At 37.8% G+C, this 144,179-nt stretch overlaps 1 protein-coding gene and 1 pseudogene across 1 annotated transcript; one reads left to right on the top strand and one right to left on the bottom strand.

The window, feature by feature from the left end:
* Nucleotides 1-40,370: 40,370 nt before the first annotated feature.
* On the bottom strand, nt 40,371-42,087 carry LOC126960670 (60S ribosomal protein L3-like; annotated as a pseudogene).
* Nucleotides 42,088-83,883: 41,796 nt separating this feature from the next.
* STMN2 (stathmin 2) lies at nt 83,884-139,957 on the top strand. Its single transcript, XM_050802247.1, has 5 exons — nt 83,884-84,260; nt 110,306-110,401; nt 114,929-115,101; nt 128,735-128,926; nt 138,614-139,957. The coding sequence occupies exons 1-5, from the start codon at nt 84,242-84,244 to the stop codon at nt 138,671-138,673; spliced, it is 540 nt and encodes a 179-aa protein (XP_050658204.1). The 5' UTR covers nt 83,884-84,241; the 3' UTR covers nt 138,674-139,957.
* The last annotated feature ends 4,222 nt before the right edge of the window (nt 139,958-144,179 follow it).

Genomic DNA, 144,179 nt, shown 5'->3' with positions numbered 1-144,179 from the left:
GCAACTACTTTGGAAAACAGCTTGGAAGTTTGTTTAAAAGTTATGCATGTTTCTACCATATAAACCAGCTGTTCAACTGCTAGGTGTTTACCTGAAATAAAAGCATTTGTCATATAAATAGATACATTTTGTTGTATCCTCTTTCGAACCAAGTGCATCATCCTGCTGGATCCCTCATTAGCAACTTAACTAAATTACTATATATTTGTAGAAAAAAATAAATAAGTAAATAAATAAAAGCATACACCCATGCAAAAATGTAGTCTTACTTGTCCACAACTGGAAACAACCCAAATGTTCATCAACAGGTGAATAGATAAACAAATTGTGATATATCCATACCATGGAATAAGACCTGGCAATAGAAAAACTGTACTGCTGATACACAACAATTTGAATGTATGTGGAAATAATTATACTGAGTGAAAGAAGCCAGACAGAAAAAGAGTCCATAATGTATGACTCCACACATGTGCAATTCTAGATAACAAAAATAAACCATGGTGGATTAAAAAAAAAAAAAGAAACAGGTGGGTGACTGACTACAGACAGGAGGAAGAGAGACAGAAGTAGGAATCAGAGAAGCACACAAGAGAAATTTTGGGAGTGATGGACACGTTCATTATCCTGATCGAGGTGATAGTTTCACAGGTATATACATGTGTAAAAATTTATCAAGTTAAACACTTTGTTTTCTGTTTGTTTGTTTGTTTGTTTGTTTGTTTGTTTGTTTTCTGAGATGGAGTATCGCTGTGTTGCCCAGGCTGGAGTGCAGTGGCACAATCTCGGCTCACTGCAACCTCCACCTTCTGGGTTCATGCCATTGCCTCAACCTCCTGAGTAGCTGGGACTACAGGCGCCCACCACCACACCCAGCTAATTTTTTTGTATTTTTTTTTTTTTTAAGTAGAGATGGGGTTTCACCGTGTTAGCCAGGATGGTCTTGATCTCCTAACCTCGTGATCCGCCCACCTCGGCCTTCCAAAGTGCTGGGATTGTAGGCGTGAGCCACCGCGTCCGGCCCCTGAAGTTGAACACTTTAAAGATGTTCAGTCTACTTCATGTTAACTACACCTCAATAAAGCTGTTAAAAATCCTCTGACTTACCTGAAAGGTTATTATACTTTTTTCTTTTATTACACTTTAAGTTCTGGGATACATGTGCAGAACGAGCAGGTTTGATACATAGGTATACACATACCATGGTGGTTTGCTACCCCCATCAACCTGTCATCTACATTAGGTATTTCTCCTAATGCTATCCCTTCCCTAGCCCCCGAGACCCTGACAGGCCACTGTGTGTGATGTTCCCCTCCCTGTGTCCATGTGTTCTCATTGTTCAACTCCCACTTATGAGTGAGAACATGCAGTGTTTGGTTTTCTGTTCCTGTGTTAGTTTGCTGAGAATGGTGGTTGCCAGCTTCATCCTTGTCCCTGCAATGGACATGAATTCATCCTTTTTTATGGCTGCAAAGTATTCCATGGTGTATATGTGCCACATTTTCTTTATCCAGTCTATCATTGATGGACATTTGGGTTGGTTTCAAGTCTTTGCTATTGTGAACAGTGCTGCAGTAAACATATATGTGCATGTGTCTTTATAGCAGAATGATTTATAAACCTTTGGATATATACACAGTAATGGGATTGCTGGGTCAAATGGTATTTCCAGTTCTAGATCCTTGAGGAATCGCCACACAGTCTTCCACAATGGTTGAACTAATTTACACTTCCACCAACAGTGTAAAAGTGTTCATATTTCTCCTCATCCTCTACAGCATCTATTGTTTCCTCACTTTTTAATGATCGCCTTTCTAATTTGATTTGCATTTCTCTAATGGCCAGTGATGATGAACATTTTTTCATATATTTGTTGGCCACATGAATGTCTTCTTTTGAGAAGTGTCTGTTCATATACTTCACCCACTTTTTGATGGTGTTGTTTGTTTTTTTCTTGTAAATTTGTTTAGGTTCCTTGTAGATTCTGTATATTAACCCTTTGTCAGATGGATAGATTGCAAAAATGTTCTCCCATTCTATAGGTTGCCTATTGGCTCTGATGATAGTTTCTTTTGCTGTGTAGAAGCTCTTTAGTTTAATTAGATCCCATTTGTCAATTTTTGCTTTTGTTGCCACTGCTTTTGGTGTTTTAGTCATGAAGTCTTTGCCCATGCCTAAGTCCTGAATGGTATTGCCCAGGTTTTCTTCTAGGGTTTTTATGGTTTTAGATCTTAATGTTTAAGTCTTTAGTCCATCTTGAGTTAATTTTTGTATAAAGTGTAAGGAAGGGGTCCAGTTTCAGTTTTCTGCATATGGCTAGCCAGTTACCCAACACCATGTATTAAATAGGGAATCCTTTCACCATTTCCTGTTTCTGTCAGGTTTGTCAAAGATCAGATGGTTGTAGATGTGTGGTGTTATTTCTGAAGCCTCTGTTCTGTTCCATTGGTCTATATATCCATTTTGGTACCAGTACCACGCTGTTTTGGTTACTGTAGGCTTGTAGTATAGTTTGAAGTCAGGTAGCATGATGCCTCCAGCTTTGTTCTTTTTGTTTAGGATTGTCTTGGCTATACAGGCTCTTTTTTGGTTCCATGTGAACTTTAAAGTTTTTCCTGATTCTGTGAAGAAAGTCAATGATAGCTTGATGGGGATAACAGTGAATATATGAATTATTCTGGGCAGTATGGCCATTTTCACCACATTGATTCTTCCTATCCATGAGCATGGAATGTTTTTCCATTTGTTTGTGTCTTCTCTAACCTCCTTAAGCAGTGATTTGTAGTTTTCCTTGAAGAGGTCCTTCATATCTCTTGTAAGTTGTATTCTTAGGTATTTTATTCTCTTAATAGCAATTGTGAATGGTAGTTCACTCATGACTTGGCTCTCTGTTTGTCTATCATTGGTGTATAAGAATGCTTCTGATTTTTGCACATTGATTTTGTATCCTGAGACTTTGCTGAAACTGCTTATCAGCTTAAGGAGAGATTTTGGGCTGTGATGATGGGGTTTTCTAAATATGCAATCATGTCATCTGCAAACAGAGACAGTTTGACTTCTTCCATTCCTAATTGAATACCCTTTATTTCTTTCTCTTGCCTGAATGCCCTGGCCAGAACTTCCAATACTATTTTGAATAGGATTGGTGAGAGAGGGCATCCTTGTCTTGCGCCAGTTTTCAAAAGGAATGCTTCCACCTTTTGCCCATTCAGTATGACACTGGCTGTGGGTTTGTCATAAATAGCTGTATTATTTTGAGATACAGTCCATTAATACCTAGTTTATTGAGAGTTTCTAGCATGAAGGGCTGTTGAATTTTTTTTTGAAGGCCTTTTCTGCATCTGTTCAGATAATCATGTGGTGTTTGTCATTGGTTCCGTTTATGCGATGGATTACGTTTATTGATTTGTGTATGTTGAACCAGCCTTGCATCCCAGCGATGAAGCCAACTTGATTCTGGTGGATAAGCTTTTTGATATGCTGCTGAATTCGATTTGCTGGTATTTTATTGAGGATTTTTGCATCAGTGTTCATCAGGGATATTGGCCTGAAATGTTCTTTTTTTGTTGTGTCTCTGCCAGGTTTTGATATCAGGATGAAGCTGGCCTCATAAAATGAGGTAGGGAGAAGTCCCTCTTTTTATATTGATTGGAATAGTTTTACCAGCTCCTCTTTGTGCCTCTGGTAGAATTTGGCTATCTGGTACTAGGCTGTTTTTGGTTGGTAGGATAGTAATTACCAGTAGGATATTAATCATTGGTCTATTCTGGGATTTAGCTTCTTCCTGGTTTAGTCTTGGGAGGCTGTATGTGTCCAGGAATTTATCCATTTCTTCTAGATTTTCTAGTTTATTTGTGTATAGGTGTTTATAGTATTCTCTGATGGTAGTTTGCACTTCTGGGAGATCAGTGGTTATATCCCCTTTATGATTTTTTATTGTGTCTTGTTGATTCTTCTCTCTTTTCTTCTTTTTTAGTCTGGCTGGTGGTCTATCTACTTTGTTAATCTTTTCAAAAACCCAGATCTTGGATTCATTGATTTTTTGAAGGGTTTTTCTTGTCTCTATCTCCTTCAGTTCTGCTCTGATCTTAGTAATTTCTTGTCTCCTGACAGCTTTTGAATTTGTTTGCTCTTGTTTCTCTAGCTCTTTCCATTTTGATGGGAGAGCGTTGATTTTAGATCTTTCTTGCTTTCTCCTGTGGACCTTTAGTGCTATAAATTTCCCTCTAAGCATTGTTTCAGCTGTGTCCCAGAGATTCTGGTATGTTGTGTCTTTGTTCTCATTGGTTTCAAATGACTTATTTATTTCTGCCTCAATTTTGTTATTTACCCAGTAATCACTCAGGAGCAGGTTGTTCAGTTTCCATGTAGTTGTGTGGTTTTGAATGAGTTTCCTAATCCTGAGTTCTAATTTGATTGCACTGTGGTCTCAGAGACTGTTTGTCATGATTTCCATTCTTTTACACTGGCTGAGGAGTGTTTTACTTCCAATTATGTGGTCAATTGTAGAATAAGTGCAATGTGGTGCTGAGAAGAATGTATATTCTGTTGATTTGGGGTGGAGAATTCTGTAGATATCTACTATGTGTGCTTGCTCCAGAGCTGAATTCAAGTCCTACATATCTTTGTTAATTTTCCATCTCATTGATCATCTAATATTGACAGTAAGGTGTTAAAATCTTCCACTAATATTGTGTGGAGATCTAAGTCTCCTTGTATGTCTCTAAGAATTTGCTTTACGAATCTGGGTGCTCCTGTGTTGGGTACATATATATTTAGGACGGTTCACTCTTCTTGCTGCATTGACCCCTTTACCATTATGTAATGCATTTCTTTGTCTTTTTTGATCTTTGTTGGTTTAAAGTCAGTTTTATCAGAGACTAAGATTGCAACTCCTACTTTTTTTTTTTCTTTCCATCTGCTTGGTAAATATCCCCCCATCCCTTTATTTTGAGCCTATGTGTGTCTCTGCACATGAGATGGGTCTCCTGAATACAGCACACCGATGGGTCTTGACTCTTTTTATTATTATTATTATTATACTTTAAGTTCTAGGGTACATGTACACAATGTGCAGGTTTGTTACATATGTATATATGTGCCATGTTGGTGTGCTGCACCCATTAACTCATCATTTGCATTAGGTATATCTCCTAATGCTATCTCTCCCTCCTCCCCCCACCCCTAAATAGCCTGTGTGATGTTCCCCTTCCTGTGCCCTGGTGTTCTCATTGTTCAGTTCCCACCTATGAGTGAGAAGACGCAGTGTTTGGTTTTTGTCCTTGTGATAGTTTGCTGAGAATGATGGTTTCCAGCTTCACGCGTGTCCCTACAAAGGACATGAACTCATCCTTTTTTATGACTGCATAGTATTCCATGGTGTATATGTGCCACATTTTCTTAATCTAGTCCATCATTGATGGACATTTGGGTTGGTTCCAAGTCTTGGCTATTGTGAATAGTGCCGCAATAAACATATGTGTGTATGTGTCTTCATAGCAGCATGATTTATAATCCTTTAGGTATATTCCCAGTAATGGGATTGCTGGGTCAAATGGTATTTCTAGTTCTAGATCCTTGAGGAATTGCCACACTGTCTTCCACAATGGTTGAACTAGTTTACAGTCCCAACAACAGTGTAAAAGCATTTCTATTTCTCCACATCCTCTCCAGTGCCTGTTGTTTCCTGACTTTTTTTTATATATATACTTTAAGTTCTAGGGTACATAAGCACAATGTGCAGGTTTGTTACATATGTATACTTGCGCCATGTTGGTGTGCTGCACCCATCAACTCGTCAGCACCCATCAACTCGTCATTTACATCAGGTATAACTCCCAATGCCATCCCTCCCCCCCACCATAATAGGCCCCGGTGTGTGATGTTCCCCTTCCAGAGTCCAAGTGATCTCATTGTTCAATTCCCACCTATGAGTGAGAACATGCAGTGTTTGGTTTTCTGTTCTTGTGATAGTTTGCTGAGAATGATGGTTTCCAGCTGCATCCATGTCCCTACAAAGGACACAAACTCATCCTTTTTTATGACTGCATAGTATTCCATGGTGTATATGTGCCACATTTTCTTAATCCAGTCTGTCACTGATGGACATTTGGGTTGATTCCAAGTCTTTGTTATTGTGAATAGTGCCGCAATAAACATAAGTGTGCATGTGTCTTTATAGCAACATGATTTATAATCCTTTGGGCATATACCCAGTAATGGGATGGCTGGGTCATATGGTATTTCTAGTTCTAGATCCTTGAGAAATCGCCATACTGTTTTCCACAATGGTTGAACCAGTTTACAATCCCACCAACAGTGTAAAAGTGTTCCTATTTCTCGACATCCTCTCCAGCACCTGTTGTTTCCTGACTTTTTAATGATTGCCATTCTAACTGGTGTGAGATAGTATCTCACTGTGGTTTTGATTTGCATTTCTCTGATGGCCAGTGATGATAAGAATTCTTTCATGTGTCTGTTGGCTGCATAAATGTCTTCTTTTGAGAAGTGTCTGTTCATATCCTTTGTCCACTTTTTGATGGGGTTGTTTGTTTTTTTTCTTGTAAATTTGTTTTAGTTCGTTGTAGATTCTAGATATGAGCCCTTTGTCAGATGAGTAGATTGCAAAAATTTTCTCCCATTCTGTAGGCCCCCTGTTCACTCTGATTGTAGTTTCTTTTGCTGTGCAGAAGCTCTTTAGTTTAATTAGATCCCATTTGTCAATTTTGGCTTTCGTTGCATTGATTTTGGTGTTTTAGACATGAAGTCCTTGCCCATGCCTATGTCCTCAATGGTATTGCCTAGGTTTTCTTCTAGGGTTTTTATGGTTTTAGGTCTTATGTTTAAGTATTTAATGCATCTTGAATTAATTTTTGCATAAGGTATACAGAAGGGATCCAGTTTCAGCTTTCTACATATGGCTAGCCAATTTTCCCAGCACCATTTATTAAATAGGGAATCCTTTCCCCACTTCTTGTTTTTGTCAGGTTTATCAAAGATCAGATGGTTGTAGATGTGTGGTATTATTTCTGAGGGGTCTGTTCTGTTCCATTGGTCTATATCTCTGTTTTGGTATCAGTACCATACTGTTTTGGTTACTGTAGCCTTGTAGTATAGTTTGAAGTCAGGTCTTGACTCTTTATTCAATTTACCAGGCTGTGTCTTTTAATTGGGGCATTTAGCCCATTTACATTTAAGGTTAATATTGTTTTGTGTGAATTTGATCCTGTCATTATGATGTGAGCTGGTTATTTTGCCTGTTAGTTAATGCAGTTTCTTCATACTGTCGATGGTCTTTACAATTCGGTATGTTTTTGCAGTGGCTGATACCCGGTTTTCCCTTCTGTATTTAGAGCTTCCTTCAGGAGCTCTTGTAAGGCAGGCCTGGTGATGACATAATCTCTCAGCATTTGCTTTTTATCCTTCACTTATGAAGCTTAGTTTGCCTGGATATGAAATTCTTGGTTGAAAATGTCTTTTCTTTAAGAATGTTGGATATTGGCCCCCACTCTCTTCTGGCTTGTGGTTTCTGCAGAGAGATCTGCTGTTAGTCTGATGGGCTTCCCTTTGTGGGTAACCCAACCTTTCTCTCTGGCTGCCTTTCATATTTTTTCCTTCATTTCAACCTTAGTGAATCTGACAATTACGTGTCTTGGGGTTTCTCTTCTCGAGGAGTATCTTTGTGGTGTTCTCTGCATTTCCTGAATTTGATATTGGCTTGTCTTGCTAGGTTGGGGAAGTTCTCTGGATAACATCCTGAAGAGTGTTTTCCAACTTGGTTGCATTCTCTCCATCACTTTCAGGTACACCAATCAAACGTAGGTTTGGTCTTTTCACATAGTCCCATATTTCTTGGAGGTTTTGTTCATTCCTTTTCATTCTTTTTTCTCTAATCTTGTATTCATGCTTTATTTCATTAAGTTGATCTTCAATCTCTGAAATCCTTTTTTCCTCTTGATCAATTCTGCTATTGATACTTGTGTATGCTTCACAAAGTTCTCATGCTGTGTTTTTCAGCTCCATCAGGTCACTTCTCTAAACTGGTTATTCTAGTTAGCAATTCCTCTAACCTTTTTTCAAGGTTCTTAGTTTCCTTGCATTGAGTTAGAACATGTTCCTTTAGCTTGGAGGAGTTTGGTATTACTTACCTTATGAAGCCTATTCTGTCAATTTGTCAAATTTGTCAGTTTGTCAAACTCATTCTCCATCCAGTTTTGTTCCCTTGCTTTTGTTCGCTTGCTTTTGGAGGAGAAGAGGCATTCTGGTTTTTGGAATTTTAAGTTTGTTCGCTGGTTTTTCCTCATCTTCGTGGATTTATCTACCTTTGGTCTTTGATGTTGGTGACCTTTGGATGAGATTTCTGCATGGACATCATTTTTGTTAATGTCGATGCTATTTTTTTTCTGTTTGTTAGTTTTTCTTCTAACAGGCCCCTCAGCTGCAGGTCTGCTGGAGTTTGCTGGAGGTCCACTCCAGACACTGTTTGCCTGGGTATCACCAGTGGAGGCTACAGAACAGCAAAGATGGCTACCTGTTCCTTCCCCTGGAGGCTTTGTCCAAGAGGGACTCCTGCCAGATGCCAGTCAGAGCTCTCCTGTATGAGGTTTTCGTCAACCTCTGCTGGGAGGTGTTTCCCAGTCAGGAGGCAGTCTGTCTTTTAGCAGAGCTCCAGTGCTGTGCTCGAGACCCACTGCTCTCTTCAGAGCCAGCAGACAGGAATGTTTAAGTCTGCTGAAGCTGCACCCACAGCTGCCCCTTCCCCCAGGTGTTCTGTCTTAGGGAGATGGGAGTTTTATCTATAAGCCCCTGACAGGGGCTGCTGCCTTTCATTCAGAAATGCCCTGCCCAGAGAGGAGGAATCTAGAGAGGCAGTCTGGCTACAGCGGCTTTGCCAAGCTGCAGTGGGTTCGTCTTCCCTGTGGTTTTGTTTACACTGTGAAGGGAAAACCGCCTACTCAAGCCTCAGTAATGGCAGATGCCCCTCCCGCCACCAAGCTCGAGTGTCCCAGGTAGACTTCACACTGTTGTGCTGGCAGCAAGAATTTCAAGCCAGTGGATCTTAGCTTGCTGGGCTCCATAGGGGTGGGATCCGCTGAGCTAGACCACTTGACTCCCTGGCTTCAGCCCCCTTTCCAGGGGAGTGAATGCTTCTGTCTTGCTGACCTTCCAGGTGCCACTGGGGTACGAAAAAACTCCTGCTGCTAGCTTGGTGTCTGTCCAAACAGCCACCTAGTTTTGTGCTTGAAACCCAGGGCACTAGTGATATAGGCACCCAAGGGAATCTCCTGGTCTTCGCTTTGCAAAGACTGTGGGAAAAGCGTAGTACCTGGGCCAGAACACACCATCCCTCACGGCACAATCCCTCACAGCTTCCCTTGTCTAGGACAGGGAGTTCCCCAACCCTTTGCACTTCGCAGGTGAGGTGATGCCCTACTCTGCTTTGGCTCACCCTCTGTGGGCTGCACCTGCAGTCTAACCAGTCCCAGTGAGATAAGCCGGGTACCTCAGTTGGAAATAGAGAAATCACCCACCTTCTACGTTGATCTTGCTGGAAGCTGCAGACCGGAGCTGTTCCTATTTGGCCACCTTGCTAGTCACCCTCTGTTACACTTATTTTACGTCTCCAAAGTACGTATCACAAAGCTAGATGCAGAATATACTCACTGTAAACTTGTTGACTGAAAAGAATACTAATTAAAAACTATTAATAAATATTTTAATTGCCCCCCAAAACTACACATTTTAAGTATCTACTTGTCTGTTACATTGTGTAGCATAAACAGCAATGTAAGACAATACAACATTAAGAGTTTCTAAAGTCCCATTTACATAAAAATTACCTACTAAACACAATAGTTTTATCGTTTATTAAAATAGTATTTATTAAAATGGTTTCTCTGAAGGTTCCTATTAAATGATGCTGCTAATGTAATCTGATTTATTTAACTTTTTAAAAACATATTTCTGTAATCCACACCTGTATTATATGCTTAGTTTTTATAATTATTATTATTATTAGCTTAAACTAGCTATACTTTCTTCCTATTCCTTGTCTGAGGAAATCAAAAATAGCATAGTTCTTTTTTTGTCAACTGCAATATTTTAAAAGTCAGTTTCTAAAATTTTTACTTCTTATATGTAGCCTTATTGCACTAACCCAAAATAAGGACCTTCCTTCTTTCTTCCCCTTTCCATCTATCCCTAGACTACATTCCAGTATTTCCTTGGCACGTACATTAGTAATACAGTGTCAATTTTGGTCAGTCATCCTTTTAATAGGTGCAGTGAAAACTCAGTCTTTATTTTATTTCTAACAGCCTGTAATTTGTTTTAAAAGTACAGCTATATTCTCTACCCTGAGGATCTATTAATAAGATAGAAGATTGTATATCTCAGTTAGTATGCATATATTAGCTATCTTCTTATTGCAATTATTCTTATGCAACAATAGCTTCCTTATTAAAAGTAATTTTAGTAAGTTGTATCTTGGGTCTTCCTGTGTGATTTATGTGGTAGATTTTATGACAGCATCTTTACCAAATCTCAGTTAGCAACAACACTGGAATGTGATACAGCATAATAAAACATTGACTTGAGATATTAATCAGGTGATAAAAATGCTACATAAGAGTCATTTGTAATATGTAAACTGCTAGTTCCAGCTTCATGCCCTGTAATTATAGGGAAATATAAAACTCATACCTACCCCCGAAGGGAAAATAATGCAGAAGAACAAAGAAATTTGCCTTTAATTATTCCAGCAGCCAAAATATGGTGACATAAGGTAGTGATCTTCTAAGTTCAAATCAACACAAAACCATTACTCCTCCCAGGGAATAGATCCAGATATTCTGTCAGGGACCAGCAATCCTGGGCAAGCACGAAAGATGCCAACGACTCTTGTCTACATCAGATCTGGATCAGACACAAAATTGCTATAAATTTCCCATCTGTAACTGTCCTTTCCCTTGTCAGTTCTTGTCCAGTACTCCTTTGCTGTCACATTTTTAAAAATATAAAGGTATGGGGCACGAGTGTAATTTTGTTACATGGATCGATAGCATAATGGTGAAGTCCAGGCTTTCAGTGTATCTATCTCCAGAATAATATACATAGTACCCATTAAGTAATTTCTCGTTATCCAGTCTCTCCCACCTCCACCACCCTTCTGAGTCTCCAATGTCTATCATTCCACACTCTATGTCCATGTGTACACATTATTTTAGCTCCCACTTAGAAGTGAGAACCTGTAGTATTCGTCTTTCTGTGTCTGAGTTGTTTCACTTAAGATAATCATCTCCTGTTTCATCCATGTGGCTACAAAAGAAATGATTTCACTCTCTTTTATGGCTATATAGTAATTGATTGGGTATATTTACCATATTTTCTTTATCCAATGATGACTTGATGGACACTTAGGTTGACACCTTATCTTTGCTATCTGCAGTAAATGTTAAAGTGCAGGTACCCTTTTTACATAGTTTTCTTACATAATAATTTATTTTTCTTGGGTAGATACCAAGCAGTGGGATTGCTGGATTAAATGGTAGTTTATTTTTAGTTCTTTGAGAAATCTCCATATTGTTTTCCATAGACGTTGTACTAATTTATATTCCTACCAACAGAGTATAAGCACTTCCTTTTCCCTGCATCCTCATCAACATCTGTTACTTTTTGTTTTTTTAATAGCCATTCTAACTAGTATAACATCATAACTCATTGTGGTTTTAATTTGCATTTCTCTGATGATTCGTGACGATGAGCATTTTCTCCTGTGCTTGTTCACCATCTATATGTCTTCTTTTGAAAAATATCTATTCCTGTCCTGTGCCCACTTTTTTTTTTTTTGAAACCAAGTCTCGCTGTGTCACCAGGCCGGGTCTTGGCTCACTGCAACCTTCTCCTCCATCCACCTCCCAGGTTCAAGCAATTCTCCTACCTCAGCCTCCAGAGCAGCTGGGGCTACAGGCGTGCGCCACCACACCCAGCTAATTTTTGTGTTTTTAGTAGAGACGGGTTTTCACCATGTTGGCCAGGATGATCTTGATCTCTTGACCTCGTGATCTGCCGGTCTTGGCCTCCCGAAGTTCTTGGATTACAGGTGTGAGCCACCTCACCCGGCCCTTTGCCCACTTTTTTAAAGGATTTTTGTATCTTTAGACATTGATGTGACCTCTTGTCTTAAATACTGATATGAGCAGCAGCTTCTTTTTAAGAGAGAGACTCCAAATAGAATGTTATCTTGCCCAAAGTAGTGGAAGTATGCAACTTTTGTATTCAATTATTCCATTTTTTTCCTAAAATAGATGAAGCAATCTTGGGAAGAATATTTACTTTTTCTTGCTATATCATCAGACTTTCATGGACCACTCACCAGGACAAATGTACACCCCCACTGAAAGTCTTTACTCCCTCCTTAAGCAAATTTGTAGTTGAATTACAATCTTTCTTTGTTTTGCTAGCCTGGGAAATCTCCTATTTCATCACTGTCTGTGCCATAGAAATAATGCATATAGTGAACATGAGTAATATTTAAAAATAAGAACTAGACTATAAGTTATATTTTTCCATGTTTAGATTTATCTTAAAATGAGTCGTTCACCAGTGCAATATAGAGTATTTGATAACTCGTATTCACTAAAAAAGTCAAGATTTTCTCTAGACAACTAGACTGAATCTGTTATTTACTGCTTGCTAAAGTAGGTGAATATTCAAGTTCACTAAAATAAGTTCTAATATTATTCTTCATTAAAAACCCTCCACTTAAAGGAAAAACTGTACTTCTAGAGAGCTGAGGCTCTGTGCTTTAATTTTGCTATCTGTGAATGGACACAGGAACCCCAGATTATTTTTCACAGGTGCTGATTATAAATTAGGAAGTAGCAAAGATAAGCAGCCAGAGACACTCATATGCCTGCAAGAACTGCTCCCCACTAAAAAAAAAAAAAAACTTTCTGTCTCAGAACCAAATTCTTTAAGATCTGTTCTCTCAAGTTCAGTCTAATTCAAAGAATAACTAGGATTTTTTCCACTGCCTTATTGAAGTAAACGACTTGCACATTTTTAAGGAGAGGAAAACTTTTTAAAATTATAAACAAACTTGAAAGATAAGAGACTGATGAAAACCAAATGCAAAATACATGTGATAAGAAAGGCTTAATATCTATATTATATAAAGAGTTCCTAGATATCATTAAGCAAAAGATAAACACTCCCATATTAAAAAGGTAATATGGGCTGGGCGCGGTGGTTCATGCCTGTAATCCCAGCACTTTGAGAAGCTGAGGCAGGAGGATTCTGACCAGCCTGAAAAACACAAGACTAGCCTGAAAAACACAATAAGACCCTGTCTCAAAAAACAAAATAGATAATATGTATGAATAGGCAACTGATCCTAAAGTACAAATGATCAAGATATTAAAAAGAAATTTGACCACAATAATAATCAAAGGATTTCTAATTGAAATAATATATTTTTCTCACTTGTCAAAGTAGAAAATATTTGTCCAATTTTTTTTCAAAGATAATTTCCAGTATTGAACAGGGTTTAGGAAGTAAGGCATTCTCATATAGTACTGGTAGCAATGCACCTTGCTCTTTTGGGAAAGCAATGCATATTTATATGTAATATATATTCAGAGGAAGGCAGAGAAAGATGGTGGAATAGAAGGCTCCACCGATCTTACCCCAACCCCTGCAAGGACATCAATTTAACAACTATCTACACAGAAAAAAAGTCATCTTCATTAGGAATTAAAAATCAGGTGAGCAGTCATAATACCTGGTTTTATCTTCATATTGCTGAAAGAGGCACTAAAGAAGAGATAGAAAAAACAGTCTTGAATTGCCAACACCACCACCACCATCTATAGCAATGGCCTGGTGCAGAGAGCATCTCTGGGCACTGGGGGAGGAAACACACAGCAACTGGGAAGCATTGAACTCAGTGCTGTCCTGGTAGAGCAGAAAGAAAAACCAGCTCAAACTCAGTTGACACCCATTTATGGAGGGAACATTTAAGCCAGCCCTAGCCAGAGGGGAATCATCAATCACAGCAGTCTGAACTTGAGTTGTCACAACACAGAGGGATACAGTGCTCTGTGTCCCTAAGTAAACTTGAAAGGCAGCCTAGGCTAAAAGAATTGCAACTCTTAGGTGAATCCTAGTGCTGAACTGGACCCAGAGTCAGGGAACTGGGGAAGCACATGACATAGTGAGACACCAGCAGGGGCAGTTAAGAGAGTGTTGGCATCACCCCTCCCTCAACCCCAGTCTGCACAGCTCATGACTCCAAAAGAGACTCCTTCCTTATGCTTGAGGAGAGGAGAGGGAAGAGAGGGGAAGAATTTGTCTTGCATCTTGGATACCCGCTCAGCCATAGCAGGATAGGGCATGGATCAGAGTTGGGAGGCTCCCATTTGAGGCCCTAGTTTTTGGACGACATTTCTAGACACACCCTGGGACAGAGGGGAACTCACTGCCTTGAAGGAAAGGACCCAGTCCTGGCAGCATTCATTACCCGCTAACCGAAGAGATCTCGGGGTCTGAATAATCAGCAGTGATACCCACATACTACACTGAAAGCCTTGGGTGAGCCTCTGAGACTTTCTGGCTTCAGATGGGACTCGACACATAACTGGCTGTGGTGGATATGGAGAAAAACTCCTTTTGTTTGAGAAAAGCAGAGGGAAAATTAAACGAGACTTTGTCTTGCCCCTTAGGTACCAGCACAGCCACAGTGGGGTAGAGCAACAAGAGGGCTCTTGGTGTCCCCAATTCCAGGACTTGACACTTGTACAGCATTTCTGAACCTTCCCTAGGCCAGAGTGGAGTCCTCCGTCTTGAAGGATAAGTCCCAGGCCAGGCAGCATTCACAAAATGACTTAAGAGACTTTGAGTCTTAAAGAAACATTGGCGGTAGACTGGCAGTACTCCTTATGACCTGTGTTGATGGTGGCTATGGAGTGAGGCTCCTCTGCCTTTGGAAAGGGGAAGGAAGAGAGGGAAGAACCATGTCTTGTGGTTTGAGTGCCAGCTCAGCTCCAATACAGTGGAACACTAGCTAGACCTCTACGGTATTTGACTCTAGTCCCTGACTCCTGGATAGCACCTCCGGACCCACCCAGTGCCTGGGAGTCCTGGCTGCACTGAAGTGAGAGACACAAGCCTGGCTGGTTTTGCTACCTGATGATTGTAGAGCCCCAGGGCCTGGAGCACACATAGGCTGTAGCCAGGGAGTTGCGACAGCAGGCCTTGGGTGAGACCCAGTTCTGTGCTGGCTTTAGGTTTGAACCAACATAGTCATAGTAGTGGTGGCCACAGGGAGGTTTGTGTCACTCCACCTCAAGCTTTAGGTAGCTCAGAACAGAGAGAGAGAGACTCTGTATGTTTGAGAGAAAGTAAGGAAAGAGAACAAGAGTCTCTGCCTGATAATCCAGAGAAGTCTCCCAGATAGTGTCCAAGACCATAAGACCATCAAGGCATACCTCTACAAGTCTGCAAGAACCACAGTATTACTGGGCTTGGGGTGCCTCCTACAGAAAATACAGCTTAGATCACAACACCCAAGTCTTTTCAAGTTGAAAGGAAAGCCTTCAGCATTAGCAGGTTCCCTCATTGCTATAAAGAACTACCAGAGACTGGGTAATTCACAAAGAAAAGAGGTTTAATTGAACTATAGTTCCACTGGTTGTACAGGAAGCATGGCTGGGAAGACCTCAGGAAACTCAATCATGGCGGAAGGCAAAGGGGAATCAGACATATCTTAGATGGCCAGAGAAAGAGGAAGAGAGAGGGGAGAATGTGCCACACACGTTTAAACAACCAGATCTCATGAGAACTCACTCACTATCACAAGAACAGCAAGGGAGAAATCTGTCCCCATGATTCAGTCACCTCCTACCAGGCCCCTATAATATTGGGGATTATAATTTGACATGCGATTCACCTTCCCAAGAAAGATAGGTACAAACAAGCCCAGACTATACAGACTGCAATACTTAAGTCTTCAATCTTCAGACACCAAAGAATTCAATACAATCCAGGAAAGCATGACCCCACCAAATGAACTAGATAAGCCACAAGGGACCAATCCTGGAGAAATAGAGATACGTAATCTCTCAGACAGAAAACTCACAATAGCTGTGTTAAGGAAACTCAAAAAAATTCAAGATAACAGAGAAGGAATTCCAAATTCAATCACATAAATTTAACAAAGAGATTAAAATAATTAAGAAGAATCAAGCAGAAATTCTGGAGGTGAAAAATGCAATTGGCATACGGAAGAATGCATGAGTCCTTTAATAGCAGAATTCATCAAGCAGAAAAAGCACAAAGAAGAAAAATAAAAAACAATGAAGCATGCCTACAGGATCTAGAAAGTAGCCTCAAAAAGACATCTAAAAGTTATTGGCCTTAAAGAGGAGGTAGAGAAAGACACATGGATAGAAAGTTTATTTAAAAGGATAACAACAGAGAACTTCCCAACCCTACAGAAAAATATCAATATCCAAGTACAAGAAGGTTAGAACACCAAGCAGATTTAACCCAAAGCAAATTATCTCAAGGGATTTAACAATCAAACTCCCAAAGGTCAAAGATAAAGAAAATATCCTAAAAGTAGTAATAGAAAAGAAACAAATAACATACAATGGCACTCCAATACCTCCGGCAGCAGACTTTTCAGTAGAAACCTTATAAGCCAGGAAAGAGTGGCATGACATAAAGTGCTGAAGGAAAAAAAAAAACTGTTACTTTAGTATAGTATATCCAGTGAAAATAGATTTCAAACATAAAGGAGAAGTCGACTTTCCCAGAAAAATAAAAGCTGAGGGATTTCATCAATACATCCCACAAGAAATGCTGAAAGGAGTACTTCAATCAGAAAGGAAAGGATGTTAATGAGCAATAAATAATCACCTGAAGTTATAAAACTTACTGGTAATAGTAAGTACACAGAAAAACACAAAATATTATAACACAGTAACTGTAATGTGTAAAGTACTCTTATGTTAAGTAGAAAGGCTCAGTGATGAACCAATCAAAAATAATAACTGCAACAACTTCTCAAGACATAGGCAATACAGTAAGATGTAAATAGAAACAACAAAAAGTATAAAAGCCAGAGGAAACGAAGTTAATGTGCAGAGTTTTTATTAGTTTTCTTTTTGCTTGTTTATGCAAATAGTGTTAAGTTGTTCTCAGGTTAAAATAACAGATTATAAGATAGTATTTGCAAGGCTTATGGTAACTTCAAGTCAAAAAACATACCGTGGATACACAAAAAATAAAAAGCATGAAACTAAACCATATCATCAGAGAAAATCACCTTCACTAGAGCGAGACAGGAAGGAAAGCAAGAAGGAAGAGAAGGCCACAAAACAGAAAACAAATAACAAAATAACAAGAGTAAGAAGAGTAAGTCCTTTTTTGTCAATAATAACATTGAATGTAAGAGAACTAAATCCTCCAATTAAAAGACAGAGTGGCTGAGTGGATGAAAAAACAAGACTCACTGACCTTTTGCCTATATGAAACACACTTCACCTATAAAGACAGAGATAGACTGAAAATAAAGGGATGTAAAAAGATATTCTGTTCCAGTGGAAACCACAAAAGGACAGGAATTGCTATACTTATATCAGACAAAATGGATTTCAGGACCAAAACTGTAAGAAGAGACAAAAGTTACAATATAATGATAAATGGGTCAATTCAGCAAAAGGATATAACAATTTTAAATATATATTCACCCAACACTGGAGCACTCAGATATACAAAGCAAATATTATTAAAGGCCCCAAAACAGTAGCTGGAGACTTCAACACCCAGCTACTTTCAGCACTGGACAGATCTTCCAGACAGAAAATCAACAAAAAATCAGGCTTAGTCTGTACTATAGACCAAATGTATCTAATAGATATTTACAGAACATTTCATCCAATGGCGGCAGAGTGGACATTCTTTTCCTCCAAACATGCATCATTCTCAAAGATAGACCACATGTTAGGTCGCAAAACAAGTCTTAAAACATTTAAAAAATTAAATACATAATATATATGTAATGTATATTTAATAGTTTAGTGTATATATTATGTTTATATTTATGAATACTTTTATATATTGTAAAGGCATATAACATACACATTTGTATGATAGGCCCATTAATTTTTATATTAAATATTTATTTATAAATGCATATATATTTTAAAGGCATATAGATTCAAAGACATGCCTATATTTATATCATGTATATTAATTTATGTATTATATATTATTTTCTATTTCTATACATTTCAAATTATATATTGGAAAATCATATTTCTTTATGCTATATACATTATATAATATGTATGCATATGAATTTATATATTACATGGTTAATTTTAAAGATATATTTGTATTCTGCTACCATTTTGTCACAAGCTAATTGCAGATATGTTGATTTGAGAATCTGGATTTTTGCCGGGCGCGGTGGCTCAAGCCTGTAATCCCAGCACTTTGGGAGGCCGAGACGGGCGGATCACAAGGTCAGGAGATCGAGACCATCCTGGCTAACACGGTGAAACCCCGTCTCTACTAAAAAATACAAAAACCTAGCCGGGCGAGGTGGCGGGCGCCTGTAGTCCCAGCTACTCAGGAGGCTGAGGCAGGAGAATGGCGTGAACCCGGGAGGCGGAGCTTGCAGTGAGCTGAGATCCGGCCACTGCACTCCAGGCTGGGTGACAAAGCAAGACTCTGTCTCAACAAAAAAAAAAAAAAAAGAGAATCTGGATTTTTTTTTAAGTGGTTGACTTTTACGCACATAGACAAAGACATCTTGGGATTCTTCCTAGAATCTTTGATGCCATGTACACTTGTGGAAATCACGATAAACACAATTCTTCAACTAATCAATAAAACCAGACGTATTCCAGGCATTACCGGTCCTCCCTTTACAGGCAAAATAAATGAGATTTTCTTCCAATTACATGTTTTCTTAGCAAAATAACTATTTTGAAGATGTCAACTTTACAATTTCCAAAAAAAAGTCTCCAAAATGCAAGTTGTTTTCTGACATCAGTACACGCATAATATATGAAAATCAAAAAACAAAGTCACTCAGACATCTGTACATTCACCCAACATACATTTTCCTTCCAGTTGTATGTTGAAGGAAAATGGAGTCGCTTCCAATTCCTTCATTACTCACTTCAAATTATTGAAGTAAATGTCACCAATTCTAGAGCATTTGACATCATTTAACAGAAACTACAGCCGGGTGCAGTGGCTCATGCCTGTAATCCCAGCACTGTGGGAAGCCGAGATGGGTGGATCACTTGAGGTCAGGAGTTCAAGACCAGCTTGGCAACTTGGTGAAACCCCATCTTTACTAAAGATACAAAAATTAGTTGGGCATGGTGGTGCATACTTGTAGTCCCAGCTACTCAGGAGGCTGAGACAGGAGAATCACCTGAACCCAGGAGGAGGAGATTGCAGTGAGCCAAGATATGTCACTGCACTCCAGCCAGCATGACAGAGCAAGACTCTGTCAAAAAAAGAAAAGAAAAGAAAGAAAGAAAGAAAGAAAGAAAGAAAGAAAGAAAGAAAGAAAGAAAGAAAGAAAAGAAAGAAAGAAAGACAGAAAGACAGAAAGACAGAAAGAAAGAAAGAAAGAAAGAAAGAAAGAAAGAAAGAAAGAAAGAAAGAAAGAAAGAAAGAAACTAATTCTTTTCTCACTCTGCTCCAAGCTACAAATAAGTTCCATGATTTCCAGAGCAAATGGATTCACCTGAATCACTGATTACATGTCTTCTTTTACTTGGCATTGCCGAAAGCAGTTATGTAGGAGACATCTAGAAAGCTAGAAATTAAAGGAAAGCTAAGTCTTGGTACAATTCTAGACTTCAATTTGAGTCTTTTTCAAATATCATTTTTTATCTGGTTTTGATTGACCAATATAATGGGCTCATTGGTTCTGAGGGCTTTATGCTTCCATTATATGTCTTTCCATAAAAGAAATACTTAAGCTTTTATGTCTCATCATAATTGTGGTAAAAGTAAAACGAATGAATGCATCGGCTAAATTATACTTTCTTTGCTTTAACATCTTAAACTTCACCTTAAGCCTAATACCAACAGAGATAGGTCTCCATAATGTAATACCCAAATTACATTTTAAATAATATCAGTGGAAAGTAATCATAGACATAACTTATCAAAGTTGGTGACTGTTAGTACAAAATAATTTAATAACATTTGTTTAAACTATAACTTAAATAGCATAACATTAAAAATAATTCTAATGAAGAAAATATTCAAAATTCCAGAATGGGAGCATTGTTTCACCCAGCTCATTGTGAATCTCAACATATCCTGGAATGAACAGGAATTCACAAAAGTGTATAAACTGAAACCCAAACTCCTCATCACTTTATAACGACCCAAAGCAGCAAACACTTACTGAACAGTTGTTGAATGCCTTTGCCATCCCCGTAGTTACAAAATTGAGTAAGATACCACTTTTATCCTTGAAAAATTTATAGTCCACTAGGAGATACATGTACTTAAAGTGATCATTTTCATATAGTATAATCAGTAAAATAAAGGTAAGTAAAAATTAGGCTATAGAAGCCTAGAAGAGGAGCATTGAGCCTTCAAGGAAAAATTCCCAGAGAAGATGATGCCCCAACCAAGACTTAGAAATGAAAATAACGAAGAAAGAAAATATGAGGAGGGCATTCTAGCTAGGGCAAACTTCAAGAACATAAGCATCCAAGTATGAAATAGCAGAATATATACAAGAAATAATTAACATCTCAAAGAAAAAGAGTGGGGAGAATGGTACAAATGAAACATTTTTGGAATCTAAAATATTTAAAACCTAACAATTAATTGGATGTGAGTACTGAGAGAGAGGAATTAGTCTAAGGTGACTTCCAGGTTTCTGTCTTAACTAAGGCTGATAGCTTACCTACCTCTTTATCTTCCATTTCTGCCCCAACTCCCGCCACAGAAAACCTAATGTGTAATGAAGAGTAGATTTGCAGACAGAGTACGCCCACTCTGGAAAACCAGACCCACTATTTTTCGTCTATCCAAATGATACCCACTTTTCAGGGCCCAGCTTAAGTGCTGACTTCCTCACTGAGGACTTTTCTATCCATCGCCACCTTCAAGACTTCTTTGTTCTCTCCTTACTCTGACCAAGCAAATTATCTGATGTCTAAAATCACATATTTGGGGATTCATCATAAATTCCTCTTTCAGTATATTAGGCCATTTTTTGCTTTTCAGAATAAAAGTAGCCTAATGATCAGGGTTAGTTGAATTTTTAAAATAATCTTTTATGAATTAAATTCTTCAGATGTGAAGGGTATAAACAAAATAAAAAAAATAACTTCAAATACCATCACCAGAGACAAACATCATTCAGAGTTTGCTATGTATACTTCTAGACATATCCTAATGAGTATATGATTTTACATAAGCAGACTGAAAAGTCTAATACTCTTCACAAACAGCTTTTTTCTCTCCATGACATGTTAATTGCTTTAGATACATACCACTTATTTAAAAGCTGCAGAGTGTTCCATTTTATAGATGTGCCCTGTTTCTTCTTTGCCATTTTTTCTCTAATGTCTAAAGCTTAGATTCTTAACATTTAATATTACTTATTTAGTAATACATGTATTTAAGGCTGTAAATTTCTCTTTAAGCGCTGCTTTAGCTGCATCACAAATTTTGGTATGTTGTGCTTCCATATTACTTATTCCAAAATAAAATTCATTTGGATTTCTTCTTTGACTAATAGTTTACTCACAAGTGTATTGATTAAATTCCAGACACAGGAATTTTATGAATTATCTTTTAGCTATTTATATCTAGTTAATTCTGCTGAGGTTCAAAAACATGCTGTTTATGATTTTAAATTTTTGAAATGTGTTAAAACTTGCTTTATGGCCAGTATGCTAAATTTTGATAAATTGTCTATATATACTATAAAGAATGTGTATTTTTTTAATTAGTAGATAAAATGTTCAATAAATGTTAATTAGGTCAATTAGATTTGTAACCCATGTCACTGAAATCTTCTATACCCTTATGAATATTTATCTTATTTGTTCTATCAGTTATCAAGGCAGTTGTTTAAAATTTCCTACTATGACATTGGATTTATCTATTTGGGTTTTAAATTCTGTCAAATTTTGTGTTCTTTATATTCTTTTCTCTGCTGCCTGAATCAGCAATGTGTTCTATATTTTGAGGTTGTTCTTAGGTGCACACAAGTTTAGAATAGCTACACTTTTCTGTCAAGTTGAAGCTTTTATTACTATTAAATGTATCTTACGTCTCTAGTAGTTCTTTTTTCATTGCTGTCTAATTTGCTTGATAACAATATAGACACAGTATCTTTCTTTTACTTAGTATTTATTGCATAATATATGTTTTTTCATCTTATTATTTTCAATCTTTGCTATATCCTCATATTTGTTTCTTTTAAATAAGTAGGTAATTAGGTTTGGAATTTACCTAGTATGTTATGCTTTGCCTTTTATTATTTAGTCCACTTACACTTGATGTTAATATATTTGATTTACACATAATGTAACTTACACGTATTAGTATATTTGACTTTAAACCTACTATGCTGTTGTTTTTTCTGTTTCTGCTTCTTTACTTTCTTGCCTGATTTAGGGTTGATTATACATATTTATAATTCTATTATTCTCTTTTATTAGCTTGGTGCTTATGCATTGTCTTAATGATCTTTTAGTGGTCACCTTAGAAATTAAAGCTTGCATCCTTGACTCATCAAAGTCTAATATAAATTAATACTTTTGCCACTTCCCAGACTGTAAAACTTTAGAACATTTCAACTCCATTTACCCTTCTGCATTTTGTGTTACTGTTATCTTTTAACTTTGAGACTTCACGATCCATTATTGTCATTATTATTTGATGTCAAATTTTATACTTATGCCCATATTTACACTTTGCTTGCTCTTTACTTTCTTTACTTCTCTGATGTTCTATCTAGGATAATTTACTTTCTTTCTGAAAAGCATTTTCCCTTAGAATATATTTGGTTTTCTCCAGCATGGGTTTATCTAAAAATATATTCATTTTTCCATGAGTATGGAATTCTATTTGGAAGTTGTATTCTTTCAGGAGTTTGAAGATTACATTCCATTATCTTCTGGGTCCCACTGTTTCTGTTGAGAAGTCAGTTTTCCTTGCTTGATGGTAATATGCTTTTAAACTTTTAATAACAAAGTTAAAATATTGTCTTTATATTATTTTCTTTGGCTTTTAGTAGATCTGTTATAAAACATCCTGCTTATCCTTCATCAGTTTTGAAAAACTTTCAGCATTATATCTTCAAATATTGCTTCTATGCCATTCTCTTTCTCATTACACCTATGTTAAACCATTTGATTATATCCTATAGGTTTGTAGAATTAGATAGATAGATAGATAGATAGATAGATAGATAGATAGACAGATATAAGACATATATCCAATATATCTTACGTATTTTACTATTGTTATATTTATAGTATTCATCTTTGTTAATTTTATCCTGAATGCACACACAAGGTGTTATCCTTCCTGAAAGAGAATTTACATTTTCTTCTGGATATTTGCACAATAAAGGCATGAGCAATTTGAGGTTATTTTAATCCAATGAGCAATTAAGCTTATTGAAGCTGGGATTTAATCATCCTGAGGAATGTCTATTGAAATTTTCCCTTACTCCTAAGGTGTCGCCCTTCTAATTCTCAACCAAAGACCAAGAGTTTTCACCAGAACCCAGCCTTCCCTCTCAAGTACTGGGTCCAATTTTTGCCCCTTCAAATTCAAAAGAATAAAATTAGACCTTATTTTAAACCATCAGCTCAAAATGGATTAAAGACCTGAAACTATAAAACTCCTAGGAAAAGACATTGATTGGTCTAGGCAACAATTTATTGGATATAATACAACACGCACAGTCAACAGAAGAAGTGGAAATAGACAAATGGGGCTACAACAAACATTAAAAAATCTACAAAGCACAGGAAACAATGAACAGAGTGAAAATACATCTATAAGATGAAAGAATATAACTGTAAAAATCATATATTTGAAGAAGTTAGTATCCAGAATATATAAAGAACTCCTATAACTAAACAACAACAACAAAAAATTCAATTTTAAAATGGGCAAAGGACTTGAAGGCAAGAGAAAGAATAAATTGCATCCAAATTGGAAAATAAAAAGTCAAACTATTGGTGTTAGCCAATGGTAGAAAACCCTAAAGATGCCTCCAAAAGACTCCTAGATTTAATAAACAATTTAGGAAAGTGTCAGGTTACAAAATCAATGTATACAAATCATTAGAACCACTGCACACCAACAACAACCAAACTGATAATCAAATCAAGAACTCAACTCCTTTAACAACAGCTGAAAAAAATAATAAAATAAAAAAAACAAGAATATACTTAACCAAGGAAGTGAAAGATCTCTACAAAGACAACCACAAAACACTGTTACAAGGAAACATAGATAACACAAACAAATGGAAACATATCCAATGCTCATGGATTGGAAGAATTGATATTGTGAAAATGACCATACTGCCCAAAGCTATCTACAGATTCAGTGCAATTCTTATCAAAATGTCAATATCATTTTTCATAGAATTAGAAAAAAATCCTAAAATTTGTATGTAACCAAAAAAGAACCCAAATAGCCAAAGCAATTCTAAATAAGAAGAACAAATCTGGAGGCATAACATTACCAGACTTCAAATTATACTAAAGGCTATAGTTACCAAAACAGAATGATACTGGCATAAAAGTAGGCACATAGGCCAGTGGAATAGAGTGGAGAATGCAGAATTAAAGCAAAATACTTAAAATTAACTAATCTTTGACAAAGCATATAAAAATATAAATTGGGGAAAAGAAACCCTATTTAATAAATGGTGCTGGGAAAACTGGCTTATATGCTGCTGGTAGGAATGTAAATTAGTACAACCACTAAGGAAAACAGTACGGGTATTCCTTAAAGAACTAACAGTAGATCTACCATTCAATCCAGCAATCCCACTGCTGGGTATCAGTCTAAAGGAAAATAAGTCATTATATGAAAAAGACACATGAATATGTGTGTTTATTGAAGCACAATTCACAATTACAAAGATATGCAACAAATCTAAGTGCCCATTAACCAACGAATGGATAAAGAAAATGTGGTATATATACACCATGGAATAATACTTGGCCATAAAAAGAAACAAGATAATGTTTTTTGCAACAACTGGGATGGATCTGAAGGCCATTAATCTAAATGAAGTAACTCAGGAATGGAAAACCAAACAGCATATGTTCTCACTTATAAGTGGGAGCTAAGCTCTGAGTACATAAAGGCATACAGAGTGATATAATGGACTTTAGAGACTCAGAAAAGAAAGGGTGGAAGGGAGGTAAGGAATAAAAAGCTACACATTGGGTACAAGATACACCACTCAGGTGAAAGGTGCACCAAAATCTCAAAGTTCACTGTTGTATAATTCATCCATGAACCAAAAACCACTAATACCCCAAAGCTACTGAAATTTTAAAATCTATTTAATTATAAGATAATTATAAGATGTTAAAATAAAGATAAGATAAAATAAATAATATGAAATAAGATAAGATGATAAGATAAAACGAATGTTTTTGCTTTTAACTTTTATACTAGAGCTAAAAGTGATTTATACATCACCATTTCAGTGTTACAGTATTCTGTATATGTCTATATATATTTACCTTTGCCAGTGATTTGTATATGTGTGTGTTGCTGTTTCATTTCAAATTGCCTTTCATTCAACTTGAAGCATTTATTGAAGTACCATTAGCATTTCATGTAAGATAGGTCTAGTAGTGATGCTTATTTATTTAAATACATTTTTTCCTTTTTTTCTTTCTCGTCTTTCTGGTAACCCCAGCACATTCTGAAGGACAGATTTCCCATGCATAGTATTCTTGGCTGGCAGGGTTTTTTTTCTTTCAAGACTTTGAATGTATCATTCTACTCACTTCTGGCCTTCAAAATTTTCTGCTGAGAGATAATGAATAGCATTACGAAGTCTCCCTTGTATGTGACAAGTTATTTTACCCTTTATGCTCCCAAATAATTATTTGTCATTATCTTTTGATAACTTAATAATAATGTGTCTCCATTGCTGTTCTTTGTACCTTTGTATTGGTGGCTGCAAATCTGAAGAAATGCAGCCACCTCTACCAATCTTCATGGACTGGTTTCACAGGGCAAGATCTTCACCAATCAGCCTAGCTAGAGACTCTGGAAGCTGGTTAAACCTTTTCTATGTGTCTTCTCTTTACTTGTGCACATAAATTCTTAAATAAAAGAATTTACCAATTTCTTTTTTTTAAGAGCCCATCGTATCTTGCTTCCTCTGGTATCTGACTTCAATATCAATATCAGGGTCAGGACTTACAGGCACACTTCACTCATCTCCCTCTTTCCCTGTGGAGAAGCCATTGAGTTCTATGCTTTCTCCCTATCTTGAAAAGCCATTCTTGGCATAGTAAGCTACCAGCCCCTTTTCCTTTGTTTTTAGCTGCCCCTACCAAACTAAGCTACTTCTGTCAACACTCTGGATAAAGTGAGACGGAAACCAGTCCCTCAGGCCGTATATTGAAAGTCCAAGATGCTGAAAACACACTCCATCCTCTTCCTCCCTTCTGAGGGAGAAGTCACAGGGCTGTGTGCCTTCTCCCAATCTTACAGAGCCATGTCAGCAGCAATACGCTATCAACCCCTTTCCTTTGTTCTTAGTTTACTGCAAGTTATCTGAAATATGCCAGTTTTGTCCATGCTTCATGTGAGGCAAGACAAAAAACAGCCCTACGGAAACATACTGAAAAGTCTGGGACATGGATGCACATGCTGCTCTCTCTTTCCCCCAAGGGAGAAATCATGGGCTGAGGCAATCTCTCTTAGTGGTGAGTGTGCTGGGTTGAGCAGGAGCTGACACAGGTAAAGAAATATTGTTCTTCATACCTGTTTCATTGTAGCTGTTCTTGGTCTTTTGCTCACCTAGGGTGTTTAACTTTGCAATTGAATTCTAGACTTCTCATAAAAGTATTATGGTGCATAAATCACTGTTAAATCCAATCTACAGGAGGGCAAGGACTGAGACGTCCTATTCTACCATCCTCCTTACATCACTCTCCAAGGCAGGTATTTCAAAATCTTTAAAGCCCCATTTTGTAAATGGCAAAATTGACATCCAGAGAGGCTAGATAATTTAGCTATGTCAAACAAACAGAAGTAATGGAGCCAAAATTTTAATTCATGTAACTTGACTAAAACGTCAACAGCTTAACAACTCTTCACCACTGCTTGCTATTTACCAATTTTTTCCTATTTATTAAAAAATATGCTTTCTTACACAGAAATCATTATTCATTTTTAACCTTTAATAATATATTTTTAGAAATGAAATCACCAAGTGAATGGCACAACCATTAGGAACATTGATAAATATTAACATACAGCCTTTCATTTTGGCTAAATAAAATTTTCAAACTAAGTATCAATTAATAGCATAACTATTTTCCATACTTTTCAATCTAAGAACTTAAAAATGATACTCAATTTTTTATTTGCTCCTCTGGTTATTAGATTGAAAATCTTTATATGTGTTAACATGCCACTTTTTGGTTTGGTTTGTTTTGTCTTTAACTTTTATTTTAAGTTCAGGGGTACATGTGCAAGTTTGTTATAAAGGTAAGCTCATGTCATGGGAGTTTGTTGTACAGATTATTTTGTCAGCCAGGTATTAATCCCAGTAGCCATTAGTTATTTTTCCTGATCCCTCCCTCCTCTCTCTTTTATTTTTTCTTTTCTTTCTTTTTATTTTAAATTATACTTTAAGTTCTGGGGTACATGTTCAGAAGATACAGGTTTGTTACATAGGTATACAAGTGCCATGGTGGTTTGCTGCACCCATCAACCCATTATCAACATTAGGTATTTCTCCTAATGCTATCACCTCCTAGACCCCCACCCCCTGACAGGCCCCGGTGTGTGATGTTAGCCTCCATGTGTCCATGTGCTCTCATTGTTCAACTCCCACTTATGAGTGAGAACATGCAGTGTTTGGTTTTCTGTTCTTATGTTAGTTTGCTGAGAATGATGGTTTGTAGCTTCATCCATGTCCCTGCAAAGGACATGAACTCATCCTTTTTTATGGCTGCATAGTATTCCATGGTATGTATGTGCTACACTTTTTTATCCAGTCTATCGTTGATGGGAATTTGGGTTGGTTCCAAGTCTTTGCTATTGTGAACAGGGCCACAATAAACATACATGTGCATGTGGCTTTATAGTAGAATGATTTATAATCCTTTGGGTATATACCCAGTAATGGGGTTGCTGGGTCAAATGCTATTTCTAGTTCTAGATCCCTGAGGAATCACCACACTATCTTGCGCAATGGTTGAACTAATTTACACTCCCACCAACAGTGTAAAAGTGTTCCTATTCCTCTGCATCCTCTCCAGCATCTGTTGTTTCCTGACTTTTTAATGATTGCCATTCTAACTGGTGTGAGATGGTATCTCATTGTGGGTTTGATTTGCATTTCTCTAATGATCAGTGATGATGAGCTTTTTTTTTGTATGTTTGTTGTCCGCATAAATGTCTTCTTTTGAGAAGTGCCTGTTCATACCCTTTGCCCACTTTTTGATGGGGTTGTTTTTTTCTTGTAAACTTGTTTAAGTGCTTTGTAGATTCTGGATATTAGCCCTTTGTCAGATGGATAGATTGCAAAAATTTTCTCCCATTCTGTAGGTTGCCTTCTCACTCTGATGATAGTTTATTTTGCAGGGCAGAAGCTCTTTAGTTTAATTTGATCCCGTTTGTCAATGCTGACTTTTACTGCCATTGCTTTTGGTGTTTTAGTCATGAAGTCTTTGCTGATATCTACGTCCTGAATGGTATTGCCTAGGTTTTCTTCTAGGGTTTTTATGATTTTAGGTCTTACGTTTAAGTTTTTAATCCACCTTGAGTTAATTTTTGTACAAGGTGTAAGGAAGGGTCCAGTTTCAGTTTTCTGTGTATGACTAGCCAAACTTTCCCACACCATTTATTAAATAGGGAATCCTTTCCCCATTGCTTGTTTTTGTCAGGTTTATCAAAGACCAGATGGTTGCAGATGTGTGGTGTTATGTCTGTGGCCTCTGTTCTGTTCCGTTGATCTATATATCTGTTCTGGTACCAGTACCATGCTGTTTTGGTTACTGTAGCCTTGCAGTATAGTTTGAAGTCAGGTAGCATGATGCCTCCAGCTTTGTTCCTTTTGCTTAGGATTATCTTAGCTATGTGGGCCCCTTTTTGGTTCCATATGAACTTTAAAGTGGTTTTTTTCCAATTCAGTGAAAAAAGTCAACAGTAGCTTGATGGGGATAGCATTGAAGCTATAAATTACTTTGAGGAATTATGGCCATTTTCAAGATATTGATTCTTCCTATCCATGAGCATGGAATGTTTTTCCATTTGTTTTGTGTCCTCTCATTTCCTTGAGCAGTGGTTTGTTGTTGTCCTTGAAGAGGTTCTTTACATCCCTTGTAAGTTGGATTCCTAGGTATTTTATTCTCTCTATAGAAAGTGTGAATGGGATTTCAATCATGATTTGGTTCTCTGTTTATCTATTATTGGTATATAGGAATGCTTGTGATGTTTGCACATTGATTTTGTATCCTGAGATTTGCTGAAGTTACTTATCAACTTAAGGAGATTTTGGGCTGAGACGATGGGGTTTTCCAAATCTACAATCATGTCACCTGCAAACAGAGACAATTTGACTTCTCTCCCTATTTGAATAACCTTTATTTCTTTCTGTTGCCTGATTGCCCTGGCCTGAACTTCCAATACTATGTTGAATAGGAATGGAGAGAGGGCATCCTTGTCTTGTGCCAGTTTTCAAAGGGAATGCTTCCAGCTTTTGCCCATTCAATATGATACCGGCTGTGGGTTTGTCACAGACAGCTCTTGTTATTTTGAGATACGTTCCATCAATACCTAGTTTATTGAGAATGTTTAGCATGAAGTGGTGTTGAATTTTCTTGAAGGCTTTTATGCATCTATTGAGATAATCATGTGCTTTGGTCATTGGTTATGTTTATGTGACGGATTGCATTTATTGATTTGCATATGTTGAACCAGACTTGCATCCCAGGGATGAAACCAACTTGATCATGGTGGATAAGCTTTTTGATGTGCCGCTGGATTTGGTTTGCCAGTATTTTATTGAGAATTTTCTTTTCTTTTTTTTTTTTATAGTAGAATGATTTATTTTTATTTATTTATTTTTTTTATTATTATACTTTAAGTTCTAGGGTACATGTGCATAACGTGCAGGTTTGTTACATATGTATACTTGTGCCATGTTGGCGTGCTGCACCCATCAACTCGTCAGCACCCATCAACTCGTCATTTACATCAGGTATAACTCCCAATGCAATCCCTCCCCCCTCCCCCTCCCCCTCCCCATGATAGGCCCCGGTGTATGATGTTCCCCTTCCCAAGTCCAAGTGATCTCATTGTTCAGTTCCCACCTATGAGTGAGAACATGCGGTGTTTGGTTTTCTGTTCTTGCGATAGTTTCGCATCAATGTTCATCAGAGATATTGGCCTGGAATTTTCTTTTTTTGTTTTGTCACTGCCAGGTTTTGGTATCAGGATGATGCTGGCCTCATAAAATGAGTTAGGGAGAATTCCCTCTTTTTCTATTGATTGAAATAGTTTAAGAAGGAATGGTACCAGCTCCTCTTTGTACCTCTGGTAGAATTTGGCTGTAAGTCTGTCTGGTCCTGGACATTTTTTGGCTTGTAGGCTATTAATTACTGCCTCAATTTCAGAACTTGTTATTGGTCTATGCAGGGATTCAACTTCTTCCTTGTTTAATCTTGGGAGGCTGTATGTGTCCAGAAGTTTATCCATTTCGTCTAGATTTTCTAGTTTAATTAGCATAGAAGTGTTTATGGTATTCTCTGATGGTAGTTTGTATTACTCTGAGATCAGTGGTGATATCCCCTTTATCATTTTTTATCGTGTCTATTTGATTTTTCTCTCTTGTCTTCTTCATTAGTCTGGCTAGCAGTCTATCTGTTTGGTTGATTTTTTTCAAAAAACCAACTCCTGGATTCATTGATTTTTTTAAGGTTTTTTCATGTCTCTCTCTCCTTCAGTTCTACTCTTAGTTATTTCTTGTCTTCTGCTAGCTTTTGAATTTGTTTGCTCTTGCTTCTCTAGTTCTTTTAATTGTGATGTTGTTTATTTTAGATCTTTTCTCCTTTCTCTTGTGGGCAGTTAGTGCTATAAATTTCCCTCCACACACTGCTTTCAATGTGTCCCACAGATTCTGGTATGTTGTGTCTTTGTTCTCATTGGTTTTAAACAACATCTTCATTTCTGCCTTAATTTCATTATTTACCCAGTAGTCATTCAGTAGCAGGTTGTCCAGTTTCCAAGTAATTGTGCAGTTTGAGTGTGCTTCTTAATCCTGAGTTCTAATTTGATTGCACTGTGGTCTGAGAGACTGTTTGTTATGATTTCCGTTCTTTTGCATGTGCTGAGGCATGTTTTATTTCCAATTATGTGGTCAATTTTAGAATAAGTGTGATGTGGTGCTGAGAAGAATGTATATTCTGTTGATTTGAGGTAGAGAGTTCTGTAGATGTCTATTAGGTCCATTTGGTCCAGAGCTGAGCTCAAGTCCTGGCTTTCCTTGTTAATTTTCTGTCTCATTGATCTGTCTAATATTGACGGTAGGGTGTTAAAGTCTCCCACTACTATTGTGTGGGAGTCTAAGTTTCTTTGTAGGGCTCTAAGAACTTGGTTTATGAATCTTGGTTGCTCATGTATTGAGTGCATATATATTTAGGATAGTTAGCTCTTCTTTTGCATTGATGCATTTACCATTATGTAGTGCCCTTCTTTGTCTCTTTTGATCTTTGTAGGTTTAAATTCTGTTTTATCAGAGACTAGGATTGCAATCCCTGCTTTTTTTTTCTTTCCATTTGCTTGGTAAATATTCCTCCATCCCTTTATTTTGAACCTACGTGTGTCTTTGCACATCAGATGGGTCTCCTGAATACAGCACACCAATGAGTCTTGACTCTTTATCCAAGTGGAAGAAAGGATGTTAGAGATTGAAGAGCAACTCAATGAAATAAAGTGAGAAGACAAGATTAGAGATACCACACTGCACCCGTTAGGATGGCTACTATCAGAAAAATAGAAAATAGCACATGTTGGTGAGGTTGAAGAGAAACTGGAACACTTGTGTACCATTAGTGGAAATGTAAAATGGTGTAACTGCTATGGAAAACAATATGAAAATAATTGAAAGTAGCATCTAAAAAGATATATGTACACCTAAGTTCATGGCAACGTTATTCACAATAGCAAACAGGTAGAAACAACCCAAGTACTCATCAATGAATGAATGTATAAACAAAACGTTTTATATATATATATATAAAAAACATTGTGTATGTATATATAAAATATGCATATATATACAATAAAATATTATTCAACCCTTAAAAGGGGGGAACTTTAAACTAAACAGTTTCTGCTCAACAAAAGTAAATATCATCAGGGTGAACAGGCAACCTACAGAATGGGAGAAAATTTTTGCAATCAATCCATCTGTCAAAGAGCTAATATACAGAACCTTCAAGGAACTTAAACATATTTACAAGAAAAAAAAATCCCATCGAAAAGTGGGCAAAGGATATGAACAGATACTTCTCAAAAGAAGACATTTATGTGGCCAACAAACATATGAAAAAACGTTCATCATCACTGGTCATTAGAGAAATACAAATCAAAACCACAATGAGATACCATCTCATGCCAGTTAGAATGGCAATCATTAAAAAGTCAGGAAACAACAGATGCTTGCAAGGATGCAGAGAAACAGGAACCTTTTACACTGTTGGTGGAATTGTAAAGTAGTTCAATCATTGTGGAAGACAGTGTGATGATCCCTCAAGGATCTAGAACCAGAAATAACAATCCCATTACTGGGTATATACCAAAGGATTATAAATCATCCTACTATAAAGACACATGCACACATATATTTATTGCAGCACTATTTACAATAGCAAAGACTGGGAACCAACCCAAATGCCCATCAATGATAGACTGGATATAGAAAATGTGGCACCTATATGCCATGGAATATTATGCAGCCATAAAAAAGAATGAGTTCATGTCCCTTGCAGGAACATGGATGAAGCTGGAAACCATCATTCTCAGCAAACTAACACGGGAACAGAAAACCAAACACTGCACATTCTCACTCATAAGTGGGAGCTGAACAATAAGAACATATGGATAGAGGGAGGGGAACATCACACACTGGGGCCCATGAGAGTGTGGGGGGCAAGGGGAGGGAGAGCATTAGGACAAATACCTAATGCATGTGGGGCTTAAAACCTAGATGACAGGTTGATAGGTGCAGCAAACCACATAGTACATGTAAAACTATGTAAAACAAACCTGCATGTTCAGCACATATATCCCAGAACTTAAAGTAAAATAAATAAATAACAAAAATAAAAAATAAAAAGGGGGAATTTCAGCATATGCTACAACATGGATGAACATATGGACATTATGTGAAGTTAAATGGACCAATCATAAAGAAAAATACCATGTGAATCTACTTTTATTAAGTGCCTGGAGCAGTCAAATTAATAGGGAAAGTAGACTGGTGGTTGTTAGGAGCTGAGGGGAGGAGAGGAAGGGGTGATATTGTTTAATGAGTGTGGAGTTTCAGATGGTGATGATGGTTGCACAACAACGTGAATGTACTTAATAATACTACTGCTTGCACTTTGCAATGGTTAAGATGTGTACTTTATCACAATTTAAAAAATGTTTTAAAGCAAGCAAAGAACTCTAATTTGCCTCTATAATCTACTTGGAAAGAAAAAGTGATGATACACTGTTAATTAAAAACAGAGATCCATGGTGAAAACATAGCTATCTTTGGGAAAAGCTGCTAAGTTCAGTCAAACCACTTAAGTTGTCCCGAATGAACTGGGGGAGGAGGGTAAGACTGACATTTGAGAGAGAAGGATGACAACTCAGGGAGAATGGTTTATGAAACAAACAAGAGAAGAAAGAAAGGATTACCCAGCGCCCATGAAAGGCCAGTTGAAATTAAGTACTATTGATGTAGAGTGGAATAAATTACTTCCCCATTCAATGACTTTCCTTAGCAACACTCTGTGACCCAAAAACAAAAGGAAAGAAAACAGATACTGATGGGAGATCCTGCACTGAGAACTTGAGAAATGGCACTACAGAAAGGCATTGAGGTAAAGAAATATATGTGCCCAACCGTTTTCCAAATAGTAACTCATTTGCCACTCATTAAGGTTCATATAGAAGACTCTAGCCAAGCCTGCACTGGTCCGACCTCCTAGAACTTTCCACATGCTCACAAGCTGGTCACCATTTTACAGTTGCAATATAACTGAGCATGCTTGTGGTTTATTCATTATGATACTTTGTTAAAAATGTTTCTTTTGTTCTTATAACAGCAAACCATAACTTCAGTAAGATTACGTGCAATAATTTTCACCAGAACTTCAATTCAGTTCTTTGGGAATTTACTTCATCTTTTGAAATAGGTTGTTATTTTGCTCCCATTGTACAAAAAAAGGAAGCTGACGCCCAAAGAAACTAGTGAAAGTCATTCAGCTACCATGTAGTAATGAAAGATTAAGATTCAGACCTTCTGACTGAAAAATAAAACAGTAAAATAAGACCTCAAACTCTCCACATGAGATGAACTCCTTTTGGTTGGTGGAAATACTCTAAATTTGGAAGTGGAGCCCTGTAGCCAAAGCAGGGTGGGAAGGAGTGGTCACACACCCTAGGTTTTTGGAGACAGAAGCTCTTCACAATCATCCTGCTTTGCACCCCTGCGCCAGAACAGTTTCTGTGACCGGAGCTGGGATAGCCTGTGGCTGGAAACCCCTCACTGGCTATTTGAAAGAAACATCTGACAGAGACTTCTGGTTGGATGTTTGGAAACCATCCAATCAGGGTTTGCCTATTTGGACCAATCAGAGCTGAACAAGTTTGAATCCTTAATTTGCATAAATAAACCAGATTGAAAACCTGAGCAAGACCTTTCCCAATTTAAGCCAGACTCTTTATTTGTTGTTTGTGGGTTTTGTTTTACACTGATGGCTATGTCTCCCCGCTCTGCATTTTGTTTTTTAATAGAAAATAAAGTTCTCCCTTTGCCTCTGCAGATCTCCTTGCTCTTGTTCTTTCCATTGCACTAAGCTGCCCAAGTAAACAAAGGAGAAGAGAGAAAATGCCCATTCATAAAGAGGGTAGGAACAAGATTTAGCAGATGTAAAGAAAGCACAGGTAAGTGACAGATAAAAATCAGTTAGCAATCTGTAAGACAGAGCAAGGTTATTAACAGCAAAATCCAGGATATGAGGGTGATAATGGGTAGTAACAAGGACCAGAAGTTAGGGCCACTGGCAATGTGTTGAGTGAGGAACCTTGATTCAGTATCTCCAGTATCAACATGGATTTTAAAGGTGCCAACGATTTAGTGGAAGATAAGAAATATGAAGAGTGTGATGTGAGTAGTAGCATGAACACGATGTCCAAGTGAAGAAATGGCAGGAGGTGACCGGGCACGGTAGCTCACGCCTGTAATCCCAGCACTTTGGGAGGCGGAGGCAGGCGGATCACGAGGTCAGGAGACCGAGACCATCCTGGCTAACACGGGTTTCGTGAAACCCCATCTCTACGAAAAATACAAAAAATTAGTCGGGCATGGTGGCGAGCGCCTGTAGTCCCAGCTACTCAGGAGGCTGAGGCAGGAGAATGGCGTGAGCCTGGGAGGCGGAGCTTGCAGTGAGCCGAGATCGTGCCACTGCACTCCAGCCTGGGCAACAGGGCGAGACTCTGTCTCAAAAAAAAAAAAAGAAATGGCAGGTGATTGAAATACAAAAGACATTCAGATGCTGAGCCTTTCTGAGTTCACATAAATCACAAAAGGCAAAATATATACATATATGTTGTTTAATAAATGTGTTTAATATATAATTATTAATATATAATTATATAAATTATATATAATATAATGCAAATATAATATAAATTTATATTATATAATATATAAATTTATAATATATAATATAATTATATAAATATAATATAGAAATAATATATATGTTTAATATATGTTGTTTAATATATATATACACACACACACATATGTAGCATTTTTTGAAGAAACCACATTTCCACTGAAGGAGTAAAAGAAGTCTGAAGATGGAAAGTTTCTAGTAGCAAACTAAAGGTTACATTAAAAAAAAAATAGACTAGTTGAAGTGTAAGTATGGGTGTCCTGTGGGTGGAAGTAGTGGATAAGGTGAACTGGAATGAGTTTTGAGGTGTGGAGGAAGCAGGAGAGAGGAAGACAAATCAGAGAAACAGAAGTGAATGATGTGAGAGTTTGGGAAGTGTAATGAAAGAAAGGAGTAACTTTTGCAGTATTTTAATTCTAAAATCAGTAGACTGTCATGAGAGTAGAGTCAGGCAGAGACTCCCATAAAATTTCACGTAAGGTGTTTTCTGACTGTAAGGAGCTCTCTGGTCATGCACTTTGTACTTCAGAGCAAGATCAAGCATTTTCCCTGCCTGTTTTGTTCTTAAATATACCTCAAATTAGAAGCAAGGTGTGTGCTTACCAGAAACATGGGACACATCAAACCCTAGTCCATGAATGTTTTATAAGCAGAGGAGAATTAAAAGATCAGATTAAATTCAGAGCAATAACTGAAACCCTGCTCAGAATTCATGTGCCTCATTACCTGAGTGAAGTTTTCAAGAGTAAATACTGCTCATTTCACAGTCAGAGCACCGACGTGGTGACGTTTCTCATTCACTCAAGCAATTCACTCATAATTTAATATGATATTTTATAATTGTGATAAAATATTCTAGGATAGAAATTATGTTTTGCCATTTATGCAGTCCCTAATTTTGCACAAATTAATACAATTCATGTCCTGTATGCCTCAGAGCTTAAATATTTAAATGAAGTTTAATATAATCTTCCCCAATGAAACTGTTTTGGAAAAAAAGCAAGATTTGAATATTGCAATGTGCAATATGTGCAACGTGCAACATTAAGAAAATGTTTACTTAAATTTGTATTTGCTCAATACTTAGAATAAATGTTTCAGTTAATTTTAGGCTGTTTTATTCTGTTTCTCTGTGCTATATTTTATTCTTAGGATATTTGTCACTTGAATTTGTCTGTGTTTTAAATAACCATCCATCAGTTTTTATTATCTGTGATAAGTCATTTGTAGAGATGACCTAAATCTCACCCATTCCTATACACTCACCCCTTTTCTCTCCTCCTATCTAGAAGTGAAGGTTTTTTCTTTACTCTTTGAATTTGGGTTTGGCCTTTTAATTGACTCTGGCCAATGAAATATTAGCAGCATAAGATGAGCAAAGATTTTTAAAAATATTTGCACATTGGGGCTTTCTCTCTTTGACTCCAAATGAAACCTTGAGACCACAAAGTGATGAGCCTAAATTAACCTACTGGATAGATCCTTTGAAGTAAAGCAGAGCACCACTTGCCAGTCTGCTAACCACTTCACTTGAGGCAATCTTAGACAATCCAGTCCCCATTAGGCCACCAGAAGAGTGCAGCCAAGTGAATCCAGGAAAAAAAGATCAGAAGAATGTCCCAGCTGAGCTCAGCTCAAATTGCTGACTCACAGACTCATAAGCAAATAAAACTGTTGTTAAGTCAATACATTTTTTATAATTTGTTACACAGCAAGAGGTAACTGATACAATAATCAACTATTATCCTCTGAAATCAGTGGCATTCATCCATTTAAAGAGGAGAGGTAGGCTAGGTGCAGTGGCTCATGCCTGTAAACCCAGTACTACCAGAGGCCATGACAGGAGGATCACTTGAGGACAGGAGTTTGAGACCAGCCTGGGCAACATAGACCCAATCTCTACAAAAAAAAATTTTTTTAATTATCTAAGTATGATGGTGTGTACCTGTGGTCCCAGCTACTTGGGTGGCTCAGGTGGGAAGGTTGCTGGAGCCCAGGAGTTTGAGTCTGCAGTGAGCTGTGACTGCAGCACTGAACTCCAGCTTGAGCAGTAGAGCAAGATCCTGTCTCTAAAGAGAAAAAATGAAAGAAAAGAAAAGAGACAGAAAGAAAGAAAGAAAGAAAGAAAGAAAGAAAGAAAGAAAGAAAGAAAGAAAGAAAGAAAGAAAGAAAGAAAGAAAGAAAGAAAGAAAGAAAAAAGAAGGAGGAAAGGAAGGAAAAGGAAGAAAGAAAGAAAGGAAAGAAAGAAAGAAAGAAAGAAAGAAAGAAAGAAAGAAAGAAAGAAAGAAAGAAAGAAAGAAAGAAAGAAAGAAAAGAAAGAAAGAAAGAAAGAAAGAAAGAAAGAAAGAAAGAAAGAAAGAAAGAAAGAAAGAAGGAAGGAAGGAAGGAAGGAAGGAAGGAAGGAAGGAAGGAAGGAAGGAAGGAAGGAAGGAAGGAAGGAAGGAAGGAAGGAGGGAAAGAAAGAAGGAGAGGAGAGGAGAAGGGAGGGGAGGGGAAGGGTAACTAAAGCTATGTTTTGATCAAGAGGAAAACGAGGAAATAAAAGTATGTCTTACATTCTCAGTCTCATCCAATCACAATTATACCACTAATGACCCTAATAATCCTTGATCTTCTAAATTAGCTCAGTGTTTCAGAACTGTAAAAATAAGTAGCTTCCAAACAGTTTTCTTCAAGCTCTTCTGTTATTCCAACAATCCATATGCCAAACCCCACTTTCTAATTTGGTAATAGTGGAATGCCGGGAAGAAGCCCCAGTGTTGGACGGGCATTTTGGTGCATGCCTGAGTTGATCACAGCAAGGCAGTTGTCCCATGTCATTCATGTTACATCACGCATGTAACATGATGTAACATGATGGAAACGTTGCTGGGGGAGATGGCTCAAGCTTGAGTTAGACTGAGTTTAAGATGAGATTGTCACTTAATCCTAAACCACAAGATGAGACAAAAAATAAGTGCTATTCAGACTCTGTACTAATGATTTTTAACCGGGGATGGGCATCACAGTCACCAGTAGACTTTTACACTACCGATTTTTCCTCATCTAATTTCGGTTTTGCTTTAAAACAAGAAAAAGCATCTGTTTTGCTTGTTTTAACATCACAGGTGACAGTCATGCACAGTGTTAAATAAGAATAACCAATATATGCACAGTATAACATTAATAATGTGATATTATCTGAGGTTAATAAGAGGACTTTCCAATAATACAACTCTCACTGGACTAATACGGTGCCTAAAATTACAGTACTCTCTTATTGGCTGAAAATATATTACATGTCCAGGGCAGTCTTAGCATAAGGGAAAGGCTAGAATCAAAAGACCAGGATTCTCTCTCATTTGTTTAACCTTAGTGAAGTTGTTTAACTTCTCAGTTTTTTCCTCTGCAAAATAGGGAATGGAATATATGCTTGCGAGATTACTGGTGTGCTTGGGGACATATTCTGCAAACTCTAAACTGCCATTTAAAATAAAGAGTTACTATCTTTCAGTAGGAAAAAAAAAAACATTAATTTCTCAGAACCAACTGACTAATTTGAATTCTAGCCTATTACCTAATAAAATGCTGAGAAAACAAGGCACAGGTAACTTTGAATTGGGATGGAGGAGATCTCCGAAGTGGGATAATATTTAAGAAGGGAGAACTAGGTATTTCACTCCAATGGGAGCCCCTCAAGTGGAATGGATCAAAATAAGGTGGCTACAAACGACGCTAGATGCAAGCATTGCCAACTTCTCAGTTTAGCCTCAGATCACCTCAACAAATGGCCCCAAATCAGAATGACTTACAACTCCCAATAGGTTCATTTATTCTTAAATTATGAGACAGGTATGGAGAGAAAGAGTGAAAATAAGATGCATCTTGGAATAATGCACTTGATTTGAGATATTTAAATTTTGTAAGCAGCCCTTCTCTATCAATCTCCATTTGAAATCAGGTTATTTCTATTTTTCATATTTGGAAGCATACAGCTATAATACCAGAATCAGAGGAGGAATTTTGCAGATGCAGGAAAAATAATACTGAATTGCTGTTCTAATTGCCCTATAGACTTAGCCTATATAAATAATTATTCATAATCTTCTTTTATTCTGTAGTGTAATAATTTATTTTTCTTTTGATAGCAATGAAATAGGTTCATTTATTGAGGCCGTAAAGATGAAAATGAGAAACTGAAAAAAGATGAAGTTATGCACTAGAGAAAAAAAGCATTTGAATAGTTAAATACTAAGCAGTAGAGGTAAAGGTTTTTTGGGTTTTTTTTTCATTTCAAGCTTTCAAAAATGTTATGTGAAGGTGAATCTTGTGCACTTAGACTCAAGAGAAAGAATGAAGATACTGATTTGGAGGAAATCTCACAATTCTTTTATATTTTCTACTACACAAAGCTAAAACCTATATGCCTTCTTACTAAAATAACTTTATGGCAATGCGGAGCATTTTTCAAATAATTAAAATATTATTTACTAACCTCATGAAGCAGTATTTTTTCCTCCATACATTTCTTTACCCTACAAATCACTAAAATATGCTTTTTATCCTTTTTTTCATTTCCTACAATAAACATAATGGCATATATTTCTTTCTCATTTAATACACTTAAGGATAATGATAAAAGATACTTGACCAGGTATATTGTCCAGCTATTCTGAATTGAACAGACTGAGACTTGGAGCTGTTATCTAGCCAAGTGGTTTTTTTGTTTGTTTGTTTTCAGTGAAAAATAATTTTTATTGAGAACCCACCAGCTGCAAAATCTGTCCCTGACATTAGCTCCTTCTTCCTTTGCAATTTGGCCTTTCTTGAGTGGTCCCATGAATGCTTTCTTCTCCTCCATGGTCTGGAAGCGGTCATGTACAAACTTGGAGGTGGTGTCAATGAACTTAAGGTCAGTCTTCTCCAGAGCCTGCCATTTGGTCTGCACCAGCAAGGACTTGCAGAGGGTGGACACTCGCTTCTTAGTTCCCACCACACGGCCTTTCAGCATGAGAAAGTCATTGGTCACTGCACCATAGTGGACAAAGCCACGCAGAGGGTTGATGCTCTTGTCAGACAGGTCACAGTCAGCGGAGGCATTATTCTTGATCAGTTTGCCGCCCTTGATAAGGTAGCTCTGGCTGATCTCATAGATCTTTTTGTTGATCTCAGTGCAGTGATGGTACTCTTTCTGCCCAGTGCGTGCCCCAGAGAAGTCCACACGGGCAGGATGCCATGCCCCAGTACAGGCTACCTTGCACAAGCCTCAGTGGATCTTGTGGGACAGCTTCTTGGTGTGCCAACGACTGGTGACCCCTTTGTAGCCTTTGTTCTTGGTCACCCCAATGGCATCAATCATCTCGTCCTGCCCAAACACCTGGTTCACAGGTACCTGCTGCTCAAGCCTGTCATGGGCCCAGTCCAGCTTCTCAGCCACAGTGCCTCTGTTCACCTGGATCTCCATCAGGTGGGCCTTCTTGTGGTGCAGAAGAAGCAGGCGCATCTGGTTGTGGGTAATGATATGGATGACTTGGCAGTACTTCTTCATGCTGCTGAAGTCTTTCTCCAGCTGCTTCTTGCCATCCTCATCCCGCCATTTCTTGTAGTACTTGGTAAAGGCCTTCTTCTTAGATTTATGCCAGTTCTTATAGAAATGACTCTTGCACTCATCACTGATGTGCTCAGCGAAGACGGTCTTGAAGGTCCAGAGGTCTCAAGGGGTTCCTACGTAGCCCACAATGCCCACAACCACCATGGATGTCTCCACAATGGTCACAGCCTCTACCACCTCCTTCTTGTTCACCTTGGATCCTGGCCTGTCGACTTCCCACATGATGTGGGTCATGCCAGCCTTGTATCCCAGGAAGGCTGTGAGGTGGACCGGCTTGGAAGGGTCATCTTTAGGGAAGCTCATCGCCTCCTTGTGATGCCTGCTGCTGCACTTCCAAGGCAGGAAGCTGAGGGACCCCAGTCTGGGACCAGGTCTTGAGACAGAGTCTTGCTATGTTGCCCAGGCTAGAGAGCAGTGGCGTGATCTTGGCTCACTGCAACCTCTGCCTCCCAGGTTCAAGTGATTCTCCTTCCTCAGCCTCCTGAGGAACTGGGATTACAGGCGCCCACAACCACGCCTGGCTAGTTTTTTTTATATTTGTAGTAGAGACAGGATTTCACTATGTTGGCCAGGCTGGTTTTGAACGCCTGACCTCAAGTGATCTGCCCACCTCAGCCTCCCAAAGCACTAGGATTACAGGAGTGAGCCACTGCGCCCAGCCAGACAAGTGGTTGTCTTACCTTCTGGGGATGTTCTGCAAATGTGCATTGTTTTACTTGCCTTGATTCTCTGCCTAGATGTTTATAAATAACCCAGGATCATTAAACCAAACACAATAAACAGACAAATGAATAATCAATAACAATATAGTATGATAGATAATGTAATAAAAGTGCTGCAAGATTAAACAATATTGTCACATCACATTGTGAGGGCCATCAGGGACTTGCTTGTGTACTATGTGCAATGAAGGAGATGCATATTACTTTTCTGTTGCTGTGTAGCAAATTACCACAAGCTTAGCAGCTTAAAAAAATACCCACTTGTTGATTTCACAGTTTCTATGGGTCATGCATCCAGGCCTGACTTAACTGGGTCCTCTGCTCAGGGTCTTAACCCAGATGTTGGCTGGGCTGCATTCTCATCAGGAGCTTGAGATGCTCTTCCAAGCTCATGTAGGTGTTGGCAGAATTCCATTTCTTGCAGCTGTAGGGTTGAGGTCCCCATTTTCTCGCAGGCTGTCAGCCAGCAGGTACTCTCAGTTCCTAGAGGCTGCCCACAGTTCTTTGTTACACAATCCTCTCATCGGGTGTCTCACAAAATGGATGTTTACCTCTTCAAGACCATCAGGAATATTTCTTTTACCAGTCTGTTAGAAGAGAGTTTTACAAAACTTGACATAACCACAGAGGTAACTCTCTCACCACCTCGGCTTCCTACCAAGAAAGAAAGTGAAATGAAAGTCAAAGTTTGCAAGATGGTAATAGTGGTGTCAGGAAGAAATACGGATGTAAAGAAAGAAATCAAGTTAAAAGATAATGGGATTTTACCAAAGAAAGGAGTTTTCCATTAGAAAGACCGAAAGTAGAATAAAAAGAGCTAATCTATACATCAACAGAGTGAGAGATTTGCATGAAGCAGACTTCTAAAAGCTTAGAAAAGAAGAAAATAATGAGAACTTGGGGGAAAGTGTCCTTTATCTGAGGATTATTTTTCATTTTCTATAAAGTGGAAATTTTCTTCAGGCATTTGTAAGTGTAAACACTGGGGTTTGTTTCAAAACCAAGTTAAGAATAATATATTTCAATATTCATTCACTAAAAGTAACTTTAGATCTAACTTTATACATGATATTAAACATTATGTACATTTTTATTTTCCCAAAATAATGATAGCTACTTATCAAGTACCTACCATACAGTATGCACTGAGCTTTGTAAAGATTGCCTCAATTCTTACAGCCCTGAAAAATATTAATATACATATTTTACAGGTAAGAAAGTTGAGATGCCAGGATATGAGGTCAAACTCCACAGGAGCTCAATTCCCATTGTGTTCCAAGTGAGCTACACATCCAGGATTTGAACAACCTGGTCATATCAAATGACTTGTCCACATTCTCCCACCTAATAAGAAGAGGAAGCTCAGGCCTTCTGGCTCCAAAGCCTTCTCTCTCTTTATACTGCACCAAAAAGTAAATTTCCATTGATTCATAATTCCAGGAAATTCCACATTTCTGATTTGAGCTGCAGTTTTATAGAGTTACTTCTTCACTGGGTATTTATTAAGCCTTTACTATCTGCCAAACATGGTATTTGGTGTTCCACATGTTATTTCCTTAATCGTCACAGCTTTCTGATGTACTTACTATCATTACTTCCATTTCACATACAAGAAAACTGAGGTGAACTCAGTTGTCCCTGACTCATTGTGCATAGCTAATCTGAGGAACCATGGGAGACAACACACACTGCTCAGTTGATTTCCCTACAACAGTTAATCTGAAATTATCTTCACATTTATCTCTTTCCTATTAAAAACTATCATGATATTTTGCAATGATTTATCATCACTCATCAGATTTTATAGTTACCTCCACAGAAATCTGTAGTTGATTAAGTAACTAAATTTGGAAGACATTTCAGTGATGAAAAGTGCTAAGTGTTTCTGTGAATAATAATTAGCATGGTACTTCAACTAAATTATGTATGTGAGTATTGGGAATCAATCAGCAGAGGCGAGTCAGCTTTTGATGACCAGAACCTGATAAGATGGATTAGTCAGGGCAGCAAAGATGACTAAAGCAGACATTAGCTGCAGCAAATGAATAAATAAATAAAAATGTATTGAGCACCTAGCTTGTACTAAGCACCATGAAAGATCCTGAAAACACAATGCTGAATAACACAGACATAATCTCTGCCCTCATGGATCTTACACTCTAGAACATAACATCATCAGAAGTCACCCCAGCTTGATGGAGTATGGCGCCATGGAACTCTTGTAATAGGCAAGCAGATCAGTGGAATGCAAGTACATGGCCATGGTGCCTGTGATCCAGAGCCTGCCCTCAAGCCCCTGGTAGCATTGAGACTGGGCGAAGCAGGGTTGCAGTACTGGAAAAGAACCACAACAAAGGCACATGGGAATATTTCAGGGATTCAGATACTGAAATAAGACAGTGACCTGCCCACAAGAATTAGGCAAGAGTTTGGTACTGCAAGTAAATCAGGGCCTGATCATCAAGAAGGTTAAGGTAAGCTTGGTCTTCAGGACTACTTTTATTTATTTATTTGTTTGTTTGTTTATTTGTTTTATTTTATTTATTTATTTATTTATTTTGAGACAGAGTCTCACTCTGTTGCCCAGGCTGGAGTCCAGTGGTGCAATCTCGGCTTACTGCAACCACCGCTTTCTGAGCGCAAGTAATTCTCCCTGCCTCGGCCTCCTGGGTAACCAGGATTACAGGCGCCTGCCACCACGCCTGGCTAGTTTTTGTGTTTTTAGTAGAGCCGGTGTTTTGCCATGTTGGCTAGGCTGGTCTTGAACTCCTGATCTCAGGTGATCCACCCGCCTCAGCCTCCCAAAGTGCTGGGATTACAGGCGTGAGTCACAGCGCCTGGCCAGGAGTGGGTTTCTTAAAGCCCCATGCAGTCTACTAGAAACAGAAATGACCCCAGAGCCTAAGGGATGTGTTAGCCTGCATTCTCCCATCCTGTAGCTTCTGCTATGGGAACTGGAGAGGAAGTCAGATCAGCCATCTCACTTTCCCAGGCTGTTTTCTCTGTAAGATGACTCACTACATCTGCATAGCCATACTGAGATCCTGCCGCCACCTTACGTCCCCAACCAAAAGTTATCCAAACAATAGTCTCACATAGAACATTCCCCTGTCCTTACCAAAGAGAGATTTTTTTTTTCATGTGTCTGTTGGTTGTATGCATGTCTTCTTTTGAGAAATGTCTGTTCATATCCTTTGCCCACTTTTTGATGGGGTTGTTTGTTTTTTTCTTGTAAATTTGTTTGAGTTCTTTGTAGGTTCTGGATATTAGCCCTTTGTCAGATGAGTAGATTGCAAAAATGTTCTCCCATTCTGTAGGTTGCCTGTTCACTCTGATGGTAGTTTCTTTTGCTGTGCAGAAGCTCTTTAGTTCAATTAGATCCCATTTGTCGATTTTGGCTTTTGTTGCCATTGCTTTTGGTGTTTTAGACATGAAGTCTTTGCCCATGCCTATGTCCTGAATGGTATTACCTAGGTTTTCTTCTAGGGCTTTTATGGTATTAGGTCTAACATTTAAGTCTCTAATCCATCTTGAATTAATTTTCGTATAAGGAGTAAGGAAAGGATCCAGTTTCAGCTTTCTACTTATGGTTAGCCAATTTTCCCAGCACCATTTATTAAATAGGGAATCCTTTCCCCATTTCTTGTTTTTGTCAGGTTTGTCAAAGACCAGATGGCTGTAGATGTGTGGTATTATTTCTGAGGGGTCTGTTCTGTTCCATTGGTCTATATTTCTGTTTTGGTACCAGTACCATGCTGTTTTGGTTATTGTAGCCTTGTAGTATAGTTTGAAGTTAGGTAGCGTGATGCCTCCAGCTTTGTTCTTTTGACTTAGGATTGTCTTGGCAATGTGGGCTCTTTTTTGGTTCCATATGAACTTTAAAGCAGTTTTTTCCAATTCTGTGAAGAAACACATTGGTAGCTTGATGGGGATAGCATTAAATCTATAAATTACCTTGGGCAGTATGGCCACTTTCACTGGGCCTCAGAGAAATGCAAATCAAAACCACAATGAAATACCATCTCACACCAGTTAGAATGGCAATCATTAAAAAGTCAGGAAACAACAGGTGCTGGAGAGGATGTCGAGAAATAGGAACACTTTTACACTGCTGGTGGGATTGTAAACTAGTTCACCCATTATGGAAAACAGGATGGCAATTCCTCAAGGATCTAGAACTAGAAGTACCATATGACCCAGCCATCCCATTACTGGGTATATACCCAAAGGATTATAAATCATGCTGCTATAAAGACACATGCACACGTATGTTTATTGCAGCACTATTCACAATAACAAAGACTTGGAATCAACCCAAATGTCCATCAGTGACAGACTGGATTAAGAAAATGTGGCATGACAGATTGGATTAAGAAAATGTGGCACATATACACCATGGAATACTATGCAGCCATAAAAAAGGATGAGTTTGTGTCCTTTGTAGGGACATGGATGCAGCTGGAAACCATCATTCTTAGCAAACTATCACAAGAACAGAAAACCAAACACCGCATGTTCTCACTCATAGGTGGGAACTGAACAATGAGATCACTTGGACTCGGGAAGGGGAACATCACACACCAGGGCCTATTATGGGGAGGGGGTAGGGGGGAGGGATTGCATTGGGAGTTATACCTGATGTAAAGGACGAGTTGATGGGTGCTGACGAGTTGATGGGTGCAGCACACCAACATGGCACATGTATACATATGTAACAAACCTGCACGTTATGCACATGTACCTTGGAACTCAAAGTATAAAAAATAATAATAATAATAATAAAAGAAAAAAGAAGAAATATAAAAAGGAAAAAAAAGAGATTTTTTTTCTCTAAGCACAAATTAGACTGGTATTTCACAAGTTCTCTTGCCCAATAATGCTGTTTGGGAACAATTGCTGCCTTTTTTCCTGAAATCTGGACTCCCAATCTTTGCTTTAAGTGGTGAACTTGCTGTTAAAAATAAAACAATCCTGACAAAGGTGCCCACACAGCTGTGTGCTGCCTTGGATTGCAGGGGGCCTTCATCACCTGCTCAGTTCTCTGACTTGCATTCTTATCAGGGAGTCAATTTCTTCAAAGGTCCAAATTCATTTCCTTCTAATTCTGTGATCAATCCCTTTTATTCTGTAGAAGGCAATGGCTTTTTTTTTCTTTTGACATGCTTTCATTAGTTTTTCAGGACATAATCAGGGAGTCATTTTCCTTCGGTGATGCTATGTACATGCCTGTAGGCTATAATACCCTATGGTGAAAGGCACAAATTGCATGTATTTGATCAAACAAATTAGAACTACTGTCTCTTGCAGAGAGACGTGATATTTTTCCAAATGATAAAATTTTAGAACAGGATGCCTCTGGTGTCATCTACTGCAGTTTTTTTAATGACATTTCTTCTCAAGATAGTAATTACAAACTCATTTGCATGTAAGCTTGGACCTATACAATGCCAATGCTGCTAAATATTTAACAATAAGCATCTGTAAATATTTGAAGTTAAGCTATGTACAAAAAGTAAATGACTTACCTGTGAGCCTGTGGTAAATATTCAACAATCAAAATAGTCTACACAACTCCTAATGATTTAAACAATAGCTTACAAAGTTCTTTCCAATATTTCACAGTATTTTAACCTCAAAACAGAGTAGAGTTATTGATATAGTTTGGATGTTTGTCCCTTTCAAATCTCATATTGCAAGGTAATCCCCCAGTGTCAGAAGTAGGGTGTGGAGGGAGGGGTTTAGGTCATGGGAGCAGATCCCTCGTGAATGACTTGGTGTCCTCCCTGCAGTAATGAGTTCACATGAGATCTGTTTGTTTAAATGAGCTGCCACTTCACCCTTCTCTTTCTTGTTCCCACTCTCACCATCTGATACACTGGCTTCCCTTCACCTTCTGCCATGATTGTAAGCTTCCTGAGGCCCTCATCAGAAGCAGATACCGGCACCATGCTTCATGTACAGCCTGCAAAATCACGAGCCAATTAAACTTCTTTTCTTTTAAATTACTCAGTCTCGGATATTTCCTTATAGAAACACAAATGGACTAACAGAGTTATGATGCCCATTTGTCAGCAACATGCTCATGTATATACATATGGACCCTGACTATAACCCACATCTTCTAACCTCAAGTTCAATTTTCCTCTCCCCAATGGTCCATAGTCAAAAGCTGTCATCTATTTCATTCCTCAATATGTTTCTGTCCTGTATGGAAACTATGTTATATTCTACATTTTTAAATATCTTTTTCTTTGGAAGGTTTGTTCACAAAAGAAAAGCCTCTTCCAAGTGGCAGCTTAGTTATCACTTTAGTGACATGCATACCAGTGAAGATGCAATCTACAGTCCTTTGCAATCTTCTTGCTAGGCTCTTTAACATTTTCCATATGTGGACCTCCTTATTACTATAAAAGAATTTCAGAGAAATTCAGACTTACAGAGATAGGTAAGAATGTAGATTAGAATGGGAAGTTACCTACATGAAAACAGAAATAAAGCATGGCAGTGTGGTAAATTACTGTTATTCTGAGAGTGGCTGAGAAAGTTAAGGTAATTTAGGACAAAATCATGACCCAATGGACCATGAAAACATTGAATCCTTTATAAGGATACTCAGATGATTACCTCTGTTCAAAGTTGAAAATTTTTATATGAAAATAGATGCTTAAGTGTACCCAAATTTTACCTGTTTAATGATATTAAGAAGTAATATCTATCAAGCACTTAAACATACCAGGTACTACTGTTCCATGAGTTTTACTCTGAATTATCCAATTTAATCCTCAAAATATCTTTAAGGCTGAGTGCATGGTGGCTCACGCCTGTAATCCAGGCACTTTGGGAGGCCAAGGCAGGCGGATCATGAAGTCAGAGGTTTGAGACCAGCCTGGCCAACATGGTGAAACCCTGTCTCTACTAAAAATACAAAAATTAGCTGGGGGTGGGTGCACATGCCTGTAGTCTCAGCTACCCGGGAGGCTAAGGCAGGAGAATCACTTGAACCCAGGAGGCGGAGGTTGCAGTGAGCCTAGACTACCTAGACTGGGCCATTGCACTCCAGTCTGGGCGACACAGCAAAACTCCGTTTCAAAAAAAAAAAAAAAAAAAAATCCTTTAAGGTAGGTACTGTTAGCCCAATTGTGTATTAGTAGATGAGGAAATTAAGACATAGAGTAATTAAGAACGTTGTTGAAAGTCATATTGTTAATGAGTGGCATTGCCTGGACTTGATCCAGGGTGTTCTATATTGAGTAGATAATCAGGCATTTTGAAAGAATTAAAAGTGAAATTGCCCAAGTGAATTAAAATAGAAAAGAATATAAACTTCATAAAAAAGAAACTTGTGTACATCTTAACTCAATACCTGAATAGGAGGAATTTAAGACACTGGAAAGATAAAGACATATAGGTGGTTTCTAACAGGAGATTAAAGAATAGACAGACAACACTGCAAAAGGTTTTGCGTAAACTACAGAGAAAATAAGTCTATAAATAGGTTCATTTCTTATGCTTTTGAGTATGAATAATTGGGAGAACAACATTGCTGAATTCCTATTAGAAATCACATACAGACAACCTAGGATGATGACGAATGACCATCAATGGGAGCCTCAGCTTTGCAATTCTGAACAGGGATTTTTAAAAAATCATGATTCTCCCCTTTCCCCATGTTTTCCTCTCCCCATCCCCAACCTCTGATAATCACTTGCTTGATTGAATCTTTGTACAATCGATACATAAAGAAAAAAGTCACATCATACTCCATAAATATACACAATTATTATTTGTCAATGTAAAATAAAGAATAAATAAGTTTTAAAAATTTTAAAAAGTATTGTCTCACACACACATACATGTGCACACACACATAATGCAGTTTGCATTTTTATTCTAATTGCCAATATTCATAACTTTATCAATGGTCAAATACTTGTCCCTCCACCTCTTCTATTTTCTCTCTATTCCCTTCTCTATTCGTATCAGCATAAGGCCTTGCAGCCATGAAAATCAGGTACGTTAACTTTAGTACGTTTCAACATAAATACATCGAAAAACTTCTTTTAAACAATGCCAGTATGCCATACTCACACAAAAAATAAATATATGATGAGAAACTTTATTATGTATGATTTACCAAAGGCCTCTATTTGCTGGGCCCTTTATAAGCATTATTTCAAATACTACATGTAACTTACATATATATGCACTGTACCTTGAGGAAGCCAAGAATCGAAGAAGTTAAAAGACTTGACCAAGGCCCCCGAGCTAGAACTATCTGAGCTAGAATTTAAACCCCTTCCAACTGACCCCAAAGACCCAACTCTTGCTGTGGTATCATTCTGTCTTGTCAGTGCTTGAAACTCAGCAAAACACAGCCACCATCTCTAGGGATTTTTATGACTAGAAAAAAAAGTCACATAAAATGATTGAGGATACCAAGACAAATTTAGAATTGGAGAAAGAATAAAGATAAAATGTATCACAGGCTACCCAAGATATATTAATCCACAGAAAATTTTGTCAAACATATGTCACAAACAAGTTACATGAGGATATTGTTTGAACACACATAGAAAACAAAGACTAAAATGGCTATCCAGACCCTGAGAGGCACTAAATTGTTGTGGACACCTTTTGAGACATAGATAAGCCAATGCCTTCCTACTACATGCAAATAACTTACAACAGTGTCTGGCTTATAGCAAATACTACATAAATGTTTGTTGTTGTTTAGTAACTTATTAAAATTGCCTCATTGCAGCTTTCAGTAATGGATTCTTGCAGCCATCATTCTACCTCTTCTGTGGCCACAGAGAATGGAAAACTAACTCAAACGAGGCCAACTGGATTTTCTCTACCAGAGGTTTTTTGTTTTTTGTTTTTTGTTTTTTGTTTTTGAGACGGAGTCTTGCTCTGTCACCCAGGCTGGAGTGCAGTGGCCGGATCTCAGCTCACTGCAAGCTCCGCCTCCCGGGTTTACGCCATTCTCCTGCCTCAGCCTCCCGAGTAGCTGGGACTACAGGCGCCCGCCACCTCGCCCGGCTAGTTTTTTTTCTATTTTTTAGTAGAGACGGGGTTTCACCGTGTTAGCCGGGATCGTCTCTCGATCTCCTGACCTCGTGATCCGCCCGTCTCGGCCTCCCAAAGTGCTGGGATTACAGGCTTGAGCCACCGCGCCCGGCCTCTACCAGAGGTTTATCTGGAGATTGTTCATTGTCTCTGTTAGCATCAAACTGAGTAGAAAATTAGGGGTCTGAGAAGGTCATTTTCTACTATGTGTACAAAAACGTCAAACTGCTGAGAGAGAAGAAAATGAAGGAGCAGAGAGAGGGAGAGAGAGAGAGATCATGTGAGAGCCGAAACACCATATGGGCCCAGAGGGAGAAAGACAGACAGGGAGGCTGCAGTGGAGCACAATGACCTCCCACTTCTTCTTCCAGCTCTCTGTAAGGTCTGACTTCACTTCTCTCATTGGGTCATTGTACCTTTCGACATGTTTTCATTTTTGCTTAAATTCTTTGAGTGGGTTTTGGTAAGTGACAATCAAATGATTGCTGATTGGAACAAAAATATATTCCAAAAGAATGGGAATACTAAGAAAACTTGTGAGAAACTCACATACCCATGTTCTAATTTATTTACTTCAGAAGAACCCTCAAGGATAACTTTAGATTGAAGTCGTTCTTGTAATACCCTGGGTAGAAATGAATTGACTGTGAGGGCCATTGAGTACACTTCAGTAGTTTGAGATTTAGACCTGTGCACTTTCTGAAAGGCTGTCTGGAACATTTTTCTGTAAGCAGTGCTACTGTAATGCACAAGATTGTATCTTGGTTAACTGAAAGGATTAAAGAGTTTCTTTGATTAACAAGCTTTCTACTAATAAATGAATTGGTCCAAAAAGAGGATTCTAACAAAGACTGCAGTACCCGGATGCTGTTGATGCAACAGCAGAGGAATATTAATACAAATTTTAGAGAACTTAAGCCCTCAGGGAAACATATGTGAACTGAGAGGAAGGAAATATTTTCCATTTCTTCCAAAGATTTTATATATTTTAGGTCAATACTGATAACGCAAAAAGAAATTTCAGCCTACCTCTAAGCACTCTCATGCAGATAATCTGTTTCTTTGGACTTCTTTTGCCTCACAGTCATCATTGTCTTATATGGAGCTCTTCTAAAGGAATATGCAGGAATCAAAAATAAACTAAGAGCTATATTTTCTTCAGTTTTATGTTCAATGAATTTGCCTAACTCACAAATCCTGTTAGTCTAGTATAGATGAATCTTCTGTCTCTTTTGAGGATTGCTTCTAATGAATGGGCTGTGCTATGAAGTTTGAGTGCACATGCTTGTGCTGTGGCTATAAAATGGTCAGAGTGATTTCTATTATCTACAACAAAAAACAGTCTTTCCATTACACACACACACACGCACACACCATAGTAATTTACATATAATTTTAATACGCTGAGGGCTACCTCAGCCAGGCTGCAGGAGTTCTTCTAGATTCTAGCTCATCATCAGTAAAGATTTCTTTACCTCCCTCCTTTCCATGCACTTATCTGTTCCACATTTCCACACCACACTACTGCACCTTTCCAAGGTCCTCTTCCTAGAAACTCTACTCCCAAACCCCAGAATCCCCTTCTTATCCCTTCATACCAGTACAATGATTTCTGGCTTGCAGGGCACCACTTCCTAAATTGTGAAAAATAAACTAGTAGCCCGATGAAGAGTCTCCACTCACACCTTTGTGTATTTAGGCAAGCAAGGAGGAAAGGTAAGTTACTGACATCCCAAGTTAGAATTCCAAATGTAATTTTTCAATAGAAGCAATAATATAAATAAAAATAGATATTTAATGTTATTCGTATTGTTCTTCAGTTTCTTTCACTCATTTTATTCATTTATTTATTTAACAAAACATTTTATTGTCTTCTGCATTCTAGGCACCACTCATGAATCTGGAGATATGATCATAAGCAGATAAAATTATGAATGTTTTATGGATTGGTTTTAATACATAAGCATGATATATAACATTGATTCTATAGGAAATTGTGTACTGAGTTCCTGATAACCAACTTACAGCATACAAAAATCCTATCAATTAGTTGAGGAATTCATAGATATGTCTGTATCTGTGCATATATAAATGCTAATTTCTCAGTCAACAATGTAATAGTCCATTCATTCATTCATAGACACACAGATAAATATGCATCTATCCATATAGTACGCCATAGGAACTGGTGTCCAGACCTCAAATCACTGGTCATAACCTCTTCTCATTTTTCTCCAAGACACCATATCAAATTTATAATATATATTTTAAGTCTAAAACAAAGTTCCAAATCTAAATACTTTTTAGGTTTCTCTATGAATAATGCATGGTTACTAAAGGCATGCGCTTTAGAATCAGACAGATCTGGGTCCAAATCTTAGTATTTTTGTTACTTTGCACAGGTTATTAGACTCTCCCAAGCCCTAAGTTTCCACCTGTATTATCTATTAATGTTTGCCTTTTAATATTAAGTATTCACCTATTAATATTAAATGGGAACAACAGTACCTATCTCATAAGGTTGACATGACAATTAAATCAAACCAAATATAAGCATTACAAATATATCTTAAGCCACTAGTACAAGGTAAATATTTTTTAAAATTATACCTATTTATATGAAATGGTTATACTTCACCTATTTGTGAGCCAAACATCAGAAAAAATTAAATGATTTGGAATCCAGTTAGGAACAATAGGCTCTGCATCCTCTTCTAATGAAAGTACATAGGAACATGAAAGTAGATAAGTCCTATTTTGTAGTTAGGTAATTTTATTTTTCTTTCCATCTCTAATTCTTATGATTTTATCATGCTTCATAATATGTGTTTAAATATTCCCTTTTACAAGACTCAAAGGAGGCAAATATAGTAATTCCATGAATACACTGATATGGTTTGGCTCTGTGTCCCCACCCAAATCCCACCTTGAATTGTAATTATCCCTATGTGTCAAGGGCGGGACCAGGTGGAGGTAATTGGATCATGGGGGCAGGTTTCCTCATTCTGTTCTCATGATAAGTGAGTTCTCACAAGATGTGATGGTTTTATAAGCATCTGGCATTTTTCCTGCTTGTACTTACTCCATCCTGCTGTGCTGTGAAGGCAGTGCCCCCTTCTCTTTTGCCTTCTGCCATGATTGTAATTTTCCTGAGACCTCCCCAGTAATGTGGAACTGTGAGTCAATTAAACCTTTTTCCTTTATAAATTACCCAGCCTCAGATATTTCTTCATAGCAGTGTGAGAACAGACTATTTCAGTATGTTGGTACCAGGAGTGGGATGCTGCTATAAGGATACCAGAAAATGCAGAAGCAACTTTGGAACTGGGTAACAGGCAGAGGTTGGAAAAGTTTGGAGAGCTCAGAAGAAGACAGGAAAATATGAGAAAGTTAGAACTTCCAAAGACTTGGTGAGCTCAGGAGACAGGAAGATGTGGGAAAGTTTGGAACTTCTTGGAAACTTGTTGAATGGTTTTGACCAAAATTTATCAAAACCAATGGTTTTGATAGTTATATGGGCAATGAAGACCACAAGGCTGAGGTGGTCTCAGATGGAGACGATGAACTTCTTGGGAACTGGAGTAAAAGTAACTCTTGCTATGCTTTAGCAAACAGACTGGCAGCATTTTGCCCCTGCCTTAGCAATCTGTGGAACTTTGTACTTGAGAGAGATGATTTACGATATCTGGCAGAAGAAATTTCTAAGCAGTAAAACATTCAAGAAGAAGCAGAACAGAAAAGTTTGAAAAAATTTGCAGCCTGACAATACAAAAGAAAAGATAAATCCATTTTCTGGGGAGAAATTCAAGCCCATTGCAGAAATTTGCATAAGTAATGAGAAAACAAATGTTAATCAACAAGATGATGGAGAAAATGTCTCCAGGGCATGTCAGAGAACTTCATGGCAGCCTGGAGGCCTGGAAGGAAGGAGAGAAAAATGGAAGGATGCCTAGAAAAATGGTTTCCTAGGCCTGGTCCAGGGCCCACCTGCTCTGTGCGGCCTTGGAACATGGTGCCATGCATCCCAGCTGCTTCAGCTCCAGCTGTGGCTACAAGAGGCCAGTGTACAAATGGAGCCATCACTTCAGGGGGTGCAGACCCCAACCTTGGCAGCTTACATGTGGTGTTGAGCCTGGATGTCCAGGCAAATATTTGCTGCTGGGGCGAAGTCCTCATAGAGAACCTCTGCTAGGGCAGTGCAGAAGGAATATGTGGGGTTGGAGTCCCCACACAGATTCCCCACTGGGGCACTGTCTAGTGGAGCTGTGAGAATAGGGCCACCATCATCCAGATCCCAGAATGGTAGGTCCACTTACGGCTTGTATTGTGAACCTGAAAAAAGCTGCAGACACTCGACTCCAGCCCATGGAAGCAGCTGGGAGGGATCCTGGAACCTGCAAAGCCACAGGGCCGGAGCTGTCCAAGGTTGTGGGAGTCCTCCTAGCATCAGCATGACCTGAATGTAAGACATGGAATCAAAGGAGATCATTTAGGAATTTTAAGGTTTAATGATGGCCCTATTGGATTCCAGACTTTCATGGGACCTGTAGCCCCTTCATTTTGGCCAATTTCTCCAATTTGGAATGGGTATATTTACCCAATGCCTGTACTCCCATCGTATCTAGGAAGTAACTAACTTGCTTTTGATTTTACAGGCTAAAAGGCAGAAGGGACTTGTCTTTTCTCAGATAAGACTTTGGACTTGGAGTTTGGGGTTAATGCTGGAATGTTAAGACTTTGGGGGACTGTCGGAAGGGCATGATTGTGCTTTGAAATGTGTGGACATAGATTTGGGAGGGGCCAAAAGTGGAGTGATATGATTTGGTTCTGTGTTCCCACCCAAATCTCACCTTGAATTGTAATAATCCCCACAGGGAGCAGGTGGAGATAATTGAATTATGGGCGCAGTTTCCTCTATGCTGTTCTTGTGATAATGAGTGAGTCTCAAGAGACCTAGTGGTTTTATAAGCATCTGGCATTTCCCCTGCTTACACTCACTTCATCCTGCTGCCCTGTGAAAAAGATGCCTGCTTCTCCTTCCCCTTCCACCTGATTGTAAGTTTTCTGAGGCTTCCCCAGCAATGTGAAAATGTGAGTCAATTAAACCTCTTTTCTTTATAATTACTCAGTCTCTGGTATTTCTTCATAGCAGTGGGAGAACAGACTAATACATACACAGACCTGAGAATTCATATGAACACTCCATTCAAACTCCAAAAAAACAGCTAAAAGTCATATTTTTTCTTAATTAAATATTTAAATCCATTTGACCAAACCTAGGGGTCAGAAATGGATCAAAATGATATATGAATTGTCAAATAATCACTCCCACAAATGATTTCCTTACAGGACTTAGAAATTACATTGATTGAAAAATGGCATGCTATTTATCACATAAGGCTGTTAGCTAAGACATCTCCTTGTAACACAGCTTTCTATCACCTCTCTCCCCAGGATAGTATTGCAACATACACCACCGGCCTAGGATTGAGATTGTTCTGAAGGAGAAATACGTTTGCCTGCCACTCTTCCTGAAAAGCCTCTGTGGTGAGGACACAGGTTTGTATGTCTTTGTCCCAGGAATCCATCCTCTAGTTCATTTCCTCAGCCTTTGACATTTGAGGAAAAGTTCTTGTCACTCAAACACCAAGCAGGAAAGAACCAAAACTGATGTTTAATTAACCTTCTTAGTGGAAAATTAAAACCACTATTTTCCCAGTAATAAAAGTCTTTTTAAACCCTGAGAGAGGGAGCAGTGGAGTCAATTAAAATTAAAAACCTTAGGCAGAAGCAAGAATACCTGACCCCAGGGTTGAAAGTGTTCTATCTAATCTGGCATTGTCAATGCTGGAGGATGAAACCTCTTCCTAAGTGGTTAAACTTTTAGACACCAAATATAAAGAGAATTTGAAGTTTCTCTGATTTCACACAGTACCCTGGCCTTAAATGTGAAGGGCAGAATTCCTTCTTCACCAGAATTTTAAGAATTTATTATCCTCATGCCCTGCCTTCTGCACAAGTGATTTTCCCCCTCCTTATTTGTATGTTGTGCTTAATCTGCTCATTTGATTTGCTAGTCTTTTAGGTCTATCTTGAAAATAAGAATTAGGACAACACTAATAATATCAAAGAATAGACATAAAAGAAACACAATCATTTTGTTTTACCTGCATAGTTTCTTCCATCTTGTTTTTGAAGAATCCATGTCCATACATATATCTTTGCAGATTCTGTGCATAATCAATAATAACTTGTATATTGAAAAATACATTGAAATAATTTCATTGTATATCTCTTTCTCTCATTAAGCTATAAGATCCTAATTACAGAGTCTATGTCTTATACATCTTTGTAGCATGGCATATGATAGTATCTGGAAATTTTACTCCTGTTTTTAATATATTTGCACTTAAATAAGAGCTACCATGAAATATTTATAGAAAATTCAACGACGAGTTTGGGTTGACATTATTTAAAAAGAAGGCAGTTTGTGTCTGTCAAATATTGAAAACAACATCTAGTTCTGATAACAGAAATGTTTGTATGAACTTTTGAACTAGAAAAGTATATCATTTTCTATGACAAAAGTGACATTGTAAATCAGTGAGGGAAACATAGGCAGAGTGGCATGCACCTGTAGTCCCAGCTACTCAGGAGCCTGAGGTAGGAGAATTCCTTCAGCCCAAAAACTTAAGGCCAGCCTGGGCAACACAGTGGAACCCCATCTCAAAACAAAACAAGACAAAAATCAGTGAGGAAAAGATAGATGCTTTAAAATGATGCTTGAGAAAAAAAAAAGATAAAACTAAATCTTCATTTCAAACTGAAAGCAAACAGATCAAAATGGAACCAAAAAAGACCCCGCATTGCCAAGACAATCCTAAGTCAAAAGAACAAAGCTGGAGGCATCATGCTACCTGACTTCAAACTATACTGCAAGGCTACAGTAACCAAAACAGCGTGGTACTGGTACCAAAACAGAGATATGGACCAATGGAACAGAACAGACCCCTCAGAAGTAATACCACACATCTACAGCCATCTGATCTTTGACAAACCTGACAAAAACAAGAAATGGGGAAAGGATTCCCTATTTAATAAATGGTGCTGGAAATTTTGGCTAACCATAAGTAGAAAACTGAAACTGGATCCTTTCCTTACTCCTTATACGAAAATTAATTGAAGATGGATTACAGACTTAAATGTTAGGCCTAAAACCATAAAAACCCTAGAAGAAAACCTAGGTGATACCATTCAGGACATAGGCATGGGCAAGAACTTCATGTCTAAAACACCAAAAGCAATGGCAACAAAAGCCAAAATTGACAAATGGGATCTAATTAAACTAAAGAGCTTCTGCACAGCAAAAGAAACTACCATCTGAGTGAACAGGCAACCTACAGAATGGGAGAAAATTTTTGCAATCTACTTATCTGACAAAGGGCTAATATCTAGAACCTATAAAGAACTCAATCAAATTTACAAGAAAAAAACAAACAACTGCATCAGAAAGTGGGCAAAGGATGTGAACAGACACTTCTCAAAAGAAGACATTCATACAACCAACAGACACATGAAAAAATGCTCATCATCACTCACCGTCAGACAAATGCTAATAAAAACTACATTGAGATACCATCTCACACCAGTTAGAATGGCAATCATTAAAAAGTCAGGAAACAACAGGTGCTGGAGAGGATGTGGAGAAATAGGAACACTTTTACACTCTTGGTGAGACTGTAAACTAGTTCAACCATTGTGGAAAACAGTATGGCGATTCCTCAAGGATCTAGAATTAGAAATACTATTTGACCCAGCCATCCCATTACTGGGGCTATACCCAAAGGATTATAAGTCATGCTGCTATAAAGACACATGTACAAGTATGTTTATTGCAGCACTATTCACAATAGCAAAGACTTGGAATCAACCCAAATGTCCATCAGTGACAGACTGGATTAAGAAAATGTGGCACATACACACCATGGAATAGTATACAGCCATAAAAAAGGATGAGTTCATGTCCTTTGTAGGGACATGGATGCAGCTGGAAACCATCATTCTCAGCAAACTGTTGCAAGAACAGAAAACCAAATACCACATGTTCTTACTCATAGGTGGGAACCGAACAATGAGATCACTTGGACACAGGAAGGGGAGCATCACACACCAGGTCTTATTATGTGGAGTGGGGAGTGGGGAGGGATAGCATTAGGAGATATACCTAATGTAAATGACTAGTTAATGGGTGCAGCACACCAACATGGCACATGTATACATATGTAACAGACCTGCACGTTGTGCACATGTACCCTAGAACTTAAAGTATAATTAAAAAATAAAAATAAAAAATAAAGATCAAAAATGTAAAAATTTTTAAAGCCATATAATAGAAAAATAAATGAGGATAAATCTTTTTATAACCTGCGAGTTGGAAATACATTCCTAGTTCAAAATTTAGAAGCAATAAAAGAAGTAAAATCTGACTACACTAAACAAGAAATTAAAAATTTGTATACAAAAAGATTAGAAACAAAGACAAAGGACAAACTAAGAAAAAAATACAAGCAATTTATGTCACAGACAAAGGGATATTTCTATGGTACGTAGAAACATGAGCAAAAGATGTGAACAAACAGAACACAGAAGAAATGAAACACATGAGAAGATAATCAACCTAACTCACAAATTAAAATTTAATTAAGATATCACTTCACACCTATAAGACTGGCAAAAATCCCAAAATTAGACAATACATTATTTAATTGTCATGGAGCAACCACATAAGAGTTGGAAATGCAAAAAAGTATAATACAGAGGGGGATTTGACAATATCTAGAAAAATTACTTATACATTCTTTTTGACTCAGCAATTTCAGTTCTAGGAATCTGCCCCAAAAAAAGCAAAATTATGAAATGTTTTATGCAAAAGATTATTCACTATAGAATAATTTTAATACTTAACTGGAAATAACTCAAATATCTGTTAATAGAGACTGGCTAAATAAATTGCGGTAAATTAATACTATATAGCCATAAAAAGGAATAAAGAAGATTGCTATACACTGATATGAAATATTCTCTAGGATATAGTATTAAGTGAAAAAAATGCAGAATAACATATATAATGTGCTATTTTTATATAAGAAAAAGAATTTGCATTTATTTAGCAAATTACATTTATAAAGGGAATTTTTTGTACTAACCAACAACTTGTTATAAAAAATGAGTAGGAGTAGCGGCCGGGTGTGGTGGCTCATGCCTGTAATCCCAACACTTTGGGAGACCGAGGCAGGCGGATCACGAGGTCAGGAGATCAAGACCATCCTGGCTAACATGGTGAAACCCTGTCTCTAATAAAAATACAAAAAAATTAGCCGGGCGTGGTGGCAGGCACCTGTAGTCCCAACTACTCGGGAGGGTGAGGCAGGAGAATGGCATGAACCCAGGAGGTGGAGCTTGTAGTGAGCCGAGATTGCACCACTGTACTCTAGCCTGGGGGACAGAAGAAGACTCTGTCTCAAAAAATAAATAAATAAATAAAAGAGTAGCTACAAAAAAAGAAAGAGAATACAAGGAATTGCAATTGAACCAAAAGCCCTAAAATGTGAAAATAAAGCAAAAACAAGCTAATTGTGTATCAAATTAGAGATATAAACACAAAAAAATTCTTTATATAGTATTTTGATTTTTCATATTTAGTGGAATATAATTTGTTTCATAGACAGAGTCTGAAAGAAATCTTAACAGCAACCTAATCATTAATAATAACAATGTTAATTTTATTTTGCTATTCTATACGTATTAGAATAATGCAAATATATAATTAAAGTTAATGTTAAGTAAAATTCGATCTCACCTAAAATTTAATCATTGAATAATTTAATATTTGATTTCACTTAAATTTAATATTGCATTAAAAATAATATTTTAATGTTATTACATAATTTAATATTACAAGTAAAATTTAATATTACTGAGCAATAAAATACCCATGTAAGAGAAAAGCAATAAAAGTATATATTCAAAAAGTTGAATTAATCATATTACCAAACCAGCATTATCCTAATATCAAAGCCAGAGACAGACAGAAAAGAAAATTACAGACCAATATTCCTGATGAGTATAGATGCAAACATCCTCAACAAAATACTAGCAAACCAAATTCAACAGCCCATAAAAGGATTATACACTCTGACCAAGTGGGACTTATTTCTGGGGTACAAGAATGGTACAATGCATGCAAATCAATATATGCGATACACTACATTAATAGGATAAAGGACAAAAATCATATGATTATCTCAACAGATGCAGGAAAAGCATTTGACAAAATTCAGCATCCTTTCATAATGTAAACTGTCAACAAATTAGATATAGAAGGAGTGTTCCTGAATATATTAAAGCTACATATGACAAGCTCATAACTATCATCAGAATCAGTGGCACAAAGCGGAAAGATTTTCCTCTAATATCAGGAACAAGACAAAGATACTCACTCTCACCACTTCTATTTAACATAGTAGTGGAAGTCTTGGCCAGAATAAGCAAGCAAGAAAAAGATAAAATGCATCTAAATTGAAAGGAAATAAATAAAATTGTCTCTGTTTGGAAATGACACTATTTTATATATAGAAAATCCTAAAGACTTCACTGGAAAATTATTGGAACTAATAAACTAATTGTGTAAAGTTGTAATATACAAAATCAACACACAAAAATTAGTAACATTTCTGTATATTAACAAGTATCCAAAAAAGAAATCAATAAAACAATTCAGTTTACAATAGCATCAAAAATAAAACAAAATACTTACAAATGAATTTAACCATGTAGATGAAAGAGCTATACACTGAAAACTATAAAACATTGATGAGAGAAATTGAAGATGTAATAAATAAAGGGAAAGTTATTTTATGTTCATGGATTAGAATATTTAATATTGTTAAAATTTCTATACTGTAATTTTGATGTACAGATTCAATGCACTCCCTATCAAAAATTTTAATGACATTTTTCACAGAAATAGAAAAAAAATTCTAATATTCATAGGGAGCCACAAAAGACTAAATAGTCAAAACAAACTTCAGCAAAAATAACAAAGCCAAAGACGTCACATTACCTGATTTCAAAGTATACTTCAAAGCTGTAGTAATCAAAACAGCATGATACTGGCCTAAAAACAGACATACAGACCAATGGAACAACTGAAACAAATAGAGACCCCAAAAATAAACCCAGGCATTAATGTTCAATTGATCTTGAACCAAGCTGCCACATACCAAAGCTTTATGGGAAAGGGACACACAATGGGGAAAGGATACTCTCTTCCAAAAGATGTTGGGAAAAGTTAATATTCACATGCAGAAGAATGAACTTGGATCTTTATCTCACATCCTCCACAAAAGTCAACTCAAAATGGATTAAAGATCTAAATATAAGACCCAAAACGGTAAAACTAGAAAGAAAACACAGGGGAAAAATTCCTTGACACCAGCCTAGTCAATGATTTTTATAATATGACTGCAAAAACAAAGGCAACAAAACAAACATAGGCAAATAAGATTGCATCAAACTAAAATCCTGCAAAGCAAAGGAAATAATCAAGAGTAAAGCCAATGGAAGAAAATATTGGCTTTCCTATGGAATGAGAGAAAATATTACACACTATATATCTGGTAACAGGTAAATACACAGAATACATAAATAACTCAACCAACTCAATAGTGAAAAAACAAATAACATGATTTTTAAATGGGCAAGGAACCTTAAAAGGCATTTCTCAAAAAAAAGACATACAAATGAACAGGAATACGGAAAAATTGTCAATATCTCTAAATACCAGGCAAATTATATCGAAAAACTATGAGATATCATTTCACACCTGTTAGAATAGCTGTTATAAAAAAGATAAAAGATAACAAATATTGGCGAGCATGTGGAGAAAAGAGACCCCTTTTACACAGTTAGTGGAAATGTAAAATAGTACAGTCACTAAGGAAAATAATGATCCAGCAATCCCACTACTGGGTATATATTCAAAGGAAATGGAATTAGTATATCAAACAAGTATCTGCACCCTCATGTTCATTATAACATTATTCACTATAGCCAAAATATTGAATCAACCCAAGGGTACATAGATAAATGGATATGGAAAATATATTGTATATATACAATGGAATATTATTCAGCCTTAGAAAAGAAATCTTGTCATTTGTGACAACATGGAGGAACCTAGACACCTTATGTCACCTGATATAAGCCAGGTACAGAAAAACAAATACTGCATGATCTCAGTTATATGTGGAATGTAAAAAAGTTGAATTCGCAGAATCAGAAAGTATTGGTGACTTTATCAAAATTGTTGCCAGGGGCAGGAGGTGGAGGGTTGGAATAGAGAGATGGTCAGATGGTACAAAGTTTCAGTTAGAATGAATAAGTTCTGGAGACCTATTGTACAGCATGGTGATGATAGTAAATAATACTATATTATACACTTGAAAATTGCTAAGAGAGTAGATATTAAGTGTTCTCACCACAAAAAAAAAGATAAGTATGTTAGGTGATGGATACGTTAAGTCACTTGATTTAATAATTTTCTAATATTCTTGGAATCTTCAAAAATTTCATGGAAATGTGTATTACAGAAAAAGCTAAGCATGAATTTCAAAATGTTTATGTACCAAAATAAATTCATACAAACTTGTTATAACTTGTCTGAATAAGCTCTAGTTCGAGGCAGTAAGAATAATTCATCAGTCTGAAAAGAGCCCCTATCACAGCAATATGGATCCTGCTAAAATTAAAGTAAGAACAAACACCAAATTTGTGGTGTAGCTTGGGTGGGAGAATGATGAAATCACTGATGCTTTACAAAAAGTTTATGGAGACAATGCCTCAAAGAAATCAGCAGTTTACAAATGAATAACTTGTTTTAAGAAGAGACAAGATGATGAGGATGAAATCCGCAGTCGCAGAACATCCACATCCATTTGTGAGGAAAAACTTAATCTTGCTCATGCCCTAATTGAAAAGAACTGATGATTAATGGCCAACACCATAGACATACCAATTGGTTCAGCTTACACAATTCTGACTGAAAAATTAAAGTTGAGCAACATTTTCTTCACTGGATGCCAAAACTGTTGCACCCAGACAGTTGCAGACAAGAACAGAACTTTCTATGGAAATTTTAAACAAGTGGGATTAAGATCCTGAAGCATTTCGTTGAAGAATTGTAGCAGGAGATTAAACACTGCTTTACCAGTATGATCCTGAAGACAAAGCACAATCAAAGCAATGGCTACTAACTGGTGGAAGTGGTCTAGTCAAAGCCAAAGTGGACCAGTCAAAAGCAAAGGCCATGGCAAGAGTTTTTTGGAATGCTCAAGGCATTTTGCTTGCAGACTTTCTGGAGACCTAAAGAATGATAACATCTGCTTATTATGAAAGTGTTTTGAGAAAGTTAGCCAAAGCTTTAGCTGAAAAATGCCTAGGAAATCTCCACCAGAGAGTTCTCCAGCATGACAGTGCTCCTGCTCATTTTTCTCATCAAACGAGGGGGCTGTGTTGCAAGAGTTTCGTTGGGAAATTATTAGGCATCCACTTCACAGTCCTGATTTGGCTCCTTCTAAATTATTTTTGTTTCCTAATCTTAAAAAATCTTCAACTGGCATCCATTTTCTGCAGTAAATAATGTAAAAAGACTGCACTGATAATGCCAACTTCCCAGGACTCTCAATTCTGTAGGAATGGACTACATAGCTGGTATCATTGCTTACAAAAGTGTGTTGAATTTGATAGAGCTTATGTTGAGGAGTAAGGTTTGCACTTTTTATATTTATCTTTTAATTTCATTTTCCACAAACTTTTAAAGTCCCCTCATACATATATCAAAACATCACACTGTACACCATAAATATATACAATGTTTATTTATCAATTATAATTTAATAAAGCTGAGAATTTTTTAATTTTAGTTAAAATATTTTAATATTAATTCTGAATTTTAATTAATATTGAATTAATATTTGAATTTGAAATATCATTATAAACCCATGATTTTTTTCTTTTTTTAGAAAATACAAATTTCCTAGCTCTGTCCACTGAAGAGGTCTAGAAGCCTCTTGAATGACAACCAAATAGCACTAATACTTTAAATGCCATTCCCTACTAAAAGAATTCAGGGCCTTCAAAAAAATAGTAGATTCTAAGTGTGTATCTGGAAATATACAAGATGAACATTTTGCTATCCCAAAAATCAAGTAAGTTATGAAGGTCAAAGTGTCATTTTCAAAGGGCACACAAGTCAACATGAAAGGATGCCCCCTGGCCAAATTTGAAATGATTTGAATATCAGAAATAATAATGAATGTAATAGTTTAAAACACATCGAATATAGATATGTTAAATGAGTAAATAATAATAATAATAAAGAGAGAAAGTAAAAAAACCAAAACCTATTTACTAAACAGCATTTTTAAATTTCTACTTAAAAAATATCAATCAGAAGGATGAAATTAAGGGTCCATTCTTACTCTATTAACTATATTTCAGAGTAACAAAATAACTCTGCTTCATGAAGGAAAATTCTTCTTTACAGAATGATGTGGGTGAAATTATAGAATTCTTAAAACCACATTTTATTACTCCAAATAAAGTAACCAATTCAATCATCATCAATAGATGAATCATTAGATTGTGGGGAACTTTACAACGGAGGGATCAGGACATCACCACCCATAACCCGCTGATCATTCTTAGCGTCACAAAAATATGGACAATTCATAATTCTTAATTTGTTAATTTTGCCAAGATTTATGAAGGAATTATAATTAAGGGTATGATATATTCCTGGCTTAACTAGAAAGGAGACACCAAAAGCCACACTCCAGTAGCCACTATCTAGAAATTCATATACCACACACGTTCTACAGGATTATGAAGATCCCATAAATAACTGAAAATGCCTTCTCTGGTAATTCCCAGTCAACTCCCAGACAGATAGCTCTCCCTGAGATTTTCAGCTAAGAAGAAGAAGGGAAATTTTTTCACCAAAGAGTCTATACTGCCCAAAGCAATCTATAGATTCAACACAACTCTTATCAAAATACCATCATCATTCTTCACAGAACTAGAAAACAACAATACTAAAATTCATACAGAACCAAAAAAGAGCACACACAGCCAAACCAAACCTAAGCAAAAAGAACAAATCTGGAGGCATCACATTACCCAACTTCAAATTATACTACCAGGTGGCCGGGCGCAGTGGTTCATGCCTGTAATCTCAGCACTTTGGGAGGTCGAGGCGGGCGGATCACGAGGTCAGGAGATCGATACCATCCTGGCTAACACGGTGAAACCCTGTCTCTACTAAAAATACAAAAAATTAGCCGGGCGTGGTGGCGGGTGCCTGTAGTCCCAGCTACTCGGGAGGCTGAGTCAGGAGAATGGCGTGAACCTGGGAGGCAGAGCTGGCAGTGAGCCGAGATCACGCCACTGCACTCCAGCCTGGGCCACAGAGCGAGACTCCATCTCAAAAAAAATAAAATCAATCAGTCAATAAATCAATAAATCTACCAGGCTATTGTTACCAAAACAACATGGTACTGGTATAAAAATAGGCATACAGACTAATGGAACAAGATAAAGAACCCAGTAAAGTCAAACACATCCAACTGATCTTCGACAAAGCAAACAAAAACATAAGGTTACCCTATTCAGAAAACGGTCCTGGGCAAACTGGCAAGCCATATGTAAAAGAATGAAACTGGATCCTCATCTCCTTATACAAAAATCAGCTCAAGATGGATCAAAGACTTAAATCTAACACCTGAAACCAAAAAAGTATAGAAGATAACATTGGAAAAACTCTTCTAGACATTGTCTTAGGCAAAGAATTCATGACTAAGACGCCAAAAGCAAATGCAACAAAAGCAAAAATGAATAAATGGGGCCTAATTAAACTGAAAAGCTTCTGCACAGCAAAAGAAATAATCAGCAGAGTAAATAGACATCCCACAGAGTGGGAGAAAATATTTGCAAGCTATGTATTCAATAAAGGACTAATATCCAGAATCTACAAGGAACTCAAGCAAATCATCAAGTAAAAAACAAATAACTGCATCAAAAAGAGGTCAAAGGGCATGAATAGACAATTCTCAAAAGAAGATATACAGACAGCCAACAAACATACGAAAAAATGCTCAGCATCACTAATTATCAGGGAAATCCAAATTAAAACCACAATGATATACTACCTTATTCCTGCAAGAATAGTCATAATTAAAAAGTTAAAAAACAATAGATGTTGGCATGAATGTGGTGGAAAGGGTACACTTTTACACTGTTGGAATATAAATTAGTACAACTACTATGGAAAACAGTATGGAAATTCCTTAAAGAACATGGTCTACTATTCGATCCAGCAATCCCACTACCGGGTATCTACCCAAAGGAAAGAAGTCATTATATTAAAAACACACAGACACATGCATGTTTATAGCAGCACAATTTGCAATTGCAAAGGTATTGAACCAACCTAAGCGCCTATCAACCAATGAGTAGATAAAGAAAATGTGGTATATATACACCATGGAATACTACAAAGCTAACAAAAGGAACAAAATATTGTCTTTTGCAGCAGCTTGGATGGAGCTGGAGGCCATTATTCTAAGTGAAGTAACTAGGGAATGGAAAACTAAATATCGTATATCCTCACTTATAAGCGGGAGCTAAGCTATGAGAATGCAAAAACATAGGAATGATATAATAGACTTTGGGGACTCAAGGGGGAAGGTTAGGAGTGGAGAGAGGGATTCAAGACTACATATTGGGTACAGTGTACACTACTTGGGTGACAGGTGCACTAAAATCTCAGGAATCACTACTAAAGAGCTTATACCCCAAAAACTATTGAAATAAAAGTAAAATTTTCTAAAATAAAAAGATAATTAAAAATAAAAAAGAGCAAAAAGCAATAAAATGTGATACAGAAAAGCAAGAGAGAAAACCAACAAAACCAAAAGCAAGAACTGTCAAGAAAAAGAGAACAGACAAAAGGTACCAATGTCAAGAATGAAAGAGGAAACACAAATAGAAATCCTCTTACAGATATTACAAGGATAATAAGGAAGTAATATAAACATTTGCATCCTTGAAAAACAAATAACTCTGTTTGTATGATAATTGTATGATTATGCTGGAAAGGGAATGCAGATGGAATATAACTAATTGGTTCTGGCTTGTCTGAAGCTTCATGATCTCTCATGAAATTTGCACATTTTTACTGCATGATTTTTCTCCTGTTTTCAGGAAAGAAATAGGGAGTTCCATAGAAATACACAAAATAAGCCAAATTAAGGCATAAGGAAAGCTTTTAGTGTCAACAAAAATTTAAAGTTGAGCCCCTAGCTTGACTTAGGGAAGGAAGTCTACTGGAAAATTACTAGAAAACAGCATATGATGAAAGAGGGGGAAATCTCAATGTTTCTGCAGTGTGATAAGGTTCTTCAACAGAGTGAGAAATGAGATAGGTTTCAACAAACATATTGCCATACCTTTGTCTATTCCAGAGAATACTAATAAATTATAAATTATCTCAAGTTGAGAGGAGCTCCTATTATATGATTGGCTTCTAAAGCCCTTATGTAAACTAGCCTAGAGAAACAAAAACTCCAAGAAAGCAAAGTAGAAAATACTTTTTAAATCCTGGTTATTTAAGAACCACACGAACTAAAATTCATAGGAAGAAAAAGGAGTTTGAGTTTAACTGTGAATCACACTAATGGGAATTTAGTTGCTAAGTCGCAATATAAAAAGAAAATAAATACCAGTTTATGTCAGGCTAACAAATAGTGTATCCTTTTTTCTAAGTAGAACTTTAGTTTTTTTAAACAAAATTTAAATAACTTTTATTTTTGGACATATAAATACAGAAAATTCCATTAGGATATATTTGGGTAATATTCAAGCAAAAGTAAGTACCACTAAAGTAATAAATAGTGTATAGTAGTTCTCAATTATCTATTTTCCAGTTTTCTTTGTAAGTGGAAAAGATCAAAATTTACTTTTTAAAAAAGTAGATATTAATATAGGTGATACAGTAGTTGCAAAGAATACCATAGTTGCATACTGTTACTTTAAATGGTGGATGGGTTTTATCATCTTATCAAGGGAATAGATGCAAGTTTATTAGGATGGCAAACTCAGTGAGGGTATCAGTTGCCCTGGACATACCGATAAGGCTGCCATTTTTTTAAAGTTCAAGTTAAATGCATAAGCAACTTTATGTAAATTTGTATATGCTTAATTTACTACAGAAATCCACATATAATTGAAGAGGGAGAAATCCTACATTTTACATGTTGTTTATGCTTAAATGCATACATAAAAGCTTATCTTAATTATTAAAGAAAGCTTTATATGTTAGTTCAGAAAAAGGTTGATCTTAAGTATAACTTTCGTTATAATTCCAAATTGCTTTTTAAATTTTTCTCTTATTTTCAATTGTGGCAAAATACACATAACAAATCAATTTTATTTTAAAATATTTAATTGACAAATAAAATTATATATATTCAAAGTATACAATATGATATATTGATATAGGTATACATTGTATAATGATTACCACAAACTAATGAATACATCCATCACTTCCCATAGTTACCACTTTGTGTGTGTGTGAGGTGAGGACACTTAACATCTTTCCTCTTATCATATTTCAAGTAAACAATATAGTAGTATTAACTATAGTCACCATGGTGTACATTAGATCCTCAGAACACATTCATTTTATAACTGAAAGTTTGTACCTTCTGACTGACATTCCCCACTTCCCCCACGTGTCTTCCCCTGAAAACAGCCATTCTACTCCCTGATTCTACGAATTCAATATTTTTGATTCCACATATAAGTAAGATCATACAGTATTTGTCTTTCTATGTCTGGTTTATTTCACTTACCATAATGTCCTCCAGGTTCATAGATATTTTCACAAATGGCAGGATTTCATTTTTTATGGCTAATTAATACATTCTAGTGTGCATGTATATATATAGAGAGAGAGAGGCAGAGAGAGAGATTTTTCAAAAGAAGACATACAAATGGTCAACAGGTATATGAAAATGTGCTCAGTATCACTAATCATCAGTGAAATAAAAATCAAAACCACAATGAGATATCACCTTACACCTGTTAAGATGGTTATTATCAAAAAGATGAGAGACAAATTCTCAAAAAGGCAAGGATGTGGAGAAAAGGGAACCGTTGTGCACTGTTAATGGGAGTGTAGGTTGGTACAGTCATTGTGGAAAACAGTATGAAGGTTCCTCCAAAACTGAAAAATAGAAGTATCATGTAAAAAATATATGCACATATATCACTTCTGTGTATATATCCAAAGGAAATAAAATCAGCATCTCAAATAGATATCTGCACCCCCATGTTCACTGCAGCATTATTCACAATAGGCAAGGTATGGAAACAACCTGTGTCCACCAATGGATGAATGGATACCTTAAGTAATTTTTAATGAAAACTCTCTTTGTTTCTGAAAATGCTATTATTTCTAATATATGTTTGTACTTGTTATTGTGTTCGTTTTTAAAATTTTGCCTTTCCAAAACAAGGTAATAATTTCCTAGCTTCAGGCACCTCTGGCCTTTGCTAATATAATGATGTAATGATCGGTTCTCTCTGAGAGATTTTTCTGATACTGTCTTTCCTAAATGTAGTCTCCAAACTCTGAACAATAAAACTCTTAAGATGTAGTTTTCACTCAAGTAATCCTTGGTGCTTCTCAAATGGCCCACTCAGTTTACTTTTATGCATTATAAGGGATGCATGCTGGAAATAATTAATATATTATATTCTTCATATATTAGTTATCTCACCATGAAGGGTACTAAAATAAATAATCCAGAGACACCTGTTGGGCTCTAGTACCAAAAGAGTCCTCTCCTTTCTTAAGCAGGAATTACAATTCCTGAATTCCCTAACTGTGTAAAACCCTTCTCATTATAGGTAAAAGAAAAAGCTATGATTTGTGGTGCTTATCCCCTAAAGTGGAACCCTGTCATAAGCCCATTGCTTTTCTTAGCATGTCTCTTGACTCTGTTAATTCATGTTTGTTTGCACGTGATAATGGCAACAGCTTAACTACTTGAAGCCTCAATAGAAAGTGTTCTGGCCTCACCTCTCATACCATGACTCCCTAAGAGAGTGCAAGCCTCATTACTTTAAAATAACATCCAACACCTCCTAGCCAAACTTATTCCCACTTATAAATTTTTACTTTGCTGATTCCCATATAATAGTCAACTGTTGCTCCAATCTAAGAGCAGCTACCTTACTTTCTCTTCCTGGTAAAGATAAACTTCATGACTATTTAACTGTTTTTGATAATGCCCTATCCTGACTTGACTAATGTTTTCCTAAAAACTTCAGTATGTTTTTGTTGATGACTCATGTCTTTACAATGGTCTCTGTATATTTTGTGCTAGGCACTCTGTTACAGAAGCTCCCTTATTTAAAATTTTAAGTTAACATGCCTTAGAAGTTGTTCATGATTTCAGCTTTGTTGCAGGTTGGGTTCCTGAGAAACAAAATCTAAGACAGAGATTAGTTTGTGTAAGACATTTATCAGAGTGTACACTTGGGTTCAGCACCTCTGGAAGGGAAATGGAAAAAAGGCAAGATTGGACAGAGGATAAGATTGGGCTGTGATGCATTCTTAACCAAGACCTCAGGCAACCCTATGGAAAGCTCTGAAGCTGGGATGACCTTTCAGAATTATTCCCCATTACAACAAGAAAATCAGGCATTTTACTCCAAATCAATCAGTCACTGGAGGTAGGCTTCCCCTGAAAAGAGAGCATGACCTTGGACAAAACAAGTGGAGAGAGCAATTTCTAGGAAAAGTTGATGGCTGAGGGCCTAGGTCCTTCCGTCCTAATGAGGAATGCAGCTGCCACATTGCAGTTTCTCCTATAGGCATGACATAAAAACAGAGGTTTTCTAACTTCTTGAGATACCCCAATCAAACATAAGGAAAGAAATGACTTATTAGAGGCAGTTCTACATACAAAGGAAGTCTTAAATATGAATTAAAGCCCACACTTCTGATACTAAAAGGATTACTTTATCCATAACAAACTACAATGCACAAAGCAGTTCTGTGAGGGTCAATTTTATGTGTCAACTTGACTGGGATACAGGGTCCCCAGATGCTTGGCTAAACATTATTCTGGATGTGTCTGTGAGGGTGTTTCTGGATAAGTATAACATTTTAATCTGTGGATTCCCACCAAAGAGGGTGGGAATCATCCAATCACTTGAAGGCCTAAATAGAACAAAAGGCTGAGCCCTCTCTGCCTTATGGTCTTCAAGCTGGGATGTCAGCCTTCTGTCTTCAAACTTGAACTAGAACTTATACCATCAGCTCTCTTGGTTTTCAGGCTTTTGGATTCAGACTGAAACTTACACCACTGACTCTCCTGCTTCTTAGGTCTTTGAACTGCAGAGCTTGGGTCCTCAGTCTCCATCATCATATGAGCCAATTTCTTATCATAAATGAATGAATTAATTAATTAATCATATTTTTAGATATGGAAATATATGTATAATATATATGTGGTATTGGTTCTATTTCTCTAGAGAACTCTAACATAACTCCCTATTGATTTGTATATTCTTGGTGTTAAAAGAAAGCTTCTCCTCTAATTTCGTGACTCCAAAAGTACTTATTCAAAAATAACAGTCTTTCCCTCCAGAAAAGAAATCTCAGCATTGTCTAATGAACAGTGATGTATTTGGACATTCCCAAGACATTTACTCAATGGCACCCAAGTATATGTCCAGTCCTTTGGTGCACATGCTACATGAAATACCCACAATGGCAAAGGCAAATTGGTTCAAACTTTTCAAAAATATTTATAAAGACATTTCCCTTGAAAGATTCATAGGCGACCAAATCTTGCCTTTTCTGTAATTATAACACAGGAAAAATTGTAAAGGTAGAACAAAACTCACAACTCCACTTCAAGGATAATTTGAGTAGTTACAAATGGATTTATTTACTTACCCAAATCACAAAGCCTTTAAGCAGGCTTTAAGTTTTATGGTTAGATTGAAGCTTTCCCTTGCTGAAAGTCTAACATTTAAACTTTGCAGAGAGAGAAAGGGAGTTGTGTACAGCTGTGTACTTTATTTCCGTCTTTACAGGTGAAATGCTTAAGGGGCTACATAAAGCTTTTCCTTTAAAACAGTACCTTCATTGATTTCACTCTCAAAGTCCTTAAAGTGTAAAATGATATTTTATTTTTTATATAAACATTAAATAAATGTTAATGATTTCTATATTTCTATTTTGAAAAAATCCAAATTTATAAGAAATTTATATGAGCAGTTTAATGAATTCCTATATGACCTTCACCTACATCACATTTGCACATTACTTTATATTTCTCCTTCTTTCTGTCTTTCTTTTATATACATTCATATATTCATATAAATAATAAAGTTATTATTGCTAATGTTCATTGCTATTACCAATGGTTGCAAACGTCCCAGCCTTTATTCCTAAGTACTTCAGTGTTTATCTTCTGTAAGAATAGCAACATTTTCTTACATAAACCAACATACAGTTATCAAGTTCAGAAAATCTAATATTGATATAATATCATAACATAATACACAGTTAGCATCCCAATTTCACCAATCATCCCCAATCTTTATGTGGTTTCTTTTTCTTGATCCAGAATCCAATCCAGGATCATCTATTGCAATTAGTTATCATCTCTCTTTAGTTTCCTTTAATCTGTCATAGTTACTCACCTTTCTTTGCTTTTATGACATTGATATATTTGAAGAGTACAGGCTAGTTGTTTTGTGGACCTTCTCTCAATGTGAACTTCTCTGCTGTCCTGTAACAATTTGTTTTTGCAAGTTTGGCAGGAATACCACACAAGTAATATTGCTTCCTACTTGGTGCACCTTAATGCCGAGAGGCACATGATGTTAGTTTATCACATTACTAGGATGCTAACTTCAATCACCTGGCTCAGATGGCATCCACAAGATTTCTCCATGTAGAATCATCAATATTTTCTTTGTGATTGATAAGCGATCTCTGGGGAAGTCCTCTGAGACAATGTAATTATCTGTTTCCCATCAAACTTTCACACAGTAGTTTTAGCATTTGTTAATGATTCTTTCCTGAGTCAATTATAACTATAATAGTTGCATAATTTTTTAACTATCTTTTCTTCTATGTTTATTACGTAACGTTATATCATAATGAAGAATTTTTCCTTCTCTCCCATTTATTTATTTAGCTTCAGCATAAAGCCATAGATTCTTATTTTATTCAGTGGGTTACCAGACATTAGTTATATTTCTGTTGATGGTTAGACTGTCCTATAATAGATTTAGCCATCAAGAGACCTTCAAGCTGGTTCTTGTGACCTTTACACAATCTCCATTGTTCTAGAAATTCCATACTTTTGGGCACAGTAAAATGCTTCAGACTCAGGTTGAGTTTTCTGTCTTAGCTCTGGATTCGGCTATGGCTTCAAACTATTCAGAAACCATTATGTGGTTTATTTAAGTCTACCCAGAGTGTTTGTTCTCTACAGTTATATCAATAACTTTTGTCCCTTCAATATGCTCCCTTAGGAACTCTTTTTCCTATGTAATTAGATGGCCTTCCCATGTTGATCACATGAAAATGTGACCTATACTTTGACAAGATCATCCTGCCTTTCCAACATTCATCTTGCCCTAGTTTCTTTTAGTGGAGAATGGTATTTCAAAAACAAAATCTGGATGCCAGTTGTGCTCATTGTACCAAGGTGTAATTGTTTCTAAGCTCATTCAGTGAATAGAGCTAAGAAATATAGACTTTTATTATAAATGGGATATCCTTCAAATCATGAATTAAGAAATATATTTATTATTAAGAAATATATGTGTGTGTATGATTCTATCTCTAACTCCAATCTAATGCCACAAGATTCTTTCCTGCTTTCCCCAATTCCATATATGTACCTTCTTCTTCCCCAGTGAGAACACTGGCTCCCAACAATGAGATTATGTTTACCCACTTTCTTAATCCCACTAGATATATAAAATAGTTCTAGAATTTCCACAGCCATACTATACACACAAGAAACTATTAAAGAGTGTTCAAGATTTTTTTGCAGTTTTTTTTTGTCTTTAAGGGTATGTAGCAAAGCACTGTTTAAAAGTATAAACTAATAATATTTAAAATCATAACAATTAATATTTACAGAAGAATTCAATATATCTTATCTAAAATTTCCACCCTAGCCTTAATGATAATGTAATCTTCATCACAAAATCCCCCTAAATTCTCACTTTCCTTCTGACCACATTACCTTATTACGTTCTGATCTTGTCAGGTGTTTTCAAAATCTAATGTCATACACAAGAGTCATACCTAAGAGTTACAAACTGAATTTCCTAAAGAGACACCAATGAATACACCCCTACAGAACACACAACCAGTAGACATTATATAGGGAAAGACACCAGTGAGAGTCAGCCTTAGAATTATATTGAAAAGGGCCATTTCAAGTGTTTCAAGCCACTACTGCTGCTTGTAAACTCCAGAACACAGGACCCATGGACTTACACTTCTTAATGCAAACATATTAAGGATCTTACAACATGAATATTCAGCCCCACTGGAGATCTAACCCTGAGCTCACTAAAAGGTCTCCAAAGTAAGAAACTTACAGAGGTAGGTCATTCAAACAGACAGTTTCCACCACTGCCAACACTGCCAATTGCACAATTTTTTATATGGCTCAGGCACTTCTAAAAAGTGTTAACTCAAACACATCTATTCCACATGCCTCAACTCTAGGTCCCTCACAGTTGCTGTTACTTGTATATCCAGAGCCTCAAAGTCACCTATGGGATGTCAGGATAGCAAGGAACAGGTGACTAATAATGCAACTTATCATTGAACTGTTTTTTCATGAATTAATTCAGAAACTTCACAACTTGTTTAAATTTACCTAGAATGTTTGTTCTTTGCAATTAGACCAAATGCATTAAGGTGGCAACTGATAACAACTGATTATTTTTATGTCCCTTCTATATGCACCCAAAAGATTATTTTTCCTATTTAATTAGATAGGCCTTTCATGCTAATGACATTGAAATGTGGCCTATTCTTTGTCAAGATCATCTTTGTAAGGACTAAAAAAAATTCTACTATTTCTCACATTTTGTGGGGAGCCTGACATGGTAACTTACCAGAAAATATACAAGACACCAAATATCACTAGCATTTTTTCCTTAGACTGAAATGTGTGATCCGCATTTATAACTAGAACCAAAAAACAAATAACGCAGCTCAAGTTTGAGAAGTCCAACCAACCAGCATAAATGTATTGGCTAGACTAATCTAACTAATAAAATTCTTCCTAACTATTTACAGGTCAACCATCTATTGAGTCAATACAGTAACCAATACCTGGATAAACACTTCAGGAAAAGTGGAGGCATTAATTTGATTTTTAAAAAAAGAAACATAAATAAGGTTGCCCAAACTAATCCATGGGACTTGTTCTTCTAGTTGGTTATAGGCCATTTTAAAACTAAATACAAGACAGGATTTCGAATGTTTCTCTTGACATTTATGATGGTCCTCATACCTTTTGCATTTTCTTCTGAATGAGATGCAATTACTTAAAAATTACTGTACTGCCATTATGCTAGGCTGACACTCAGCTATATCTGAATCTATGTAGGCTGCTATGACAAAAATACCATAAACTTTATAGCTTTTAGACAACAGAAATATACTTCTCACAGTTCCCGAAGGCTAAGAATTCCAAGATCAAGGTGCTGGCAGATTTGATTGCTGGCAAGGGCTTGTATTCTGGTTCATACATGGCATCTTCTAGCTGTATCCTCACTTGTGAAAGGAGCCAAGGAAGCTTTCTGGGGTCTTTTGTACAAGGTTATTAATCCCACTCATGGGGCACCCCTGCTCATGACCTTATCACCTACCAAAGGTGCCACCTCCTAGTACTATCACCTTGGAGGTTAGGATTTCAACATATGAATTTGAGGGGGGTCATAAATATTCAGTTCATTGCAATTCTGCGTCAAAAAGACTGAAGCTATCACAGCTCACTCAGCAGACTTTAACTAAAAGAGGAACAACGTTACTATAGTAGAGAAATGGTACACTCCTAGCTTAACTAAGGTGAAGGGCTCAGCAGAAGTCCAGCAGAGTTCAACAGCAGCCACACCCAGAAATAAAACATCACTTTCTGTCACTTTTAGTAACAAGATTTCTCCAAAAACTCATATAAATAAAGTTCCCTTCTCTGATAAATGCCAGTCTGCTTTGGGAAAATGCTCTCCTTGATAGGTTTTCATTAATCAGCTTGCCCATGGACAAAAAACAATATTTCACTGTTCCTCAGGTTGCTGTAGGTTTTGTTTTTATAACTCCCCCCTTGCCTTGGTTTTATGACTGATCTCCAGCACATGTGAATAAATATCAGCCATGCTTTTAATTAAACTGAGTTATTCTTTGGTGAGATTATCCTGAATTTAATCAAGCTTCAAAATTGGCTTTCGTTTGCAGAGGGCAGGAATAAGTGACTACATCGGAAGTAGAGAGTCACATCCAAAATGTAGGAAAGTTTATAGGACAATTGACCCAGTTTCTACAAAAAGCCAATGAAGGGAATTTTAAAAATGAAGGGAGGATTGTACCAGATTAAAAGAGATTTGAGAAACACAAAAGTGAATAGAATATGTGGACCATATTTGGGTCCTGTTTTAAACAAAGCAACTGTATTCTTGAGACAATCATTAAAATGCAATTATAATTGTTAAGTATTTTAATAAAATTGTATTTATGTAAGAAAGGTTCATGCTTTTAGAGATACATGCTTAACTACAAAGGGTGAATTTAAATGATGATTGTCACTTCCTTTTAAAGATTTCAGCAAAGATGAAAAAGGAAAAAGAAACAAAAGCAATAAAGTTTTGGTAATTTCTTAACTTGACTAATACAAGTTCATTATTTGCTCTCTTCTATCCATTTGAAATAGTTTATGACAAAAATATAAGTACAATACTTCTATATTTTGATGTAAATGTTCAAGTTATTGAAATCCTCTTTCCAAAAGAGGACATTTCCTGTACATTCTAAATAAACCCAAATAACACATCTGCAAATCTCTGGGAAATTTCTTTTCTGCTGCAATAGGCAGCATTTGCCACCTAACTGCACATTGCTCTGTTTTTGCTGAACTGAACTAAAAAGATAGGTGTTGTTCAAGGAGTAATCAAACCAAAAACAGAAAAAGCCATTAAATATGTGACAAGAGAAAAAAAAAAGGAGTGGAATGGGGTTCTGTTGTCTACAGTTGAGTTCAAGTCTAATGTGTCTTTTTCTTCTTTTTTTTTTTTTTTTTTTTTGAGACGGAGTCTCTCTCTCTCGCCCAGCCTGGAGTGTAGTGGCACGAACTCGGCTCACTGCAAACTCTGCCTCCTGGGTTCACACCATTCTCCTGCCTCAGCCTCCTGAGTAGCTGGGACTACAGGCACCCACCACCACAACAGGCTAATTTTTTTTTTTTTTTTTTTTTTTTTGTATTTTCAGTAGAGACAGGGTTTCACCGTGTTAGCTAGGATGGTCTTGACCTCCTGACCTCATGATCCTCCCGCCTTGGCCTCCCAAAGTGCTGGGATTACAGGCGTGAGCCACCAAGCCTGGCCAAGTTCAAGTCTAAAGTTACTGTCAAATTAAATTTTTGATGAAATTTTTTAAAAAAATACTACCTACATCCATCAATTCAATTCCACTTGATAAAACAGCAGGATAGGGGTGGTGGAAGTTCAGAGGGTCAGAAAATTAGTTAATAAATGACTAATGGGAGAATCTTCCAGGAAGGCAGTATAATAAAATGCTTTTGCTTTTCTCTTCCCTACATCCTCGTCCTCCTCTTTTTAGCTTGATTTAGAAAAATAAGGTTCTTAGGCAACTAATGTTATTGTACATATAATGCAATCCTCACAGTAGGGGTTCTGTTTAAAAAGTAAAATAAATTGAGGCTTGTGGGATAAACAGAGTGAGTCACCCTTCTCCTAGATTTCTCTTCCAGGCACTTCAGCGTTGTCTCCACTGTTTTCTCATTTGAGGGTTGTAAACTAAGATGCTGAGTGAAATCTCAAGGGGAACCAACTTCCCAGCTTCAATGGTGTCTAACTAATGTTCTCCCTGGATTCAAGCTGTAAATCAACTCATGGAGAGAAGGAAAAAGTTAGTAACAGTAATTGCTGCCAAGATAGTGAGTAGTTTTCAACATTATCAAGGTAATGTAAAGATTCAGCTCATTAAATTTATATCAAGCCCTTCTTATGATTAGAACAAGTTTATTTCCAGAAAAGTTCAATTATAAAACTATCAATAGGATTTACTAATTTCAGTAAGTCATTTTGCTTCAGGGTGAATTATACCAATTATTAATATATACAAGTCCCATTTGGACATAAAGAAGACCCTAGGTAGATAAAAGAAAACAATAATTAACTAATAATTGTTCATTTTTAAATAACCAATTTAAGAAGAAAACAATAAAGTATGTTTGTTCTGTACTTCAGAAATAACTCTAACATACTGGCAAAATCCTGAGCAATACAGAGCTCACTGCTAATAAAGAACACTAGCTCTCCCTCCTTGGAATGACTTTCCTTTTGAATAAACCGTATTAGACAGTTCTATTAAAGGACATATGATCCTTTTTTTATTAATCCTTTTTTTTCCATTAATCTATAAGAATTTAAACATGGCAAAATAATCAAAATGTTAATAAGTCAACCATTTTTTCATGTGTGATTATTTTAGATGCATCTCTAAATATCTTCAGCTGTAACTATTTTATATCCTAAATTTCTAAACATCTAAAAAAAATTCAGTGGATTTTATCTCTCATACTTCTTTTGTAATCAACCGAGGTCAGATCAAAAAAATTAATTTGACCTTAACAATGTTTCTCTTATCACACTAACTTTTAATAATCACTTTAGGATTCTTTCCCGGGCACTTGATTATAAATAGCAGAAAATCATATGACTGTGTTAGATGGCATCAGCTAATCCTCCAAAGCAACTGTTACTCTCTGGTTTGGAAAGAAATCAACACCTCAGGCCTCCTCACAGAGATAATACACAATAGGCTGTAACCCACAATAATTAAAATTTCTGTTAGCAAGTCTTTGATTTCCACAGCTCCAGCTTACTGCTGTTAGAGAAAACAAAATTAACAAAATTAACAACGGCTATCTACTGTTGTGAGCTCCACTCATTTAGGTTCTTTGGGAATAGGGCAGGATATAAATAAATAAACACTGGTAAACAGCCTAATACCTGCTCCCAATACAAGCTAAGCAAAGGAGGTTAGAAGTATCAATATGGTTTCACTGGATTCAGCCATCTTGAATCATTTTCGACAGTGTATTATTTATTATTTCGCAAAGTGTTTTTAACTATCTACCATGTGAATCATGAAACCAACCACTAGGAAGGGTATAAAGATATACACTACTCATTCTCTACCCTTCAAAGGTTTAAATGTATTGGAAACACTAAATATAGTCATAGTACTTAAAATTACTAAATATCCATGATGGCTTAGACAGTTCATACAGGATAACCCTTCAGTCTACCCAAATCCCTGCAAGACAGATACTGGTTGTCCTTAGTTTACATTGTGCAAATGTAGTACCTATTCTTTGAGTGTCCACCCATTCCCATCAAAACCATTTGCTTCAGGAAAAGCCGATCTCATCTCCAGACCTCTGGTGCCAACTGTATCTCTATGGTTAGATAAAACAGCAAATGCACTTTTATTATTAGAGCCAGTTGGGGTTATTTTTTCAAATTTTTTCAACAAAGCGTGATCCAAAATACACAAGATCATATTCACTGCCCCAAATTAATATTTTCTTAAAGAGATATGTGTTATATTTTCCTTCACCTTCTATTTTTTAGATGTTAAGAAGAAGCTTGGCTAGCATCACAAAAGTCTGAAACTTCATCAAATAAATATTTGGTGAATAAATTAGCTGAACAAATGAATGAATAAGTGAATAACATATTGAATATGAAATAATTTTTCTATTCATATTTTGCCCTTACTTTCCCATGTGAATATGCATGATAGCATATTGTAATGATAAAAGAAAACAAAAAACAATTTGGTAATGGCACAGCCATTTGAATTTATTTGGTTTTTCTTAGCTGATTGACAATTTTGCCTAACATCTTTTTATTCTATGGTAAACAATATTAACCTACTCTCTTCTCTGTTTGACATATTTAAAAATAATTCATAACTGATGTTAGGTGGCTAACACCTAGAAAATCAGAAATAGAAAAGAGTCACACATGTGACACTTAGGGCAGTAGAATGAGGGTTCTGTTTTCCTCATAGTGATCAAAAGTGCAATCGATTTCATTCAGCAGCCAACTACAGTTGTTAAAGACATTAATGCTATGACTTAGGGCCCTTATTCTCCAAAGAAGCTGAAGAATGTATAGAGATGACACACAGCCTGAGGGGAAAGGGTGTGGTGGGGAGAAGAGAAATACTTTGAAGATATTAGTCACACAAACATGCTGAAGATCCTTCACCTCATAAGTGATAACTACTCCAGTGAGAGGTGATTAACTCTTACATTTAAAGTGGGAAATGCCTATATATACAGAGAAAATGGTTATTTATTTCCGGACCCTGTCAACTTCCATATCACTCTCTTGCTGTGTCATAGTCACAGACCTGTTCAAAGACAGGAACTGTAATTTCTAATCTTCCTGTTCAAGAAATAATTTTATTGATCTCCACTTCATCTTTTATTTTCCCCATGATTCAGCAGGTCAAAATTGTTCCAGTTCCAGTAGCATCCTATCATTCAGCAAAATGTCTATGAGGTTAAAATGTCTTACAAGTAAGTAGGAGGTGAAGAAATTTATTTCAGCACCAAGGAGAGTGCCCTGCTATTTTCAAATGGTGTTATGTGTTTGAAACTGTGTATTGTTCCAGAGGACAGAAAAAAACAATTGAAATGTGATTGGACAGAAAGCTGCTAAAAGCTTATTTTAATAAAAAGAAAAAAAATCTATTCATTTTTCTGAAATTAAAAACTCGCCAGGGTTTCATACCTGTTCATGATTGCAACAATGTGCTCTTCTTTCAGCTTTCAAGTATGTCAGAATTAGCGATTCTTTGCCTATTTTTCTAATATTAAAATCAGTTTCTGAATGGAATTAGACTGGCTCAATAAAGTCACAGAAGTGTTAAATTAGCAGTAATTAAAAGCTTCATGCAGCAACTACTAAACTTTTTCTCACCATTTTCAGAGCTGTGCACAAGGTAAATGCCTCAGTATATATTTAAGTCAAGTGAAAGAGAACAAATGAATGACTGGCATCCATTAAGTGAGAAGGAGGGACTAATGAATGCCTTGTTTGTAATGAAAGTCATTTTTTGCAACTAGTCTCAAAGATCCTCACATACGACATTGCTCAATCCAAAACTTGAACACATCTTTCCTGGGCCTACATAAATGTAGTGTCTCTGGATCTCAGAAAAATAATGCCCCGGACCACACCTTTCATCTCTTCTAAGTTTTCCATGTAAAGCATTCTCCTTAGAGCCCTGGAAAGGTTACTAAAATTTTGACCCACTTAATCCTACACCTTCAGGGCAACATGGCATTCACCTGTGGTTTCCTTAATGCCCGAACCAGTCAGCCAACCTGGTTCTGCCCTGTTAACAAATGGACAGGACGCAGGCCCCAGAGGTTAAACTTTCCTCCTCTTCCCCCATGTCCCCAGGTGGACCATAATTACCATCCCTATTCTCAAGCAACCAGGCAGCCCCTTCCTCTGTGCCAAGGAAAGAAAACACCATGCTTCCCTCTCCTGAGAGACCTTCAAGAGTTTAGAGATGCCTAGGTCCAGCTGTGCTAAAAGATGAAGGACAATAATGCAAGTCTGCTCTGAGCTGCCACCATAGCCAGACATAGGGTAGCCCTGAAAGACTAAAACCAAGGACAGAGCCAAAGGTGAAAGAAAATATGAAAAAGTGAAAACACAGTGTTTAAACAGAATTTTCCAAAAGCCTGCGTATATTGAGGACTTCTCAAGCCTCTGAATCCTTTTCCATTGAATTGTGCAGTGGCACATGTATGAGCAAAGTCAAGACTCCTGGCTCCTAGGTAGGCACAGCCCAGTTCTTAGCTCCTAGGAAGCTTCAGGGCTTAAAGCGCCACTCTACTTGGACTGTACTATCAGGCCCCCAAAATGGGGGGAGCCGCCAGGGAAGGACTGATTTCCATTTCAAACTGCATTGTGGTACTTTGTACTCCAGCACCATTGGCCGATCAATATTTAATGCTTGGAGATTCTGACTCTGCGGGAGTCATGTCAGGGGACCTTGGGAGCCAATCTGCTTGAGCTTCTGAGTGATAATTATTCATGGGCTCCTGCCTCTTGCTCTTTCTCTAGCACGGTCCCACTCTGCAGACTCAGTGCCTTATTCAGTCTTCTCTCTCGCTCTCTGCGCTGCTGTAGCCGGACCCTTTGCCTTCGCCACTGCTCAGCGTCTGCACATCCCTACAATGGCTAAAACAGCAATGGGTAAGGCACTGCGCCTCGTTCTCCGTCGGCTCTACCTGGAGCCCACCTTTCTTGAGCTCTAGAAGCATTCAGAGATATTTTATAAAGAAAAAGACGTTAATGGTAACACAGGACCAGGAAGGACAGGGCAGTTCTGGGGGAGGTGGGAGGGCAGAGAAGAGGTCTATGGAAATCTAAAGCGAAGAATTTCTTTTAAAAGGTAGAAGCAGGTAAGTTGCTCTCCTGTGGGTAGAGAATTTATTCTGTTTCCATATTTAAAAATTAGTACTCAGTCCTGAGGGGAGGAAGCTACCTTAACTGTTTGCTTTAAATGGGCTTAAGGGACGTTTTGGAAAGTGCTTTATAACGACCTTTTTTTTTTTTTTTTTTTTTTTTTTTTTTTTTTTTTTTTCTTCTCTAGTTTAAGAAGAAAATAGGGAAGGGGAGAAGGGAAGGTGGGAGAAAGGAAAAAGAAAATTGCAAAGTCAAAGCGGTCCCATCCCGCTGTTTGAAAGATGGGTGGGGACGGGGGGAGGGGATGGAAAGAACGGGGCACATTTTACGGTATTGTCTGGTCAGAGAAACCGCTAGTCCTGGGGTGCGGTGCAGGGAGGTAAGACGGCGGGGGACAAGGGTGGGGGCAGGACCTCCGCTCCTTTGTTTTAGGGCAAGGGAGGGGAAGGAGAGAGGAAGTCGCGGAGGGCGTGGAGGGCGCGGGTGGGCAACTGCAGGGGCGGGGAAGCGCGCGGTGGGGAGGGTTGGAGGGACAGCGGCTTCGAAGGCGCTGGGGTGGGGTTTCTTTGTGTGCGGACCAGCGGTCCCGGGGGGAGGCACCTGCAGCGCGGGGCGCACAATGCGGACAGCCCCACCCAGTGCGGAACAGCGCAGCCCCGCCCCCTGCCCGGTGCTGCATCTTCATTCGAAAGGGGGTCGGGTGGGGAGCGCAGCGTGACACCCAGAAGCCCAGCCCTGCGGGGACAGCGGCGCCACGCCCCGCGCTCCGCGCTCCCTACTCCCCGCCGCGGCTTCCAAGAGAGACCTGACCACTGACCCCGCCCTCCCCACTCTGGCCTCATTGTTCTGCTTTTGAGAGAGATGGGAAAAGTGGGTTAACATTTTTCTTTTCGGAAGCACATTACATAGAGTGTTTAGACATAGACACAGATAAAGGGTTCTTTGAAGACCTTTGATCGTTTGCGGGAAAAGCTTCTGGAACCTAGGCATGTGTGTGTATAATAATAGAGATGACATGAAACCGTAATATAAAGCAAAAGAGGTCAAAGTCTTAAGTTGAGCCACGCGAAATTTCCGTTTTGTGGGTCAGACAGTGCCAAATATCGGCAATTTCATAAGCTCAGAGAGACAGACAGTAGAGACACAGGATGACCGGAAAAGATTCCGGATTCAGGGCCTTCATCCGCAATTGGCCTTGTGCCTTGAGTGCCCATGGTTCTGGCGCTCAGTGGCCCCGGGGTGGACAGGCAGGGTGGGGCCTAGGGTCCTGTGGCAGCTGGAAGCACGTTTCCCCCGGGACTCGGTTGCAAGATGCGGAGACAGGGAAAGCTGCCGAAAGAGCTCCATCTGCGCGGCTCCGCCCTGCCCCACCCTCCGCACGGAGCTGGGGAGACCTCAGGCTCCGAGACTGGCGGGGAAGAGGAATATGGGAGGGGCAGTTGAGCTGTATGCAGTCCTGGAACCTCTTTTTTCAGTCCTGCAGTCCACAACGGTCCAAGCACCCCCTGATGTGCACAGACCCCCGGCGTGGCTCTCAGCCCCAGTACCGAGCTCGTCCCAGCTGAGCAGGTGGCTCTGCAGAAAAGCTGGCTCGAGCCCCTCCCGGCCACACAAAGGCGCGGCCCCACCCAGCCCCGGCGCGAGACCGCAGAGGTGACCCCTTCCCAGGGATTCAGGGAGGGCTCTCTCTTCTTGCCCACCCACGGTCCGCGGAGCTGGGGGCTTTTTTCCCCCAGCCCGAGCCCACCGCCCACCTCTGTTCTCTATGATTTTCCAGAATGGAGACCCCCCGAGGGGCTTCTGTAAGGAAGACCCTCGCTCCTCCAGCGGGGCGCGGCTCGGCCCTACCCCTCCCAGCTGAGGCCCAGAGCCGCCTACTGCTGGCCGGGTGGGGGCGCACGTGGGGATTGGGTGCGTGGAGCGCAGCCAGCCCTGCAGAGTTCCGCGCCGCGCCCTGCGCTCCCCTCCCCGGAGCTGGGCGCTCGCCCCCGCGGTGCAGCCGGGGAGACTGGTTTCTGCGCAGTGTCCTGAGCTACCCCAGCTTTCCACAATTCGCAGTTCACCCGCACGTCCAGAAAGGTTCTGAGAATGGGTGGTGGGGGCGATCTCGCTTCGCTTTCTGCACCCCTCAGAAAGGTTTCCGCTGCGGGCTAGCGGCTGCAAACTCATCGTCATCATCAGTATTATTATCATTTAAAATCATTATTATTATTTGATGATTCAGTAGCCTTATTTGTTCTCATTTGTTCAAAAGGGACGTGGATTGCTCTTGGTTAAGGATTAACCCTTGTTGCGTTCACTTTGCTTCCTCCTAATTGCCCTCATCCCTTTCCCCCACAAAAAGGAAATTTTTGTCTCCAGATGTTCATTTTAAGTTATAAAGCAAATATATTTTTGCTTCCTGCCAGCATTATGTATGTTCATGTGGCTAAGATACATGTGCAGGTGCTTGCTAAGAGCAGGGTTTGTGTGCCAACGATTGCTGGAAAATTCTCTGCAGAGAATTGTTTGTGGCTGCAATGGATGAGAATATACATATATAATTGAGATGTTGTGATCTTCAACATAAGGTTATATCTATAAATATATAAATATAGCTTATGCACAAAATTTTAAGTTTTTTCCCCGCGAAACTATTCTTCCAACTGCTGATTCTTGATACAGCCTCAATCCTACACAGATACATGGATCGTGAAATGGTAGCCTCCATCCCAATAAAAATCCCACCCCAAATACGACAAACGCAAGGATCCTTTCTGGCCATAATTTAACTGCATTTGCAAATCATGAAAAGAACACTACTTCTGCAGTATTAAAATAATAGATTTTGAAATTAATTCCAATTTCAAAGACAATCAATTAATTATCAAGGCGAGTGCTTTTTTCCTGATTCATTAAACAATTACGTATTCAGCATGATTGTAAGAGGTGCATATAATACTCCCCATTATCTTTTCTAATGAAGTGGGCACCTTCTGAATGGATATATAAGTAACTAGAAATGAAAAGCTGAGGATTTGGTCAGGATTTCAGGATAAAGCTGAAAGAAATGGCAGTAGTTTATCAATTAATCTCATGTATTTAGTTTATACCAGGTGAGTAAGCTGAGCCTGCAGTAAACACTCTCTGACCCAGTGTAACACGTCGCAGGTAGCTAGAATGACAGGATAAATTAATAGACCTGGTGGTGTTTGTCTATGCATGTTAACATTCTCTGAAAGTATCTTTTAAAATGATAATTAAGATTGGACAATTTGTGCTATTAAAATCTAGAACTTTAGTCATAATTCACAATGTTTTTACAATAATGTGACTTACACATTTATAGTAAATTTTTCTATTCTAAAACAGAAATGAGTGTTTTTATTGTTAGAGCTATTACCTCGTTAATATTTTTAGCAAACTTTTATTTGTCGCATTGAAAGCAGTTTTAATTACTTTGGGTTTTTATTTTTCAAATTACTAATGGATAGACTGTGGAATAAGCATTTGATCATTTGGCACAATGTGACTTCCCATCAAATAGCTCATGCTCAGTGATTAAAAAATGCTACAAGAGGCTACATTTTACTCAGATTCAGGAAATATCCTTTCAGAGTGCCACAAGACTGATTCATATAATAAAGTAGTTTTCTTCCCTATAATTTAAGATCAAGTAGTTACTTAGGTATGTAAATACCTAGCAGTATTTAAATACCTATTTAAAACAGAATTTTAAAGTTAAATATGTACAACTAACAATAAAGTGGAAGATTACACTGTTATCTGTACAACTAACAATGAAGTGGAAGAATCAATTACATATTGAATGGAAGATTTTCTCATTGATAAATTCAGACCATCTTTAGGAAAATTCCGGATTTAACAATCACCATTATTTTTTACTTCAACTGAGTGTGACTGATCATATGCTCAGGCTACCTTGCTAGCTCATTGCTCACAAGAGCCAGAAAAAAGCTGGCCTCCGAGCCCGAGGAAGCTCACAGCACAAACCTAGGCCTGGGCGTGGCCACCGGGAGCTGCTGATAGCGAACCCCAGCTCACACCAGTTTCTTTTTTGGTCGTGGGAAGAAAAACACATATTATCCTGTTGTCACAAGATCTGTGACCTTATATGAAAAATTCTAGAATGTTTTCATTAAAAAAAGAAAATACTGAATTAGCCAGTGACCTAGATGTTTTCAGAACCTAGACTGGTTCTGTCAGTTGGAAAACCTCGGTGTCTGCATTAACTTTTCACCACACTAGAGGGCAATCATGTTCTCTAAAAAAGTAGATGATTGATGTAAACCTAGTTCCAAATATTAATTGTTTCATAAAATCTTTTCTTTTACCAGGAACATTCAAGTGTTTATTCAATAAGCTGATGCCATGCTTTACCCTAGTGGATGAACAGAGCTTGTGCAATTTTCAAGGAGACAGGATGAAATGAGTGGTCATAATCTGAAAGTAGATACAGGCCCTGGTTAATAATTCCCTGATGGTTTTACTTCTCAGTTTTATTACATTGTTCCTATAATACCATTTATGTTACTTCTGAGATTTTGTAGTGGATAAATAGTAGAAAAATGTCAGTAGTAATAGCAAAATTATTTAGCAGCCGAATATTTTAATGCTTAAAAATAAAGGAATAAATTAAAGAAAATCATTGTTTACTTCTTCATCGATCTGAAATGTGCCCCCTGTTCAGAGCACATCTGAATATCAGAGTCTCCACCTGCAGAGAACATGCAGGTTAGTGAGTAAAACAGGCAGGTATGTGATACTGAGGAGGTGTACCAAAAACTGACTGCTATTATTTTTCCCATCTTCTAAGTCTGTCTTTCTTTTCCGTTTAAAGATACTTTTTAAAATCAAATCCAACGTGATTTCAATCTAATTTTATCAGATTTCAACGATTATTGAGCATCTCCTTGTAGTGGTGTTCTGTTTATTAGAAAGTCGATGTTAATTTTAATGAAGTAAGAAGAAATATAAAGCATAAAGTAATTTGGGGTATCATCAAAAATGGATTTTTTAAATGTATGCATTGATAGAATTATTTTTCTATTACATTTTATGTAACTCTAATCCATCTGTAAAATATTTAATAGTGTCATATTACTGTGTTCCTCAAACTTTGATGTGCGTATGAATTACCTTTGATTTTCATTAAAATGCAAATTCTGATTCAATACATCTGACTTGAGGCAGACATTCTGTCTTCCGAACAAGCTCCCAGATGATGCTGATTCTGACCACCAAACACATCAGTTTTAGGGATATTAACTTGTAATATACAGGTACCCCTCGTAGTAAGCTCTGGTATTATGCCTTAACATTTTTAAATCCATGGCAATCTTTACAAAATATTTTACTTCTGAACTCATATACCTAGGGATTTTATTACTCTGGGAATTATGTGTTCTGCACCATCACTCTCTCTTAATTGGATTTTTAAAATTATATTCATATTGCAGGACTCAGCAGAAGACCTTCGAGATAAAGGTAGAAAATAAGAATCTGGTTCTCTGTGTGAGCATGTGAGAGAGAGAGAGAGAGAGAGAGAGAGAGAGAGAGAGAGAAAGTCTGCCTAAGAAGAAATGAATGTGAATGCGCCTTGTGGGACAGTTGACAAGAATGATAAATCAATAATGCAAGTTTACTATTATTTATGAATAGCAATACCGAAGAAATTAAAACAAAAGATTGCTGTCTCAATATATCTTATATTTATTATTTACCAAATTATTCTAAGAGTATTTCTTCCTGAATGCTATGTGAGAAAATTCTTCAGAATTTATTGAGTATGACTGTATATTTGAAAAGAGTGTGTTTTCTTCTGCTTACCTAAGTCAATAAAGGATCTTCATTATTCAATTCTAACTTTCTAAGAAAGTCAACTTACAGATAAAAAAAGAGGATCTTCAAGGAATAGAATCAAAGACATAGTCAGGTCTCCCATGCAGTGACTGGCTGACCACGCAGCCATCACCACCTTTCTGGAAATGTTATGCTGCAAAAATAATACGATACCTGAAATATCTCAAATTAAAAATATAGCATTTCCCAAATAGGGCACTAAAAACATGATCCCAAATAAAACTAGCTTCAGGGTTTGCAGAATATACTGTTACTCAACACAAAGTTGGACTAAGTCTCCAAGTTAGCCATTCAGTTGTTAATAGTTCATTTCAGGGTCTCTCAGAAGCTGGGAAACTTTCCATGTTTGCAATTTCTTGTACATTGAAGGAAAGGAAGACACACTAAGACAGCATTACAAAAGTAATTCATGTTTTAAATGTTAAATTCTGGCAGTCGGGCGTGGCTATCTGTATAACCTCATTTGGAGATGACAAAAATCTAAACTTGAGGACCTCGAGCCAATAAGTCTTCCTATTTCTTTACTCGAAAATTTTCCTGCAATGGTGCTTTCTTTCAACAGTTTTTCTGGTGTATTCATATATTCCAGATTCTCTATGGGAAGTAACTTTTATCGATTGATTTTACCCTTGTATAGCACATATAACATGCAAGGCAGTGTTCTAAGAACTTTCCACATATTAACTGTGTTAACCACCTAACAATCCTAAGAAGTAGGTTCTATTACAGATACGGAAACTGAGGCACAGAAAGTTGAAGTATCTTACTCAAGATCACACAGTTAGTCAGATCCAGAATTTGGGCCCAGGCCATCTGGCTTCGGAATTTATGTTTCACCAAATCCTGCTAGTCTCGTATCTGTTCCATGTTAGAGGTGCTCCCACTGCAGAGGTCACACCTGTGATACCACCATTTTATTTAAACAGACCTGAGATGGTCTTCTCCTTTCTGATCACAGACTCACCTTGAAGAGAAAATACTTCCAAATTGATGATTAGTTTTAACAGCTTACCTGGAGCTTATTCAAATAATTGTCATGATTTAGGCTTTGGGAGAAAGAGCTATGAGGACGTGTGGGTTGTAATGTATGAGACATGTGGCATTCTGCAGGCTCAGCACAGCATCGATTTCTGGCATGAACACACTCTGATGACCAGTTCCAGAAATAACGTTGACTTAATCCCCTCAGTCCCATCACAGTTAGCACATTTCAGAATGGCTCCTTAACTACTTCCATAGGCCACAAATATTTAGTTTTAACATTTTGTTGAATAAAATAAATTTACACATGCACATTTAATATAACAGATATTATTTCAAGATTTTCTTCATATTATTACCACCAAAGCAGGCAGGCAGCCAGGAGAAAACCGTAGGAAGGTTCTGAATCCCTTGTGAAACATTTTTAATTATCTTTTAATAAAGGAATCAGGCCCTGTCATTTGTCAAGGAGACATTTGCAGTAGTAAAACTTGTGTTTATAATAACCATTTTTATTAGTCATGATTAAAGATAACATTTTGTGTACATTTGTTCTCACAAAACACTTTTATGTGAATGTAAAGGTTAATTAATGCATTTCAGCAATCATTTTGCTAGTCATCTGGAAATATAGCTTCTCTAGGAATTGTACTTAGAGAAGGAGTCACATATTATACTATAAAACGGTAACAAAAATATTTTAAGTTTTTCCTCACTTGTTGTTGACCTCCAGAGTAAAATATTTAATACTCTGGAAAATTGTAGGTTTCAAAATTTATTTATGGCAAGAAATAGATAATTACAGTTCTCATAGAGCACATTTAAAGTAATTTATTTTTATAGAGCAAGAATATTGCCTAGGACTGAATTTTTTTTTACAAAGATTGTAAAACAAGGCCTGCAAGAGTGCCTATTTAGCAGTTACTCTTCTGGAATAATTATATTTTGGATGTTGGAGTTTGTACATTATCCATTAGGACAAGTACCCAATATAACAATAGATCATCAGGATAATAAATCTGTCTATCTTTTAGTTGTAAGTCTTTATATCAGGATAAAGAGAATTGAGTAAAATTTATCTAAACCTAGTCCCACAAATACTTTTACAAGAGAGCGTGTTAAAGTGTAAATTAAATTTTTATTAGCATTCTACTCTGTCTTTTGGAAGATTTTTTTTTTTCCCTGTGAAATGCAGCCATAAAGTTTAACTTCCATTAACAAAGCTGCTCACGGTAAACCTATTATAATAATAGTTTTCCAGTTTGGGCTTCCTAGTGAGGAGCAACCTAACTCACATGAAACAACCCCAATTTATAATATATTGACTGTTACAAAACTGAGACCAGAAAATCCCATCATGATGGTACTGTTATCATTTCTAGACTCTCAGGGGAAGAACATCAATCATCTCAGACACTGTTAGGATAGACTTATTGCAGCCTCCCTGGTAACTCTGCTTCAGAACATAATTATTTTTATTACTGCAGAGTTATTTTTATTTCCAACAAATGTATCTACTGTTATTATTTCAGTCTTACAGCTTTATCTGAGAATTTCCAATTAGTACCCTTCTCATAATTCAAACACATGAAAAATTACCAAAGTTGTTCTAGTCTTTTGATGACATATTACATGATCCTGCACTTTTGTCACTTTAAAAATTATCTTTTTATTCTACTTCTAATGATTTTTTTCTTACATAGTTTTTAAAAAGGAGCAGGCAAGCATAGAAGACTAAAAAATGTTCGAAAGAAAAATTAAACTGCATGATCTATCTATATGGGACCTTGCCTTTTTTAGAAAACATTCACCTGCTTCATCCTTTTTAATCTTCATATAATCCCTCTGAGATGGGCATAGTACACAAGTTGTCTTATTTAAAGATTGGTGAATTTAAGCTCAAATAATTTATTCAGTGGCAAGCCTCAGAGGCAGACTCGGGACACAGATCTAATGTATATTATATATATATAGTAATATATATGTATTACATATAATAAAGTTGTATATACTATTTACCTATTATAAAATATTTATATGTAATATATAAATATGTTATATATCATGTATGTGCCTATTTCATACATATATACACATTCATACAAAATAAGGTTTAGCACTGCCTCCACTGTCCTGTCATAAAACATGCACAGTGAGAAAAGCCACACACTAGGCATATTTGTCTTCAGTTTAAAGTAATTGATAGTGTCACTAACTAAAGTAAAATGGATTGGAGCACCAACTTTGTTCTGAAGCCTGTGCTAGGTATTACGAGAACAAAAATAAAAATGTTCCTCACTCTTGGTGGATTTAGTCTTTTGCAGAAAAAAAAAAGATCCTGTACATGTCAAATGTATAACTATAAATGGAAGTCACCATCTCACAATTTCACCATCTTAACAGTTTTATTATACTGCCCTACAATATTACAACATAGTACATAATGATACACTAGCAGTATCAACTAGGAAGTACTAAGATCCACCAAAAGGCTGAAAAATTTAAATATTTAATGAGTCCATCAACCAATCTGGCCAGATAATTCTTTAATTAAAATGCCTCCCAAATTTTACTGAGAATCAGCAGTGTTTGAGGAGCTAGCTTCCACCCCCAGAGGTTCTCACTGCATGGGTCTGAAGCAGGTCCCATGGATTTGCATTTCTAACAAGCTCTCAGGTGGTGCTGATGAGGCTGATTCCAAACCACACTTGGAGTAAACCTAAAATAGCAGTGACCTGTAAGGTCCCCAGGCAGCAGGCCAGAACAGCATGTGAGTTACCTCCTCTCTGGAACTCTGCAACAAGGCATCAAGAGGTCAGAGCCTAAGTTCCCATCAGCTCTGCCTTTCTCCACCAGTGCTGCTGGTGCTGCATGGAAGCAAGAGCCCAGAAGGGATTCTGAGTTTTAGTCTTTACTCCCGCTGACTCACCTTGGTCAGGTCAATTTTTCTCTCCGTTCCTCTAATTCAGCATCTGTAAAATAGCCATGTGAACTGCCTTGTCCATATCAGAAGGTCTTTTTCAGACTCAAGGAAACAAATGTGAAAGTGATTACTGTCTGTCAAGAATATATACAATATATATATATAAATGCAAGAAGTTGAGTTTTTAAATTGTCATTAGATATAATATAAATACCCATGTGCATGCATTTAGAATGAGTAAAGAGGGAACAAGGAGCACAATCAAAAACTGAGTCATTTGCTTTTTGAAAAATACTTTCTAAGTAATGAAAAGTGAAAGAAAATGTTACTTGAGTCCCTCTGACAACAGCATCAGACATTTTGCAGTTCTTGTGATTAGAACCCACCTGGCCAGCCCTTCTTCCTCCTAAAGAAGAGCCTTCTTCTTCTTAAATGAACGTTGGCTCAGAAGAAGCAATTAACTCATCCATCGTTTTATTATAGTCAGTCCACACCCAACTTTTCCCCAACTCAATCTGCTTTAAGGGAAGGGTGGTAAGTGGTGGCCCAAGATGGCAGCCATCAAGCTTAGAGAATCTCTGGAAGCAGGTGTGCCCCCAGCAAGTAGACACTGAAAATAGGAGAAGGCTGATAAGCCAGAGATAAAACTCAGTACTTACTTTGCTTCTGGTCCATGTCTACCCCTTCCTGGCACAACCTTGACACTCTACCCTCTGGGTCCACCTTCCTGAGATGGTACAAACTCTGCTTAGACAAAGCAGCCCATGTCCAAATATGTTAAAGTTTAGTTTAAAGCTGCGTTCAAAAGTTAAAACAAAAGTGTAAAGCGCTGTGCAATTAAAAGTAATCAGCTTGTCTTGGAACTCAAAAGAATGTAAAATCCTATGAAAATTAAAAAGCAGTACCACAAGTTCCCCCCAAAAGTCCTTAGGTCAGTAACTGTTCCTGTTACAGGTAAGAGAGAGTTCTAGTGGATTAGAGGCGTGTGTGGGTATCCAGTGGGCATGGTTTTGAACCATGCTCCACTACTCACTATCTGAGAATTCTTAAGCAAATTTATTAATCATTTCTATATTACAATTTTCTCAGTTATGAATAGGAAAACAACACCTAAATCACATGGTTGTTAAGTAAGCAATTGATTGTTGAGCATTTGGTAATCAAAAATATTAATCCCCTTCCCTGATTCCCTAGGTAAATGATGAAAATACTAAATAAAAATAATAAAAATTTAAAGTAAACATCTCAATTCTTATACTTCATTAATTTCTACATGTATTACAAACCTAGAAATTACTTGGAATTGAGGAAATGATTACTGCTCAATAATTCTCCATGGTAGAGGGAGAGTTGGTATCAATCTATCAGACAGCAGCCAATGTAGCATATCTCCAAGGAAAAATCCATTCTACGCAGTGCCAGAATTTAATAGTTAAGCATTTTATCTTGGTCACAGCACAATAAGTAAGATGGGTATTTAAAATAAAAGTATATTTATCTTGCATATATTTCTTATTTCATGTTTCCCTGTCATATTTTATATCACACCCTACTTCAAATACCTATATGCCTTCAATAAAACTGAGCCTTCTTGCTTACCCAAGAAGGTTCATCATTCAGTAGAAATAAAAAATGACTTTAGAAATATTAAAATATAAAAGTCTACACTGAGGTCTTTTGAATGCAGGAAAAAGAATTATATCACACACACACACACACACACACACACACATATACATGCACGCATGCATACACACGCACAGAACCTCTCGTTCTTTCTTAACATCTTATCAATCCATAAGGTTTCACTCCCACCCCATATCACCTGACTGTGCACAATATCTCATTGCCACCTCCCAGTCTCCTCCATGCCTGGCACCCTCCTGGCTCTCCTGCTTCCACTTTAAACACCCTTCCTTCAGCTAGATCTTTTCTTTCAGGGATCCTCCAGTTACTTTCTTATCTGGATCAATTTAGCCTTCCTCTTCTTCACCCATTAGAGGATGAGCACGACAAAGACACTTGAGTCAAATAATACAAACAGAATATACCTTAGAGGAGTGTGGTGATGAAAACGATATGGATACTTAAGAGTTTAGGACTATTATCTCAACCACACATGAAAGCAACGCCTTTACAATCAATAGTGTTTCAGGTACCAATCAATAATCTGTTACTGCTATTTTTAAAATCTATAAGGTATCAGTAAAATGTAATTACTAGAGCAACAAAGATATCTTGTGGAATAAAATTAGTATTCATCTAGCATCTGAGTACAAAGGTTTAAGGGAGGATAACTACCAATAACAAAGCATTTTAAGCATTTTGTTTTGCCTCCAAAATATCAAATCATGTAAATGTATGGTACATAAACCAGGAATTATATTTATGACATAGCTGCAGACATATTAAGAGAAATATGTGCTTATACTTACTAGTATAGTACAGTTCTTTTTCATATTAGATACTGTTGATGATAATCTGCATATAAAAATCCTCAGTATTTTTTCACATGTATAAGCCATAAAATACAGGTAATAAAATATGTTCTACTCTCTCATAAACATGGAATAGTGACAAAGGAGGAGCTTTATATGAAAGCACCATTACAATTTAAACTCTCACAAGGTCATAATATATTGCACTAAGCAGGAGAGTTCAGCTTTGAAAAAAATGTAGGCATTTCTCTTATTTAAAAAAAAAAAAAATTCTAATGAGGTTCTGGAATGCAGAGCCAAAGCATAAAGGTGGAAATAAAAGAATTGCAAGTCTTAGGAACCAAAGACTTGGTTGATGATGTTTTTCAAAAAAGGTTTTGTGGTAAAACAAATAAGGTAAATGAAATTCAGTATTTAGGATGAAAAGTTTTTCTAACTTCAGAAACAACATTGAAGAAATATTGAACTAAGCGGCTTTGAAGGAATCAGATTCCATTTGTTGAAATTTTTCTGAGAATGAATTTTTTTAAGACACTGTACACAGTTACAGTGTGTATTCGTTATGGATTGTGGCAAGCTGTATTACAACTTACCCAAGGTAAGAAATAAGGAGGCCGGGCACGGTGACTCACGCCTGTAATCCCAGCACATTGGGAGGCCGAAGCGGGCAGATCACGAGGTCAGGAGATCCAGACCATCTTGGCTAACACGGTGAAACCCCGTCCCTACTAAAAATACAAAAAAATTAGCCGGGCGTGTTGGCGGGTGCTTGTAGTCCCAGCTACTCGGGAGGCTGAGGCACGAGAATGGCGTGAATCCGGGAGGCGGAGCTTGCAGTGAGCCGAGATCCAACCACTGCACTCCAGCTTGGGTGACAGAGCAAGGCTCCGTCTCAAAAAAAAAAAAAAACAAAAAAAACAAAAAAAAAAAACTGGACTTTGTGTCCAGCTTGCATAGCTGAAAAGAATAAAAACAAAAACCTGTCCACTTAAACTCATTGCAAAAAGATGTCACTCCTACAAATAACAAAGAGCCATGAAATTATTCTATCCAGAAAACTATATGTTTCATCCCTTTGGATAAATTTTAGAAGTGAACTACGAATACATACGGTGAGGATAGCCAGCTAAAAAGTCAAGGAGGATTTCTCAAATTTGCTGCTCAGAAAGATCATGCTCTCCACAAAACAAATAATAGCAGGCTTTCCAAGTCAACCTTGAATCCAGCTTTCCTTGATCTTTCCTTCTTGTGAACTCTCACAAGTTTACTATCTAACAATGAATTTGACTACTAGCCATATACCATCTTGTAGCAATATTTGTTATCATGTCCCTTGTTATTTATCATTCACCTACTCTGTTTGAGCCAGCTACAAGTCACATGTCCCACGCACTTTTTCCTATTTGATTTTTATAGCACTTTGAGACATGTCTCATTATTCCTGATTGACAGGAAAGAAATACAGAAGCCATGGAAAGTTGAGTGACTTGCTCCTGATCACAAATGTGGGCCAGGGAAGAGCCAAGTTTCAAATCTAATGCTCTTTCCACTGCACTCTAGATTCCTCATTTTGAACTTCTTTTTTTTTTTTTTTTTTTTTTTTTTTTTTTTTTTTTTTTGCACTATAGACTTTTTTCCACATTTTGAACTATTTTTTTATTTTTTTGCACTATAGACTTTTTCTTTTCTCTTATACCCAACTATACTAATGACTTCTTTTAGGCTAGAAACTTGTTTCACTTACTTTGTCTTTCTTCGCATTGCTGCATTTTTTACCAACATGTATTGGGTACTTACTGGGTCAAGTACTGTGATTGTGCCAAGTATCTTATAGGAGGATTATCATCCTCATTTTTACAGGTGAGAAAGGAAAGGAGGTAAAGTCACAGCCGACGAAAAATGGTAGCACTAGGATTTGAAACAAATCAGTCTGACCCAAGTAGACCTCGTTAAACACTGTACACATAGTCTTTAAGAGACATAGTGAGAGCTCTAACTGTGTTTGGTGATTTGATTATTATGACAAAGTAAGTAAGAGAAGCAGGGAGAATTATAAGAAATAAGGCTCCACAACACTTGGCTATAGCAAAGCCCCTTAAAACTTCAAAAGGTCACCCAAAGAATAAAGAACAGGCAGGGCTCGGTGGCTCATGCCTGTAATCCCAGCACTTGGGAGGCCAAGGTGGGTGGACCACCTGAGTTCAGGAGTTCGAGACCAGCCTGGACAACATGGTGAAACCCAGTCTACTACTAAAAATACAAAAATTAGCTGGGCGTGGCGGTTGCCACCTGTAATCCCAGCTATTTGGGAGACTGAGGCAGGGAGAATCGCTTGAACCCAGGAGGTGGAGGTTGCAGTGAGCCGAGATTACGCCACTGTACTCCAGCCTGGGCGACAAGAGCAAAAAACTCTGTCTCAAAAAAGAAAAAGAATAAAGATCAATTTGGAGAAATTAATGCTTATTAGCAATGTCTTGTACAGCACTTCAGTTTCTCAATACATTATCTAACTCAATCCTTACAACAATACCCTATCCCCATTTTGTGGATAAATATACTCATGTTCAGAAGGTTGAATAAATTATCTAAGGTTGAATAGTTCCTGACCTAGAGCTCGAATCTTCAGTTTCTATCATATTCTTGCCCTTACCCTGGGGTAACTAACATTTACTCACTAGTATAGGAGCTCAAATAAGCGAGAGAACACATAAATGAAGACAAAGGAGACATTCACCTGCCTTCTCTTTTCCTTACATAGAGAAGGTTGATTATCTGCTATTGTGAAGTTTGCCTTTTGAAGGATAGAAATGAGAATACTTCCTTAAATTTTGCCTCTACGCCAAGAAATTAGAGTGGTACCACCAAGTAGTTCCATTTTCAAACTATCACTGTAGCTAAAGCTGTGTGGTGAGGGCCAAGGAAGAGAAGAAGTATTCCTGCACTTCAAAATGCACAGAAATACCAGTCAGTAGCATAATATAAAGGAATTTAGTGGACAGAAGAGTTGACGTCAGTCTGGCTCCAGGTAGGCTCTTAACCCCTACCCTACACTTCTTCATGGGGAAGCCAACTGGGCCACTGGAAGATTCAGCAGCTACCATTTGCAGCTAAGGGACAGCCCCTCCCTGCTTAGCAACCAATGAATATGCATTTATGGAACACCAGCTAACTGCAACACACACTCGTCGGTACGAGGGAAAATACAGCAAATGTTAAAGGAGATGCCTTCCCTTGCCCTCAAGAAACTTAAGTATAGTTGCAAGGAAATGATTAGCAGCAAACAAAGCCATAGAGAAGTAAGGGCTAAGGTCTGTGAAACAAGCCTGGAAAATAACCTTGTCCTTGAAAAAAACAAAAAGAAAGAAAGAAAGAAAAGAAACTCCAAACCCCTTGTGATGGAAACCATTAAGTTTGCTTCACTTCTGTTTTTAGGAAAATACAAACCCAGTCTTAATGAACCTCAAGGCCACAACTACTGGAGACATTTAGGAATTGTTACCACATTCTAATCTATATATCCTCTGTCTGGCCCTTCCTGTTATTATTTTGTAAAACTTTTGAAGATCTGAGCAATGTTTAAAACCAAGAATCCCACCTTTTTTTATAAGTAATATTTAGGCTGAATAAACAAGAGAAAATAGGACATAAAGGGGAGCTAACATTGTGCCTTCATTTATAATGTATTCCCAAGTTGTGAGTTTGGTTTATCAGCAATTTATCATGCCAAATTCCAAGTCATATTTATCTATGCAGATCAAACACTTGATTCTATTTTTGCCTTAATTTTTGGGGGGGTATGTTTATGACCAAGTCATATGGTATTTTCTGTGACAGATAAAATGCACAGGTTATTCCAATCTGACTCAGCCAGTCATAGCAACATGTAGTCCTTCTCATGTCTTAAGAATGAGTATCAAGGATTCAAATGGAGTTCCAGATGGTATCCAAAAAGCTTATATTTTATGCATCACTTATTCTGTCTAACAGTAGAAAAAGAATATTTGAAGCCAAAAATAGACCTTGCATGTAGTATGTGGAAGAGTAGAAATTGCCCTGATAGTTTAACAATTTGAAATTTGAGACATTAATTGTTTTATGAAGCATTCATCACGTCATATATAATATTTTATGCCTATCATATGTATACTTATTATGAAATATAAAGAAATTATGCATTCTATCTAACTAAGACTTTGTATCCTTGACCAATATCTTTTCATTCTACCACCTCCACCCTAGCCCCTGGAAACCACCCTTCTACTCTCTGCTTCTACAAGTTCTACTTTTTTACTGAGATCACGCAGTATTTGTCTTTCTGTTCCTGGCTTATTTCACTTGACATAATGTCCTTCAGGCCCATCCGTGTTGTCACAAATGACAGAATTTCCTTCTTAAGGCTGAATAGTATTCCATTGTGTATATGTAGCACATTTTCTTAATTAATTCATCTGTTGATGGACACTCAGATTGATTCCATATCTTGGCTCTTGTGAATAATGATGCAGTGAACATAGGAGTGCAGATAATCTTTTTGACATACTGATTCCACTTTTTTGGGATATATACCCAGTAGTGGGACTGCTGAATCATCTAGTAGTTTTTTTTTTTTTTTTTTTTGAGACAGAGCCTTGCTCTGTCGCCCAGGCTGGAGTGTAGTGGTGCCATCTAGGCTCACTGCAACCTCTGCCTCCTGGGTTCAAGTGATTTTTCCTGCCTCAGCCTCCTGAGTAGTTGGGATTACAGGCACATGCCACCATGCTCAGCTAATTTTTGTATTTTTAGTAGAGACGGAGTTTCACCATGTTCACCAGGCTGGTCTCGAACTCCTGACCTCAGGTGATCCATCCACCTCAGACTCCCAAAGTGCTGCAATTACAGGCGTGAGCCATGGCACCTGGCCTAGTAGTTCGGTTTTTAATTTTTTGAGGAACCTGCATACTGCTTTTCATAATGGCTCTAGGAATTTACATTCCACCAGCAGTGCCCAAGGATTCCGTTTCTCCACATTCTGGCTAACCAATCTCCTGTCTTTTTGAGAACAGACATTTCAACAGGTGTGAGATGATATCTCACTGTGGTTTTGATTTGCATTTCCCTGATGATTAGTGATCTTGTGCCTTTTTTCATATAACTGCTGGACATTAATATGTCTTCCTTTGAGAACTGTGTATTCAGGAGAAAATAACCACTTCTCAAAGGAGTTTTATTTCAAAGTATCCAGGAAAAAAAATTTAATGGAAAATTTATCCTAGAGTAAGTTGTCTTTTATATTTTGACCCTATTTGTAACATAAATTGGATGACAAAAAACTGGAATGCAAAGGCGTCAGGAGGATTACTTACTTGCATTGTATACTGCCTTAGGTTCTTTGCAGAAAATTATACTCATTAAAGTTCAACGCTATGATGTGATAAAACCTGTTTCAGGAAATGAGTCTACATCGCAAATCTTGAGGAAGTAACATTTGAGTTTCAAAACAAAAAAGCAATTTTCAATGTCATATCTAGGTTAACCCAAAAGATTTATTTCACCCTATTTAGCTGCCTCTGAGATGGATGCTGAAGATAATTACACTGTGGAACAAACAGTACGACGCTTCACACTCACCTCACAGGCTCTCTTATTCCCACGTACTGCCAGAGATACTCCAAAATAAAATCACTGCAACCTTTTGTGTAACATCAGGCAGTTATAAACCTTGACAGTATTATTTTCTATTTATATATAGTATATGTTATATTTTACAAGCATAAAATATAACATATTTTATAAATATAAAATAGAATATATTTATTCTATTCTCTTTGACACAAAGTGACCATAAGACATATTACTTAAGTATGACTAGCAAAATCATGGGGCTTGTCATTCAGGTGGAAACTCTTACCTAACTGTTCAGTTTTTGTTCACTGCACCATTTACATAAGGCAAACTAATGCCACAAACTGTGCAAAACAATGCACAGTGTTTGAATGAGTGGCTAAAATAAAACTCTGATGAATGGGGTTTGCAAAATGCAACTTTGAGGACACTGTTGAGTAAATGCTACACACTGCACATTTTACAAAATTTCATTGAAGAACACGTGGATATTCTTTTTAGGATTATGAAGGGAAGCAAAATTTCGGCTCCTACATGCAGCTTTTGTGGCCTTTGTCTGAAATAGTTATCTTCCATTAATTATTCAGATATCATTCATTTCCTAAGACAACATTTAGGGAGACTGCCTTAAGTACAATTTGTCCACTACCCAGATAAGAATTCTTTTTGGTGGAATGTTGATAAATATTACTTGGCAGTAACACCAAGTTAAAATATTTGTTTCACAGTTGATGTTAATAACTATTATACATAAAGTGAATTTTACAAGGCATACTCAGATCTAAAACAGCAATATGGAGGCTCTTCAAATCCATTGAAACTTTATACCAGCTTACGGAAGTAAGGTTTTTATGCAAATTCTCCAAGAAATATGCTCTGAACTTTTAATTCCTTAGATTAATAGAGGAATTATATCATGATATAACTAATAGGTTTGTGGTACATATTGCTGCTGCTTTAATCTAACTCCGTGTCTTCCCACTGTTCTATATAAATTAGATATTTCATTATCTGAAAACAGTCAACCCTATCCCATGGTGATAGCTCTAGGACTCCTTTTGAGTTCATTAAATCTGTATTCTCAGTCTCCCAACTTCTGGTTAATTCAAGCAGAAAAGTCAACTAGCCCATGAACTGAAATAGTATCATCTGAATATTTTTTTATTTTGCAGTGTGATAAAAGTCTCACACTTTTTATTTCTAAAAGTTTCTGCTTTCATTGAGAGCATAATAGGCAATCCACCCTTATGTAGTCTTATATACAAAGTCATAGTCAGGCTAAATTCAAACACCCATGTGAGATAGAAGCCAAGGTTTATTTTCTGGAGAAAAGCCACACATTACAACAAAGTGAACAATGAAGCCAGCATCCTTATCACTGGTGACCAAAACATTTGTGACTCTGGGCATTGGCCCCACAAATGCAATAATCATTCTGCATAGGAAGTAAGTTTTGCTAATTTAAAATGGATCTAATATATTTTCTACTCTTCAGCCAAGAATTAAAAAGTAATAGTGAGAAATTTAAATCACTTGGGGGCTACATTGAGCCATTTTGGAGAAACAGTTCAGAGAATGTCATGGCAGCCTCAAATTGCTGCTCAGGAACAGCCCAGCTCAGAAGATTGCAGGAAGGGAAGAGCATAGTCATTCTTACGTGAGAACTGTCCTTAACCAGATGAACAGACTCTCCATTTTTCACCCTGGCTTTGTCTCATTTAAGTCCCAACCAATCTACCTATCATTTTAGGTTTTACTATCTGGTAGTATTTAGGGGCTTGGCGGGGGAGGAAACCCTCAATACTCAGAATTAGACTTGGTGATAAAAATCTTGACACATAAACAGAATAAAGGGCTTTCATTACTCCTTTAAACCACAGTGTCATTCGGTCTCCAAAAAGGACTGTAAGAATTTCTTTTATCAGGGGAAAGAAAAAAAGGACAAGAGCCTGCATGATGTAGCGGAACTCTCATTAAACACAGCAGGAGCTTTAACTGGGATCCAGGGTAAGGTGAGGTACCAGGTTAGAACAATTTACTGCTTCTATTACAATTTTGATCACAAGGACTGATTCATGTCATCTAGTTTCTTTTCCTTGTCACTATCACTGGTGCCAAGAATACATCAAATTGAAATTTAAGAGCCTCATATGTTTCTGTATAACCCAGTGATGGGTTGTACTGCTTTGACCTTCTTAAATGTCCCTTTATTTGATTTGATATCTATTCCCATAGAAAAACTATAATGCTTTGCTCGGTCAAAATATTAATCTTTCAAAACCTCCCTGGCTTAGAAAACCATAATTTCTGTAGAGAGAGACGGGTAGAATGTGGACTGAATCTAATTTTATTCTAAAGCAATTAGCATTACATCATCATAGCAGAAATATCTAGAATATTACCTCATGTCAGTGATCTTCTGAGATGTTAAAATGGAGTATTTAAAAATCTGAGTTATTTCTTTTTTTTTTAAATGTTACATCATTAATTACATATTCATCAGCCAAAATATTTTATGCTCCGAATTTGAGCCGATATAATATGTAAGAAGTGTTCAAAATGAAATTATTGGCTGGGCGCGATAGCTCATGCCTGTAATCCCAGCACTTGGGGAGGCCGAGGCGGGTGGATCATGAGGTCAGGAGATCGAGACCATCCTGGCTAACACGGTGAAACCCCGTCTCTACTAAAAAATACAAAAAATTATCTGTGCATGGTGGTGGGCGACTGTAGTCCCAGCTAGTCAGGAGGCTGAGGCAGGAGAATGGTGTGAACCCGGCAGGCGGAGTTTGCAGTGAGCCGAGATCGTGCCACTGCACTCCAGCCTGGGCATCTCAAAAAAAAAAAAAAAAAAGAAAAAGAAAAGAAATTATTTTAGTCTATTTTGTCTTTTAAAAAGAATATCACAGGGATGGACCTCCCAAAAGGATTTTTAAATGGGATTACATATCTGACTTTAAAAAAATAATCTGACCTTGAGTTATAGTGCCCCAAAGTAAGCAAACTTCCAAACACACACAATATGATCAGAATTGAGTTAAAATTATCATCAGGGGCTTAATTTCTGAAATTAAAAAGGAAATGTTATTTCCTTATGAAAAAAAAAAGGAACCAAAAATGAACTGCAAGGTAGCTGATTTCTGTCTATGTTAAGATTTTAGGTAATGGGAGAAAGAGAAAAGGGAGGACAGAGTTAGGAGAAGAGCAGGGTTTAACAATTGCAGGTGCAAGACTCAGGTGTTTTTAGAACCCATTTGCAGAGAACCCTGTTCCTCCCATTAACTGCTGCCGTTTTAAATCCTGGCACCAGCTCTGAGGACCGCAGGGTCCATAGCCAGTGCCCCACTCTACCCAGTTTAAAGACACCACTGCCTGGAAATGACAGGGGTTTTTTTTTCCTAAGGAAAGAAGTGCTTTCTGCCACTGTATATATAAGCTGGCAAGCTTCAAATAAAGTGCTTTTGTCCTTTCTGTCTATCAGAAACCGTGCAAATCGAATTGCCGTAAAACCAAGGGCAAGAGACCTCTATCCTGCATTCTTTAGCATCTGATTTGATCCTTTACTTTATCCCCAGGCACTTTTCAAAAGGAAAAAATGAGGTTGCATTTAAATTGAGTATTTAGGACTTGCCGAGAAAACCTCCCACTAGGCTAATATGATTGCAGGGAAAACAAGAGAAAGGAAAAGTGGAAAGGGAATGTGCTAACAGATCTGGGACTCATCAGCAGAGCCGTCCTGAACACAAGGCCATGGTCAGCCATCTGGTCCTGCAAACGACGTTTTCTTTACGGTCATTAAGAACACCAATGTGTCGGGACACAAACAAGTATTCCTTTCAGAGATTATGACACATTTTCTCCCAAAGTAGTATATTAATGACATTTCCAGGGCATTCTTTACTATCTTTTATATGTGATCAGGAAGTCTAATACATATCGCTACTTCTTTTACAAAACACAGCATTAGCCAAAACTAAGGTGTCAAATAAAATTTTGCCTAGGATGAATAAACAGAAGAAATTCTTATGATACTGCACTATCAATTCCAAATTAAATAACAACAAAATGATAAGTGTTAAAATTCATGTTAATGGTTGTTCCCACACAAGCCGGAAAAAAAAAATCTTTCTGAGAAGTCTTTCACGAGTTAATCCTACCTTTCAAAGGGTTCAGTGGCTCCAAACTCAGTTACTGTTTCCTATCAGTTCTTCTTTCATTAAGTCTCTTCCCTTTTTGTTCTCTTTGCACTATTTCCCTTAGCCAGGTACATAACCTGATGTGCCTTATTCGTTTGTGTCTTAAGTTTGTTTCCTGATGACATACCTTTCCAGCAATGCCATCTGGGGAGTTTGGGCAACTGTACCACGTTAGGAGGAAACCCTTCTTCACAGGAGAGTGTGCCTTTGCTTCAGGGAAGCAATCAGGATTTACTTGGACTGTGGTTGCAGCTCACTTTTAAGGATCTCCCTAGAATGCAAGCAACTCATCAATGAGAATCTGTGCAGTGGCTGTCACTGGGTAGCATCATGCTATGTGGAGTCATAGCCTTTGATACAAATAACAGTAAAGATAAGAATGCTATTAAAGGAATCACCCACAGAGGTTAACTGGGTATTGTCTCCAGACCACCTTGAACAAGAAAGAACATTTTTATCAGTCATTTTCTTAGTTTTAGCTGCTAAAACAAAGTACCATAGACTAGGTGGCTTATAAACAACAGAAATTTATTTTTCACAGCTTTGGAGACTGGAAGTCTGCAATCAGGCTACCAGAATGATCAGATTCTAGTTAGGGCCCACTTTGGGTTTGCAGACTGCCAATTTCTAGTTGCATTTTCATGTGGCAAAAAGAGATTGAGCTAGCTCTCTGGTCTTCTTATAAGGACACTAATCCCATTCATGAAAGCTTCACCTTCATAACCTAATTACTCTCCAAAGACCCCACCTCCAAATATCATCACATTGGGAATTAGATTTCAAATACAAATTTTGGGGGGACACAAATATTCAGTCCATAATAGTAATGATTATTCATTACACATAGGGCTCTAAATGTGCTGGCTCCTGACAATTTTTACTCTAAACTCTCTTTATTAGCTTGTCAAGCATAATTAGGGCAGTGACCTTAGTGAAAATTATTGAATTTCATTTCCTAAGGACAGATATTGAGGAGTTTTTCTTCACTAAAAGTTCATGTTCTGCTACAGCTTTCATCTGTTCCTATTTTGTGAGATGGAAAATCTTTTATTTTATTTTTATGTTTGGATTGACCCTTCTTAATAAAGTCAGCATGTAATATGCTTCATATGCTTCTAATATGTGCTTAATTTTGCAAAATGTTTTGGATACCAGATTGCATTTCTCTTCCAAAAAAGGTACCAGCCTACAAAACCTTGCTGTTATTGTTTTCAATTAGTTCATGGAATTAAATGTATTAAATCACCAAATGTTTTATCCTCTGGCAGAAATTATGATTCTCACTGAACATCCATATGAATCTGGATCTGGCTGGGCCTTTATTAAGTGACACAATTTCACTAACCGAATAAATAAATGATACAAAGAAATTTGGTTTAGCCTTCTAAAATTCCAATGGTGTTCAATAAAGTATCTCAGAATGGGTGTTCCAGGACTTTTATGGCACAAGACAAAATGTATTGCTTATTTTAAGAAAATAAGCTAAATAATGAGGAGATTCTTTTAGCAGATCCTCAGGATGTGTTAGGTTGAATCATAGGCAAATGATATTTGATCTTTGCACCTGTTAACACATTGAACCTCACCCTAGAAATGTAGAGCTAGAAGAAAGCCTTCTGGCAGTTTTAAAATAGATTGATTTACTGCAATTTATCCAGAAGCTTCACCGTTTTCACTGGCTACATGTGACTTTGGCCTCTGTGGAGCTATATCCTCATTTGTAAAATTGGTGGTGAGGTAGGTGGACAGTTGACTAAATAATCTCTTAGAATAATTCTAATATCTGTGGATCTAAAGCATCCAGGGGTTGAATATGTTTCTTTCTGGCCAAGGAAAGATGGACCTGTCAATAATACCCAAACTCATCTTCCGAAAATCCTCTTTCCCAAGATACCCACTCTCCCTTGGGTTATATTATCGTAATGACCAGAAGCCCCTGCCAAGAGGCAACTGTTAACCTGGGAGGTCTATATTTTAGGTCACAGCCATCTGCTTATACTTTCTCACAAGTTAGTGCACAGTATACCCATCATTTTCTTCCCTTTTCCTTAATTTATTAATTTTACTAATTGCATAATTAATAAAGATAAGAAGATTTTACCTCCTTGTCCCCATCTGGTAGTTTGCAGATACCTGGCCTGATGACAACAGACAGTGATGAGATACTCACCAAGTTTACTGGGGCAGGAGGCCTCCTAGAGGGAAAATGAGAAAATGAAATGGGGAAGGGGAGTGAAGGACTAAGGAGGTAACAATCTGGACTCTCGCAACTGCATGGCAAGATTGGCACCCAAGCTGGATTGCAAGGGAGGGAAGGAGATCCTTATCAGACGTAATCAGAGCTCAGATCCAGGGCTTTGGTGTGTGTAGAAAGAGGGAAAGACAAAGAACTTAAAACAGAGCTGCCATTTGACCCTGCAATCCTATTACTTGGTATATACCCAAAGGAAAATAAATCCTTCTACTAAAAAGACACGTGCGCTGGTATGTTCATGGCAGCACTATTCACAATAGCTAAGACACGGAATCAGCCTAGGTGCCCATCTATTTAGGTTGGATAAAGAAAATGTGGTAAATATACAGCATGCAATACAACATGGCCATGAGAAAAAATAAAATCCTGTCCTTTGCTGCAACATGGATGCAGCTGGGATCCATAATCCTGAGTGAACTAACACAGGAACAGAAAACCAAATACAGCATGTTCTCACTTATAAGTGGGAGCTAAACACTGAGCACACATGGACATAAATACGAGAACAATAAATTCTGTGGACTACTAGAGGGGAGAAGGAGAGAGGTTTGTAAAACTACCTATCAGATACTATGCTCAATACCTGACTGATGGGATCTGCACCCCAAACATCAGCATCAGTAATATTCCCATGTAAAAAGACTTCACATATACCCCTTGTATCTAAAATAAAACTTGAAATTAAAAAAAAAAAAAAAAAAAAAAGAGGCTGGGCATAGAGGCTCACACCTGTAATCCCAGTACTTTGGGTGGCCAAGGTGGGTGGATTGCTTGAGCCCAGGAATTCGAGACCAGCCTGAGAAATCTGGTAAAACTCTGTCTGTACAAAAAATACAAAAATTATCCAGGCATGGTGGAGCGCACCTGTAGTCCCAGCTACTGGGGAGGCTGAAGGGGGAAGATCACTTGAGCCCAGGAAATGGAGGTTGCAGTGAGCTGAGATCACACCACTGCACTGCAGCCTGGGTGACAGAGCAACTCTGTCTCAAAGAGAAAGAGAGAGGAAAGAAAAAAGAAAAGATGGACAGATAAGAAAATGCCCTTGGAGATTAAGAGAAAGCAGCAACATAGGACCCTGGATAATGTGTTTGTTTAATAACTATCCTGATGAGTTTTCTGACTATTCCCAAATGAGTACGAGGCAATTCAGGCTGAATCAGCAGATGAGCCCTCCAGAATCTTATTTATGTACAACAGACCTGCATGCACATTTACTAGAATGAGCCCCTCTCTCTGGTAGTCATGTCTGTTTCCACTGATTCCATCTGTTTCCTCTCTCTCCCTCCTATCCTGCTAGATCTTAATTCCTTCGACCTTCCCTGTTTTTCTAAGTCCCTTTCTTTCCCTTGTTATTTAACCTGCTATACTATGCAATTCATGTCCTCTGCAATAAGGAACATGCACTTCAGAGTTCTGTTGACATCTTGTATTCATTTATATTTAGTGAAAGAATGCAAAGGAGTCTACCTGGCAATATTCACTCTGCAGGAAGCAATAATTATTATTCAAATTAAAAGAAGCAATAAAGGGAAATTCAGAAGAAGTGAAATATACTAATCTTCAGCTTTTCATTTCAGCCTACAAGGAAAAAATGAAGGAGCTGTCCATGCTGTCACTGATCTGCTCTTGCTTTTACCCGGAACCTCGCAACATCAACATCTATACTTATGATGGTGAGTTACCTATGATAGACATGCCCCTGCTAGCTAGATCATTAAGAAAGGTTGATATATATTTGTTTCTCACAACTCCTGATATAATCACATCAATATTTTGTAGATCTCACTATTGACTTGCTGTGTCTAGCTATTATGTCCAATTGATTACCTATTGCTCAAAACAGTTTGAATTTGGTGCTAATAACAACACATCAATGTCGGTTAAGAAATGTGGATGGATTCTTATTAACAGCCACATACAGCATATCAGCATCCACAATATGTCTAAGGCCTTTCTTTGCAAATAATATAATAGGCTAAGACATAATTGGAGAAGATCATAATTTATAAGAAAATGCTTTATACTTAGAAAACTCAAGAGAAAGAATCAACAACCATCACTGTTTTTGCTTTATTGTAGTCTTTATATAGTTTCTATATTTGGTGTATACATGTCAACAAGCTAATGATAATAATAATAATAACTGACTCAATAAATAAAACTGACTTACAACTGAGGCCCTAGATAAAGAGGGTCTGAAAAGAAAAGCCTAAAGAATTAGCATGGCAATTAACATTATTGAGGTGCAACTCTTTAGGTTTGATTTATCCTGATTCATTTTGCTTACTTCGGCTCTGCCACAATCCACATGACACTGGGCAAATGGATACTTGGATTATCTGAGTCTCATTTAACTCTAGCATCTTCCTCTTGAGGTTGTTGTGAGATTTAAATGGTTTAATGTAAGTCAAATACTCAAAGCCAAGCCTAGCTCATTATATCACTCTACAATGATAGCTATCATTATCAACATCATCCTTACCTAATTGAGTCAATTTAACTAAAATATTTTATACAGTTCTATGTATCCTAGATATCCCTAAGGCATATTTTGCTAACTCTCAGGCTCACAATTATTTTTCTTTTCCACATATGTAAAGAAAGACATTAACGACAAGACAAACTGACCTTGTGGCAGTTAACCGCTTCTGTGCCTTTAAAGCCTATTCGAGGACTCAAAGGCATTTTCCTTCCAAAGTTATTCTATCATGGCACAAAAATCATAAATGCTAGTTAACTGTTCCATAAGGAAGTGTCCTCCATGTGAAAGGAATTCTGTCTCCAAACAAAACATTCATTAGAATGCAGGGCCAATGCCTACTTTGTACAAATTCATTCGGTCAGCAAATAAATTAGACAGATCTTTATTATTTGCTAGATGTAGCTGTGACGAAGGATCCAGCTATGTTTCTTACAAGACTCTAATGTCTAACTATGGATTGTCATTGAGGATCCAGAGTTCAATACGGCGTAGTCCTCACCTTCAAAGAATTCAGGGCTTAGTAGAAGAGTCTTACATCAACGACCAGAATGTAGAACACAGAGTGGTTAGGACAAAGGAGCCAGGGATGGTTTTTGTTCGGTTAGGGATTGAAAAAAGGGGAAGAAAAAATGTGAAGTTATGTGTGAGCTGATTCTTGAAATAAGCTGTTTTTATTTGCCTGTGTTCTCTCATAATCCTTTTCCACAGGCTTCTATAATTTTTATTGAGCTGTATTTAAAGTTGAAGTTGAATAGATAATTCAACAGTGCTTGTAAACTGTGCTTCCTAAAAGAGTCTGTAGAGAATTTGAAATTTCTGCCGTCTTTAACTTGACCTGATATTTCTACGTTGGATAATAATGTGACTTGTTTATTACAGGCAAACATTATAACAAGAAATTATTATTATTGTTTACATTTGTAAGCACTAAGTATTTGGCTTGTGCTTTGCATTCAGCATCCTTTATCTTTTAATCTTCACAATCACCTTAGAAAGAAGGTACCCTTTTTACTTCCATCTTTTAAATGAGGAAACAAAAGCATAAAGAAGTTAATTAACTTACCTAGTGTCAAACAGCTATTAAGAGGGGCTTACTATTTGGATGCAAATATAGGCAGTTCTAATTCCAGAGCCTCTAACCTAAGCCATTTAAAACACTATCACCTTATCAAATAAGCTGTTTTTATTTGCCCATGTTATCTTATAATCCTTATCCATAGGCTTACATATTTTTTATAAAATTGTATTTAAAATTTAACTATAATCTTGGATGCCATCAGGAAAATGAAAAACATTTTTACATTTGTGAAGGAAAAAGCCCACATCATTTTCAATATACTTATTGAGTTAGTTTTATCTAGACTATCTATTAGCAGCTAAGGATCTGAGGTCAAGTCCTGACAGTCTGGCATTTTACTTGGCCACAGCCTCTACATGCACTAACCAGGCTGCTAAAAGAACATTAATGGGGACATAACCTGCTGGCTTGGTTGCCACAACTTTAAAAAGATATTAATAAATTAGAGAGCACTTAGAGGTTAGGAAATAATACGGTGGTAAAGATCTAGAAACAGTGTCATTCTGGGGCACTTGAAGATGTTTAGCCTGGGGGAACAACTTGAAATGGAACATAACTGTTTTCAAATACTTGAAAACTGGTGCTGCACCACAGAGAACGGCCTAATCATGGGTAGCTTCACACCTCAAACAAGGATCAGTGGGCTAAAACCAGAGAGATGGAGTTTGGTACTCAAAGAATGCTCATCTGAAATTGAGGACTGACCAACGAGGTTCTTTTAAAAATCATTATATTTTACTAAATTGTGAGTTCTGTAATTATAAATGTCCTAGCAGGTGCTAGTTATCATCTTTTCTATTATAAATTATACTATTTTATATTACAATTTCTATTATGCAGGCTTAAAACATAAGAGTCTGATAATCTGCTTATCTTTAATACATAAGCCACTGATAGAAAAAAAATGGCTAACCATTCTTCACTTCTTTTTCTTAATTGACAAATAAAAATTGTATATATTTGTGGTATATGGCATATTTGGAATTATGTATATATACATTAGAGAATGGCTAAGTCAAGCAAATTCATGTATGAATTACCTTACACACCTATCATTTATTTGCGATGAGAACAAAAAAATCTACTCTTTCAGTGATTTTCAAGAATACAGTACATTGTTATTAACAATAGTTAGCAGGTTGTACAATAAATCTCTTGTGGCCAGGCGCAGTGGCTCATGCCTGTAATCCCAGCACTTTGGGAGGCCAAGGCAGGCAGATCACGAGGTCAGGTGTTCAAGACCAGCCTGATCAACATGGTGAAACCCTATCTCTACCAAAAATACAAAAATTAGCCGGGCGTGTTGGTGAGCGCCTGTAATCCCAGCTACTCAAGAGGCTTAGGCAGGAGAATTGCTTGAACCTGGGAGGCGGAGGTTGCAGTGAGCCGAGATAGCACCACTGCACTCCAGTCTGGCAACAGAATGAGACTCTGTCTCAAAAAAAAAAAAAAAAAAGAAGAAGAAAAAAAAGTATCTTGCATTTGTTCTTCCTGTTTAACTGAAATTATGTATTCTTTGACCAACATCTTCCCAATCTCCACCCCTATCCCCTGGTAACCACAATCCTACTCTGCTTCTCTGAGTTCAATTTTATGAACAGTCCACATGTAAGTGAGATCATATGGGATTCATCTTTCTGTGCCTAGCTTATTTCACCTAGCATAGTGTTCTCCAGGTTCACCCATGTTATCAAAAATGACAGGATTTCCCCCAACTTTTTAAAGGCTGAATAGTATTCCATGTGTATGTGTACAAATTAGATTAGTCAATGTTGCCCCTCCCTCCTCCACCACAGTGGCTCTTTCCCTGGCTCCTAGCTCCAGCCGAGGTACACTAGAGGAGGATATTCTAAGCAGCAACAACACAGGAGCAAAGACATTACAATGGGGTGTTGGCTTATTGCCCCCGTTAGACTGTAAGCATCTTGAAGACAAGGACCCCATCACAGAGTGATGCTGTCATCCCTGGAGTGGACACTGTGCATGATTGATGACTGGAAGCAATGAATATACAGAAGGGCAAGACAGAAATCAGCAGGATGCTTTGCATATCAGCAGTGACTTTGCCAAATATGCCCAACTGTTCAGGGAGTTATATTGGTTCTAACGTAGCTCCTGTGATTCCTAAGCACAGGAATGGTGATAATACATATAATGGTGTATGCATATATATTCATATCTATATAATGATATCTCATTATATGTGAGAACTGGAGGACTCCGTTATTTTTCTCGTCTAACCAAAAAGTGCCTACAGCTATGATAATTTCCAAAAAAAATAAATCTGTGCTGCTTGATTTTCATGCAAAGCTCATATTTATTCAGAAGGGAAATAAAGCTTAATTTAAAATCAATTTAGGCTAGGTTTTTCTAAGTATGCTTACCATTATTCAACTCCCTATAGGTATTGTCAAATTTCCCAATATTGTAAATATTCTGTTAAAATATATCCATAGTTATGCTAAAGACAGAGAGGTCTTATATGTTCTAAACAACACAGAGTAAATGCTCATAAACAGCATTTTATTCCTATCTCCCAGAATAACAACACTACTTCCAATTGCTAGAATCTCAATTATTAAAATAAACCCATGCTGCAAGCTTTATATGCTTAACATTTCTCAAATGTTCATTTTTCAGATATGGAAGTGAAGCAAATCAACAAACGTGCCTCTGGCCAGGCTTTTGAGCTGATCTTGAAGCCACCATCTCCTATCTCAGAAGCCCCACGAACTTTAGCTTCTCCAAAGAAGAAAGACCTGTCTCTGGAGGAGATCCAGAAGAAACTGGAGGCTGCAGAGGAAAGAAGAAAGGTAACTTTTTCCATAGGTTTTCCTTCACTCTCTCCCTCCCCTGCTCCTCCCTCTCACACATGCGGGCACACACATACAGAGAACAATGACAGCTGAACCTGCGCCATCCCAACATGTATAGGTTTTCAGTAAACACAGAGCCAGGCTAGTTGGGGTAAAAACTGTAGATAATATGCTAATTTTAGGCTAGCCAAACCAGAGCTCTCAGAAACCCAAAGAGCTTCAGTGCCCTAGTGCCCCTTCCCCTATACTGAATCCCCTTATTATAAAAGCCTCCCTTCCCTAGTCCATCAGGCAGACGCACTGTAGAGAAAACACAGCCCTGTCAAACTCCAGTGGTGGGGAGGGGAAGGAGTGCTGCTTCCTCCCTCTCAGGATCTGTGTCACCCCCTGTGTCAGGCGTGGTTTTCCTTGGAATTACAAATTACCAGATCTTCCCTCCAAGATCTTTCCTGCCCGGATGCTGTTCTCTTGTTCTCTTGGCCACAGGGTAAGGGCCAAGAGCTTGCCCCTTTCCTCCTCAGAGTCCCACTGCCCGCCCTGGAAGTTGGTCCTTCCAAGATCAGGACCTTCTCTGAGAGCTTTGAATATGTTCTTTATCTTTTTCTAAGCCTTGATGATTTTTTTTTCTCTTTTTGCCATTGGTCCCTGCTTGTATTAAAGAGCTTTCCTTTTGCCAAATTTTTAATTTTCCATAATCACATGGCTAAGAAGAGCCAAGGGTATTAATATTTGAGAACATTCAGGTATCCTAGGGACTCTGTACACAGACAGAAGTTGTCTGAATGTGCCTGTTCCAACCATGTGGTTATGGTAGTTAATCCCATCAAGGTACTCTTGATCATCCAAAAATGGAATTATTTTAGGTAATTAATCTCCTACGTTGTATTTCCCATTACTTTTTATGATACAATTTTAGAATCAGGTAATCACTAAGAACATGTTCCCTGCTTTTATGATGTTGTTTTTTTGATGTTTTCTGTAATTTTATATACATTTTATATACTATGCATCTGTATAGTTTTCTGTAATAGAACACTATGCTAGGTGAAATAAGCTAGGCACAGAAAGACGAATCCCATATGATCTCTCTTACATGTGGACTGTTCACAAAATTGAACTCAGAGAAGCAGAGTAGGATTGTGGTTACCAGGGGTTAGGGGTGGAGACTGGGAAGATGTTGGTCAAAGAATACATAATTTCAGTTAAATAGGAAGAACAGTTAAATAGGAAGTTTTATGATGTTGTCTGTAAAAAGTCAGCCAACACTTTGGACACTTCTATGTTGGATAATTATAAAGAGAATGAAGATAGTCCTTCTCCTAAAGATTGAATTCTCCAAGAGAGAATGCAGGGCAAACACAGATGTGCTGTGTATAGTATATGTGCATATATACACAGATATATGTACACAAATATGTGTATTATCAAATAATAAAGCTCAAACGTTAGAAATCCTTAGATTAAATTTTCTAAACAAGAAAACACTAATATTTGTAGTTGAAAAAAAATCCTCCTATGATGTGTAACATGCTGATCTCAATTTTCACCTAAGAGTGATGTTCTCCAAATGTCTGATGAGTATTTCATATATATATATATATAAAATTACAATGATAATTGGTATATAGAGATATCTATATTATAGATATATTATATATAGCTATCTCTATATATTAGAGATACCAATTATAGATATAGATATAACAATGGTAACTGGTATATATGTGATGTGTATATGTGTATATGTATACTGTAATTATATATTAATATTGTATACATATACCATAATTATATATTAATATTGGTGTGTGTATGTGTGCATGTGTATATATATATAAAATACTAGTTATCATTGTTCTAGATTTAAAAAGCAGGAACCTGAGCTACTAACTCAACTCTATATATACAGGAAGTAGTTGCTTTAAAACATATCAGTTTTTTGTTGTTATTTATAGTTTATTCTCATAGTAAAGCTAAAATAAATTATTCAAAGTTATCAAAACTTTGCTGACAACAGATATAAGCAATGCCTAAAACAGTGGAGAGCATGTTGCACCCAAAGTAGTTTAAGTTCTGACCCAAGCACTGGCATCTTATAGGCAATAGGTAGAGATATGAGTCATAGGTTGACATATATTGAGATGCTGTGCCTTGATTAGAATACAGAGCCAGTGACTGAGGTAAAATTAAAACTCAAACCAAAATTCAACATCCTGATTTAGGATGTTGCTGGTGTTTCTAGGTAATATACTTAATTTGAAAGAAATAATTGAGGATAAAAAAAGAACTGGGATCATCAAAATTAACTAGGTGTTCTTATAAAAGTCCCTGAGGTTACTAATTAATGAATCTGATAAAGCTCCTGCACCCTGACAGCAAGAAATTATCAATGATTATACATTTAAATAATTGAATTGAACTAGAAACCGGCCACATGGTTAAAAGACATTTACAAATGTAATCATCCAGTGTTATGATGCCCAGAAAAAAAGTATTCCTTGGAACACTTTAAAAGCCATATTCCATCACCTTTCCAGTTATTTGTTAAAAATTTTGTAATGCAAAAATCCCCATACAGATTATGTCCTAGTGGTCAAGTTTTATTTTTATCTTTTTATTTTTTGTTGTTAATGGTAGAGTTTTAATTAAAAGAAAATACAACTAATTAGCAGAAAGTGCCAACTTTAAAAAATCACTAATTGATTTTACTCTTTTGGGTTATACTGACTTAATTAGCACTAATTTAAAGAACTATTAATTCTCTTTCAAGAGTCTTTAGCAAGTGCATATATCTCCGTAATTATGTTAGTAAGGACATGCCTATAACCAAAACCCAACTCAACTAGTTAAAACAAAAAGCAAATATGGAACCAAAAAGTCTAGGAGTGGCAACAGCATTAGGAACAGCTGGATCCAGGGATCACAGTATTATCAGAAAATTTTCTTTTAATGCCTGTCATCTCTTCCTGCATTTAATTGGTTTCATTACCAAGAAAGTTAAATTTCAATAGTCAGTTCCAAATTATTATTATTATTATTTTTTTTTTTTTTCTGAGACGGAGTCTGGCTCTGTCGCCCCGGCTGGAGTGCAGTGGCTGGATCTCAGCTCACTGCAAGCTCCGCCCCCCGGGTTTACGCCATTCTCCTGCCTCAGCCTCCCGAGTAGCTGGGACTACAGACGCCCGCCGCCTCGCCCGGCTAGTTTTTTGTATTTTTTAATAGAGACGGGGTTTCACCGTGTTCGCCAGGATGGTCTCGATCTCCTGACCTCGTGATCCACCCGTCTCGGCCTCCCAAAGTGCTGGGATTACAGGCTTGAGCCACCGCGCCCGGCCCCAAATTCTTTTTCTCGCAACTTAGTGACTCTGGCAGAAACAGAACTTCTTTTTCCCAATATTTAACGAAAGTCCTGAAATTGAGTTTCAATGGCCTGACCTGGATCACATGTCCAACCTAGAATCAATCATTGTGGCCAAGAGGATGTAGTAGTTTGATTTGCTAGCCTGAATCACATGCCCACCACTGACCTGCAAAGGAGTTTAACTAAGATCTCTGGGGTAAGAATTGTGGAGGGTAGTTCCCCAGAAGAAAATCGAGGTGTTCTCCCAAGAGGAAGGGGTAATGGATCTTAAGTAAACAAAACTATAGATGTCTACATTTTCTATCTATAAATGTTTAGTGTTCCTATAACAAGTAGAATAATTATTTAGTTCATACTCTATTCAATTTGCAGCACTCTTCTGTTGCCCTGCTACAGTTATTTTCTTATAGATGGAATGAAAACTATCAATCTAGGCAGCTCTGTGAAACAGTACTGTTCAAGGAATATAATGTGAGCCAGGCCGGGTGTGGTGGCTCATGGCTATAATCCCAGCACTTTGGGACGCCGAGGCAGGTGGATCATCTGAGGTCAGGAGTTGAAGACCAACCTGGCCAAAATGGCGAAACCCCACCTGTACTAAAAATACAAAAATTCACTGAGCATGGTGGCGGGGACCTGTAATCCCAGCTACTGGGGAGGCTGAGGCAGAAGAATTGCTTGAACCCAGGAGGTGGAGGTTGCAGTGAGCAGAGATGGTGCCATTGCACTCCAGCCTGGATGACAGAGCAAGACTGCATCTCAAAAAAAAAGGAAAGAAAGAAATATAATGTAAGCCATATGTGTATTTTTAAATTTTCTGCAAGCCACATTTTTAAAATAAATGTGAAATGAATTTTAATAAAATCTTCTTCACCCAATATATTCAAAACATTATTTCAATATGCATATAATCAATATAGAAGTATTAATGAGCTGTTTCACATTCTTTTATCATACTAAGTATTTGAAACCCAGTGTGTATTTTACATTTACAACTCTTTTCAGTTCATGTTAGATATATTCCCAGTGTCTAGTAGCCAAAGGCAGCCAGTAGCAGATACAGATATTAAAACAGAAAACATCTAGGGAATAATGGGGAAACTTTAGGCCTAAGTTTTTAAAATAAATACCAGATAATTATTCAGATTCAACTTTACTTTTACATATATATGTATTCTTTAAAAATTACATTGATATGGGAACTCGGAAAGTTCAAAATACATTTCCATTCTATGGCTTTAATCTTTACATCGTCAGAGCTAATGCAAGTGTGAAGTTTAGGATGCACTGTAAGTAATAGGATCTTCTAAATCTCATGCCCTCTTGTTCAGCTACCTACTCTATTTCTATTTCAGTTCCTCACCGTGGGGAGGGGATTTCTCTGAACCTGGGTTTCATCTCTTACTCTCTTTCATGGTAACCAGGTTTCCCTTTGTAGCACCTAGCACAATTAGTAAGTAATTAGTATTTATTGGCATATTAGTATTTATATGCATACGTATTTGTTTAACCCTATGTCTCCCACTAGATTATAAATTCCATGAAGATAGAACTTGTCTTTTGTTTAATAGTGCTTGGCAATAGTTAGTACTACAAAAAATATTTTTCTTTCTTATTCAACTCCTGTTAGCCATTGCCTGAGTTACTACAAATGTTTTTAAGTGAATAAATAAATAATAACTTACAGGGCCAAATGTGAAAGTGGCAATATATAGCTTGTTTTGATTTTTTATTCCATCCTCCCATCCTAAAACAATTACAGGCACTAAGTTTCCAAATGACATCTGAAACAGTACTAAGGAATTCCTAGTCTGGGCAAAATCACTCAGTCAACAAATATTTATCAAGCACTTACTATTTGGTAGGCCCCGTTCTAGGCACAGGGGATACTCATCAACCTTACATTCGAGTGGGGGAGAAAGAGCTAATAAATACATACGCAGCATATTAGATGACACAAAATTAGCAGGACAAAGAGAACTGGGGGTGTGGGGGTGAAAGAAGCTATAATATATAATTATTACTATATATAATAATATAATTATTGGATAGTCAGAAAAAACCTCTTGAGTAAGAGAACATTTGAAAAGAAGCACAAAGGTAGCAAGGGAGTAAGGCAGGCAGCTCTTCTCTGGGACCTGAACATTCAAAGTAATGAGAGTAGCAGGTACGAAGGCCCTGAGATAGCAATGTACAAGGTGCGTTTGAGAAATAGCACACAGGCCAGCGTGGCTGAAGCTCAGACAGCAGGGGGAGAGTAGTAGCAACTGAAGTCAGAGGTAGCAATTAAGGACTTTGACTTCGCATGAAATGGGAGATTATTAAGGATAATAAAACGATTTCACTACTTTATGTGAGTCGCAGCATCTTTTTAAAGAAGTATCTGTTTTTTAAAAGGGGGAGATGACTAGAAAAATAAATAGTATTAGATAAATAGAGAAAACACGAAAACGTTCTAGATTAAGACAGTGATTCCAGAACTAAGGATCCACAGAGGCAAGAATGCAGAAAGTGTGTGTTTCAGAGAAGTGGGTAGACCAGTGGTTTGGACTAGTGGATTTGGCTAGGGAGTTTGAGAGTAGTGAGGTGAGATTAGGGAGGGCTATGAATGCCAGGTGAGTGCGCAAATTCCATTATATAAGCAGTAAGGAGTCACTACAGACTTTCCAAAAATACATACACGTTCCACCTGGCCCACAGGTTAGCAACATTCCATTGCCCTGGACCTATTTCCTTTCCTATAAGTTACAGGTTTCTGAAGATTCTACCTAGCGAACATATTACTTTTAAACAAGTATTAATAAATTATCTTACCATGATTATAATCAAAGGAATCTGTAATTGCTAATTATTTCTGATTAAAAGATAAAAAGTTTTGCACTGAATTGACATAATTCTAACTCAAAGTAAATATACAGATAGACATGGATATAGATGTGAAGTGTGATTTCTGTTAGGGCGTTTTAAACACAAAAAGCCTTATGAGTTCTCCTCCCTCCCCCTACCCTTAATGCCTTGAAGGCCTCTTCCTGGGACTTCAGGGATCCCTTCAGGGAACTAATGACCTAGGCTGTGTTTGGGGGGCTTTCTGGATTTATAGCTGGAAGGGTGCCACAGAGGTGTCTCTACTTGGGCTCAGATTCACTTTGTGTTCAATGTTTTGGCAATTTCCTCACCTCCCCACTCCATCTGTTGACATTACTGCAGCACTGACCATCTGGTTACTAGGTTGGAGGATACTCCCTCAGGCTTCTTTGAGGCAGAATTAATGCTCCAGTGATTAGCTAGTAGAAGAAGCTTGTCATAAAATGAATAAGCCCTTTCCCTGCTTTTTCTCCATTCTTTGGTTATCGCTGGTAGTCGGTGATAATCACTTCTGTGAGTCTGTATCAATCTCATCTGGGCAGCTTGAAGCTCATCTCCTGAAATCAAAGTTTCCATAATGCAACTGACCCACAAGGGTGAAATGACATGAACACTTTAACCATCCATTTATCATTTATTCATTCATTCAACCAACATGTATTTGGCAAGAGGCAGCAGAGCTAGCCTAACTATACATCCCAGTTGGCCCAGGACAACTCCAGCTAACTCTTGTTGTTTTGATACCATTATTAATTATTTCTCTTTTATTCTCATAAGTGTTCCAGTTTGGACAATCAATTACATGGGCATCCTTAGCAGGGCACAGTGTTTAAGAGCATCTTTAAAACATTGTCTTTAAGAACCTGTGGTTAAGAGAATATCTGTGTTCAAATCCTGGTTCCACCACTTACAAGCTGTGTGGCCTCAAGCAAGTGACTTAATCTCCCTATGTCTTCTTTCATCAATCTGTAACATGAGACTAGTAATAGAACTTATGTCATGTAGTTAGTGTGAGAATTGGAAGGTTACTCTACATAAAGACATATAACCGGCATGGTAAAAGGGTTAACAATTACTATGTGAAGATGCATCCAGTTTCTGACCTCACAGAGATTACCTAGCAAACTAATGACTTTATAAAGAAAAGAAGTTTCTCATTAACAGAGACTGAAATGCTACCATACAATACATTCCTTTTTTTTTTTTTTTTTTTTTTTTTTTTTTTTTTTTTGAGACAGAATCTAGCTCTGTTGCTCAGGCTGGAGCACAGTGGTGCCACCTTAGCTAATTGCAACCTCCACCTCCCAGGTTCAAGCAATTCTCCTGCCTCAGTCTCCCAAATAGCTGGGATTATAGGCATCCACCACCACACCCGGCTAATTTTTATATTTTTAGTAGAGACAAGGTTTTGTCATATTGGCCAGACTGGTCTCGAACTCCTGACCTCAGGTAATCCACCCACCTCAGACTTCTGAAGTGCTGGGATTACAGGCATGAGCCAGAGTGCCCAGACAATATTTTTAAATATTATAAAATATTCTTTATCAAATTGCGTAGAAGAAAAGAAAGTTTGATAGGTAATAGATATACAAATAGGTCAGGCCAATTAAAAGTGTCTTGAAAAAATTAATATTGTGAAAACGAAAGGATCTTAATGACATTGATAAAATCTCACCCTAAAAGAGATTAAATTAAAAAGCACCCTACTCGAACCAGTCCAGCGAGATTTCATTAGCATGCTCTCATTACTGGCATAATCAGCTTCAAAGTCACTAAGCCTCTGAAAGGAAGATGTGTTGCTTATTCTTAATAAAATGGCATAAAAGTGGATCATTAGTCACCAAACATGATAGACTTACCTTTTCCATTTGTTGGTATCTCACATTGTAGATGGCAATTAAAATGGAATCCAGGGAAAGAGGGGGTGGTTTGTATAGCAATGGATTATGAAACAAAGTACTGGATTATTCACAGCTTGACATTCAGGAAACATTCTGCTCCTTACAGAATATGGCACGTGGGCCACAGAGTCTTCCTGTGTGCTACCTTCTCGGTGAAGAAGAGCACCCCCACGTTTCTTTTCCTAGGAGCTAACCACAGTAAACCCATTACACACTTTAGCAGAAGGGCTCATTCTAAAGGACTTTGGATTTTAATCATTTTAAATTTCCTGTTATGCTTCGGGCTCTTCAACACAAAGTGAATATTATACTCTTTGGTTTTACATAATTATATTCAATTGTCATATTTCAACAGGACATTATTTGTGACTTTAGATGGATCGTAATGGTTTTTCATTGTTAGCAGTAAAGTCAATAATTACAGACACACCACCTAACCTACTTGTGTAAAGGCATTTTTGGTACTAGGAGATTCAGTGTCTGATCAACGGTCCTGGATAGCAAGTAATGTATCCCCCAAATAATGAAAAGTGACAAGAAAATAAATATGTTTACTTCAGAAATAAATGGAAAATTAGTGCTATCTAAAATGTAGTCTTAAGTCTCATCTGTGTACATAAAATAAAATGAGTTTTATGTACCAGTTACTCAAATTTATCTTCCACTCCATTTGTACAGTAATTAAACTTTTATACTCAGTAATATAAAAATTGGTAATTGACCTCTTTGCAAAATATTAAAGTGCTCCTAAATGTACAATAAGTCTCCTTCCCTGTCTCATTGTTTTTCCCTTCATGTACCTCTCATGTAATTATTTCAGTGATTGAGTTCAGTGTGAGGAGGTTTATGCCTAGGAAAGGTGCTCACCAGTAATGTGCCTCAGTTCCCATAATAGCAAGATCGAGAAGGTTCCTTAGTCTCCCGAAATGTCACGTTGAACATCTCAGTTCTATATTTTGCCCTGACATTTGCATTATATCAGCTGATCATTGTCTTGCCCTAATTTTCCATTTTAATATTTTAGTGACCTTCTGTGTTAGGTACAGGTTATTTAGAAGTGTTCCTCCAAGGCCAGATACTTTTTCCTTGGACAATTTATTTTTAACAACTTTTAGTGATTCTCTCACTTCACCACCCTCCCTGTCATAGGTCCATGCAATCCCAATTCCTTTCTGCTAATCTGCACTGTCTGCACAGTCAAGATATAAAGTAAGAATGCCTATTTGAACATGTAGTGAGAACTTTACTTCTTTGCCAAAAATGAAGGAAAATGCTGCCACTTTTGTATATCTCATGTTTTTTATTCTACAGCCTCACTCATTTCATGTCATGTTTTAGTGCAGTTTTCTGGACTAACTGCTTATTTTCTCATTGATTAAACTGCCTATTTGCTCATTGGAATCAGAACCAATTTTCTTCCTTGAGGGTCTGACTAGAAGATTAAATTATGTTCATGTGAGAATCAAGTTCTACCTAAGAAATGAGTTAGAGGAGTCATGGGCAGCAATATCTATCTGGATGCTACACTGTGAAAAAGGAAGGGAGGTTATGCCTTTCTGCCCCGATGGGGTAGCAGAGACCTTAGGAACTGAGGTAGATGTCCCCATGGTTATTAGCTCCACTGAATATTTTGTTCAAAAATTGGCTGCCGGACAGGTGTCGTGGTACACGCCTGTAGTCCCAGCTACCCGGGAGGCTGAGGCAAGAGAATCTCTTGAGCCCAGGAATTTGAGGCTATACTAAACTAAGATCACACCACTGCACTCCAACAAAGCAAGACCCTGTCTCTAAATTTTAACAAAATTCAGTGCTTATGAATAGAGACTAATATAGGAAGTTATAAGTATTTCCTCAGGATAGAATGCTTTCCACCATAATTGACTTCACATCCTGTATTTTTGTGTGTGTGGACTTAAGCTTTAAATATTTGAAACACAGACAATGATTAGGTCCTGCAAATGTGTGAGTCGAGATAATAGTGGATATAACATTCCCTTCCAGAGTGTAAGAAAAGGCACCACAGAAGTGAGCAGCCCTGAAGCACAGCTTGGCCCAGTTTGGCAGGTCTCTGTGAGTTAGCAGCAAACTCACGTGACCACACTCTGTAGTGCCTTCTGTTTCTGTTTCACCCCATTAATTGTGCTAAAGAAATGCACTTGACACCTATGCTGTGTAATCTCATTTAGCCCCAATAGCTACAAAAGTACTAACCCCATTAAATTGAGGCATTTCAAACTGAGCCAAACGTTGCACTCCAGTAAATGCAGTAGGCATTGGTTATAATGGGAATTCTCCATTATTCATAATGGGAACTGCAGGAGTTTGTTCATGCAGATCAAATGTGTCCCACCAAGGCAAGAAATATGGAAAAGTGTGTGTTGCTGTATTACCTTGTAATTTCAAAGCCTTCCCGTCTGAATCTTATTTCCATGCTGTTTCCTCTTGACTTTGGTTCTTTCACAAAGGAAAATTAAGAACGCAAATGTAAACATTAAGTTAAAACACAACTGAACAAAGTGCCAAAGTTAATTGGAGCATCTGAAAATGAAACATTTGGCAGTTGCAGTGGCCTCTTGATAATAATGCGCAGTAACTCTCTGTAAGCTGATCCTGTCTAAAGAGCAGCAGGCGCATGGCCCCTGGCCATGAAGTCTATCTCAAAGCGCCAGGGTCAGCAAAGCAGAATACAAACCCAGGCTTTCTGAATACCAGGTTAGGGCTCATGTCACTGTGCCACAGGAGTTTCTGTGGAAAGGCTACTTTTAAAAAGTGGCCATTAAAAATCCAGGTGGATCCTATCTAGGGCAGTAATGGAAACACTGATCTATGAGGAGCAGGAAGGAATTGTTAAACCACTGAGTAGAAATGTTACATTGCGCCTGGCGCGGTGGCTCACGCCTCTAATCCCAGCACTTTGGGAGGTTAATGCGGGTGGATCACGAGGTCAGGAGATCGAGACCATCCTGGCTAACACGGTGAAACCCGGTCTCTACTAAAAATTCAAAAAATCAGCCGGGCCTAGTGGCGGGCGCCTGTAGTCTCAGCTACTAGGGAGGCTGAGCCAGGAGAATGGCGTGAACCCAGGAGGCGGAGCTTGCAGTGAGCCGAGACCACGCCACTGCGCGATTTACACACACACCTCTCTCCCTGTAACAATTCGGTAGTCCTGATAACAGCAAATAAGCAAAGTCTAAGTAGGATGCTTTACCGACAGTCCCACCTAGAGGCAGGAGAGTGAACCAGCTAGAAAATATTTTATTCATACTTCTTCCAGAAAGGCTCCACTGGAGTTTGAACTCAATTTATGTTATACTTTTCTTATTATTTTTGTATTAGTTTTCCTGAAACTAATACAAGGTAAGAAAGTGTTGGTTCCACTAAAAATGTCCTGAAACCTGCCAAGCACAGTGGCTCACACCTATAATCCCAGCACTTTGGGAAGCCAAGGCAGGCAGATCACTTGAGCCAGGAGTTCAAGACTAGCCTGGCCAACATGATGAAACCCCGTCTCTACTAAAAATACAAAAATTAGCAGGACATGGTAGCACACACCTGTAATCCCAGCTACTCAGGAAGCTGAGACATGAGAATCGCTTGAACCTGGGAGACAGAGGTTACAGTGATCAGAGATCACGCCACTGCACTCCTGCCTCGGTGAGAGAGCAAGACTCTATCTAAAATAAAAACAAGGCCGGGCGCGGTGGCTCAAGCCTGTAATCCCAGCACTTTGGGAGGCCGAGACGGGCGGATCACGAGGTCAGGAGATCGAGACCATCCTGGCTAACACAGTGAAACCCCATCTCTACTAAAAATACAAAAACTTAGCTGGGCGAGGTGGCAGGCGCCTGTAGTCCCAGCTACTCGGGAGGCTGAGGCAGGAGAATGGCGTGAACCCGGGAGGCGGAGCTTCCAGTGAGCTGAGATCTGGCCACTGCACTCCAGCCTGGGTGACAGAGCGAGACTCCGTCTCAAAAAAAAATAAAATAAAATAAAATAAAATAAAATAAAATAAAAACAAAAACAAATAAATAATAAACTGTCCTGGAACCATTATGGGGTTAAAGCAAGAGGCAGGGCTGGTTTCCAGGATTTTCTGTCTAATCTCCAGTGAGCCACAGACCTATTCCTGATCAACTTCAGAATAAACACATCAGTAAAGAAATGTAAGGCTGTCCGACCTTACCATTTCTGTAGAATTTTATTTGAAGAGAAGTTTCTCCTTTCTCCAGGCCCCATATTGTTTATACAACAAGACCTTTCCAGTAAATGCCCACAACCACTACCATCAACTAAAATGTTTTCCCATTAATGCTTTCAATGGTAATCAGTATTTAACAGGGCACTTAGGAATATTTTTTGATCAACCATTGTTTAGATATTCCCATTTATAATTACTCTTGTGAAGGATCGCCTCAGGGTATCAGCTGATCCTAAGAAATTATCCAGGAGCCATGAGTGTGTAATAATTGAGTCTTAAACCTGGATAGGTCAGTATTGGGTAGGACTTTTCTTAGCTGCATAATGGGGAGAATAAAAAGAATATGGAAAGAAGTTACATAACACATCCTGGGTCACAAACAGAGGTAAGACTTGAACACAGACCTGACATCAAAGCCCATGCCAGTAGGACTTAAAAAAGGTAGACTGGACTACCTGCGTTTGAATCATTAGTGATGCTTATCACTGGGCCTCACGGAAGAACCTTGGAATCAGAATCTCTGGAGGTAGATGCCAGGCACCTGCATTGTTATCAAGTGCTCCAGTGATTACCATCCACTGTACAGAGCCATACAGCCTCCTGACGCTGGAAGAAAATTACAGTGCTCAAAGTGCGGGGCAGGGTGTACATCTGGATCTAAATCACTGAGCAACCACAGGGTTTCAAGAGAGGGTCAAAACAAAGACTTTCTGCTCTCTGTGGCTAAGTGAACACTAAGTTTGCACTGTTCTCAGATCTCCAAAGAGACTTTGGTGTATGGGGGATGGGGGTGGGGGAAAGGGAGTGTGAAATAAAAGGAGAAAGTGAATTTGATGATTTGATTGATGAAAGTTGAAAAGCTCATTGTAAGGCCTAGCCTACAGTTGATTAAAAAACAATGGATCAGGAAGATTAGAACTTGCCTCAGTCCTCAACCATTTTCCTCAGGCTTTAATGGGATATTGCCATCCAGTAATTCATTATAAATGAATTTCTGTTGCATAAATGCTTAGCAACAACTTCTTTTTTAAAAAAAATTTGTAACTCCTCAATGAGGATTCAATGCTGCTGCTTCTAAGACAGTCTGAAATATATTCACAGCTGAAAATTCAGCTAACCGCATTTCCCAACTAGCCACATTCTATAGAAAACTCTAAGCCCTGCAGATGAGTACAGACTTGACAATAGTGCTCAAGGCTGGAAATACTATTCATCGGAAAAGAACGCTCCCTCCAATTGGTGGGCTATTATTCTGCTAGGTTTGTGTTTGGATAATTATAAGATGGCTATGTTTTTCTTCCCCAGTCTCAGGAGGCCCAGGTGCTGAAACAATTGGCAGAGAAGAGGGAACACGAGCGAGAAGTCCTTCAGAAGGCTTTGGAGGAGAACAACAACTTCAGCAAGATGGCGGAGGAAAAGCTGATCCTGAAAATGGAACAAATTAAGGAAAACCGTGAGGCTAATCTAGCTGCTATTATTGAACGTCTGCAGGAAAAGGTAATCTCAGCAGAGTCCTGAGCAGATGGATATATTCATATGCAACACAGCTGGGTGAACTTCCATATGCCTGGGCGCCAGAGACTAAGTCAAAATTTGTTGCAGGTGTGAGGACAACTAACTCCCATGGGCAGGGTCTCACAGTGCAGCAATGACTTAGCAGGGGGTGCAACATGGTAGAGGAGTGGGAATCCAACATTAAGGCTGGAATTTTTTCAATTTTTCCCATGATGAGTGGATTTAGGGAGGCTGATTCATGCTTTTGAAATGTGTAAGACTTCTATAGAAGCCTCACGAGGCAATCTATAAGAAAAATGTGACGTCAGAAATATTAATGTCAGTATATTATATTGATATAAAATATAAATAACATTTGATTTAATATTTATATTTATATGGCTTTAAATAGATATATTTAATTAAAATATTAAATTAGAAAAATATATTTGCCAGGAAAGGCCAGGGTATTTATGAACACTGGTAAGCCATTGGGTATAACAGCATCACATGGGACCATAGCAAAGATTGGCTCATAGGGGATGTTTCATCCAGTTCTGGTATCCTGGTGCCCTTCTCCTCAACAACCTAAATGTATACTCATTCCCATGAGTCAGGAGGAGCTGTGCTGGAGTTGCTCTGAAAAACGATCTCTTTCACTTTTGTACTCTCTATGCTGTTTCCCACCTATCCCCTCAAAACACCTTTCCTTTGAAAATATACAGTATAGCTATGAGTAGTTTAGCTGTGTCCGTTTCCAGAAATTGGATTAAGCGTTGAGAAACAGGATGTTTGAGAAAGATGCCTCAATCCTTTTCTGAGCAGTCAGTCATGCTTCCCGCCAGTAGCGAGTGCCTTTGTGTGATAAGCATTGGAGATGCAGAGCAAAACAGGAGTGTGCCTGTCATCAGAGCCCTAAGAGTTTAGTCAGATGAGCCTCCTGTTTTCTGACTATTTCTCAGAGTTTCATGTCTTCTATTAGAGATGTCCCATCTCATCTAAGGTTCAAACAACCTTATCCTAGGGTTCTGATGATTCTGTTTTCATTCTCAGTCTCTGACTGCAAATACCCAGCTAGAAACAAAGGAAATCAGGCATGAAACCTTTTAAGGATACAATTGCATGGAGTCTTCATTTGTGCTCTTGAGGAATTTTTGAAAGCATTGCTGGGGAAGGGTGTGTGGGCTCTGATGCCGCAGTAAGACACTGAGGTTCTCAGAGGTACATGGACGAGGACTGCTGACTTGGGCAAGAGCTGGAATAGTTATCTGATGCCTGATCCAAAACATGAAAGTTTGGATTAAATTTTTATTTATAAGCTGGTATTTTTATACTCTCAGAACAATGTCATTGCTTTTCACCCAAATGAGTCAAGTCACAATTTGGAAGAGGCAACAGAATTTGGCTCTCTCCAGGTGATTTATGGTGGTATAGGAACATATGTTTTACTCAGATACAGGAGAGCAAAGTTCCATCTGCTGAAGTTTACTCCCATGACCATAAACCAGTCAGTCTTCTGCCATCTGCCCGCATTTTGCACTTCTCTAGAGAACTAAGGATGTTCCTGCTTGACCAGTGCTCGTAACATGGACAGCAGAGGGCCACTGTGTGGTCTCTTTGAGATCACTGTGACTCAACCTTCATCTCACATCCTAGGCCCTAAAAAAATTAAGTGACGTTGCTAGGAACGGTACCTGCTGATCTCATTGCAGCATTCTCAATTAGGCCTCAATGCAAGATTTTTATCACTGGAAGTCCCAGAGCATTTTTATTTTTCAAATTGCACATACCCAAACACAGGGCATAGCCTCCTTTTTTTGTTTGTTTGTTTTTTTGAGACAGAGTCTCTCTCTGTCACCCAGGCTGGAGTGCAGTAGCACGATCTCAGCTCATTGCAATCTTTGCCTCCTGGGTTCAAGTAATTCTCATGCCTCAGCCTCCCAAGTAGCTGAGATTACAGGCGTATAGCACCTCGCCCAGCTAATTTTTGTATTTTTAGTAGAGACAGGGTTTTGCCGTGTTGGCCAAGCTGGTCTCAAACTCCTGACCTCAAGTTATCCACCCGCCTTGGCCTCCCAAAGTACTGGGATTACAGGTGTGAGCCACAGTGCCCAGACAGGGCATATCCTTCTTGATTTCAATTGTAAAATAGTTCATAAAATTTCCATATTTTATCTAGTATTTCCAGAAGTGCTAGCTTTTAATAGGCCATTTTTTTCTTCTCTGTGTGTTTTTCTCTTTACCCAGCCCAGCCATGCTCAGCTCGTTTTCTCAGTCTTTCCACTCCCACCCAAATTTAGTGCCCTCCCCCATACATACATACATGCACACCTGCAGACCACTTTTCCTGCAAATAATCAACCCAAAGAGTGCTTAAAATTCCTGACATCAACCCGCAGAATCTCCAAGGATGGGACCCAGCTTCCATGCATTTTGAAAACTCTCCGTATGATTCCAATATGCAGCCAGATTTGCGAACTAGTGGTTTGTAGCCTTTTCTGATTTAAATCTCAGCTGTCAGCATTCTATCCCATATCAAATAATGCAGCCAAGATAATTTCTAGGACCACATTTTTTTCTGGTATTTCATACCTAATGAGGTGTTTTTCAAATCTGATAGGATCTTTGGCCAGTGTCAGTCAAGATCTTTTATCTCCTCAGTAAAGAGGAAATACCAAATTTACTTTTATTTGATGTATATCACATAGGTGGATTTAGTACAAAATTGTTGTTTACATATTGTGAATGTGTTTGTGTATACTAAAACTACTTTGCTTTTTCCTAAAATAAGACAAAGTTTTATATTATAAGCAATATTTAGCATTTTGTTTGAATGAAGTTATTCCTATGAAACTAGAAATTTAAAAGAGGGTCAGTAATAACAGTAAAGCCAAAAGGCATGAAACTGCCAATGTAACATAAGCTGTTCTGAAATCTACCATATCAAAAGATAATTATGCTGGGCATGGTGGCTCACACCTGTAATCCCAGCACTTTGGGAGGCCAAGGCAAGAGAATTGCTTGAGGCCAGGAGTTCAAGACCAGCCTGGGAAATATAACAATACCTCATCAAACAAAAATTTAAAAATTAGCCAGCAGTGGTGACACATGCCTGTAGTCCTAGCTACTCCAGAGGCTGAGGTGAAAGGATCGCTTGGGCCAAAGAGTTCGAGACGGCAGTGAGCTAATATCGTCCCACTGCACTTCAACCTGAGAAAGAGAACAAGACCCTGTCTCTAAAACAAAAAGAGAAAAAAAAATGACTGCTTCTGAAATGATACCTATTAATGAGTTAATCATTCAATGAATATGTCCTGAGTCCCTACTATATGCTTAGGAACCTTTGTAATATCAAAGGTATTTACCAACCATGTCTTTCCCAACACAGACAATAAATAATTCAACAATAAATAATATAGCACCAACAATTAGAGAATAAGACAACATGTAGTATGGTCCAATATAGACAGTAAATGCAAAGACACTGAATAATATCAGTAAAAGCAAATTCACATCAAGGTAAATTCCCACCATGCGCCCACCCTTTTGATAGCCCTCACTGGCCCTATCAATGAAGCAAGAGACATGATACAACTTTGTGCAAGCTTTTCCACAATCTGCCTACCATTCAGCACTCAGTCCCTTTTCCCTTCAATTAAGAGAATTGAGCATTCAAGCATATTTTCACCATGATGCCCATAATGGTATCTTCAATGTCACTGACAGACAAATTCCCATAAACTCCTCAGAGCCCCAGCCATGTTAGCTCAAAGCCTTTCGCTCAAACTGAAAGCCTAAAGCAAAAGCAGCCCTGGCTGCACTTCAGAATCTACTGGACAGCTCTTTAGGGATTCTGATTTAATTGTCTAGAATTGGGCCAAGGACCTTGTATTATTTTAAAGGCTCACTAGTAGGCTCTAATAGTTAGCCATGGTTGAGAACTACTGTGCTAAATGTTTCTTAAATATGGTTTGTGATGTCATCATAAATTGTATGTTAGTATTTTTTGTCTTTGTTGCATAAGTGTTCTTTCTTCCTCCAAAGAAGAATGTTACACTCATTTTTTATTTCAGTTTCCTGTTTTTATAGCACCTCATCTTAACACTCCAGGCTATTACATAGAAAAGAATCAAATGCGGAGAAGGCTGTGGGAGAAGGGATGCGTGTGCCACAAAGACCTGCATTAGCTGATCTATTGATGTCACATCCAGGACCCAAAAGACTAGTCAGTGGATTATGACTGATACACTGGTGAAGTTAAAAATGTTCTTATTCTTAGAGTGATATGAGAAGTAGAAAGAGGGAGAAACGGAGAAGGGGAGGAGAGGGGAAGAGAGGAAGCAGAGAGAAAGGAAAGAGAGGGAGGAAAGACACTTGTTCTTGCCATACAGGAATGATTTAAGACACTTTCTTCCTCTCCTGATGTGTCCCTTTCTCCCCTAATACACTACGCAGCATCCTGCAGGAAATTCACCACCTGACCCTTTTAGGAACCCTGAGTAGCAGGAGCTCCAAATGACCCAGTCAGGAATTGCAGTGAGACAGTTAGTTTTGAAAAATCAGTTAACATAGGTATAATCATTTTAACAACAATACCTCTACTCACTAAACATATAATTTTAATGTCAAATATTTAAATGTAAACTTATTGACCAATCTTTTGATGTAGTTGGGCCCAATATCTTTTCAAAAAATTGATCAGTTAATGGGAGTTCTATGGGGGTTTCTTTTCTTGCCATTATTCACACTCATGTCACATTAGCTATGATTTGCAGTTTTAATTTCTTTAAAATAGGGCAGGGACTAAAGCCATTTGCAAAATAACCTGGATATAGACTTTTTACAACTTTTCCATAGCTTTTATAGTTTATTCACCCAATATCTACTAAATAGTTCACTTTCTCACGTATTTCCAAAGGTTTCTCTCGACCCTCACAATTCTCCATCAGTGTAGCATTTAATTAAATTAGATAGTTAAATTTTCAAATGCAAATTGCTAAACAGGTGTGGAAATGCCATTGGCAACACAACCAATGAGAAGGAAAGTATGTGGCGATACTAGGGAAGAGCCTTTTCCTCTCAAGCAACTCAGCCATTAGGAGCCATCAGACAGCAGGACAATGGAAGGAACTGAGAGGGTTAACATGGCAAGTCACTGAAGAGGACCTCTACTGAACCTTGTTTAATTCCCCACTTAAACCAGATTGTATCATAGCTTCTTTCTTTTGTAATTCTACTATATCATCTTAGTCAGTGCCAAGACTTCCGAGCTCATAACATGGTAACAAATACCAAAGGAGCTTTCAGTATTGTTTAGGAAGGAGAGAAGCAAGTAACCCAGACAAACTTGACAACAGCTTTCCCCTATCCAACCATGAAGTACAGTACTTAGGAAATAAAAGAAATTGTTTCACTATAATTCATCATTTCACTTCTAATATCTAGAAAATGTCAAATGAAAATATTATAGCCATTATTTTAGTGGCAATAGTAGAACATAATACAATGTAACTTAAAATGATAAAAATATTTTCAGGGAATAAGATTCTGTGATTCTTTCCCTAAGAGGTAATTTTGATAATATGTAACTCTTCTATAAATGTCAGTAGTCTTGGGGACACAGGTGGTGTTTGGTTACATGGAAAAGTTCCTTAGTGGTGATTTCTGAGATTTTAGTGCACCCGACACCCAAGCAGTGTACACTGTGCCCAATATGCAGTCTTTTATCCCTCGCCCCCACTCCCAACCTTCCCCCACAGGTCTCCAAAGTCCGTTATATCACTCTTACATCTTTGCATCCTCATAGCTTAGCTCTCACTTATAAGTGAGAGCATGTGATATTTAGTGCTCCATTCCTGAGTTACTTTACTTAGAATAATGGCCTCCAGCTCCACCCAACTTGCTGCAAAAGACACTATTTAGTTCCGTTTTATGGCTGAGTAGTACTCCATGGTGTATATATACCACATTTTATTCATCCACTTGTTGGTCAATGGACACTTAGGATGGCTCCATATCTTTGCAATTTCAAGTTGTGTTGCTATAAGCATGCATGAGCCTGTGTCTTTTTCATATAATTACTTCTTTTCCTTTGGGTAGACACCCAGTAGTGGGATTGCTGGATCAACTGATAGTTCTACTTCTAGTTCTTTATGTTTTCCATAGTGGTCATACTAATTTACATTCCGATCAACAGTGTAAAAGTGTTCCCTTTTCATCACAGCCATGCCAACACCTATTGTTTTTTTGGCTTTTTAATTATGGCCATTCTTGCAGGAGTGAGGTGGTATTTCATTGTGGTTTTAATTTGCATTTCCATGATGTTGATAATATTTAACTCTTTAGTTATAGATTTCAGCTATTATCAATTTACAACTATTGTATTATTTTCATCTTTTGTTTTCCTATGGTTCTGATTCACAAATAGCATTTGTGCAACCACTTACTATTGAACATATCTGATGAATGAATAATGAAATAGGAAAATGGATTAAAACTAGCCTTTATTAATTGTTTGCTATAGGCCAGACATTTTTGGATGTACTATCACATTTCGTCCAAACAACAACGCTAGAAGAAAATACTGTGATTATCCCCATTTCACATGTAAGGAATCTGGTCTTTAGAAAGGTTAAGTCATTTGGCCAAGATCACAAGTAGACCACAGAGACTAGATTTGAACGAAAATCTCTTTGACTCCAAACCTTTTTACTAGCTGCCCATGACTCCCAATCACCGTCATCTCAATGCATGAACATGTGCTTTCTTAGCTCACACAACTCACTCCTGACCCCTCTTTTATATTGCAAGTGCATAGTCATCAGTAAGAAGAAGGATTTTTGATTATATTGACCTCGTCTTGAATTTAATTAGGCTCATATGACAGAATTCCATAGATGAAATTGGCATCCTAGGTCATATAGTCCAAGTCCTTGTTTCTATTTGATACCTAGTGAGATTAAAGGGACATTAAAAAGTAAAGAAAGAAAAGACTCCATATTTCTTACCTTCCAGGAGAGAAACCTTTCTATGAAATTAGAGGAAAGAATTAGAGGACCAGAATTTTTCCCAAAATCAACTTTCATACTTTTTTTCATATAAAAGGCATAGTTGCACACAATGCTAACATACTGCATTACATTTCCTTTATATGGATGGGAGGAAGGGGGTAAATTGCAGAAAACATTGTAAATTTAGATATGCTTGGGCCTCTGACAGTGGCTAGCAAATATCAGGAGCTCAATAATGAAATAAATATTATCAAAGAGTAGTCTTCTTGGTGAACCTTCTCTGAGTATCACAACTGCCTTAGGAACCTCTGGATTCAAGGTCTGATAATTGCGAACAGTGAGCTGATAAGAAAAACAGACTGTGTGGGAAATTATATGCTTCCTGCATGACTGCCTTTGGTTCTCCCACATTTGAAATAAAGTCACATTAACATTTCATGAGTAGATATTTGATAATGTGAATGTAAAGTGTTCGAATAATAGAGTGACTAAAATGCCTGAAAACAAATAATTTTTAATTAGAAACTCATAATTATTTATTTTCTCTTTTTCCACATTATTTCAAGCTCACAAATTATATTTATTCTTTCCTATGGCAAAATCCATTTCGTTAACACTAATTTTGAGTTTAATAAGAAGTGTACTCCAAAGTAGTCTAATAATACTAATTATAATGTTTCCTGCTATGTTATCATTTGAATTTATATGAATCTTTAGACTTGAGGCTTCTTTTTCCTAGCATAGTGATGGTCTGGGCTTTTTCTCAATTTTTGCCAGAGCTCAGCTCTCACTAATTAGTTTCTTTCTGCATGAGAAAAGAATTTGCTTCATCTTTTTCCTCATAATAGCAGAACAAAAAGAAGAATCAGCGGCATCCATGCTAATTTCCCCTGTGACATTTCCAAACAGGATTTGATTTCTCTATACATGCCTTTTTCCTTCTCTTCATGGTTTTTGAACATACGCAAAAGCTCATTTAAACCAATTAAATAAAATTGTTTTTAATCTCTTTCTCTAGAGTCGACTTCCTGCTTACTCCAACTCTGTATCTTTGAAGGAAATGTAGGGTGGTTATGCCTTTTTTTCTCCCAGAATCTACACTTGAAAAGACACATTTTTCCATGCAACTATAAAATGTTCTCCTCACTCAACATCGAAATTGTATAGCAGCGATTAAGAGGGTGAGCTGTAGAGCCAGGTTCCCTGGGTTTAAATCCCACTTGTTAGTATCATGAACATGGGCAAGTTACTTTACCATTCCTGTGTTTCAGTTTCTTCATCTGCAAAATGGGGACAATAATAGAATGTCCACTATAGGATTATTGTGAGGATTAAGGGACCTAATACGGGTAAAACCTGTACTGATGCAGGTCGGGTACATATTAAGTGTCTAATAAATATTCATTATTATAATATAAAGAAGCCTATAAATATAGACCCGTTGTGATTAATAGAGTTTAATGATAAGATTTACTTTATAGCTGGTCAAGTTTATTTCCCCTGAACTAAAAGAATCTATGGAGTTTCAAGTAATTTCTGGAGCTTCAGAGGGAAGGAGAGAAGCAATATAAACAACATTCTAAACAGAAATATAAATAATACCAATAATAATTAGCATCTTAAAATTTCAATTCGATGAACATTTATTTAGCACCTATGATATATGCAAGACACTGTGATTTTAGTCATCTGAGGTATAGCCATATACTAAAATATACTGGGGCCACATTTTCTCCATCAGTTCCCTCCTCAGGAAGTTCAGTTCCCAACTCAAGGCTAGTACCTTGGTTCCTTACGTAAATAAACATCCACCAGTCACATGCTATCTGCAAAGCTCTCTGCTAGGCCCTGCAAATGGAAGAAAAATGAGAAAACATAGTCCAGGCCCTCAATGAGCTTACAGTCAAATATAACAGAGGAGACAAGAACAGAGAGGGTCATAATAGAAGCTAGAATAAAAGGAAAGACTTATGCAGGTGTTCAAATGGAAAGTGAGATAAGTTTGCAGATTAGTCTTTGCAGTCTCACAAAAATCTTTGTGGAGAAAAGGACAGTGGTCATAGGGTTTAAAGAGTAAGTTTACAAATCCTGACCAGTGGAGATGAAAGACTAGCATTGAAAATTGCATGACAAGACAATTCCACTACACTGAAACATCAAGTGTGTGTAGGAAAAGATGGGGGTTATGACTGGAAAAGTCACTTGGACTGCAGTTATGAAGGACCTTGACAAACAGGCCAAGAGTTTAAGAAGCAGTATAGAAAGTCTTCATCCTGAATCTAGCCCTCCCAGAGTGTCCGTCAGCATTATAAAGTCCTTAAAATATTAGTCAAAAGGAATGACATCATTAGAAATGATAGAGAAACAATAATGTGATGTTTTATTGCCTTTCTCTGGATTTACACTGTGATCCTAATCTTCAAAATTATCTTAATAACATGAACTTTTGGTCATAGTTTTAAACAAAAACAGTGTTAAATATATTTTTTAAAACACGATAAGTCTTATAAGATCTTTTCTAACATGACATTTTATGGGGCCTATATTTTCCTCTCTTCTGAAATGAGAAAAGCTCCTAAAAGTAGACAACAAACTGGGTTACTTCTAGTCAAGCACATGGTACGCAAAGGACCAGACAACAAGGGCCTATGACATTTCTTCTTCCTTTTGTGTTTTTTAGGAGAGGCATGCTGCGGAGGTGCGCAGGAACAAGGAACTCCAGGTTGAACTGTCTGGCTGAAGCAAGGGAGGGTCTGGCACGCCCCACAATAGTAAATCCCCCTGCCTATATTATAATGGATCATGCGATATCAGGATGGGGAATGTATGACATGGTTTAAAAAGAACTCATTATAAAAAAAAAAAAAAAAACCAGAATCAAAAATTTAAAAAAATCAATGCGGTCTCTTTGCAGAATGTTTTGCTTGATGTTTAAAAAATACCTTGGATCTTATTTTGTAAATACTTACATTTTTGTTAAAAAATACAAGTATTGCATTATGCAAGTTATTTCATAATCTTACATGTCCTGTAACAGGCTTTTGATGTTGTGTCTTTCCACTCAAATGAATTTGCTAGGTCTGTTCTTTTTGAAGCTCCCCATGTCTAACTCCATTCCAAAAGAAAAATGAGGTCAGTAGACAGTCTATGGTGCTAGAAACCCACCATTGCCTAATGACCTAGAAGGCTTTGTTATCTCTGAGCTTGACTAAGACCATACCTAGATCACAGGTATTATGACTCCACATGAACCTTCACATTTGTTCGCTCATAATCTACTTACTGCCTAAAAACTACAAAACCAGGCTAAGAAATACCACCAGTTAGAGCATTTACTTCTGCTTCTCCTGGATTATGTGCTACAAATGTGCTTTGACTTTAGAAAGGGATGGATGAGAAGACAGATCTGAGACCAATCTGGGTAGAAGCAAAAAGTTGAACCTTTGAAAGTGCTGAACACAAATCCAAATTCGAATGGTTCAAGTAGCCGTGAAATCGCTCTTCATAAAGTGGGCTTAATTCTCTAGTTTAAGTTCTTTTGATGGAATGAATTAATTAATGTGTCAGGTGGCTTATTTGTGGATGCCATGATTGATGATGTTCATTTTAAGCTCTTACCTATAGTACAAGTACATGATGCTACTGAATATTTTTCCACTTGGAAACTGTGAGCTGGTTGTTGCATTAAAACACACATACAAACAAAATCAAAAACACTGCGGACTTTCACTCAAGCTGGTCTTTCTTCCCCAGTGTAAGGCAATCCTGCCTACTAACAACACCAACAACAAAACACTCCATCTGTGAAGCTGACGCAGTTAAGGGGGCTAGGCAGGGCATTTGTGCCAACTAAGAATCACCAGATACCCAACATAAGTACCTATCGCAGTTTTGAAGTCGTTTCTCCCCAACTCCCAACTCCTGAAGGTTGCTGCCTGCATATTTACTCTTCATTAGTGCTATTTTCCTGTATGTCATTGTGAGCAAGCTGTGATTAATAAAGAATTGGAGTTCTGTGAACTAATAAAGGTTTGGTCTGTTCTCTTGCCCCTTGGTGTGTCTGACCCTGGCGTTCAGATTTTAAAAGGGTGGCCACTGAATTAGACAGTCTCACAGGCAAAGAGATAATAAGGAGAGTTTGAAGGAAACCAGTGCCCTGCTGAGTCATTCCCCTTTGGGAGCAGCAGGCCGCATCTCTTTTCTCGTGCCCTCTGATGGACCAACACAGTGGGAGAGGTCTTCAATCTGTTCCCCTTAAAAATATACAGGACTGAACAAGGTACCGCAAGATTCAGACTGATAATTCTGAGGGAGAGAGCCCTTTTTGAAACATTGAAGGTTCCTGGCATTATCTCAAGTTCTCCCCTGTGGCCCACAGAACTCCTCCCCCAGCCTAGGCCGTCTGTTAAGATGTGATCCATGCCGTACTGCTGAATTTTGTACTGCCAATAAACACACGGCACACATGGGCACAGCAGGGTCCTATCAGTGACCCAGATGGATCTTACAGGACCAAAGGAACCACATCCAGTTTTAGCAGAAAATCATAAATAATTGAAACCACACAGACTTGTGAATAAGTACTGTGGGCTGTGGTCCATAGGAGCTCTAACAAGCCAAGTTTAGGGTTGCGGCCACCTGGTGTCTATTTTGAATATCCTTTAATATTTGTGGGAATCTAACACTGCTACAGACGATGCCCATGCTTGATGTGATACACATGAGCTTCCAATTAGCATGACATGAGCTGTCTCTTCATACTGGTTTTATATAGCTTAGTTTGGAAAACATTACTCATTGGGTCAGACCCTGTCATAAGCCCTGGAAACATGAACTTGAATGACCACAAGAAGCTCACAGTCCAGTAGCTTATTTGGGCCCCAAAACAGCAAACACAATATGTTGGTCAGCCTCTGCAGCATATTGGGGGGAAATAGATCATTTCTAAGAAGTTTCTGAAATATTAGAAATAGTTGACAAACTTCTCACAGTACCTTGTATGAGAACTGAAACTGCTGACCAGTCCAACTGCCTAATCTCAAAGATGAAGAAGCAGGCTGGGCACGGTGACTCATGCCTGTAATCCCAACGCTTTTGGAGGCCAAGGCAGGCAGATCACTTGAAGGGAGGAGTTTGAGACCAGCCTGGGAAATAAGGTGAAACATCATTTCTACAAAAAGTAGCAAGGCATGGTGGGGAGCACCCATAGTCTCAGCTACTTGAAAGGCTGAGATAGGAGAATGACCTGAGCCTGGGGAGATCAAGGCTGCAGTGAGCTGAGCTCGCACCACTGAGTGCGCACCAGCCTGGGTGACAGAATGAGACCCTGTCTCAAAAAAAAAAAAAAAAAAAAAAAAAAAAAAAGAAAGTGAAAAAGCAGAGGAAGGAAAGGTGAGTGGTTGGCTCCAGACCACAGTGCCTACATCTCATGACTTCTCCCCTTATTTGAGGTTCCTCAGAAGAACATCTCCAAGTTGGGTGCAGCGTATACTGCTTGGGTGATGGGTATACCAAACTCTCACAAGTAACCACTAAAGTACTTATGTAACCAAATACCACCTGTTCCCCAAAAACCTATGGAAATAAAAAAGCAAAAAAAAAAAAAAAATTAAAAAGAAAAATTAATAAAAGAGTGTAATTCACAGTGGGGGTAAAAAAAGAACACCTCCAAACCTTCCAGACCAGTGAGGGAGAATTGTATCTAGGAAGCTTCCCTAGATCAGGGGGCCTCAAATGTCAGTGTGCTTATGAGTTACATGAAGGGTTTGTTAAAAACAGATTGCTCAGTCCTGCCTCCAGGGCTTTGGATTCCTGAGGTCTCTGGAAGCCTGAATATGTGTGTTTCTAACACATTCCCAGAAGATGCTAATACTGTTGTCTGCAGCCCTCACTTGAGAAGCCCTGCTGTCAACAATGCAACTGATCCAGGTGTGTGGATTCTCTGTGGCTGCCACACTGAGGGCATCGTTTCAATTAGGACATGTTCCATTGGAGGCAGGGCATGAAAAGAAACTCATTCACTCTTATTCAAAAATGTTTGGGAGTGGGAGGATGCAAAGGAATCCAAAAAAAAAAAGAACAAGAAGAACAGCTGTGTTTTGCAGGATAATAAAACAATGGAAGCAATCGTGCACCCAGGGGCTGAAATAGAGCTGAGGTGGAATCAGAGTACCAATGTCTTGGCATCTCTCACACAACATGATTTCAGTAAGTCTCAAAAATATGAAGATGCTCCCCACCTTTTAACAGTGCTTTTTGCGAGGATTTGCCATTCTGTGAATTACCCAGTTTGTTAGCCTGGTTCCATTTACAGATTTTTTTTCTTTTTTTTTTTTTTTTTTTTTTTTTTTTTTTTTTTTTTTTTTTTTTTTTTTTTTTTTTTACAGCGTCTTGGCTTCTTCAGCACTGTGTTTAAATTGCATAAATGTCTTTGAAGTGTTCTGTGAAAATTCACAAAGTTCCATTGGTTTGATGATTCACCCTCCTCTCCTATCTCTTCTACACCCAAAAATGTATGGAACAACTGAATGTTGACAAAGGTCATTCTCTTTCCTAGCAAAAGTCTGGCCTTTGTGCTCTTCATTAGCCTTCACAACACTTGAGAGGAGAAAACAATGGGGGGAAAAGTGCTAACAGGCATATTGTGACCCATCTACCCTCCTCCCCCTGAGGGAGAGGTTGAAAAGGGGGAGACATGACTTCTGTGGCTTTAGCAGCCAAATAACCCATCATCTCTCTGTTCCTAGCCCCTGGACAGGACTTCCTTGACGTCTAATCAGGCCGTTTGCTGAAACTGCTGAGGCAAGCACAGAGCCCAGAGCAAAGATAAGGCCCCCAAGCTCCCCCAAATTACCTGAGTCGTCTTGAATTCCTCACTGTCCCCCATCACCCACCTCCAGTTGAGTATCAAATAGTGTCAATTTGACCTCCACACTGTCCCGCAGTCCTTGCTTCTTTTCTACTTCCAGAACCACCATCTAGTTTGGGTCCTGGTAGACACTTGTAGCAGCCTTCTAACAAGTCTCCTTTGCTTCAATCCACAGCCCCGACACATAGTGATCAAGTCTCTCCAGGACTCTACTGCCCCTCCCCTCTATCTGCAGAATGCAGTCTGCACTCCTCTATATGTCACTAATGTGCTCATAAACCATCTCTCTTTCCTCAAGAACACTACTCTTGGCCAGGCACCGTGGCTAACACTTATAATCCCAGCACCATGGGAGGCCAAGGCGGGAGAATCACTTGAGCCCAGGGGTTCAAGACTAGCCTGAGCAACACAGCGAAAACTTGTCTCTATGAAAAATTGAAAAATTAACTGGTTGGATGTGGTGGCTCACACCTGTAATCCCAGCATTGTGAGAAGCCGAGGCAGGTGGATTACCTGAGCTGAGGAGTTCGAGACCAACCTGGCCAACATGGTGAAACCCCATGTCTATTAAAAAAAAACAAAGAATTAGCTGGTCATGGTGGCATGCACCTGTAGTCCCAGCTACTCAAGAGGCTGAGGTAGGACGATCACTTGGGTCCAGGTTGTAGAGGCTGCAGTGAGACATGATTGCACCACCGCACTTCAGACTGGGCAACACAGAAAGACCCTATCTCAAAACAAAACAAAACAAACACTACTCTCGTTGAACCCCAAACTATTCTCTCTGACATGCCAATGACATGACACTTCAGGCTTTCACGCACACACTGTACTCTGTGTGAAATTATCTTCACTACAGTATAACAGGAAAGGCTAAGTCAGGCTGTCATAAAACCCCCAAATCTCAGGAAATTAAAACCACAAAGGTTTATTTCCTACTCCTGTTACATGTCCAACCTGCTCACTGTGGATTCTTCTCTATGCTGTGCCTCACTCTGGAGCCAAAGGCGATGGAGCTGCCTTTATCTGGAACGTTGCCGGTCACTGTAGAAGAGAGAATGTGCACGCTTGTCAAATCATGCGCTAGCTCTCTTAAAGTTTCTGCCCAGAAGTAGCACACATCACATCTCATTGGCCAAAGCAAGTGCTATGATCCCATTTAACTCTAAATGGGTTGAAAAGTGCAGTCTCATTGTAAGTTCAGGAGGAAAGTCAGAAATATTTATTTGATGAGTCATAAAAATGACTGTCACACTGCTAGTCACTAAATAATTCACTCTCCTTCCTCCATGTAATGTACACTCACATTGTCCCCAAGATATAAAACCTCCAAGTATCATTTGGTCATGACATCAATTCAATGTCTTGGGTGGTACAC

The sequence above is a fragment of the Macaca thibetana genome, chromosome 8 (assembly GCF_024542745.1).
Source record: "Macaca thibetana thibetana isolate TM-01 chromosome 8, ASM2454274v1, whole genome shotgun sequence".
NCBI classification, from domain to species: Eukaryota; Metazoa; Chordata; class Mammalia; order Primates; family Cercopithecidae; genus Macaca; species Macaca thibetana.
The sequence above is the reverse complement of the archived record's forward strand: the minus strand, read 5'-3'. Positions and strand labels throughout refer to the sequence as shown.

What these genes read in the sequence shown, in the direction of transcription:
- STMN2 (XM_050802247.1), top strand. An exon ending in CAACATCTATACTTATGATG is followed by an intron (nt 110,402 to 114,928) that starts GTGAGTTACCTA and finishes TTCATTTTTCAG; the next exon opens with ATATGGAAGTGAAGCAAATC. An exon ending in TTGAACGTCTGCAGGAAAAG is followed by an intron (nt 128,927 to 138,613) that starts GTAATCTCAGCA and finishes TGTGTTTTTTAG; the next exon opens with GAGAGGCATGCTGCGGAGGT.